At 35.8% G+C, this 144,179-nt stretch overlaps 10 protein-coding genes, 2 long non-coding RNA genes and 1 pseudogene across 24 annotated transcripts in view; 6 read left to right on the forward strand and 7 right to left on the reverse strand.

Moving 5' to 3' along the window:
* Positions 1–619, reverse strand: part of LOC112182339 (glycerol-3-phosphate dehydrogenase SDP6, mitochondrial) — a 4,579-nt gene extending 3,960 nt beyond the window's left edge. The window contains exon 1 of the mRNA XM_024320817.2: positions 1–619. This exon is cut by the window's left edge and continues 180 nt beyond it. Coding sequence (XP_024176585.1) covers positions 1–184 — 184 coding nt within the window. The 5' untranslated portion in view covers positions 185–619.
* Positions 620–10,176: 9,557 nt separating this feature from the next.
* On the reverse strand, positions 10,177–23,872 carry LOC112169800 (annotated as a pseudogene).
* A 2,241-nt stretch (positions 23,873–26,113) lies between these two features.
* LOC112182342 (vacuolar protein-sorting-associated protein 33 homolog) lies at positions 26,114–33,140 on the forward strand. Its single transcript, XM_024320822.2, has 22 exons — positions 26,114–26,234; positions 26,330–26,369; positions 26,483–26,563; positions 26,782–26,976; positions 27,095–27,205; positions 27,339–27,404; positions 27,723–27,830; positions 27,976–28,020; positions 28,192–28,248; positions 28,663–28,757; positions 28,931–28,982; positions 29,130–29,186; positions 29,320–29,382; positions 29,460–29,566; positions 30,328–30,450; positions 30,547–30,628; positions 30,744–30,814; positions 31,225–31,305; positions 32,045–32,102; positions 32,238–32,299; positions 32,628–32,721; positions 32,923–33,140. Exons 1-22 carry the CDS (start codon positions 26,182–26,184, stop codon positions 33,016–33,018), a joined length of 1,797 nt encoding a protein of 598 aa, XP_024176590.1. The 5' UTR covers positions 26,114–26,181; the 3' UTR covers positions 33,019–33,140.
* A 379-nt stretch (positions 33,141–33,519) lies between these two features.
* On the reverse strand, positions 33,520–37,610 carry LOC112182341 (U-box domain-containing protein 14). Its single transcript, XM_024320821.2, has 4 exons — positions 36,746–37,610; positions 35,447–35,563; positions 34,901–35,314; positions 33,520–34,816 (listed from the first exon to the last, which is right to left on the reverse strand). The coding sequence occupies exons 1-4, from the start codon at positions 37,025–37,027 to the stop codon at positions 33,746–33,748; spliced, it is 1,884 nt and encodes a 627-aa protein (XP_024176589.1). The 5' UTR covers positions 37,028–37,610; the 3' UTR covers positions 33,520–33,745.
* Positions 37,611–39,433: 1,823 nt separating this feature from the next.
* Positions 39,434–39,829, reverse strand: LOC112169809 (SKP1-like protein 14). The gene has a single exon (XM_024306866.1). The coding sequence runs from the start codon at positions 39,827–39,829 to the stop codon at positions 39,434–39,436; it is 396 nt and encodes a 131-aa protein (XP_024162634.1).
* A 4,568-nt stretch (positions 39,830–44,397) lies between these two features.
* LOC112194080 lies at positions 44,398–45,690 on the reverse strand. Its single transcript, XM_024335064.2, has 3 exons — positions 45,406–45,690; positions 45,096–45,300; positions 44,398–44,503 (listed from the first exon to the last, which is right to left on the reverse strand). The coding sequence occupies exons 1-3, from the start codon at positions 45,624–45,626 to the stop codon at positions 44,444–44,446; spliced, it is 486 nt and encodes a 161-aa protein (XP_024190832.2). The 5' UTR covers positions 45,627–45,690; the 3' UTR covers positions 44,398–44,443.
* Positions 45,691–52,501: 6,811 nt separating this feature from the next.
* Positions 52,502–104,250, forward strand: LOC112182344. Of its 6 annotated transcripts, none has more exons than XM_040518111.1 (8): positions 52,502–52,828; positions 53,607–53,651; positions 53,970–54,041; positions 55,329–55,373; positions 101,894–101,965; positions 103,544–103,576; positions 103,691–103,738; positions 103,967–104,250. In XM_040518111.1, exons 1-8 carry the CDS (start codon positions 52,735–52,737, stop codon positions 104,023–104,025), a joined length of 468 nt encoding a protein of 155 aa, XP_040374045.1. In that variant the 5' UTR covers positions 52,502–52,734; the 3' UTR covers positions 104,026–104,250. The 6 variants fall into 6 exon arrangements, with proteins under 6 accessions (XP_040374045.1, XP_040374047.1, XP_040374052.1 ...); XM_040518113.1 differs by having other exon boundaries at positions 103,973–104,250; XM_040518118.1 differs by lacking the exon at positions 103,544–103,576.
* LOC121052691 lies at positions 57,920–60,153 on the forward strand. Of its 4 annotated transcripts, none has more exons than XR_005809805.1 (4): positions 57,920–58,037; positions 59,171–59,240; positions 59,749–59,874; positions 59,970–60,153. It is a non-coding gene; the product is annotated as an uncharacterized LOC121052691 (long non-coding RNA). The 4 variants fall into 4 exon arrangements; XR_005809804.1 differs by having other exon boundaries at positions 59,764–59,874; XR_005809807.1 differs by having other exon boundaries at positions 59,171–59,235.
* Positions 63,963–64,425, forward strand: LOC112182346 (60S ribosomal protein L34-1). The gene has a single exon (XM_024320830.2). It carries the CDS (start codon positions 63,983–63,985, stop codon positions 64,310–64,312), a length of 330 nt encoding a protein of 109 aa, XP_024176598.1. The 5' UTR covers positions 63,963–63,982; the 3' UTR covers positions 64,313–64,425.
* Positions 69,074–74,794, reverse strand: LOC112169823 (apoptosis inhibitor 5-like protein API5). Of its 3 annotated transcripts, none has more exons than XM_040518103.1 (14): positions 74,641–74,794; positions 74,466–74,561; positions 74,209–74,385; positions 73,874–73,973; positions 73,701–73,769; positions 73,026–73,123; positions 72,832–72,906; positions 72,428–72,577; positions 71,928–71,993; positions 71,781–71,828; positions 71,007–71,117; positions 70,813–70,878; positions 70,615–70,718; positions 69,074–70,194 (listed from the first exon to the last, which is right to left on the reverse strand). In XM_040518103.1, the coding sequence occupies exons 2-14, from the start codon at positions 74,541–74,543 to the stop codon at positions 69,225–69,227; spliced, it is 2,112 nt and encodes a 703-aa protein (XP_040374037.1). In that variant the 5' UTR covers positions 74,544–74,561; positions 74,641–74,794; the 3' UTR covers positions 69,074–69,224. The 3 variants fall into 3 exon arrangements, with proteins under 3 accessions (XP_040374037.1, XP_040374038.1, XP_040374042.1); XM_040518104.1 differs by having other exon boundaries at positions 74,637–74,793; XM_040518108.1 differs by having other exon boundaries at positions 74,693–74,756.
* On the forward strand, positions 75,040–84,174 carry LOC121052693. 2 transcript variants are annotated; one of them, XR_005809808.1, is made up of 13 exons: positions 75,040–75,208; positions 75,416–75,487; positions 76,048–76,097; positions 76,692–76,751; positions 79,463–79,510; positions 80,712–80,784; positions 81,356–81,425; positions 82,084–82,137; positions 82,599–82,826; positions 83,023–83,081; positions 83,227–83,315; positions 83,519–83,660; positions 83,757–84,174. It is a non-coding gene; the product is annotated as an uncharacterized LOC121052693 (long non-coding RNA). The 2 variants fall into 2 exon arrangements; XR_005809810.1 differs by lacking the exon at positions 75,416–75,487.
* On the forward strand, positions 90,065–94,841 carry LOC112182343. Of its 2 annotated transcripts, none has more exons than XM_024320824.2 (7): positions 90,065–90,280; positions 90,768–90,833; positions 91,924–91,968; positions 92,274–92,345; positions 94,111–94,143; positions 94,251–94,295; positions 94,529–94,841. In XM_024320824.2, exons 1-7 carry the CDS (start codon positions 90,187–90,189, stop codon positions 94,579–94,581), a joined length of 408 nt encoding a protein of 135 aa, XP_024176592.1. In that variant the 5' UTR covers positions 90,065–90,186; the 3' UTR covers positions 94,582–94,841. The 2 variants fall into 2 exon arrangements, with proteins under 2 accessions (XP_024176592.1, XP_024176591.1); XM_024320823.2 differs by having other exon boundaries at positions 90,069–90,280; positions 94,523–94,841.
* A 2,537-nt stretch (positions 104,251–106,787) lies between the features above and the next one.
* On the reverse strand, positions 106,788–109,972 carry LOC112195461 (ras-related protein RABF1). Its single transcript, XM_024335898.2, has 8 exons — positions 109,692–109,972; positions 109,396–109,472; positions 108,719–108,802; positions 108,473–108,567; positions 108,227–108,332; positions 107,461–107,550; positions 107,272–107,358; positions 106,788–107,120 (listed from the first exon to the last, which is right to left on the reverse strand). The coding sequence occupies exons 1-8, from the start codon at positions 109,714–109,716 to the stop codon at positions 107,058–107,060; spliced, it is 627 nt and encodes a 208-aa protein (XP_024191666.1). The 5' UTR covers positions 109,717–109,972; the 3' UTR covers positions 106,788–107,057.
* Between the last annotated feature and the right edge of the window lie 34,207 nt (positions 109,973–144,179).

The following is a 144,179-nucleotide window of genomic DNA, read 5'->3' on the forward strand; positions in this document are numbered from 1 at the left end:
CCTGCGCCGCCCTCGGCGGAACAGAGGCGCTCCGGTCGCTGATCCTCTGCCGAAGCTCCGCGACAGAATGTCCGGCGCCGCGGTCGGCGGCGGTGAACGACGGTTGGATTAGGAAGGCGCCGCTTGCCGCTGTCGCGATTGCCGCCGCGGCTCCCAGACGCCGCAGGCGCGTGGCGGTGGCCATCAATGAGAGAGAGAATGAGAGAGAGAGAGAGAGAGAGAGAGAGGTGGCTGCGGTTACCAAAAAGAAGAGGGAGAGTAGAAAAGAACCGATTCCCAAAGGTTGCGTTGGGAATCGGTCACGGGGATTTGGATGAAAAGTTGGTTGTTAGTGTGAGAGAGAGAGAGAGACGCTATTGTGTCCTGTGGTATGTTGGTCAAACCGCGACACTTTTGTCGTTTACGCCCGGGTCTGAAATGAAATCTTAGTATTGCAGTGGGGTGATTTTATCAAACTGGGTGACAGACGCCGGTGACGGAGGATTGTCGGACGTGGATGAAAAAGGATCGGAACTTTTCATGGAGAAGGGAGTGTGGAGATGGGATGAGGCAAGAGGAGGAGGAGGAGGATATAGAGTGAATGAAAGTAGGAAACTCGCGTCAGCGGTCTTGAAAACATAAATCTTGGTGTGACGCTGAGCTGGCTGGATTTTTAATAAACTTTCTGTTTGAATGATAAATGAGTAATGAGCGGCTTTGGTGGATTACGGACGAATTTTAACGGGTTGCGGTGTTATTAGGTTCAACTCATCGTAATTCGTTAAAATAACGCGTAGTAACAAGTTTAATCTAATAAACTTGGGCAGTAACAACTTTTATTGCTGGCTCATTTATTTTGCAAATACAATGGATAAATTTATATTTAGGTCATAATGTGATTTCTTCTGTTCTCCCTTACTCTTTATATGTGTGTTCAACATGTATGATGATAGAAATTCAAATTATCTTAATTATAATTTTAATTCTTATTAAATATATGTAAAAGCTTTAATGAGTATGTATTGAAATTGGAAAAAAAAAAAAAAGATTTCAATATATTATTATTGAATTGGAAAGTTTAGAGAAAATAAATATAATATTTTTTGTATAATTATTGTCTTTAATAATAATTTTATAGGAGCATATATATGTCATTAATAATTCATAATAGAGTGAGGTCAAACGATAAAATTTGGAAGTTCCAAGGATTTCTACTCTTATCTCGTTTGGCATTCTAAACTTGAAATTATGAATTTCTCTATGGAAAAAAATGAAAGAATTGATTGTCCAAATTTCTCACTTCAATTTCCATAAAAAAAAAAATGTGTCATTTCAAAATTTCCTTACAAAAGCTTCTTTCTATATATTACATTATTAAGTTTCCAAAACAAGATTTTCTTTCATTTTTAATATTTTAATTTGTATTAAATTTTCTTAATTTATTACACATTCTAACTTCTTCTTCTTTTTTTAGAAATATTACACATTCTAACTTTTACATGGATACAACCCGACAATGAAAATTGCAATTAATGAAATTGTAGATTCCATCATTTCAAAATTTCTCAAGAATTCATAATTGTCTCATCCAAACGCAATATCATTTCCTTTCCTAACTTTTGAAGCGGTCTTCTCTATTTCCATATCTTCTGAAACTAGCAAAGTTTCCTCACCAAGTTCATCAACTCGAAATAAGCGAGCGACCTCCATAATCACGATCAAGCTCGAGGAAGATGCCCACGCGATCAAGTTACTTTCTCTCTCATCATTTCTGTTTTGCATACATTGATTTTGATTCCAATTTTGTGCTTGTTGTGGAATTTTATTTTGAATAATTATTAGGATTCTAGCTGGGATTTAATTAAGACTTTTCGTAGGTTTTATGCCCATAATTTGTTAAACTCAGCATTCAGGTCTCTGGGTATCCTGATTTTAAGAGTGGCGTCAAAATCATGACCTAAAAAAGTCAAGTTTGATATGGATTTTAAATTGACCTATGTCAAAGGCAGCCAAAGGAAACAAAATTTATGGAGAGCCACACAGACATTTGTATTTAGGAATTTTACCCACACGTCTCTTAATACTTAACACAAACTCCTCACTCACTACACCCCTAATTAAATTTTCTATTCATTATTTTATCAAAATACAGTAATCAAACTCAAATTAGCTAAACTACCCTTAAATCTCATCATACAAATCAATATCAAAATCACCGAGTTAAAAGTGATTACGATCATAAAATTCTATATATACATAATGGAATTAAATACATTATCATAATAATCATAATGGTTTTATTTTCTTTCCGTTATTTCCTTCAAAAAATAAGACAACATGTACAAACATAAAATTTTTGTAATGAAATATTTTTAGTAGTTAAGATCGTAAGATTCTCTTCTATTGGGATCTCTACATTCACTCATTTGACCTCTCATATTTTTTTGCACCTCCTATTTACTTTTTAAAAAGTAAAATTTACGATTTAAACTTCGTTCAAATACCTAACTTAACCTTTTACTTATAAATGGAATGTTCCGAGCATTAAAGATGAGTTTTAATGCTCCCATAATTGTTTGTTTACTAAAAAAAGAAAAAATGAAATAATTATTGAAAAAATTCATAATTTGGTAACTAATTAAAAAATTACCATAACTGTCTTTAACGCTAATGTTTCAAGTTTTATGGTTGCTACCATTTTAACTGGGTTAGAGCATCTTTAGCAATGCTAGCCATTTTTGAGTCAAATTTTAGCCAAAATAGCTAAAAAGTCATTTAGCTAGCTACTTTAGAAATACGTCTGCATCAGTGCTCTCTATTTTAGCTAGTTTTGAATTTATATTATTTTTTAAATGAAGAGTAAATAGCTTAAATGTATTTATAAATTACATAAAATAGCTTAAAAGGAATATATTAAATTATAGAGAGCCTCATCTCGCTCTCTATATTTAGGAGTGAGATAGCTAAAAGTTATAATGGAGAGTCAATTAGGAGTCTGGTGCAGCCATTTTACTAAGTCTGGTATTTATAGTGTGAAATCAGGATATTGGGTGGCTAGAGACTTGCAATTTCGAAAAAATGGGACAGTGGTGGGCTCTAGTCATAATGGCAACAAGTCCTTGTGGAATAAACTATGGAGTCTCAATCTACCCCATAAAGTCAAAGTCTTCATGTGGAGGGCTGCAAACAACTACCTACCATGTGGTCTAAATCTGAAAATTAGAAAAGTTCTTGAATTTCCAAGTTGTTGGCAGTGTGGGGACTTTTTGGAGTCCGTGATTCACATTTTGTGGGATTGTCCTAGGGCAAAAGCAGTTTGGAAAGAGTCTTTTCTACGTGGGGCCCATAAAAGTTGGCAGGAACCATCCTTCCTTGACCTTCTACATCATGTTTACTCTACTGCCTCTATATCTGAGCTAACTAAATTTTGTTATATCTCATGGTGGCTTTGGCGTAACCGAAATCTACACAGACATGGGGAGAAAAGCCTGGGACCGGATGCCTTGGTACAAGCTACTAATGAGTGGCAACTGGAATTTGAAAAGGCTACACAAAAGGTTCAATCCATTAAGGTGGCAGTTCGTCAAACTCAGGTCACCTGGCAACCACCTTCTGTTGACTGTATCAAGATGAATTTTGATGGAGCCTGTGATATGAAGAACTGTCGCAGTGGGCTGGGGGTGGTTTTTCGAGACTGTCGTGGAGAGTTGAAAGGCGCGATGGCAGTACCACAAGTTGGTAATCTTCCTCCAAGATCGGTGGAAGCCTTGGCATTGTTGCATGGTTTACGGTTTGCGTTGCACGTGGGCTTCCTTAACCTGGAGGTGGAAGGTGATGCTCTTTCAGTCATTAGTAGTTTCAATAATAGTTTTGAAGATTTGAGTCTTGAAGGACATATTTTGGATGAAGTTAAGTTGTTATTTCAGTCTTTTAGTTCATGTAGTGGGCACTTTGTGAAACGGGAAGGCAATGGAATTGCTCACCGGCTAGCAAAGGAAGCCTTAAAAATTAGTCAGCCTTTTCTTTGTTTGGAGTCGGGGCCTGAGTGGCTCCATCAGTGTGTCAGTATGGACTTTCAGTGTGAAGTCTAGTATGGAAAACTTTGGGCATTTCATCATCTTGGTGGTTGCTTACAGTCTTTCCACAACTCATTGTAATTGATTCATAGTCAATGAAGTTCTTATTTGATCAAAAAAAAAAAAATAGATAAAAAGCTAAACATGCTCCCCAAAATAGAGAGTCTGCTAAAGATGCTCTTACAAAATTAAATTTGCTCATTCTACTGGTTTTATCTAGCTTTATCTTATATGCCGCTTCATAAATTTATTTGGTTTAGTTTACACGATGACTAACTATTCCTCGTCTTGTGATCTTTTTATTCTAATCAGAAAAACCTTTTTATAATTCTTTTACTATTGCATTATAGTTTTGTTCTTGTATAATTCAGCTAGTGATTTTGAATGCATTTTCTTTTGAATCATTGTTTTCTTCAAAAACTTTCATGAACAAAGAAAATGAGAAATGAAATTTGAATAAAGCTTTGGAGGGAGAACAAAAATGTATAATTTTTCTTAATAATTTGTTGTCTGTAACAGTCTTTTCATAGAAAGATATATATGTCATTTAATAATTAAAAAATGAGGGAGGTATAGAAAGTAGATTGAGAGGTCCCAATAGAAACTCTCTTATCAAGAACATATAAAGAAGATTCCAACTAGGGTTTATAACAACACGGTTTTATTTTCTCTCCATTTAGGCCTCATCATATGGCCCTTGGGCCCTAAGCCCGCCCGGCCCGTAGGGCCGAAGCCCGGCTCGGCCCTTCCAGTAGGGCGGGCCGGCCCGACCCTTTCTCAAATAGGGTAGGGTAAGGGTCATGCAAATGAAACCCGGCCCTACCCTACGGCGCGGCCCGATTGAGCCCGAAATGGCCAAGCCCGGCCCTAAAAATTATATTTTATTTTTATTATTTTTCTATATTACATATTTACATAAAAAGAAATAAGAAATATGTTATTTTAGAGAATGGGTATTAGATTGAACATTTGAACCCAATTAATTTATGTAAATCTAATTTTTATATCATACACTCCAAAGAGAATGGACACTAATTTTTTTATAAATCTATATTTATATATCATACACTCCAAAGAACAACCTCTATCAATTCAAAGAAAATGAGAAAATCAACCGTTTGATGTGATTATTACAATAAATTATGCGTGTGGTTAAAAATTTAGTTAATTTCACCATAGTTTCAAACCCGATCGGATTGGTCAACCATATTCACTTGTATGTTTTCTTGGTTGACCGATGGCGTGACAACCGCAAAACGTGCTAATTTTTTTACATCACATTTTTAAATATTTCATCAATGGATGTGCGTAGATATAAGATAAAAATTTCAAATTTAATTACAAATATGTTGGTTTATACCAATTTGCCTCCTAAAGTTGTATAACTTATACATTGCATTTAAATGATTGAGGTTATCCTCCATGAGCAAAATGGGGGACGAAATGGAATTTTTTAAAATAAACCGCTGGATGTTGTTTTCATATGAATTTATGTTAGTGGTAGAAATTTCAGCAATTTCCACCTTCGGTTGGACCTCGATCTAACCGGTCAACTTAATACCCTAAATAGAACATAAAACAAATATGCTCTTAACCGGTCCTTGGCAATTCACTTTTTTCGATCTTTCAGCTCCCACACTCTCATGGGTAGGGGGTCTACTTACGGATGTCAAAATTCCGCAACGTTTGTCCGCGCATGGTGCCACTCCCCTTAGGGAAGTTTGCTTGTGCAAAGCATTGACCGCTACGTTGGATGCCTTATTCACGGCAGATCGGCCTAATTTTTTTACACAATACCTATCAATGTTGTATAAACATATGAGAATTTTCAGATTGGTCGATTTTCATTTCAAAATTTTTGGATCGCACATAATCCTTATATGCCTTGTAATGTAGTATAACTAGTTTATTAGGCTTGTTACCCTCCATGAGCAAAATGGGGGAAGAAATGGAATTTTTTAAAATGAACCGCTGGATGTTGTTTTCATATGAATATATGTTAGTGGTAGAAATTTCAGCAATTTCCGCCTTCGGTTGGACCTAGGGCTGTCAATTCCGACACGACCCGATAACACGACTCGAAACCCGCACGAAATAAAGCGGGTTGAACCCGCACGATTAAAAAGCAGGTCAGCCATGGGTCAACCCGCCATGACCCATTTAATAAATGGGTCGGCCACGGGTCAACCCGCTAACACGAAGTGAACCCGTATAACCCGATTATGCTATACTTCATCCTAAAATTTTAGACTTTGAGAGTATTTGATCATAGGATTAGACAATTTGAAATATTTTACTTTATAATTATTGGATTTAATTATTTATGAATTATATATAATTATTTATATTCTTCGTCTTGTAGAGTTTTTAGTGAATTTAATCAATTTATGCATTTTTTTAGTTAAATTGGTCGCATTGTTAACCCTTAAATGAGTCATTTTGTCAAACACGACACAACCTATTTATTAAATGGGTTAAGCGGGTTGGAAACGGGTAACCCGTTTAATAAATAGGTTGGGTTTGGGTTTAAATTTTTGACACGATTATTAAATGGGTTGGGTTTGGGTTTGTATCTTGCCACACGACAAATACTTTGACCCGACACGAACCCAACCCGACACGACCCATTGACAGCCCTAGTTGGACCTCGATCTACCCGGTCAACTTAATACTCTAAATAGAACATAAAACAAATATGCTCTTAACCGGTCCTTGGCAATTCACTTTTTTCGATCTTTCAGCTCCCACACTCTCATGGGTAGGGGGTCTACTTACGGATGTCAAAATTCCGCAACGTTTGTCCGCGCATGGTGCCGCTCCCCTTAGGGAAGTTTGCTTGTGCAAAGCGTTGACCGCTACGTTGGACGCCTTATTCACGGCAGATCGGCCTAATTTTTTTACACAATACCTATCAATGTTGTATAAACATATGAGAATTTTCAGATTGGTCAATTTTCATTTCAAAATTTTTGGATCGCGCATAATCCTTATATGCCTTGTAATGTAGTATAACTAGTTTATTAGGCTTGTTACCCTCCATGAGCAAAATGGCGGACAAAATGGAATTTTTTAAAATGAACCGCTGGATGTTGTTTTCATATGAATATATGTTAGTGGTAGAAATTTCAGCAATTTCCGCCTTCGGTTGCACCTCGATCTACCTGGTCAACTCAATACCCTAAATAGAACATAAAACAAATATGCTCTTAACCGGTCCTTGGCAATTCACTTTTTTCGATCTTTCAGCTCCCACACTCTCATGGGTAGAGGGTCTACTTATGGATGTCAAAATTCCGCAACGTTTGTCCGCGCATGGTGCCGCTCCCCTTAGGGAAGTTTGCTTGTGCAAAGCGTTGACCGCTACGTTGGACGCCTTATTCACGGCAGATCGGCCTAATTTTTTTACACAATACCTATCAATGTTGTATAAACATATGAGAATTTTCAGATTGGTCGATTTTCATTTCAAAATTTTTGGATCGCACATAATCCTTATATGCCTTGTAATGTAGTATAACTAGTGTATTAGGCTTGTTACCCTCCATGAGCATTGTCAGATTGATCAATTTCCATTTCGAAATTTTTGGCACGCCCGAATAAGCCATAATTTTTTTTTAGTTTTTCTATTTTTTAATTACGTTTCTCTTTTTTCTATAATATGCAATTTATCTCTTTCTTTGTAATTGATTTCATAAGTTTTGTTTTCTTTAATTTCTATTTTCTTTGTTACACAACAATTAATATTGGGAGATTTATATAGATAGTTAATTGAATATAACCACCTTAAGTAATATTAATAAATGTTATAAGTTACAAGTATTATATGAATATAAAATATGTTCAATAAAAAACAATGAGTCTTTTATCACCAATATATACCATTAAGCCATATTTTGAGAAGAAAAAAATAATGTTTTTTTTTTGTTAAACAAAATAAGGCCCTTTTTGGCCCTATTTGGCCCTATTTGAGGGTCGGCCCGACCCGGCCCTTTCGGCCCTAACGGATCGGGCTTTTCGGGCGGGTAAGGGTTAGCATATTTAAGCCCCGGCCCGACCATACCCGGCCCTAAATTTTGTTGACTTTGACTAGGCCCGGCCCGGCCCGACCCTAAGCCCTAAAATTTAGGGTAGGGCCTGCCCTAACCCGGCCCATGATGACCCCTATCTCCATTGAATATCATAAAACAACATGTACAATTATCATTCGGATTTTGCGATGCATAATTGCTGGTAATACTAACAGATCAATACAATCCGACCACCACCAACTGAGATCGAAGACAACCCAAATCAGCCCTTGATTGGAACTCCAAACCGGCCTCTCGCGCCCTAGTCAACCACGCACCTTGTGATGCCTCGACTCACGATGACAAATCCCGCCATTGCTAGATTAGTCGACAATCAAAGGACGTCCGCCGCCACACTCTGCTAAAATCCTAGAGTTTTCTTTCCCCTTTATTTATGAAGGTTGTTGATTGTTGTTATTGAACGTCAAATTTTGGGAAATCTTGGGTTGTTGACATTCAAATTGTGGTTGGCCATGTTTGCAATTTCAATTGACAAATTTGATACAGCTACTAATGGAAAAATTCACATGTATGCCATCAATTAACTAAGTGAAGTTAATTAGTTTGTTTCTTCGATCTCTAGCCAAATTTTAAATTCGTAACTTGAATTATATACAAAATATAAATTATGACAAATTTTTCTTTAGGATGGAAAATAATACACTATTGTGTACTGAAATACATCTGTATCTATATCAAATTTCAAACTCTAATATTCAATATAAATTTGTTTCTTTCTTAAATGTCGGATTAGCAATGAAGGAGAAGATAGAGTTAATGTTACTAGTTTATTTAATACACTATTGCAGCCTTCTCCAATTTTGTTTTATATCATCGATTAAACCTCCGTTGGCTAGTAAATCATATTGAGAGCTGGAAACTTCATTAACTGCTTCTAAGTAGTCACTTTCGATGACAACATCATGTAACTGTAATGAGAAATGAGAAAAGAAGATCCACTTTAGACAATTATTTAACTATAATATGAGTTTATATATCATACATAATTATTTAATATAATATATCATCATTAATTGAATTTTAAAAAAAAAATTATTTATTTTTGGGAATTTATATATTCGTGCCATGTGTTAATAAAGCAACTTTTTTTTTTTTCTGATTTTTTAGAAAATTTCCTTTATTTTTTTAAGGCTTTTTGGGTTTAAAACACAATTATTTTATTATTGACTGTTGATTTTAATCTATGTTATTTTCTCCACGGTCAAATTGTAAATATATATTTACTTTTTTATTAATAAAATGAATTAATCTGGACCTTTCATTTTAAATTAAATTAAAATGAGTGAATCGGGGCCTTTGATTTTATAATTGTTGGTAGCCCACATGCAAGTGCACGCTGGGGGCCACGTCTGTTCCCATCGAAGCCAATATGACTTTTGTTCTGCAATCTTTAGCCAATTGTTTTTACTATATATTGCCTATTGTTGGAGATTGTGGATTTTGATCGGAGAAGCCATTTTAGCTTTTGACTTCATGGTTGAAGTTGCTCTTATAATGAATTTTTACTCAACGGCCTACTTACGATCTTTCATATTATACTTCAACCAAAAGATGAGTTTACTATTCACAAATGTTCATGTAATAGTAAATTGACAATTTTACCCCTGGTCTTCAACCACAATTTTGCATCTGCCATATACATATGAAAAGACATTTTTGCCCTTTCATTGTTTCTTAATTACAGGCTGCCATCTTTTGATAGTTTTGTTAATCGGTGTCTGGACTTTGTTTGATATGCACCCAGTCATGATCTCTCGTCCATAGCCTCCCTTGATTTGATCCTTCTAATTTCTTTACAAGAACAAAACCTGTGGTAAAGCATGGGCCAATTTTCTAGTACAGATTATTCCCAACTCAGGCTGGTGCAAAGCCTTTGCCACTAAGTGATAATGATCAAACCTTCTCTCAACCATCTTCAGATGATTGATGATAATTGCCAACATTTCAATGAGTAATCCTCCACTGCCATCAGATTCAAGACAATCTAAACACAACAGCAAGAAACAAATACAAACAAAGGGAGAAATTTGGATTGCATTTTGAAAAGTTTCTAATCCAAGGGAGACATTAATAGTTGATGACTGGTTTAGGCCATTGACCCACAAAAATACTTCTATAACTGCCCTAACTATGATGAATTCACATTTAGCCACATTAGAGGACTGGGTCAGGCCATTGACCTACAAAAATACTTCTCTAGCCCAACTACAACGAATTTACATTTAGCCAGTCTGTCTGGTGTAGAGGCCTACTAGAAACAAAAAGAGTGCCTGATCCCAAAATGCAACTCCACAAAAGAGATTTAACTATTCTTTCTCTCGATTCTGATTCAGCAGAAAAACATCACATCCTTGACATGATGATGCACATCAGGAAGTATCTGGAACTGTGCGGCAGTGCCACCTGAAGAAGCATCATTCGAGGCATCACCCTTAATGTAATAGCGTCCTCTAGATGCAGCCAGATGAGCGTAATAGACAGGAGGCACTGCAGTACAAGCATCAAGCATTGGTGCAACAATCAGCATACTTGTATGAAACTTAAAGCACAACCATGGAAATTAACAGGTTTAGTTTACACACCTACGGAAACTGCACGGGTGCACCTTGCATATCTGAAAGAGTTGAGTAACATAGAATTAAAGAACCAGCAAAATAAAGGGGTCAATAATGACTTAATTGATAATATAAGTTTTTAAAGGACATTTATTGATAAATTGCTAAACGATAAAATGGGTAATAAGCAAGAACTGAGATCATGCTATACTTACGTGTAGCACAGATTGTTGGTGAGAATCTGCAAGGCATCAACACTGAACTTGTTCTCATCAAACAGGACATGATAGTGAGTAGGGCAACTGGTTCCCTACACAAACAGAACACATTCACATTAGCCGACAAGATCATCCAATAATATACTCCACCAAAAGGGAGAAGGGAACTACATGTAGTAAAGCACTGACACCTACCTGAATTGCAGCATGGCTAGTAAGGTAGAAATCAAATTCTGTTGGATGGCATATCTTGGTATCCACCGTGGTACCTAGACACAAAGACTGAAATAGTTTTTTTTTTTTTTTTTTTTTGAGGGGGGGGGGGGGTGGAATTGATTGAATCAATGCAGCTAATTCATGAAACCTGGTAGAACATTGCATTTCCTATGGCTCTTGTTGCCAGCAAGAAAAAGGCGAGTGTGATGCCTTTTCTGTACCACAGCAAAAGTAACTGGAGGCATATACCCCTCCTCCAAAGAAGCACAGGCCTGTTAACATCACTTAAATAGTTGAAATAAAGTTGCTTGCAACCACTCTGCATCATTAAGAGGATATAATTAGATTTAGTCAAAACACCAAATTAACTCTTAACTCTTTTTGTTACACACAGAAGAATTTTAGTAATGACCAACAAGATACCTTTCGTATGACATCCATCTCATAGAGCAGAACTTGGCTAAACTGCCCTTCACTGACACCATCCCTATCAAATAGTAGAGAGCCAGATATCAGAAAGTGTTGCTTGATTTTGTTTGATTCACAGAAAAACACGTCTTACCTGTAGAAAATGATTATGCGTGGCTTCTGGCCAATCGAAGTTCGGAATGCAATGAAAAGTTCTCTGAGGAAATGACAATAAGGCATAAGTAATCAAGAAATCACAAAGTCTCGGGGGGGGGGGGGGGGGGGGGGGGAGTGTCTATACTTCCATACCTGATTATTCCAGAATCCCGAGTTTTTGATTAATAGAGATCTTGGATGATTTCTTCACGATGATTCTGCTGTGACAGGACTCCTCTATACTTATAGACCTCCGGCCAGTCCATTGAGGCAACCACCTGTCAACAATAACATAAACATGTAACACAAAAAAGCACAAACAATTTGATGAAAGAAAACAGCAGCAAAAAAAAAAAAATTTAACTTACTGCTGCTATGGATGGGCTACTGTCTTCCCCAGGTTGTGGATGTGCGACATCAGCACCGATGATGATTGTAGGATCATCATTGACAAGAGGAATGCTCCTTTGAATGGCATCATTTAAGACGGTGTTTCTGCCACCAACCTTGACATTAATCTTAAGAGACAGATTTTCAGGTATTGCTTACTACACTTTGATACATGCTTAGGGTTACAGCACTGGGAGACAATTTCGAGCTCTGTTTCACAAATTCTTTTAATGAGACCTGTAATAGAAAGATGACAGATTCTTGAGTTAATTCGATTCAAGTCCTTTTTGTTATATAAAAATTAGATCTAGTCCGCGCATATTTTTTTGTTAATTGCGATCCATTTGCTTTTTTTAATAGTCCAATTTGCCCTTAGAACCAAATAAGGTAAATAATTTCAAATTCACTAATTAGATCACAATTTTAGCTCAATTTTGAATTTTAAATTCAAATTCCAAAATTTACAATTCATCAATAAATAATTTTCAGACAAAGAAGACTAAATGCATTCATATAAACCCAATATATCTATGGTATTTTTATTTTATCTGTTATTATTTTTTACTTGTTGGTAGAATTGGTTTCTTGCCGGCAATAAGTCCCTATAATCTTGTGTTAGGGCGACGTGGGCTTTGTCCCGGTATGCACACTCAGTGTGCCTTGTCTGGCCTAGCGAGGCGGCGAGCTATTTGCTTGATCAAATGGACGCAACCTCCTAGTGGCAGGATGAAATTGAGTGCCGCCGGTTTTATTTCCGTGCTGCAACATAGTGGGAAAGCTGTGCTATTTGTAATGATGCTTCTTCAATATAGAATTATCTTTCCGGTATGTCACTGCTATATCAAAGAAAATGGAGGAGCTATTGATGCACTCTTTGTTAATTGGTGCTTGTTGGAATACATAGATTTTGTGGAGAGTCCTGGTATTGTTTCGGGATATTCTATTTATGCTTATTATAATCTGGGGTTCAGGCTCTATGTCCCCCCCTTGTATTCTACAATTTCATTAATCAAGGTTTGAGGGCAACCGCACCAGCCCTATTTCAAAAAAAGAAAGAAAAAAAGATGTAGGTCTAATACTTATATACCTAGATTATAGGATGAAACATTAGAACAAAAATTCAAACATTATTGCTTCATTTGTATCTATGTAATAGGTATTTAAAGTTGTATCGTAGAGATTTAATCTACCTAGACATACGAAGTAAGGAAAAAAAACCATAGAATATATTCCCAATCTAATCAAAAGATACAAATATGTGTATATATAGAACTTATACCTAATTAAAAGATAAAATGTATGAAAGAGAAAATGTGAGATAATGAGAGAACCTTAGATATAGAGATATAGAGAAACTTATTTTTTTTTTAAACTTGTGAAATCTTACCTATAAATAAGGCATGTAAATGTGAAATAAAAATGTCTAATCAAATTCTAGGACAAATCTTAGATATAACACCATAATCGATTCTATATTAAAGGTAAGCAAAAACTTCTTACCAAATCTATAATAAAGGTAGATGCGAATTGAAGATGTCATGTTAGTAATGATCTAAGAAGGGAGAAGCCACAAAAAAAATATTAATGTGAAAGAAAAAGCTACAAATAAACATAGAAATGAGAAATATGTGTTGGAAATAGGATACGCATGGAACAAGAAGAGGGGAAAAATGATGATTCGGTAGAGAAAAGGAGGAAGAAGAAGAAGACAATATTGTGTGATAGGCAAGATCAAGGAAGAATAATATCTTAATATATATAGATCATCTTTTAAATTCAATCAAGAAACTAATAATATAAATTAAAGACAACACATTAAATTTGCTAATTGTACATTAACAAGATTGCAATAATTTAGGATTCCCATTAATATACTGGCTTTTACTGTTTATTGTGCAAAATATATTAAATAAGGGTATGTTAGGAATGAAAAATTTAGGTGTTGAGTCAGCAAGATAAAAAAGAAATAAATCCAATGTGGCAGCTGAGTCATAGGACCGCGATTAATAAAAAATTCATCTGGACTGCATCTAATATAGGCTGTGAGTTTTGGACTTAGATCTAATTAACTCCATATTCTAAGCATAACTTTAAAACAAGAAAGCACACTTTTGGGTCATATTTAGCTCCTCACCATAGGATACTCTTTCATCAAGCAAAACGATAATTAGCAACTGAAGGTGTCTCTTGCCGTGTCCAATCTTCTCAAGTGTATGGACAGACCGCTTGTTAATATATCTGAGAACCGTCTCAATATGCCTACAATGACGTGGTAGCATAGGAAATAAAGGCTTGGAATTGAACATCTAGAAAGGAATAGGTCAAGAAAGCACACTTTTGGGTCATATTTAGCTCTTCACCATAGGATACTCTTTTATCAAGCAAAACGATAATCAGCAACTGAAGGTGTCACTTGTCGTGTCCAATCTTCTCAAGTGTATGGACAGACCGCTTGTTAATATATCTGAGAACCGTCTCAATATGCCCATGATGACGTGGTAGCATAGGAAATAAAGGCTTGGAATTGAACATCTAGAAAGGAATGGGTCAAGAAAGCACACTTTTGGGTCATATTTAGCTCCTCACCATAGGATACTTTTTCATCAAGCAAAACGATAATCAGCAATTGAAGGTGTCTCTTGCCGTGTCAAATCTTCTCAAGTGTATGGACAGACCGCTTGTTAATATATCTGAAAACCGTCTCAATATGCCCACGATGACGTGGTAGCATAGGAAATAAAGGCTTGGAATTGAACATCTAGAAAGGAATAGGTCAAGAAAGCACACTTTTGGGTCTTATTTAGCTCTTCACCATAGGATACTCTTTCATCAAGCAAAACGATAATCAGCAACTGAAGGTGTCTCTTGCCATGTCCAACATTCTCAAGTGTATGGACAGACCACTTGTTAATATATCTGAGAACCGTCTCAATATGCCCATGATGACGTGGTAGCATAGGAAATAGAGACTTGGAATTGAACATCTAGAAAGGAATAGGTCAAGAAGTCAATTAAAAGCACATCAGGACAGAAATGGGACATTACAGAATCAATTACAAGTCAGAGACATACCATCCCTTTACTATTGCACATGGCGATGAGTGCCTTAATAAAGCGATCGCTAGATTCTTCGGGTATTCCAGAGAAATTTACAAACGCCCAAAAATCCACTATGCCACCATTAACCATTTTCTACAAAACAAGGAGTGCAACAGAAGATTCATTAGCTAAAAACCAAAGCATTTATTATACAATCTATGTCAGAACCAACAATAAAACATATAGAATCTTGTACATAATTCTGCTCTCTTACTCTTAAATATACACATAATGAATGTTTGATACATTTGGAATCTAAATAAAAAATAAATAAATAAATAAACACCTCACCTTATTGTCCATGTTCCACGCACCCATCCGGGGAGTATATATCCTTTGTTTCAAGACCACTGTCATGGTATTTAAGCTGTGACAATTAGCATAATCACTCGTTAAAATAGAAAGATCAATGTTGTTTGAATTGCTGAAACATAAACGAGCAGTAATTACCATTGGAGGTGGTAATGCCCTAGCATCCACAAGTTCCATGTCTTTGCTCACTTTTATTCCAAATTGACTGTTCATTAAGTTTTGGTGGTAATGAATATCATTGGCCACCTACCAATAGTACATTGTACATATATAACAAGACTAGCAGGACCCACACCCTATGTGTGTGGGAGATATGAAATAGTGGGAAGTTTTTTTCAATAGGAAAGTAGTGGGAAGTTTCTTTCTGCCATATTTATAGCTACGTGATTTCTTTTTATTTTATCTTTTTATTTATCTACTATTTTATGTATTGACGCTATCATCCTTAATAATTAATTTAGAGTTAAAGTTTATTAATATTTCAGGGCTATAATTGTAAAAAAAATCTGTTATGGACATCAAGCTCTCTTCTCTTAATAATAGTATTTTTATGTATTGACGCTATCATCCTTAATAATTAATTTAGAGTTAAAGTTTATTAATATTTCAGAGCTATAATCGTAAAAAAAATATGTTATGGAGAGTAATCTATCTTCTCTTAATAATAGTATAGATAAGCACACAACACAAGATTAAATGTATAAAGAAATTCATTTGTTGTCAACATAAAGCACAAGTCTACCATCTTTATCTCTTTTCCCCTAGCCGTGGGCCTTGAGCAAGTTGCTCTCAGCAGCTTTGTTACTTGCTTTTTATCAAGTTTCCCTGTGTATCTTTGCCCACAAATAATAACAGACAGCTGCAGGGGAAAAAAAATTACATTCATAAATCATCTTCCAGAGTTAAGTATGAGAATTTGAAAACAAAAGATAATAAAAATTAACAAAATAAAGCGTCTATAGATTCAAGAACAAGTGAACCACCTCCATGGGCAAATAAATAGGCCTTGAATCATTTCCACATTGAAGGGCAGTCAAAGCCACATGTTTTAGGCTAATACAATACTTATCATGATAATATCGAATCACAGATACTTTAGTTTGTTTGTCCTCCTCAAGAATAAACCTAATCCCAAAGTGCCAACATGTCAGTAAAATTACTAAAAACAAAATAGCTCAAAAAAAGCTTTCCCTCATAAATATTAGAATACTCACGTCAACTCGCTTAGAGCAAATGCACCCATCAACCAAGGGCAATTGCTAATTTGCCAACTAAATTAGTACTACCAATCCACTATTCACACTTCAAATTTGAATAATTCATTAAACTTATAATTTAATTAACTAAACAATTAACAATTAGATTAATCATACAATGTTAATTTAATAAAAAATTAATGCATAAGTTTTTTAAAAAAAAAATTGTATGTCAAGTATAAATATCGTTCCCGGAAAAAAAAAGTTATCGTTATGATAAAAAAAAAAAATCTATGACAATTGATAAGATTGTCGACCAATCTTCATTTGCCATGTGTCGACTTTAGATACCTTTTTCTTACAAAAAATATATATGATTTCTGATAAGATAATCGCCCAATCTTCATTGGACACGTGTCAACGTCAGATATCATTATCTTTTGAAAATATATCTAGGATATGTGATAAGATTTTTAACCTATATATAAACGTGACACGTGTACTAATCCTAACTTTTTATCTTTCAATATTGGTAATAAATAAGCTTCAGACTCCATTCTCTGCTCACACATTCCTCTCATTCTACACCTACATTTCTTTTGAAATCTATCATTCATCTCATTTCTCCTTTTTCCGATGGAAGAATTGAACAAATGGTTGTTAGAAAGGAAGCGTGAAAATATGGAAGAGCTCGAGCGGATTCAAGCTACAAACTCTCGAGCGGCTGCAATGGTGGCACAATATCAATTATCGGAGACACCTAGAGGGAGTGGTTCAAGACCTGGCCGTGCCCCAAATGTCGAAAGACATAGAGAAGTCCGAGGTCATTTTCTCCTGGAGGATTATTTTGTCGAACGTCCAGTGTACGACGAAGCAGGCTTTCGAAAGAGGTACAAAATGCAAACACATGTCTTCCAACGCATAGTGGAGGATCTTTGCAACCTCGATAGTTTTTTGGGGCAAAAATCAGATGCCACTGGAAAAATGGGATTGCTTCCCGAACAAAAAATGACAGGTGCCCTGAGAATGCTTGCATACGGTGCAGCTGCTGATCAATGTGATGAAATCACTAGAATGGGAGCATCTATAGCGCTGAAATGTTTGAAGAAGTTCTGTACACAAGTCGAGTTTCTTTACATTGGGTGGTTCCTTCGTCCTCCAAATCCTGCTGACTTACATAGGCTTCTCAATAGAGGACAACGCCATGAGTTTCCAGCATGATTGGGAGCATCGATTGCATGCATTAGGAGTGGAAGAATTGCCCAACTGGCTAGGCTAGAGCTTTCTCGGGTCGAAAGGGTAGAGCAGCTATTATTCTTGAAGCAGTGACGTCTTACAATATGCAAATATGACATGCTTTCTTTGGAACCCCTAGAGCTCAAAATGACCTCAACGTTCTTGGTGCATCTAATGTGTTCGAGCGTGTCATAGGTGGAACTGCTCCTCTGGTTGAGTTTGAGGTCAATAACAAAAGGTACACTAATGGTTATTACCTTGTTGATGGAATATACCCGAGGTGGTCAACTTTTGTCAAAACAATATTGAACCCTAGAACAGAAGAGGAGAAACACTTTTGCAAAAAACAAGAGGCTTACTGCAAAGATGTGGAAATGTGTTTTGGTATCCTCCAATCTCGATGGGCCATACTATGTCATGGTGCTAGGTTGTTTAAACTGGAAGATCTTCGAGCCATCATAATAAGTTATATCATACTTCATAACATGATTGTGGAGGATGAGTTTGTTGAGGAAGAATTTGCAGAGCTTGAAGAAAATGATCTAATGAATCCAGCAATGGCAACCGTCTATGATCGGCCTGTGCATCCTAATACTGGAGAGGCTATTCCTTTCGAACCAGTGGGGAGAGATGGACATAATCTTCCTTCATTCATGGATCGTGAATTTCAGGTAGAGTCGACCTGCCTCCACAAATGCCTACAAGATGATTTGGTGATGCACAACTGGAACATGGATGGTAACTGAGTAAGAACCACCATAATTTATTAATTAGATTTGAATAAATGGTGATTTGTAATTTTAAATAATGTATTCTATGTTTGTGTGTTTTATTAATATGTTTGATTTTCTTTGTAATTTTAACCCATGTTTATCTATCTTTGAGAATAAAGTTTGGTTTGACATCAATAGAATATTGTCATTGCAGTTACAAACTTGTATTACTATTGTTATTGTTATGTTTATAATTTAATTTATTCAAAGCACAAAAAAATTATTTCATAAAATTAAAATTACATAAGTGAAATTTAAATTACATTAAAAAATAAAACTTGATTTCCTAAACAACATTTAAATTTAGTCGAATTGGGGAATGTAGCAACCGCTACTATCACCATCGGACATTGTTTTTGCTACAATATCACCCTTCTTCTTTTTCCACCAAGCCTTTGATTGTGGTGTCATGGAATTAGTATCGATATCCATAGCCATAATTCTTGCATCTTCTTTCGCCTCTTCAAATTCAAATACCTTCTTTGTGTGAGAGGCCACTTCTTCGTTTCTTTTCTTCACTAGCTCAACAGAAGCTTGGGTTGATTCGGCCATGGCTTGAATAGTAAGAGTCATACTTTCTGCTGCATCTTGCGCCTTCTTTCCTTTCTTCTTTGCTTCTTTGGCTCTCTTTTGTCCCATTGGTCTTGGCATGGAGCTTGATGGTGTCTCCGAAATGATATCATCATCCAACTCAATTGGAGACTCATTTTCAGAGGCAGTAGCTGTCGAATATGATGCCGATGGTTGAGGATTAGATTGTGGATCAACAAAATACGGGTGGTACTTAACTTTCTCCCAACATTCAAATTTATTAAATTTCTTGGGATATTTTTTCATGAAGATCCCTTGAGTTTGATTCATCTAAACAATGACAATGAAGCAATAAAAATCAACCACTAGAAATCAAATGTTTGTAAGAGACATATTTAACTTAAAAACATAAACAATAATAATAATATAACAATTAATAGTAATGGGGGAAAAATCAATACCTCGTCCATCTTATTGGTGCCGCTATCTATACGATTACAGGAGGTCATTTGTGCATTGTGCCAATCTTTGAGAATTTTCAAACGTTGAAAACTGAGATTGGAGAGCTTGAGGAGTTCGGCTTGTAGGTGGACCTTGCCAATTTTGCACATAATCATCATGAACCTTTTCCCATAACTTGGAGGAGGTTATTTTTTTCCAGTGATCGAGCACACAGTTTTGCGTGCCCATGAATCACACAATTGAATTTGCTTGTCGGTAGACCAATTGGTACCCGAATCTCCCATTGTTGGATGATAATTGAAAGAAATGAAGAGAAGATTGATGGAGGAAGAAGATGGAGAGGTAAAATTGTTGAAAATTTTGGTGTGAGAAATTAAAAAAATTCTGATTATTTTTTAGGGTGGAAAAAATCTTACAGTTGTCAATTAATTACATCCATTGGATCGCATGATCCAACAGCCACAATTAAGTGACCGTTGCACAAAGGATAGTTAAAAAAAAAAAAAAAACCGTTGGCAGCAGGCCCATGTGGGTATGGAGCCCACCACCAACAGTTGGGCAATCCAATTGTTGATCTTTAGTCATTCCAATCGTCTAGGCAGGTGGAGCTCCCAAATTAGTGGGGCAATTTATTGCCGCTGCATTCTACTTTTCCCTCTTTCTCTCCAATTGGTCTACCGGTGCAATTGCTCTTAGTGGTTGTGCAGTCACTCTACTAATCCAATATGTCTGGTAGGGTGCATAAGTAAGGTAAACCTTGACTCCTTTCAGGTTTTTCTTCAGCTATATGGAACAATCACTCAAGAGGACGTGATATTCGAAAGGACCATTCAACATTCACAAAGATGGGGAATTACAAAATAATCACTCACTCTCTCGAGAGGACGTGATATCCAAAAGGGTCATTCAACATTCACAAAGATGGAAAAGAATACATACAAACAATTGATTATATGCAGAAATTCAATGTAGCTTCGTATGAGACATACAACCTAAATTTTTACAGATCCATTGGCAGGAGAGAACAATACCTCAAGACAATCACGATTGGACAAACCCTTGGAGATATCTCTATAGTTAAAATGTTGCTGAATAAACTCTGTCACCAGAGTCGACTGGTAAAAAGCCTTTGCCGAGACAACTGCAAAAAAAAAAATAACATAAACTTTCAGTTGAGGCATCTTACTACATGGCTTAGAGAAACGAAAGAAGAAGAACAAAATGGAGGGAAAAAATACCAATATTGAGGGATAGACCAAACTGAGTTGGCCTTAGGCTTTGGTAGTAGCCTCTCCAGAACAGGGCCGTCTCAAACTTTTTGGAGGCCCTATGAGAAAACTTAAAATGTGGCCCTCTAGGTTTTAGTCTTATATGACAATATTATGAAGAAAAAATCATTGATAACTCATCAAATTCATAGCTAAAGCTTATACTTCAAAAATGCCAAATATTCAATTAAAATGTAAAATTTGCAGCCAAGATAAATTACAAACGATCTCACATAAAACCCTTAACAACTTCGTTGCCATTCCCATTCTCTTCGGTATTATCAACTGATTCCTTTCTATCAGTGTTCTCTTCATTGACTAAATGTTCAGCCAAACCTTATGGTTCTCTGGTAATGAACCTATCAAGACTTCCCTTTAAAGAACGGCCCTAATTCATATTATTTTTAATATAAGAATTGAACATACTATTAGGAAGATTATACAAATTGAACTATTAAATAATAATTGAACAAATACTAAGCAAAATATTTATTCATTTATGATCCATAAATCAATTAATCATGCTTGAGTATCAATCAGTCATACTTGAGTTGTGACTAGGGTCTAGAAATTACTGATGAGAATATGTGATTCATTTTGCTTCAAAGTCTCTAATAGTGTGTTTGGATGAGAGAAAAAATGATGGAATTTAATTGAAAGTGAGGATTTCATAATTCCTGAAAGCCAATTCCCTCGTTTGGCATTATCAGATTGAAAATTTTAAATTTCTCTATGGAAAAAAATGAAGGAATTCATTATTTAACTTCCTCACTTCAATTTCTACCAAAATATGTGTCATTTACGAATTCGTTTGCAATATTTAATTTTTATTTCCAAAACAATACTTTTTTCTATTTTATCTTTTTATTTGTTTTAAACTTTCTTAATTTATTACACATTTCAAATCCTAAATAGATGCAACCAAACAATAGAATTTGCAATTAATGGAATTTTAGATTGATAGAATTAAAGATTCCATCATTTATAAATTCCTACGGATTTTATAATTTTCTCATCCAAACGCTCCGTAATTGAATAATGAAGACTTGAAGTGGGACTTTGGGAGTCTAAGAGAGAACATGGTCTACTCTAATTTGGGATTTGTTAGAGCAATCACAGAATGAAAAAGGATAAACATTAAAAAAAGATAGATGAGAAGTAATAAAGAGGCCACTGAGAATTGAGGAGGGACTCAAGGGAGAGAGAATGAACGCAGGAAAAAAAAAAGGGCCTTACTCCATACTATTTTTTATATTTAATTATATAAACATAAAGCATTAACCCAAAAATTGCGGCCCTGTGCAGTCACACTTCTTGCACAGCATCAGTGCTGGCTCTGCTCCCGAACTTGAAGCCACCACCGATATCACCACCAGTACCAAAACTGAAAAAAAGTGACCTACCAATTTGTATATCACCACCAATCACAGTGCAGCTGTATGAAGATATAACGTTAGAACCAACCAATTTGTATATGTTATATTATTGAGTTTTGTGGTGTTTCGTGTTGCTTATAATACTTGTTTACCAACTTTATGCAGACCTTGAACTTTCTTTCTTTCCTGTAAGAGAAGGATTAAAAGTTTCAAACACAAATTAGATTCAGAAAATAGTAGGCCCTAAGAAAACAATGAAACCAAACACAAGAAAAGAAGGCCTTATATGGTTATACCATTGGAATGGAGATCCCCACAGCTTGACCACAAACTCTTTCTAAGAGAAGGGATATGGCAGAGTGGTGTAGAGACTATTCAAGCCATCGTATACTGGAAATACATGTCTCAAACGGTACATGTAAACCAGCTCGTCGATCACCGCTTTGTTTATCTTCTTTGACGAGCATGCGGGTGTAATTGAAACCTGAGGCCATCGAGGAAAACGTTCAAGTCTCCACATAATACAATAACCTTAAGAAGAAAACATGAGCAGTGACTATAGAGAGGTTATGAGGCCAAAAAATTTCCATCTCAAAACAACTGTCAGACAAAGAATACAAAACCAAAAACGCAACATCACCACAAAAGCAAAATACATATCAAAATTCATAAATCGTTAACATGCAAAATCATAACCAAAACCCAAAAGTAAAAGCAAATCCGGATAAAAACAGAGAACTCACTGATAGAATTAATGCTTTCCTGCTCCATCCGCGAATGTTCGGTAAAGTGCGTTCGCGAGATGAAGTCACCGCGGAGAAAAGTTTGCGAAGTAAGTTTGTGACGAATGTTCGCTAAAAGTGCGTTCGCGAGGATGACGTCACTGAGGAGAAAAGTAAGAAGCGAGTTCGCTGAGAAGTAGTGTTCGCAAATAACAGTTCGCTGAATAACTAAGTCTATTTGCGAAGGTTGAGTTTGTTCGCTATCGCGAAACATGCTGCGGTAAAAGTTTTAGCTACGGTGAAATATATTTTATAGCAACTTGCATTACTATTTGCTCAACTCAAATTTAAGCTAGATATTTTGTATCTAAAGTACTTTTAATCTAGTTTAATATGCTTTTATTTTAGATATTTTGTAGGTTAATCTTGTAACATATATAAGGGAGGAGATGGTTGATGTAAAAGGGTGAACAAGTTCAAAAACTCAAGTACACAAGTTTGTTGGGTTAAGTTGATATGTTTATGCTTCATTTGCTACTGCAAATTAATCAAATCAACAAGTTGTGGTTTCGATTATATTTTGTTCAAATACAAAGTAGAAGCAAATCAAAATTATATATATATATATATATATATGTATGTATTCAACACTCACATCATAGTGATATAGATGACCTTCCTCAACCTCCACGCGGAAGTGATTGGCGAAAACCTGGACCCGTTCACCAACGGTACCAAACCCCAACCTCAACGGTGGAGGTGGCACCGCCGCCGGGGTAGATGTGAGCGTGACAGCACGTGCCACTGCCATGTATATGGCACATACTACAACTGGGTCCTCTGGCGCCGGTGTCAAATCGAAGGGGTCTCTGATCATAATTGCTCTCTCTCTGTTGTGTTGCTTGTTTTTTTTTTTTTCTTTTTTTTCGAGAAGGCGTTGCTTTTTTTCTGAGGAGGGGAATCAAATTACTGCAAGAGTGGCTTGTTGCCCAAGCTGGAGGAAGGTCAAACAAAACATGTCAGCGGCATTGACTCTCTCAAACAAACTCATTGGCATTGATGCGTTATGTCTCTCTCTCTCTCTCTAAAAAAGAAACTTACTTGGAATGGAAAATAATCATGAATCGAAGACAATTGGAATGAGAGAAGAAAGGAATCGGTATTGATTCCAAAGAAGTTAATTCATAAACATATCTCCCCCATTCGTAATCAAATTCCTTAGTATTCAGGAATCGATTTCTTCTAAGGAAGTGGGACCTACACCCTTTCCGATTTCTTCATGTGTTAGTAAACGCATAATACTTTTACCAGGAATCATTCCGTTTCCTTTATGTGTTAGTAAACGTAAGAATAGTTTTACCCCGTAATCATTCCCTCTCATCCCAAGTAAGTAAACGTGCCCTTTATCAGTTTCCTCATTCTTTTTCCCTATTACAATGAAGGCTTAGGTGAGCACAGTATGATAAAATTTGCTTCTCTTAAAATATGTTCGAATGCATCATTTTTCATTTTTAATTTCTCATGTCGCACAAAATTCATACTCATATATATATATATATATATATATATATATATATCTATTAAGTTTGGCAACCTAAGGTAAATTTAGAGCGCCCCCTCCTCCTCCTCCTCCTCTCGTCCCTATTTAGATAGCTCAATTTTCATTTCCAAGGTTTTCTCTAGACCCATTACTAAATTTATATCAAACCATGACCACCATCACTCAGCTCCGCTTCTATACTCCGATTAGAGAGCCCACTCCAATGTCTCCGACAACCGCCGCATCCCCAATTACCCCAATCCGTCTGTTTCTTTCCCCCTATTCCAAAACCCTATATTGCTCTCTTTCCTTCGGCCACAAACTGATTTGGGAAGGAGGACCCGACTGTTCGTTTTTCGACAGCGATGGAAGCAATGGTGCTGGCCAAGTAGCTTGAATCATATACAAAATATAAGTTATGACAAATTTTTCTTTAGAATAAGAAATAGTGTAATGTCGTGTTTTAGCACACATTTGTATCTATCATCGAATTTCGAACTCTAATATTTGATAGAGATATTTATTTATTTCTTTATTAAAACTCTTAATATGAATTTCAAGAAAACGATTCTTTAGCTATTTTTTTGGTCATTAACTCTATTTTCTTCTTAAGAAAATTTATTCGCATACCCCAAAATACTAAATACACATCTCTATTTTATTATATTCAATATAAGATTTCATAGATAGACAAAATGACCACAAGAGATATTTATATATAAAAAGTAGAGAACATATATTGTTGAGATCGGATAATCTCACACATTGACATTTTCTTCTTTTCTAAGCTTGCAATATAGAACCCTAGAAATGGTTGACAAAATTAATCAACAAACGTTCATCATTTGAGACGGTATTGACATAGTTTCTTAAATTGGAGTTTTGGAAACCTTAATTGAGGTATTGGTACTTCATTTTTTATTGAACGTTAAACTGCAAAGTTAGATTTTCAATTTTAGTTGTTCAATACAAAGATAAACTTCTGAAAGCAGTAAGTTAATATCTATAACCTATTTTAATTTGGGTTGTTCAGTGTTCACGTCTGTAAACTGCTCACAACACAAGTTTTTTTTTTTCCTTGACCTAATTATCAAGTATGATTGTATGAACTACTGTCAATGCCCATGTCTTTAATCTACTCAGATGAATTTAATTGGTATAGGTCTGGAAAAACTGTCACACTATAGAAATAATAGAATAGTTATCATAAACTAAAAAAAGATCGATATGTTTTGTGAAATTGATGGCAGTTGGGGACTTGGGGAAGCTTGGGGTGATGTATTTAGTAAAATATTAAAGCAAAAAATTTAATGGGTGGATGTATTAAGTAGGGGATGTGTATTTAGTATTTAGACATGTGTGAATAAAATTTCCCCTTTCTTCCTTCTTGTATCAAAAAAAAAAAAAAAAAAAACAGAAAAAGAAAAAAACCTCTATTTTCTTCTTAATGTTAAATCCGACGACCCATGGAGCCAGTAAAGAGTCCATAGCCGACCCGACCGACCCGACCTAATAAAATAGAGGCGGGACTCCGAAGAGAATTATAACTCAGGCGACTAGTGTTACTCATCTTCTCTCCGATGGCTCAGATTCCCAATTTGGACAATGCTCCTCTCAATCTCACACATCTCAGGTACCCCACTCATCACTACCTCACACAAATCGTCTTCGTTTCTAGCTCGTATCCAATTTCTCTTAACGAATTTTCGTCATTTTCTGATACTATAGGGAACAGTCTCAGAAGGAACTCGTGAACATCCTCAAGAATGTGAGCGAGCTTCACCTCCTCCTTCCTTGTTCAGTTCAATTCAATTCTGTTTAGAATTCAAGATTCTCTCTTCTTTTTTTATACGGTTTGTGATTTTGTTCTGGAATTTGTAGATTCGAGGAAAGAAGTGCTTGGTGGTCGATCCGAAGCTCAGCGGCTCAATCTCGTTGATCATCCAGACTGCAATTCTCAAGGTAATTTTACTACACTGTTCGTATCAATTGAGAATTCGAGTTTTGATGTGTTTTACATGCTGCTTAAGCTAAAATTTGATGATGAGAAGTTGTGATTATGCATACTGGTAGTGTGATTGTTTATGTTCAGCTAATGTGAGCAGAGCTGTAGTGAAGGAGACTCTTTTTTTTTTCGGAGAAATAAGATTGTGATTGCTTTTACTGATACTTATGAGCAGGAACAAGGGGTTGAACTGCGTCATCTTTCGGCTGAGACTATTCAAACCGACTGTTCCAAAGTGGTTTACCTTGTACGCTCGCAGCTCAGTTTGATGAAATACATTAGCTCGCATATTCACAATGATATTTCCAAAGGATTACAGAGAGAATACTTTCTTTATTTTGTCCCTCGCCGTTCGGTTGCTTGTGAGAAGGTGATGCATCCCTTGGCTATTATGAATGAAGTTTACTGGCATAAGTCTGGAGTTTGACGGAAGTAATATGCATGAATTTTAATGTTGAATGATGACAACTGTCACTTTGGTTCTTCAGATCCTCGAGGAGGAAACAGTCCACAACTTGTTGACTATAGGGGAGTACCAGCTATACACTGTTCCGTTGGACGAGGATGTTCTGTCATTTGAACTTGATCAATCTAGCAAGGTATTAGGGAAAAGTCTAATTTATATTTTGGATATGTTTCATTTGTTATTATTTGAGAGTCAGATATTCAAATTTATTCTGCGCTATTTGATCTATATGTATTTACTTGTCCTTTTGGGTGTTTGCATGGTAGGAGAGCCTAGTTGATGGTGATACAAGCTCACTTTGGCATATTGCAAAAGCCATTCACAAGCTCGAGGTTGTAGAAAGTACCTTACACTATTTTTTCCAGCTACTTTATGTTTATTCTTCCGGGGGGGGGGGGGGGGGGGGGTCTGTATGTGATTCATTTGAATCATGTACAAATGTAGCCTTACATTACATATATACTCTATATATACATATATTATATGTAATGTATATATACGCATATGTACAAACCTATAAAACCATGTTACAGTAAAGATGTTTTTGGAGTAGAGCACTATTATCATTAAACTCCCATATACAATATATGTATTTACTCTTGTCTTTGTTCTTGTAGCTTAAAATTTATGCCTTGTATATTGGTCTGCAGTTTTCTTTTGGGGTAATACCAAATGTGAGGGCAAAAGGAAAAGCATCAGTACGTGTTGCTGACATTCTAAACCGCATGCAAGCAGAGGAACCGGTTAACTCACCAGATGTAATTAACCATGACTTTGAGCTCCTTCCATTATAAATTAAAAATGAAACAAAGGTTCTTGTCATAAGAGATAAAATATGTAAATTTCACATTATATAAAGCTTAAGTTTAAAGCTTTCCACTTATCTATTGTTTGTGACTTCAGGTGGTTGTTCCAGAGATAAATACACTCATCCTTTTAGATCGTGAGGTTAACCTCTCTCTCTCTCTCTCTCTCTCTCTCTGTATGTTTAATTGTCACCAAAGGATCTGATCAAGGTTACAATGGAAATTTTATATGTTTTTCATTGTAGAATAATTTCTATGATGCAATCATATCCTGTGTGGCTTTTCTTTAAAATGGTCTATTCATTGGATGTAGGTGGACATGGTTACTCCCATGTGTACTCAGTTAACATACGAGGGGCTTCTGGATGAGGTAAGCAATTGTAAAATTGAATATGTAATGCAGTGAAAGACATGACATGCCTATAGTAGGTATGGCAAGGATATGTGAAAGTTTTGAGTCATCCGACTTGTGACTTTGCTAGTTCAATTGGCATGGTCAAAAAAGAGGAGAACAAATGCAAGTCTTTTGAATAACTCAAGTTCTTGGAATGATTTTTTTTTCTTTCCCATAAAAGTAAATATTGACATCAGGACTGTTCTGATTAACTAAACCTAGATTTGTAAGCAACTGAACTTCAAGGAGTGCAAGCCGATAATTTATTCTTATTTGTATTGGTATAATTCTTAATGAGAAAAGTTTTCTTTGTTAATGGAAAATAAAGGACAATGGTTGTTTTCGGTAGTCAGAAATAGTTATAAGCTATCCCTAATAGTTCCACTGCAGTTTTTGCATATCAGTAATGGTTCTGTAGAGGTTGATGCATCCATGATGGGTGGCCAACAAGAGGGAAAGAAGATGAAAGTTCCACTTAATTCAAGGTGATTCCCTTATTTTGTACTCTCATTGGAGTCTTTTAGTACTTCTGTAACCGATTGTCTCAAATGGAGGCACCATCCTAATATTTCATCGTGAATAGTAATCTTTAAATGATTTCCCTTTTTCCATTGTCCTTAGTTTTTCTGGTCACTTATTGGCGTATTGTTAATTTCAGTGACAAGCTGTTTAAAGAGACAAGAGATCTCAACTTTGAAGTTGTTGTCCAGGTTGATCTATATTCTCTGTTAAAACTGTTGTATTTCTTTGTTTGTATGTTTTTTTCTTCCTCCAAACTAGTGCTTTAAAAACAGAAGAAGCATTATTTCCTTCCTTTGAATTCAACTTCTTAGTTGCTACCTTCAGTACGATTGCAGATTCTACGTCAAAAAGCAACATCCATGAAGCAGGACTACACTGAGGTGACTTCAAATGTAAGTGAATGTCACTAGCTGACCGCTTGCCTCTCATGAGATGTCATTGTTATCTCAGTTTTCTGTTCATTAGCCTGATATATTACCCAAATCTAGTCATTCTAATGGAAGTGTTATATGATAATGCTTATAGAGCCAGACAGTTTCTGAATTGAAGGATTTTGTCAAAAAGCTGAACTCGTTGCCAGAAATGACTGTAAGTAATATTTCATTTTCTTTTAGTAGTTCATCCAGAGAGTTTAATTTTCTGATTGCTGGAAATTTTTGCTTTAGAGGCACATAAATCTTGCTCAGCATCTGACGACTATCACATCAAAGTCCTCTTTCCTTGGACAACTTGACATGGAACACACAATTATTGAGGGTCAGAGTTTTGACATGTAAGCTGTATTTTGATTATTATTCAAACATTATGCTTCTCATTTTCAATTTTCTAGGAGGCAAGAAGCCATATAATCTTAAGTACCAATACCATGGTAGGTTCCAGTGTAACAATTAACCTGCATTTTCTTGCTTCTTATCTTCAAAAGCACCTTCTTTAAGCTTGATCATTGAAATTGCTATTGCCTGAACAAGTTAAACGTAGTATCTCCTGAGCCGCACACTCACAGTGATAATGATTGTGTACCTTAGTTGAATTGAATTCGTAGGAGTCATGTATGAATTATACTTATGAAGACAATAAAAAGTTAAATGTAATATCTCCTGTACAAATTTAAGTTATACCTTACTTGAAACTGAATCAAGGTTTCAGCAGCTTGTAATTCTGAGTTGATTGTATGTCTTTAGCTGGGTTTTCATGGTATGCTAAAAAGATACGTAATTGTAGCTGATAAAGAGGATTAATTTCAGATCAAATAAACTCATCTGAGTACTTATATCCATCCGTAAGTCAGAAATGGTTGTATGTATTATTTCCTGTTTAAGATCATTATAAACTACTTGTCTGATGTGCACCATTTGATATACATTCTTTATGGTTTTCTATCTGTAGGAAATATGCCCCGGTCTTGGTGTTTGCTTTAGAATTATTCATTTTGAGAACCATGAATATATTTATTTCTTCTCACTTGTTGTATGTATTGGCTCAGTCCGCTAAATTGATATGCATCCATGAAACTGATATGGTTTATTTATGCAGGTGCTTAGAATACATTGAAGAACTGATCCATAAGCAGGAGCCCCTTGTAACTGTCCTCCGTCTCCTCATCTTATTTTCCATCACAAATTCTGGGTTGCCTAAGAAGAATTTTGACTATTTGAGGCGAGAATTGCACTTATTGTATTATATTCCTGTTTATTCCAATCTAATTCCCTTGGTTTTATATGTCTGATATTAAATTATTTTTGTTTGGTTTAGGAGGGAACTACTTCATAGTTATGGGTTTGAGCACATGGTTACATTGAAAAATCTAGAGAAAGCTGGATTGTTTAAAAAGCAGGTTCGTTTTTATTTCACACTTACACAAGCAGCTGCTAGTTTACTTGAAATAAGTTAATAACTGGCGAACACAAAAAGGAACATCGGATTTATTATAGATCATCTGAATCCTGCAGGAGACAAAAACCAACTGGCTGACAGTTAAGCGTGCATTGCAACTCGTTGTTGAAGACACTGACACTGCAAAGTACTGTGCTCTTTGAATCTACTTTTTATTCATCCTTAATACTTACTAGTGTCTTTTTGGATGGTACCATATTGATGGTGTGTGGGAGATGAGCTTATAAGTGGAGACCCATTGTCTTATATATGATAGTCCACAATATAGAGAGTTCTCATTAGAGTATTGTGGTGTCTGATATCCTTAGCTTCAGAAAATTGAACAATTTGACATTTAATTTGGGTATGTTATTGACACACCTTAAAAGTCAATCTACATCCCCTATTCACTCTTTTTTTTCTTCTTTTAATCTAACTTCTTCTTCTATTTTTTTTTTATAACTTATTGTTCTACCCCGTCAAAGTACTTGCGTAGTATTTTATTGGACTATACTATCCTTCCTTGACAAACTTTTGTGGAAATTTTCTTATTCACAGCCCCAATGACATCGCCTATGCCTTTTCTGGATATGCGCCTCTTAGCATTCGCCTCGTCCAGCACGCTGTTAGATCTGGATGGTGAGCCTAATTCTTTGACTGTTAAAATATGCAGCAAGCTAGTTTTGTTTGTTCATTTTCTTATCTCAACAGTTCTCATCATATCTGTTTCACTATGAGCATATATTCTGTAACTCTTTGCCATTTATTGTAATTTCTTTCTTGGAAACTACAGAACTTGGTGAAATCATATTGTTTTTTGTCTGTAAAAGGGACCAATTATATTGCTGATATAAGCAAGTTGAATGTGATGAGTGTAAACTTCTAGGTTTGTATGCATGGAAAGTGGATAAGTTAATGCTCATATTTTAGTATAATCAAAAGTTCTAATAATACAATCAATTTGGTCAGAACTAGGTTGGATATAAAATTCAAGTGTTAAGTGGAGTTTCCCATTTATACATGATTGACTTTATTCCCTTGAGAACTTCGTTATACCAGAATTTTTCATTAGAGTTAGATAGAGGTTGCCAGTGTTGATGTGATATGATGTCGGGCTTTCTCTTAATAGAAACTCCACTTTCTGTAAAGTTTTCGCCATAGGTTTTAAATTTAGCAATGGACTATCACAACTTACTGTACAAAGAAGCTTGCATAGAAAAGGAGAGCCTCTTCTAAGCATGTGGTTAAATTCCTGTGGCTTCCTATACTGAGCTTAAGGCCCATCATGTTTTTCCCCTCACTCCTTTTCATATTGCATTAGCTTTGATCCATATGAATGTGGTTTTTGTGCTCTAACATGAAACTTTTTATGGTTCAGGCGTCCTATTGAAGAGATTCTGAAGCTGTTACCTGGACCACATTCAGAGACAAAGAGAGTCAGTTCATTTATCTCTTGTTTTTTCTTCTTTTCTTCTTTTTTGTTTGCATGTTTGCTTTCTATTACTGTTTTCTCTGTGTGCCTCTGTTTTATTTACATATTAAGTTGTCCTTTTTCTTGTAATACTTTACAGGGTCGATTCTCAAGCAGTGCATCATTTGACACTTTGCAGGGGGCGGCGAACAATGTAGACAAGTATGTGCCAACTGCTCTTTTTTCAATGACGTTTTTTTTTTTGGGTCAAATATAAGATTCTAGAATGAGCACTGTATTTGTTGATATCCAGTGAATTGTGCTGGGTTATTTCACATGAATACCTGGTTCAGATTCTGAACTTCAGACGCACTAACTTTCGTAGTTTGGATAAGACTTATATAGTTTTCTGCAATATGTTGATCAACAGATCTGGCTAAAAGCAACTTCCACCATTTTCATTGCTTTTACAAAAGTATTACTGCAGAGTTTTGTATAGTTGCGTGCTACTATCTTGTACTTCATTTTCACATGCCTTGATATAACCCAGGGTAGCTGATGGGAGGCGCTCCCTTGTGCTTGTCGTCTTCATCGGAGGTGTAACATTTGCAGAGATTTCTGCCCTTCGATTTCTCAGTTCTCAGGTAATCTTAATGGTTAGCAGATAAGGAATTATGATATTTCATTTGCTTAAACAATTTGGTACTTGGATATGTTGAAGAACATTCGAGGAACTGTTTTATTTGTTTATTAATTCGGGCCTTTTGGTCTGGCAATCCATGCTATTATATCTTCTCACAGTTGTCTTCTTGTTTTCCTGATATATGTTAATTTGGGTCTTGTAGGAAGGAATGGCGTATGATTTGATAGTTGGGACAACAAAAATAGTCAGTGGCCATAGCTTGACGGAAACTTTTGTGGGGAAGATGGATGACCTGTAAATTTTTGACATCTTATTCTCGTTTTTTTCTGTCTCATAGAGATGGATATAGAAGCTTGTAGGCGTGAAATTGAATCCATTATGGATAAATGGTAATGCAATTTTTGGTGTTCTGAGATCAAACATGTGTTTGCTTTTCCATCTGTTTCCTCATACTGATATAGATTGAGCAATTTCGGTCTTCACATGTTTCTCAAGGATTTATTTGGGTATGAACAAATAAGACATTCCCCATTGTGTAAAGGCATTCGGAACAATGTGATCAATTTGGAGGGCCTCATCATGAAAACATAAATCTAGACTGAACAACTTAACAAATGCTGATTGATGGGTAGTTCCCTGTAGTTCTTATCCGGTTGGATGTGTTCATTTCTACATCTGCAAATGCAGAAAGCTTGAAGAATTAGACCTCTATTTTTTTTTTGCCATTTTCATTATACTTTTTAGCGGCAAGTTCTTAAGACCAGTTCTACTGGTCTCGATTCTGGAAAGGTCAGCCATGTTGAAAAGCAGAAGAATCAAGATTTTTCTTACATTAAATACACCTTGAATGCTCAACATACAAATCCCTTGAATGTTCTACGTATACCCTTTTTACATCACCACCAATTAAATCAATATAGTACAAGTACGACAATAGTTTCTCTGTGCATTCGGCAGTTGATCTACAAACTATACATTCTTTCATCCTAAAATAGTGCTAGGAAGTGAACATGAACCTTGGAGATTTATGGACTAGCAGGGTCATCGATTCGTTGAAGGAGCTCTAAAACATTTCCAGCTTTTCTCTTGGCCCTATCAGTGCCATTTTCTGAAAGTTCCTGCAATGCTTCTTCTGCACCAAGTTCCCTTGCTAGTTTCAACTGCTGCAAATCACCTGTGCATAATGACCATAACACAGCAGCAGCATTCTCCCGGTTCCGTGGGAAACCAGTTCGTATAACTTCCACCAAAACTGGGATTGCCTCAGCTTGAGCAATTGCCACCTTTCCTTCGTGATGGCTCGCCAGAATGGCCAGGATTGCAAGAGCTTCATCCACCATCCCACTTCCCGCATCCTTGAGCAATCTCATCAGCGGGGTCACAATACCAGCCCTTACAGCCCTGGCCTTGTTTCCCTGGTAGATCGAAAGATTGAATATAGCTGTAGCAGCATCCTTTTTTCCTCTTGGAGTCCCCTCGCAGAGCAATTTTATAAGGGCTGGGATAGCCCCAGCAGCTCCAATTTGCACCTTGTTCTCATCTACTACAGACAAGCTGAAAAGGGTTGCAGCTGCATTTTCTCTAGCCTCCATGCTACCATTTTTCAAAACTTCTACTATATCAGGTATAGCTCCTGCAATGACAATTGCTCCCTTGTTACTCTCATTTATTGAAAGGTTAAGGAGTGCTGTAACGGCGTGCTCTTGGGTCCGAGGATCTGGGGAGGATAGAAGCTCAACAAGGAGTGGGATGGCTCCTGCATCAGCAATACACACTCTATTATCTGCATTCCTTTTTGCCAGCAAGCGGAGCTCTCCAGCAGCTGCTCTTTGTTCATCTGAACTCCCCTTTGCCAATTTTTCTAATAAAGAATCAATAGAAGCACGATCACAGTCTGAAACACTGCATCCTGGTTTTTTGCTTTTATTCCCTTGCTTTTTGGGTAGCTCAACGCCATTGCTCTCGCACCACAAAGCAATTAGACTCTTCAGAACATAGTTTGGGGTTATGGCCGTGTGCAATAATGTCTGCTGTGTTTTGGGACAGGTTTTGTGTCCAGCATCCAACCACTTCTGAATACAGGATCTTTCATACGTCTGTAAAAGTCAGTAAAATTGTTAACTACAATGAGTAAAATAAAGCTGTACCTGTAATTTTTTTAATGAACTTCCAGGTTGTACCTGTCCAGTAGATACAATGACAGGATCTTTCATCAATTCTAGAGATATTGGACACCGGAAATCATCTGGGATAACTGGAGATCTGTGCTTGATTGTGCCCTTGTCACGTTCAGAGCTGTCAATTTCTGGGTTTTCTGTCACCACATAGTCATTTAGCTTCTTAAAAAGAGCTTGCATCTGTTCAAACTGGTCCCCTAGATCTCCGCCACTTGCTATAACCAATTCATGGAAAGCAAGTGACTCTTGTTTCAGATCGTTGATGGTTCTGAGGTGCAGCTTCTCCGAAAGTCTCTTAATTATTGCAGTATCAGCATCTTTATCTCGCACTGCTATGACTAAATCCATCTCTAGTTGTGAGTCAAGAGTGTCCATTTTTTCCTTTGCTCTTTTAAATTGAGCATGTACTAGTTCAATCTGAAAAGTTAAGGGGGCAGTACCTGTTGTTACTACTTTAGAAAATCAATAACCCATAATTTGCCTCTACTCACATTTTGAAGTTTACAAAGATAGTGAGCTTCTATCTTAAAAGTAGCAGAACCACAGTACCTGTTCGCAGACCTCCTCTGACATATCAAAGTTTCCATAAGGAATTTTACTCAATGCTGCTTCAATTTTAACCGTCATTTGGTGAAATTTAGCAATAACCTTGTCTCTTTCCAAAGCCTGTGACATGAAGAAAACCCTGTCAACCTTTATATCATTTAAGATGTTTGCAAGACAAAAAAAAATAGTCATTAACGGAATGTACGATTTTCTATCATACAAATTAGTGTTTGAAGCATATATAGATGCACTTTGATATATTATTCCATGGATGTGCTTAATTTGAGATAAACATGAAGCTTTAGAGGAGTTGTTTGTTCATGGAATTAGGCCATCAAGATTTGCCTCCTGCTTCACTGGCTAAAAGAGTGTCAGTCTGTTAAGTGGCTATCAAGGAGCCAACACGTTGGATCAAATCATGCCTGGAGCATAAACTTTGATAGTCAGGGAATGGAGTTTTCTACTTGGATAACCTTTGTTTCCAATCAGTTTGAGATGAGATTTGTAATTTCATAATCAGAAAATAGTTACAAAACTTATGTAATCCCCAATTAAAGCCAACAAGAAAAATAAATAAAAAAGCCACTATAAACGTGGATGCTCTTACTATGAACTCCATAAACCAAAAAGCAGGTCTGATATTTTTCTCAGTACTGAAAAAAATTCCTAGCAGATTTCTACATCTTCCTCTAGTGACAAATCATTCTCGATGTGAAGCATTTGGAAAATCTCCTCATCTCTATTCTCTCTAATAATATCTGCAAGCCTTTGAATCGATTGATCCAGCAAATCCTTAATGTTGAGTAGTATCCAGCCTCTATGAGGTCAATGAGAACAACTACTTCGAGTACCTTAACAAATTCAGCATCCCACTCTTTGAGTTGTTCTTTAGTATTTTCACCCCCTGCACGCTTCTTAAACCACTCCATCACAATGCCTAGAATGCTGGCGTCTACATTTGCAGATGACATCACATTGAAGGCACCGGTATCCTCCACCATGTTCTTAACGGTTTCAAACATCACTACCACACCCTTTTCTACATTGAATACTTCCTCATCTCAACTCCTCAACCTCACAATCCCACTCTTTGTCGACGACATGGTGTTCAAGTACTCAATATGCTATAGAAAACACTTGGTGCATAGAAATAGTATCTATCAATGCCTAGAAATAGTTGAGCAATCTCCTAATCTCAATCGAAAAAGATTCCTAAATCCTAACCCTTTCTTCTCAACACTGTAAAATTCAAAACTACACACAAAGTAGATAACCGAAACAAAACAAAACAAAACAGTGTACCTGATAAAGCTTGCTGCCTTGGTTGACCGACTTGATGAGCTCCATAGCCGAACACAAAGCCTCTCCCAGCGATTCAAAAGCCTCAACTTCTTCTTCCCCAAGCTCCTTATCACTATCCCTCAACTCCTCAAACAAAGGACTCAACAGCTTCACCCTCCTCACGAAATTCCCATACATCTTCCTAAACACGTTCCGGCACTCCGGCAACTCGGCAATCGCCTTCACCGAGTCAACGAGTTGACTCAGCACCGACCTCCCCGGATCGTCCTCCGTCAGACCCATGTCGGATTCCGACCCGAATTGGACGAAAACAGATTGAAATGAGAGGTTTGGATACAAATTAAGACGACCCAGATGATGGAATCGAAGTAATAAGACCGGGATTGTATTGTCAAGAAAGAGAGGGGCAAAATCGGAATGTGAAAATAAACGCCATGGATGGTGAAAGACTCGAACTTTCTGATCAAGAACCGGTTTTGGGTTGTGGGTTTTTATACAATGCGAGTGATTAGATGGATTTGAAAAAGAACAAAGCTTTTGGATTTGAATAATCAAATTATTGGGTTTGAGAGTATGTAATGGAATCAATTACTCTAATCCTGGTTGACTGTTGAGAAGTAGAAGAAGCAAAAGGGGAGATGAGATCATTTGTGACCAAATTTATGCCTAACTTTTGTGACGAAATTGCCCTTTCACACCAATCAGGACTTTTTCCCATTGCAGGGGAACCATTCCTGGAATTTTAATCGCAGAATTGGAATTTAAAAATGCATTTGGAATTTGAAAATGTATCTGAAACCATCAAAGTCAATTGGATTTGAAGCTTCCTTGGATATTTCTGGTAATCTGAAACCAGACCTGGTTATGTTTTCAATGTTTGGAATATTGTTGTGTACGTGTTTGTGGATTTGTTTTCGAGTGAGAATATATAGGGACAGTACCGATATAGAAAATGAAAGAAGAGGACTGGTTTGGTGGACTGGGTAAATTCTAGTTCGCGCGCATAATTACCTAGCACCACCGCCAAGATTTAGCTATATTTTAATCCAACGGCTTGGGTGCTCTGGGCTCGACTTCATTTTCTGGCTCGAGTAAGAAAAAAAGAAAACAGAAAGAAAACGAGTGTTACACTATTACAGTAAAAGTGCATAAAAGTTTGAAAATACAGATCATTTGATGTTATGACTTCTTTTCTATGCACGTTATTATCACTATTGAGATGAAACAGAGGAGCACAATCTTAATCTTTTTCTTTTTTGGCAATAAGTCAATGAAGTATTTGGACGAGGGAGACCGTCCACCAACCCATAAACATTATAAACCACCTATGACTTGCAAAATCTCAAATAAAGCTAACACATTCACTTTTATCTTCATCTTCTCGTAGACTCTGGGCAACCTACCAATGAGGGTCTTGTGGATGTTGAGACTCGAACTTAGGTGGGGGTTCCACTCAAGTAAGTGTCTTACCATCTCTGTCAACTCTGATCTAATTTAAGTGGGTGTTTGATGTTTTCTTTGACATCATTTCAAATGCCTCTTGAATTTCGTCTCAATTATTTAAATTATTTATATAAAGTGATTAACCTGCCTCATCATATACAATAACCTAATGTTTGAGAAACAACCACCTCTTCTTCTAAATAAGCCAAACTGTACTTCGCAACATAATGATTCACTATGGTATTTTTGTTATTATTGGAATGGAAATCACTTGGGGTGAAAAGGATTACGCACCTTCTAAAATCTAAATCAGCTTTGAACTAGGAAGCTGCTAAGCTTTGGCCGGTAAAGAAAAAGAAGCCACAAGAGGCTTAGTCAAATACTACGCGTGGGTTGGCGCCGGCCACTCAACAAAACGCAGCGTGTCACCGTCTAGCTGATGTGGAAGAATCATCCAATGAGCGGCCATGACGAGGATCAGACCCACCACACTTGCTTTCTAGATTCTTCTTTCTTGACTTCAAGATTACCTTGATGGACAACTACCATTTATCAATGTTTAAATTTAGTCGTTAAAGATGCCTATTGTAAAGTACTAGCCTTCTTGCACTTGCGGTCCTGTGCGTGTACGCGAGTGCAGAAGTAAGGGCATCTCCAACAGACTAGTTATTTCAATAAAAAGTTATAAATTTGGCTAATTTGAGATATTTTAGCACTCTAGCATAATAGCTATATGAAAGTAAAATTTGGCTTTTGCTAAAATCTCTAGCTAAATTTAGCTAGGAGGAGAGAGAAAATAACAAAAAGCTAAACACTCCACGTTCAATTTTTTTAGTTTAGCTAACACTACTGGAGGAAAAGCTAGAAATTTACTACCTAAATTTAACTTTTAAATGATTTAGCTAAAAAAATAGCTTTTACTGTTGGAGATGCTCTAACATGTTCATGCGTGCCGATTGTGTTTTGGAAAAATACATTTTGCATTATTTTTTAGATAGATAGATGTGTTTTATAACTTTTATTCATTTTCATTATTAGAGGTTGTTTATGATTAAATTTTTGTCGGCAAACCCATATCTCTTTTTGTAACATTTCATAAATAAAATTAAAGATCACAAACACAAAATGAATAACATAGAGTTAACACAAAAATTATAGTTTTGTTCATCTATAATGAAAAAGGCACCTCCTCTCCATAACAAAAACGAGGGTCGAAAAGCGAATCGCTCAATAATTGTGCGCGCTTCATCCTTTCAAAAAAACTGCAGTATGAAAACTTCTGGGATCGATCTCTTCAAGTGCTTTCCTTTGAGCCCTCTCCGCAATCGCTTCGCGCATATGATTCCCCAACTCCTTGATGTCCAGATAGTTTGCAGTTATCAGGAGATGCAAGAGAACGTCTATATCGAGTCCCTCCACAAATTGGTACTGTTTTAGGGTGCTCTTCGTGACGTGATTGTCACACCACTCTCTTACCATGGCTAGGGTTTTGGAATCCACTTGTTCCAGTGGAAGTATCACCACTTGGTCGTCTTGGAACCTATTTAGCATTGTCTGAATGGTTTTGGACATGGCTATCATGCACTCGGCTGCTTCGAACACTTCGTTGTTCGAGCTCCGCAATCTCACAACATTTGACATGGTGTGATCAAAGTAAGTGACTATTAAGGCAAAGAGAGAAAATTACAAATTAAAGGCTATGGAAGGGTAGAAAAGCTTAATTGGAATAGAAGTATATATGCAGATGCCGATACTTGGGCAGTTTCCTAACTTTAATTGGAGCAGAACTATATTTCCTTTTGTGTTCTTTTCTTTTCTTGTTGGTAAAGAACTCTCTAGCTTTAGGAGAATAGAATTAAGCCCCAAGTCAAGCGCGCACGTGCTTAGTCGTTGAGGTTAAACACAATGCCAATTGAGAACTATAAATGTTACACAATAAAACACAAACATATTTAGGCAAATAAAATCTAATACAAAACCTATAAATATATAACACAACTCTCGGATACCAAAGATGTTTTTTTCTCTCAAACACATCATCATATACCTTGGCCTAGAAGAATTTTTCTCTTGGCACTTTTGCTCAACTCACATAGCACTTTCCGATGCTTGCATGAGTTGCATAAAATGAAATCATCTGCTGGCAATAATTTATAGACACCTCGCATTTGTGATAGATAATGGTCTTTAGTTTGTCTTCCTTCCTATTCAAATTTCAGCAGCAAAAATTGATGAACACTAAACTTACCTTCAATATCAACCACTGGGCGTAATGATTTAATTGTTGTGCCTAAACGTATTGCCTACCAGTCCATGACTATGCAGTAGCATTACTATCAAGTGAGTCACAGTTAGATTTAATTACACCACTCAACAGAAATTAGGTGACTCTCCATTAATCCCTGATTTCCCCTATTATAGCTAATTAATTAGCTATATAACTAAGACAACATATATATAGTAGCAATCATGAGTGTAAACTTACATTAAGCTATTGGTGAAGTAGTTGGTTTACATTGAGTATTGATAAATATTAAATAATAAGTTAAGAGTTTTCTACCTCTCATGTTTCTTGTGATGAAGGAACAATGCGTTGAATAAATGTAATGGAGGTGATCACGATAATGGGTTGAAGAAATTTAATTTGTAGGCTATTACATGCACTGTAAGGTTCATATTTCCAAATAGTAGATAGCCTTGATGACAACACACTTATGGTGCTCAATTGCACTGCTTCATGCAGTCAATGATTTCAAAAGAAGAAGATGAATAATCTGAAAGAATTTCCAAACCAGCAAAAGTTTGCAGACGCAGATCAGACTTAGCATGCATGATGAACCAGAGCAGCCTTAGATGAATCCATTGATTCCATTCTTTAGGCTTAAAGGAAGGAGACAAAGAAATTAAATTCGCTCACTCACCTTCCTCCACTTATCCCTCCGGTTTGGAGGAAGATGTGGATTAAACGTTGCAATGATTTTGTCCTGACAATTTCGGCTGACCCAGTATCAAATCCAAACGATTGCGTTATGCTAGTCATCTATGAGGAATTAATGGTGTCAATTGGCTTTCATTAGACTTGGCCAAGACGCAACGTGGACTTATGTGGATCCAAGTGTTTGGCCTCATGCCGGTGATAATCTTCTCGGGCTCTGTTGATTTTTCGAAGTCACTCACATTGGGGATAGATTGTATGCTCTTAATTTGTGGAACGAACTTTATTCATTTGATATTAGTTACTGCGGAACTTTATTCATTTGCCATTTTCATCATATATACTTTAACTTCGATGAAAATAGCAAACGTGCATTAGGTTTTCAGGTTGGATTTTGTCAAGGGAGAGTGGATTGAGAACACATTCAGAATCTTGCTCTCTTAGTTGGTGACATGCAGTTCTACGATATCTATCTTAGATTCAAAATTTTCAGGTGTCAACCAAATTACATATATATATATTTCACACATAATTGTCATTGTGTTCGTAGATCCACCCATTTTCATAATTTTGGTGTTTATGATCTAAAAAAGAAAAGAAATTATTCAAAAAAGAAAAAGAAAAAAAAAGAAGGGTTTTCTCAGCCTTATGCTGCATATGCTAAGGCCCTTCTGAAGATGGCCAGTAAGTGAGTAAACCGACAATCTAGGTTATGTCAATTTTTCAGTTGTAAGAGTATGAAGAGCGAGATCAAGTACTGCATTTTGTTTCCTTTTAAGTACTCTTAAAAGATTTATAAATTTGTTCCTCTCCTGTCAAGCCAGAGGAAGAACTACTGCAATTAATCATCCATCTTCAATCTCGGCTTTTATATATGTCGAAAAGATATCTTCTTAATTACATTCAAATGACTTGGAATTTCGTTTCTAGTGATATATACAATTCAACATTTAATAATTTATTGTTAAAAGTTTATAAACCCTATACTTTCCGCTTGATAGTTTCATACTCTGGTTGTTCAAAATGATAATTTCATGATCAACTATTTCTCATATATATGTACCAGTTTTTTTTTTTGGAGGAGCATATATATGTACCAGTTCATTCGAACTATGTGCTAAATTTTGCATTTTTACTTCCTAAGGGCAACTCCAACCTTGGGACTAAAAATCAGAATTTGATCAAGTTTGAGACTTCTCATCTCCAACCTTGATTTTTAGGGGGGTCTGGTCTCATAAAAATGAGACTTGGGGCCATTTGAAGTCTCAAAATTGAGACTTTTCCAGGACTGAGACCGATGAACAGTGGTCTGGGACCACAAGCCCGCCTGACCCAGCCCAATAGAGAGAGAGACGCGCTGGAGATTGAAGAGGAGAAGGACGCGCGGAAAAAAGAAGGGGGGAGGAAGAGAACGCGCGCAGACGCGCTGGAGAGAGAAAAGTCAGATTTGATGCTTTCTGCTCCAGTGGGCCCGCCATGCTGGGCTGTCTGCTGCCTACCGTTGGGAGCTGCAACGGTCAAAACACGAACGGCTGAGATCGCTCCATTTTGAAAATGGACGGTCTGATGTGCCTTGAATTTTTTTTTTTTTTTTATTCAAACGGATCTATTTTCAATCTGATGGCTCAGATTTGAGGGAAAAAAATTTATCAACGGCTCTTATTAAATGAAAGGTTATTGTGGCCTATTTGTTCCAAAAAAAATTAAAAAAATGACCAGAAAATTGTGGGAAAAAAATATATCTGTTGGAACAGTAAATTGTAGAAAATTCTATAAATACCAACCAATTCTTTTCTATTTCCTCACACCAAATATACTCCATCTCCTTTACAATTTTCCATTCATAAACACATCTTCTTGTTCTTAAATATATCTATATATTTTTTTTTTGTCTTGTGAAAAATGGCTCCAAGAGGGGATTCATGGAGACACAATGAAGAAGTTATTCTTTGCCGAGCTTGGATCACCGTTGGGGGTGATGGTGCTGTCGGAAAAGATCAAACGTCGGAGTTATTATGGAGTCGTGTTTCGGAGGAGTACAATGCTCACAAACCGGTAGGTTGCATGGAGAGAACAACTTCTAGTTGCCAAGCTCGTTGGAAGAAAATAAGTCCGGCATGTATGAAGTGGCGCCATGCTCTTAACAAGGTCGAACATTTTCAACGAAGAAGCGGCGAAAATATGGAGGACGAGGTAATTATATTGAAATATGTTCAATAATAATTATTTTTTTATTTTTCATGTAGTTGTTAAAAGTAAAATGTTCTTATATAGTTTATTGATCGATTTATACTAAGCTAATTTTTTAATTAATATTTTATTTACTTAATATTATATGTAGCTCATGAATGTCAAATCAACGTACTACGACACAAATGGTTGTGATTTTTTGTTTGAGCATTGTTGGAGAGAGTTGAAAAATACGGAAAAGTTTGGGAAAATTCCATCAATGGAAAACACCCCCTTTAGTGTTCCTAATCATGTTGACTTGGATGACGATGGAACACCCAATACTGATGATGAGCCGACTCCATCAAGGAAGGCACGTCCTCAAGGACAGAAAGCTCAGAAGCTAGCTAAGAAAAAAGGCAATAAGCAGGATGCGGATGGCCTACGAGTTCAAATGCAGAAATGTTATGAACAAACAGAGCGCGAGTACCAACAAAGGCAAAGACAGTTTGAGGAAGGCCAACTAATTGAGCAACGCGCTGAGGATGCTCGCACGATGCAGGTGGATCCATCAATTTTCACCCCAAGAAAGAGGAGTTATTGGGAGAGGAAGCAACAACAAATAATTGATAAGGAGGCAGAAACTTCAAGCATCCCGGAACAATCTCAAGATCCTACACCCTCTGGAGGAGACAACACAGGCTTGGCCACTTATGATTCACTTCAAGAGACATCTTGGATGTAATTCATATTATTAACTTGAATTGTTTGTGTTTTAATTTATGATAATAAAAATTATTCCACTTATCAGTAGATCATCTTCATAATAAAGCATTGAACTTTATTTTCATAATAAAGCACACCACACAAATTAAAAGCACACAATACAAAGTAAACGCATACCACACAATACATAGTAGGCCATGACCACTTATCATGACTACATGGCCACTTATTGAAAGCAAAAAAAATAAAAAAAACACCAAGGCATACTCCTCACTGGTGGTTCTGATTAGCTTGTAGCTTCATGGTCCATAGATGATCGACTAGATCATCTTGAAGGTTTTTATTCATCACTGGACATCTAACCTCCCTATGACGACGCAAGAATTGATTTAGTTGATGCGGATTGCGATGAACATCGGTGGGAATTATTGGTCTGTCATATATCTCTGCTTTCTTGGGTCTAGTTGGGATATCATCCGGATCAAATGGCTCTGCTGCATCTTCATCATGCTCGTCTTCAACAATCATATTGTGCAAGATAATACATGTCATCATGATGTATTGAAGGTTCTCCTTACTCCACCCACGAGCTGGTGCTCTTATGATTGCCCAACGAGCTTGGAGAATACCAAATGCTCTCTCCACGTCTTTTCTGTATGCTTCCTGCATCCTTGTGAAGTGTTGTGTCTGCGGCGTCCTCGGGTTTCGGATTGCTTGTACAAATGACCCCCACTTAGGGTATATGCCATCAACTAGGTAATAACATTGACGATAATGCCTATTACATACCTGGTAGTTTACTTCAGCGGTTTCACCAAGGCATACGTCATTGAACAATGGTGAACATCCAAGAACGTTAATATCATTCAGGGAACCTGGAAGTCCGAAGAAGGCATGCCAAATCCAAGTATCGTAGGAGGCCACCGCCTCTAAGATGATTGTCGGTTTCCCTTTGTGGCCAGTATACTGCCCTGCCCATCCGGTGGGACAATTTTTCCACTGCCAGTGCATACAATCAAGGCTACCCACCATCCTCGGGAATCCCCGTTCTGCAGCTTTGTCCAGCAGCCATCGCAAATCCGCTGGTGTTGGTCGGCGGAGGTAAGTCTCATGGTACACATTCCAGATTGCTGTTGTGAAGTGCTCCAAAATCTCAATGGCAGTGCTCTTCGCAATATCTAGGTAATCATCGCAGAAATCAGCTGTGATGCCATACGCGAGCATTCTCATGGCGCATGTCAGCTTTTGTTCAGTGGATAAGCTTAGTCTCCCACAAGCATCTCTTGTTTGAACAAAATATGGGTCGTAGTTAGCCACGTCGCGCATCATCCTGTCAAAGACCCAAGGTTGCATTCTATATCGCCTACGAAATATGTTTGGTTCATACCTGCACGGATCAGTGAAGTATTGAGCTTTGAGTCGAAGATCCATCAGCTCTCGATCCCTGGCCTTATAGGTACGACCTTCTGAAGAACCACCCCATTGTGAATCCTCATCTTCCAGAGTTTGGATTTGCAAGGCAGCGGCAGACATCATCAAGGCTCGTCGACTGCTTCTCGTGACGGCCTCTTCTTGATCTTTCTGCAACCATTTCGTCAAACGATTCATTGCATAAATGGTTTGACAAAATCAAAACGGAAAAGAAAGAAAGAATTGTGTGATTTGGATATGAGAAGTGTTTGTGAATTTGTGAGAGATGAGGATGACAATGACCCCATATTTATGGACGGTTTGAGTTCATATCATTAGATAAGATATGACACGTGGCGGACAAAGACTCAACCGTAATTTGGACAGCCAATTAGAAATTGACACGTGGCGCTGAAATCACATAGAAATTCGGCTGTTTGGCATATATGCCGACACAAAACATCAAAATATCTTCTAAATAGTTAGATTCTTTGTCGTATATGCCGACACTTTTGTCGTATATGCCGACACAAAAAAAAAATTTCAAAACTTTTTTTAAATTCATTAAATAATAAAAATAATTTTTAAATATTATGATAAAATGTTAAATTATTTTTTTTACCTTATTTAATTAAATTAACATATTTTTAATATAATATTCATCAAAATTATACTCATATTATATTTTAGTCAAGAATAGTGAAAATAGCACCCCCATATAGCACCTCATGGTTGGAGATGAGAATTGAGTCCTATATGAATAGTGCAACAAAGGGGTGCTAAAATGAGAATAGCACCCCCAAATGGTGCCCATGGTTGGAGTTGCCCTAAAGGGCTAAAGATGAGGCCGGTCATGCGATCGATGGAATCAATTTGGGAAACCTACCTCAATTATGGTATGTCTCATGAGTGAGGTCCACATTTTGGATCCCCTTGCAAGTAAAACAAGAGAGGACTGAGGGTTTCTAAATCAACACTAAGACGGTTAGTAACTTGTAAAATTAATGTATTTAGTGGAGGTTTCCCACATGATATTGGCCAATCCCAATCCCTATCCGAGTAGAGGTGGCAAACGGGCCACTAAGCACGAGCACGGCACGGGCCCGACAAGCTTAAAAGGGGCCCGGCACGGCCCAAGCCCGTTAGTGGCCCGGCACGACCCGAGCACGTTAGAATAACGAGCCGGGTTGGGCCTACGAATATTAGCCCATTGGCCCGGCCCGGCCCGAGCCCGTAATGGGCCCGGCATGGCCCGAGCACGACATATTGTGGGCCGGCCCATTACAAACAAAAAAATTCATTTTGTTTTTAAAAATATTTAAAAACCACAATGATGAGATTTGAATATTAGACCTCTTTATTCAAAATCTCATGATAATTCCACCAATGCTATTTATTTATATTGTCAAAATAGTGAAACAAAACATTATATCCTTGTTTTGACATAAAGTATTTTTTCTAATCTCATAATAATACAACTATAGAATGAAGGAAATAATAATATGATACTAAATCTTCATTATATTAATAAAGATTAATCTCACAATAATATACTACAAGCAATATATTTTGACTTATTTTTTTCTTTCTTTCTTTCTTGTAGTGGAATATAAAAAATATTAGAAAACTAATCTTAAAAAGTTAAGATTAAGAAAAATATTGTAGAACTTAATTTATTTTAATTTTCTAAATAGTTAAATAAAATTAATTTTTATTTATTCAAATTAAAATTTTAAAATCTTGCTTTATAGTGGGTAGGCACGAGCACGGCCCGTTTATTAGCCCGGCACGAGCACGGCCCGACACGATATGGGCTCGGGCCATGGGCCGGGCCGGACCGGGCTTAATGTTTAAGTAAATAGGCCGGCACGAGCCCGGCACGATAATAAATGGGCCGGCCCAAGCACGGCACGAAGCACGACTAGGCCCGCTTAAAATGGGCCGGGTCGGGCCGGGCCGGCCCGTTTGCCACCTCTATATCCGAGCATGACAAGGAGACATAATAATAATTTCATTTTTCTTCAACTTCAAACCCTATAAATATCACCATCTGGCCTTGCCTTTCTAAGAAATTACTCTGGTTCCAAGATCGATAAGGTATACAGCTAGCTCTTCTTTCTTCTCTCTTTGCGCAAGATCACCATCACCGTGTAGTGGCACAGAAAGAAGGTATTGAGATTGATTAGTAAAGATGACCAAGTACTCGAAGCAGATGAGTACTGCAAGAGAGCTATGTCCTTCCTCATCAACAGCAGACTTAATTGCCCGAGATGCACCAACAACTACGTGGATTTCAAAGAAGACGAGAACGACCTTGTGCTTCCGGTGGAAAGGGTGAAATCCAAAACCCTAGCAATGGTGATAGAGTGGTGCGAGAATCACGCCCCCCGGCATGGCAAATGCACCACCCCGGAAGAACTCAAAGCATGGGATGCTGAATTCATCTAGGGACTCGACCCAGTTAACCTCTACCTCGCTGCCGAATGTCTTAAAATTAAGGAATTGAGTGTTCAAATGTGATGCGGGAAGCGTGAACACAATAGTAAGGGGCTCCGTCAAGCGTCGAAAGCCATATGAGATAAGTTAGAATTCACTAGCAATTACGGACACAGCAGTAAGAAACATAGAGAAACTTCTCTAATATTTGGGTTTTTATTGATAACTTGAATGAAAATTACAATCTAAGAGGTGCCTTATATATAGGGCACATAGCATAAACCTAATACAACTAGAAAACAAAAAGAATAATTTATTATAGACTAAAACTAGAAAACCTAATTAAACCTCATTAAATAAAAAATCAGAAATAAAATCCTAGATACTAAAGAATATTACGCTTGGAATCCCAATCAAGATTTTGCTCGAGAATCCTGATATATCCAAAAGAGTAATTTATGATTAATTCCATCATTAAGAAGCCTATTTGAATACCAATTTCCAATATTCCAATTATTATTCTTAATGTGAAGACGCTTCTTTCTTTTCGAGATTTTTGGTTGAAATTGGCTAAAATCTCGTCCTACATCAGTCTCCTCCACTTGATAGGAACTCGACCTCGAGTTCCTCTTGTATGCAACTCGATCATTAGTAGGAATAAAACATGATAAGCCATCAACTTCAATATTCTCGAAATTAAAAGGTATCACCATGAATCCAATACCGTAGACAAGTTTAGAATAAGCATCTTGAAACTTGAACTCCTCCACTTGAAAAGGAATGGTCATTGACTTCTCCTTGGGTTGATCTTGAACACAATTAGGCATGCATGACATGGATATCGATGTGATTAATGAATCAGCTTCCTTGTCCTTAATGAGTTTCTCTTCAATCTTCAAAGTAGCTTCTTCATGTTCCTTTTCACACACCTCAGGATGGTCATTCTTGATGTTCTTCCTTCAAGGCTTGATTTTAATTTTGTGCGATTCCCACCTAAATAAATATGTGTCATATTTGCAATAACCACCTTTGACGCTTTCATGCCATGGCCTTCCAAAAAGCACATTAGTGTCATCCATGTCAATCACATGACAAGTAATCTCTTCTTTATAAAATTTTCCCATAGAGACAGGAACTTTACAAACCTCTGTTACTTGTGCATATTCATCCTCTCCAAATGGAATCCAGTATGGATTATTCAGCTTCACTGTCGGCAATTGAAAATAATCCACAATTTTGTTTGCTACAAAATTCTCTCGTAGACCACTGTCAATTATTACAGAGCATGCCTTGTCTTTGATGACACATGTAGTTCGGAAGTCGTTGTAATTCGGCGTTGTGAATATCCAATGTTCCATGTTTTTTTTTTTTTTGGATTGATGAGGTCGTCCTAGGGCAAATCCCTTGGTATGTTCCTCTTCAACGAAACTTTCTTTGATAGATACTCTACGACCAGCGTCGTTGAGGTTGGCGGTAGTGAACTTCTCCCTTGGATCATCGTCTGCTAAGGAGCGGGCGATACCCGCTCTGATACCAAATGATGCGGGAAGCGTGAACACAATAGTAAGGGGCTCCGTCAAGCGTCGAAAGCCATATGATATAAGCTAGAATCCACTAGCAATTACGGACACAGCAGTAAGAAACATAGAGAAACTTCTCTAATATTTGGGTTTTTATTGATAACTTGAATGAAAATTACAATCTAAGAGGTGCCTTATATATAGGGCACATAGCATAAACCTAATACAACTAGAAAACAAAAAGAATAATTTATTATAGACTAAAACTAGAAAACCTAATTAAACCCCATTAAATAAAAATCAGAAATAAAATCCTAGATACTAAAGAATATTACGCTTGGAATCCCAATCAAGATTTTGCCCGAGAATCCTGATATATCCAAAAGAGTAATTTATGATTAATTCCATCATTAAGAAGCCTATTTGAATACCAATTTCCAATATTCCAATTATTCTTCTTAATGTGAAGACGCTTCTTTCTTTTCAAGATTTTTGGTTGAAATTGGCTAAAATCTCGTCCTACATCAAAATGGCGAAAGAGACAGCAGAGTTTTATAAAACGCAAGTAGTGGTTGTTAGAACTTGCTCCGTTCTATTGCTACAGTAAATCTATCTTAGCATGAACACAAGTAAACAATCATTTCTATGTAAATATATGTGTGGGAGTGCAGCAATGATCGTAATTAGCATTTATGATTGATATGCCAGTCGTATCCTAATATAGGACTGAAACATCATATATATCCTAATATCTGCAAAGTATATAAATTGTATGATATGTAAAGCAAGATAAATGAAATCACCGTGCACCATCAGATTCTGCATTTAGGTTTGGGATTGAAGTCGCTATATCAATCATGTATCTGCAGAATACATAAACACCAGAAAACAGATAGAACTGACTTTCTTGACACAGTTGAGTTTTCCATCCTAGGCTTCTCCTGATTTCACCTTTAGCATCCTCTTAGTGATGGGACTAATTGATGAGAATGATTCGTGCATCAGAAGGGACCAAAATATTTGATATATAAAGCATTGTATTGTCAGTTTATTCCATTAAGAAACTGACAATGCATCCCAACTGCTTTTTCAAAAAACCAGATAAACTCTCATGAGTCATAACTATATTTATGAATTTCAAATTTTAATAGATGTGATTAGTTGGACCAAAATGATTTTCTTAAGTCCTTAACTTATACTTGACATTTGAATTCAAAACTAAATCATATATGAATATATACTTAGGTTCTACACAATGTCGGGTTCATTAAGTTTTCTTACAGTGGTGGCTCCAGATTTAGACTTTTTAAGGGAGATCACATATGAGCCGAGACCTAGCTATGACATCAACTGTCGACCCTTTATGCACTTTAAAATCAAAGGAGTGTTTTTTATACACCAATTTACTTCAGATGATTATCTGTTCCTTGACTGCATTTTAAAGATTTGTACTTCTTTTCTAGATATGAAATTTCAATTTGTTTGTAAAAGTTCCTACTTAATGGAGATTAATTTGAACATCGTCGATGGTATCATTAATTGTTTCGTCATTAGTAAGTTTACTTTATGCTTATTTATCTGAACCTCATCCATCAATACTGAAAAAAAGAATAAGAATTTGACAGGAACTTCTTTTATTTATCACCCTTAAAATTGAACAATATATCGTGATATAAATAATCACTCGTCTGTTGTGCAATCAGTTAGTCTACTTGAAGATGAAAGTACAAACCTCCCCTAGTTAGTTGCGGCCTTCCTGGCCATAACAACAGGAGTTTAAGAGTTAAGATAGCTAGTGAACTCATAAGTGACTGTAGCCCAAAAGGGACTCCGAAACTTAATCTTGTTATAATTTCCAGTCAATATTCACCTCTAGATCTATATAGTTTCGACTAGCACTTAATTGGACAGTGAAGAAAGACATGATCCACAGACTTCTGCCCCTTTTTACATACGATGCAACCTCCCAGGATTCAAAATAATAATAATAATAAATAAACGAAAAAAGCACCTTCTTGCGGAAGTAACATGGAGAAAGTTAACTGAACATCTCCTTCGTTTAAGTCCCTCCTAAACCGGAAACCCCCAACTGTAAGGATAGCTAGAGGAATCAACTAGTGTAGCTGTGGTTGAGTTATATCCCAAATAACAGAAATATAGAAAGAAGCAAGTATCAAAGTTTCTAATACTTCATGCTGACAGCTATTATTCGTTAACCTTAATCCTATATTGACAGCATGTTTTGATGTTTGTTTGTCCTTTGGGATTGAGGTTACAGACATGATATATTTTAAATATCTTTTAGCAAGTCTCAGTTACTTAGATTATCAAATCAAATTCAACTGATACTTCAAGAAGCTAGCTAAGTTAGAATTTGTAGCAAATGCCAGGAAGGATCATATTTCTCAATAACTCTATCGAGTAATCAGAGCATTGAGTTATTGAGAAATTTAAGAGTTTAGTATTTTAATGAGATTGATTTCAGTTTATTCGAGGAGGTAAATGTGAGAGCGCATGCATGCATTACCTGGTCTGCAGTACGGTCTAGGCCAAGGTATATGATGATGTATTTGAGAGAAAAAAAAAACATCTTTGGTATCCGAGAGTTGTGTTATATATCTATACTATTATTAAGAGAAGAGGTTTTGTTAGCCAAAATAAAAAAATTTGACAGAAATGACCTTAAGAGATTAAAATACTTTGAGAATTAATTAAATCACAAGGGCTATTACGACAATTACAAATTATATTTTTATTAATAAAAATAAACAAAATAAATCCCACAACCCATTTTTCTCTCCCACTAACTTCTCTTTGCAATAACCGTTTTCTTCCATTATCTTTTCTTTTTTATTTTCTGAAAAAAAAAAATTTTACTTACACATGCAGAGAATGTGTGGAGCAAGGCTAGTATTTAATTATTTATAGGTTTTGTATTAGATTTTATTTGCCTAAATATGTTTGTGTTTTATTGCGTAACATTTCTAATTTTCAATTGGCATTGTGTTTAATCTCAACGACTAAGCACGTGCGCGCTTGACTTGGGGCTTAATTTTATTCTCCTAAAGAGAGTTCTTTACCAACAAGAAAAGAAAAGAACACAGAAGGAAATATAGTTCTGCTCCAATTAAAGTTAGGAAACTGCCCAAGTATCGGCATCTGCATATATATCACCCCACTTCGATCTATTCCAATTAAGCTTTTCTACCCGATCCTGATCCGGTAGAAACTACTACTATATAAAAGCATCCATCCCATCCCGATCCCAACCAAGAAAAGAAAGGGCTTTAACCCGAAATCACCAAATTTCGCATAAGAAAAAGAAAACCCTAAATCGCGATTTGGCAGGCATGGCTTCCACAGCCGGGGATCTAAGGAATCGTGAAATCAAATTGCTCAAGGCCGATGGGCCTCAATTCGTCCAAAGAAACGATAAGCTTCAAGGTAGAGTACAATTTCTTTGTCATTGAATATGTCAACCTTTTTCGTTTGTTGCACCATTAGGTATTAGGGTTTAAGTTTTGTGAGGAACAGTATCCACAATCTGAGTTTTGAAGATAAAAAAAAGTTGCTGATTTATATTATCTAAGTTCTGGGTTCTATTAGTTCAATAATAAATGGAAAGATTACATGTAGGTAACTCCAACCTTCCGGCACTGGGGATTCTTTACTCTTTTCTCATTTCTTTCCTTGCATTTCATTCAACATTAATTGCATCTGCTGCCTTGCTTTTCAATTTTATGCAATTCTTGGTATCAATAAAGGATTCATCTCTTGTGTGGTGACGTGGGTTTTAGAGTTGACGTAATGTAATGTCTTTTGAATATTAAAGAACTTAGTTCGATAATTAATGGAAAGATTACATGTAGATAACACCTCCCCCAACCTTCCCGCGATGGGGATTTCTTTTTCTTTTCTCAGTTCTTTCTTTACATTTCATTCAACATTGCATCTGCTGCTTCTCTTTGAGTTTCTTGCTCCATGTGGTATGCTTTTAATTTTTGTTTTATTATATAGTGTTTTGAAGAAATAATGTGTTGTTAATTTCTGTTGGTGTGGTTGGAGGATATCCAAATTTTTTGATCAATCTGTTTTATGATTTTTGGTTGGTTTCTGCATGTTGCATACCCATCATTAAATAATAAGGTTTTTGAGAGTAGTGTGCACCTGGTCACCTACCATTGGATTTAAACTCATCCCTAACAATGTTACTATGAAACAGGCACCAAGGCGGTAGAACCAAATAATGCCACTTCTCCCCATGAAGGTATGGCTCTCTTTTAGATTTGCTTGTTTACTGTTTGTGGAAATACTGGCCCAAACAACTTAAAAGGACTCGAATTCTCTACTCAAGTCCTTTTGCTCTGTGTAATGCATAGCTGATACACTTCAAGTATACTACTTTTCATGGGATCACAGATCCTATTGTGTTTCAGCACCTCATGTTTGATCAAACACTCATTTTGCTCTTCTTATGGTACCAGTCAGTGTCATATGGTCATAGTACTGATTTTGTTTGCTTTTACATTGTCACTTATGCATTTTTTTTATTTTTTATTTTATTTTCATTTTTTGTCTGAAACAGTTGAGGTGCCTTCTTTAGATCGTCTTGATCTCAATGAGAACTCCAATGGTGCCATTGAGGACTTCTCTGATGGTAAGCTTTATATTTTTTTGTTTGCGAGGAATATTATCTGTGGGTTTCCTTGGATTCTTTGTGTTGAAGAAAATGAATGTTCATTTGTTTTTGTTTTAGTATTTGGTCAAGATACTGTGTGAACAATTGGTTTCTGAAGGCAACTTCACCCGCCGCCCTTAACCAGCATACTCATTTTGGTTTTTACAATAGCTTTTGCATATAACTTTTCCAGCCCTTGACCAGTCTGCATGATGCATGCACTGTGCAACTATTTGTTAATGGGATCATAAGTCATATTTATTATAATTTACATGAGGTATTCATTCTTGAATTTGTTTTGACAATATCGATACAACTGCTACCATGCAGTTCTGATGTTTTTGGTTTTAGATCTAACATATTTCGTATATGCACAAGGACCAAAAGAGGACTTGAGGTTGTATGTCATGCGACCTGGTATGACTCACTCATGCAGCTCATTGTTACACCAGTTCTGATGGTTTTGGTTTTAGATCAACATGTTTCATTTTAATAATACCCAACAATGGGTTGCGTAAGGACCAAAAGAGCACTTGTGGCTGTATGTTATGTGACCCTGGGATTCACAGAGCTTGTGGCTGCTTCTCACTTTCGTTTTCAGTTACCTAGAATTTGCTGTGGTCTTGTGTTTTAAGAAGGAAAATTTTTTTTTGATTGGGTAGACTACACAATGCTATCCCTTGTTTTTTTGGGTACTTCCACGTAACTACCCTTGCCTACCCTTACCATTAGCTTGATTAACTTGGGTGTCAATGGAGTTAAAATAAATAGGAAAGCTCGGTGAACAGTTAAAATATTATTGCTAGTTGCAGTTTATTACCAACAATTTTGTATTTTCATTTCTGATCTAATCACTTCCTCCTGAGCTTAGCAATTTCTCAGTCCATGGTATTATTATAGAATTCCTCCATAGTCTCCATTGCATGCTGATGTGGCTAATGTGGACCCCCTCTATTTTACGGCGTTGGTTCTAGACTCAACAGAAACAATTAATTGAACCTTTACGAGAAATTAGTCATTTATGTAAACTAAGATTAATATTTAGGCAACTCCTTCCCTGCCTATCTAAACAATTAATGTGTCTTTAATTTCTGTTGGTGTGGTTGGAGGATATCCAAATTTTTGGATCAATCTGTTTTATGTTTTTTGGTTGGTTTCTGCATGTTGCATACCCATCATTAAATAATAGAGTTTTTGAGAGTAGTGTGCACCTGGTCACCTACCATTGGATTTAAACTCATCCCTAGCAATGTTACTATGAAACAGGCACCAAGGCGGTAGAACCAAATAATGCCACTTCTCCCCATGAAGGTATGGCTCTCTTTTAGTTTTGCTTGTTTACTGTTTGTGGAAATACGCTAAAGCCCAAACAAATTAAAAGGACTCGAATTCTTCACTCAAGTCCTTTTGCTCTGTGTAATGCATAGCTGATACACTTCAAGTATACTACTTTTCATGGGATCACAGATCCTATTGTGTTTCAGCACCTCATGTTTAATCAAACACTCATTTTGCTCTTCTTATGATGCATACCCAACGTTGAGTTAATTTGACCTTCATCTAATCATTGACTGTGATCTGTGCATGATCCATAGCTGTTAAACTCATAAAGTAATACTATTTTTCTGTGGGAGTTCATTTTGTATTGCAGCTTCTCATGTTTCATCATACATTCATCTTTGCTTTTCCTATGGTACTGTTCAGTGTTATGTGATCATAGCACTTTTCACGGGTTGTCTATTTTTTGTTTCCTTTTCTCTCTCTCTCTCTCTTTTTTTTTTTTTTTTTTTTTGTGGTCTGACACTTTTAACTACAAACAGATGCTTGGCTTCGTAAATTACTTTATGGTGAAGGTAATACCCCTCCCACTTCCGGCAAGCTTTTGATTTTTGTTTTAAAATATTATCTGGGGGCTCTTTCTCAAGTAAATGAATGTCAATTGTTTTTTTTTTTTTCGTTTGTGGTAGGTAAGCGTCGCCGCACTATGAAGTGGAAAAGACTCCCACCTCCAGGTATGCTTCTGATACTTTATTTTTGGGTACCTGAAATTTGCTTGGGGATGTGTGTGTTACTTGTTTCACTTCAGACGGGCTTACACGAGCTTCAAAATGTGCACCATGTAATTGGAGTTACAGTAAATTAAAGTCTGCCTGATTAGTGCTTTGTGGGGACCAAAATAATCACCCTTAAAAGGATGTGGCGAAATTGCAGTTTATTTTCTGATGTCTTGAACCTTTCCAGATGCAGATTTTAGTTCCCTTCTTGAGGGCCTTCTCGATCCTCCAGGAGTGTGTTGAGACCAAGCCGACACCCTAAGCCCAAGCACCGTATTAGCCAAATTAATCCATGTACCCGGAGACAACACCTGCTCATCTGGTGCAAGAGTACATCTTCAGTTTGCACTCCATTATGCAGTTCTGCCATCTGCTTGGTTGTAGCTGCATTTTGTTTCCATCTGAATAGTGGCGGTCCTGTGCCACATGTCTTCTCTAGGTTGTATGAGACACACCTATAATTGTAAGCTACAACCCAGTTTGGGGATCATGAATGAAGAATGCAATTTTGTTTTTCCTGTTTACCTTTCTTTAAATCCCTGAACCTACTAGAGTGGCCGTATGGACGTTCATGGATATTGCTTGTGTTTTGAAGAAAATAAGTGGTGCATCTTTCCTATATTTCCTGGGAGACCAGTTTATTACCCAAATGTATTGTTGTAACATCAATATTATGACAAAATATGATAATATTGTTATATTGTTATTATAATTTAGTTAATACAAGTGTCACTAAAATTTAGTTAATACAATCTGATAATGCGATTGCAATCGCCGCGATCTAAGTCACTGTTTCTGAATTCGTCGGGGTTTGATCGGACTAGGAGTTTATGACATCGCGGTGGCGACGGAGGAGGAGGCTAGGTTAGGGTTTGAGTTTTCGGGAACTATCTGCTCGAAATCAGTGACAATGGCGCCGAGGCTCGGCTTCGGCGACGCATCCGGCGTCAAGTTCCTTCTCTTTCTGGTGAGATTTACGACCTCATCGTCGTGCTTGTCCACTTGATTGTTCCCTAATCTCGCCGTGAGATTCACGCTTTGGTTTTTAGATCGACGCATGATAGATTTCTGATTCATGCTTTTCATGATTCGGTAAAGTTTTTCGCGATTATAAGTAGTGGTGAGAGAAATGAACGGCTGTGGAGAGGGGCTCGCGGCTCCGGTTGACTGGATGTTTTCTCAAAGTTTTTGGAGAACAGACCGCCGGCGAGGAAGTTCGAGAAGGTACTCTTCTCGATTCTTTCCTTTCGTTTTCGGTTGAGTTAGGGATTTTACTGTTGCTTGTCAGGAGTAGGCCGGAATGAACCAAAACATTTATAGACCAAAGGGGCCCCACTGACGTGGCAAGTTAACATCCTCACAAATTGATTACTTTTTGTTGACTGGTAAGGGTCTGTTAAGAGTAATTTGACTAATTTATGTGCCGTGATGGTAAAACGAAGAGGGGTTTCTGGTATTTTGACATCTGGGATGAGGTTTACAATTGGGTTGGCATCTTCTTCATCAAAACCGCGAAAACTTATCTGGTTTGGGCGTTTGGCAGCTCCTCTCCCGGGCTTCAGACGGGGTCGGAAGTGAATTACGAGTCGGACCAATTTGCGAATCGAGCGACCTCAATCAATGATGTGGTTTCTCTGCAACAAAGTCTCTCTGCATACGCTTCCTCAATGGTTTCTGTCTCTTTCTCGTTTTGATTTTCTCAACATTTCTACTTTCAACATTCGAATTGATTATCATCGGAATTTGAGTTTTGTTTGCTCGATTAAGGACCTTAAACCCTAAATTGATCATTGTGTTTTGCACAAGGGAGTAATTTAGATTCTTTGAATCTCAAACAATGCAAAGCCTATTTGCGAACGGACGGTCTTAGAATTTCAGGAACCAAATTGGTTTGTTTACAAAGAGTTGAAGAGCACCGGAGGTATTAAGCGTTCTAAGTCTTCATTTCTGGCTTTTTCGAGTCATTGTTTATCGTCCTGTCTTGATTCTAGTCACTGTTACTTGATTGATTTACTTCTTCTAATCCTAGGTTAGGAGATGGAAATGGTGAAGCATTATATCCCAGACCATCACTGTACATGTTAGTGTTTTCTTTTGCTCTAAATTCATGTACACTTGTTCATTGTGAATTACAAGTCGGGCCAAAAGCATTTACTGCTACTGTTTGTTTAATTGTTGATCTTACAGTAATTGTGATGTATCAGAAAAGGCGGCATTTGTTATTAGTTTTACTGTCTTGTCAATGGAGAACTATCATGATGGGATTGATATAGGAAACGATCTAGGTTCAATAGATTTTGATATTCTGGTCCCAAATCTTGAGGTTTGCATCCGTTTACTGTCATTTGGCTTTGTTTCATATTACTTACTCTGATCATGCTTCATGCTTGAACAATTTGGCCGGATATAAACAACTACTTGGCATTCTATGCATTATTTGTTGGTTGCTTCTTTGATTTTGGAGAAGTTGCTTTATTATTTTTGGTAGATGAGACAGCACATTCTTAGGCAGCGGTAATTGATTGTGTTTTATGCCAATGCTTGAATAGCCAATATGCAAATGAAACAGAACAGCTGAAAAATTGTTGGTCTGGGTGCCTGTCTATGGTGGGCAGGATTTGGTTCAAGACAGTATAAGACTACTTCAGTTTTGTTGTTTGTTCTCTTTTTAAAGCTTGCTATTGTGCTGGAGTGGTATTTTCCAAATATCTATATCATTCTTTGTACCGTTAGTCCGTTATTTGTTCTTGAATCGATGACTAAGTAGAAAACTTTGTTATAGTTTTTGTTCACTTCAATTTCCTATTGTTGTCTCTGTCATGTGTGGGTTTCTAAAAGATTTAGAATTCATTATATGATGGTCAGTGTATAGAAATGCGTAGGATTCTCTCATTGCATGACAACAGGTACTTGCACTATTTCAATGACCATGATCTGGTTTCAAATTATTGGCATGTTACTTAAATGGCTTGTGCTATTCAATGTGGTGGTTTTAGATTTATAGTTCCTTTTACTAATTTATATTTTATTTCTTTTTTCTTTTTGTGATCTAAGGCCGTGGAAAACTGAAGTTATCTCAAAGAAAGACTTGGCAAGAGTGTAGCTGGAAGTATCAAAGAGTAAGGTTTGAGCTTCTTTTTCTTCGGTGTATTTCAGATGTGACTACAGATTTTGAGGGTCTGATTATGATAGAAGTTATTTGAAGAGTACAATATATTATAGAGGGATTTTATAGTAGGTTGGGAGAAGCCCAATGTGTTTATGAATGTCCCTATTTGACATCCAACTATATTGCTGTTCTGTTGTCAAAGCTTGCTAGAACTATTAAAGCTTGCTGTTCTTTTTTTTCTTTTTCATGTTGCATACATAAATATGCTAGAAGGTGATCTATTGATCTAGAATGTGATCTTTGGGTTGTCAAAGAATGCATCTAGGTCCTAGATTTGGCCCAGTCTAATCATTAAGAGACGAGGACTTCAGGTGGGGATGCACACAAACATGATAGTTTATAGGCTGTATACTTATTATTTTGTACATTTGGAAATGAAGTTCAAAGTATGGCATAGGAATGGAGGTGTCAACAAGTGGCGACATCTATAGCTATGAAATCCTGCTATTTGAGATGTTGATAGGCAAAAGATTGACAGATGACATGTTTAAAGACGGCCTGAACCTGCATAAATTGGTCAGATAAGGCTTTGGCCTCCTTATCCTATTGGATGGTGATCAGAGCCGAGTCTTCTAGCCATCCCGGTCAGGTAATCACTTCATCCTGATTTTCTATCTCCAGTAAAATGCTATTCGTTCACCCAATTTTTATGAGTTGTGTGTTTAATTTGTTGTCTTTTCTCAGCCAGCTTTTGAGCAAGCACTTGGAGCCTATTATTGAAGAGGAGCTTTTGAACGAGCACATGGACACTATTGAAGAGGTTTGACATGTAAAACAAGAAACTTTCAACTATGTAATCTTTTTGTTTACTGATAATCTGTATCAATGTGCTTTGTTTAGTGTAAGATTCGGCTTTGATTATCCAACAAGATGCTTTAACCAATCCGATCGGATTCGAAAATATGGTGAAATTGGCTAAATTTTTTACCACACTCATAATTTATTGTAATAAACTCATCCAACGGTCGGTTTCTCATTTTCTTTGAATTGCTATATGTAGCTCTTTGGAGTGTATGATATATAAATATAGATTTATATGAGTAACTACGTTTGATCTAGTTGATCGAATTCGAAACGATAACCAAATTGGTTGAATTTTCTACAATCACCATAAAACATTACAATCTCTCCATCAAGCGGTTGGTTTCTCCGAATTCATTTTCTACTTTATGGTTGTTTTAGAATGAACCTAAACAATTTAAATGCAATGTATAAGTCATACAACTTTAGGAATAAAATTGGTACAGACCAATGTGTTTGTAATTAAAATTAATTTTTTTTATCTTATGTCCACACACATCCATTGATGGAATATATACAAACGTGATGTGAAAAAATAAGCACGTTTCGCGGTTGTCACGGCATCGGTCAACCAATAAAACATATAAGTGACTACGGTTGACCAATCCGATCGGATTCGAAAATATGGTGAAATTGACTAAATTTTTTACCACACTCATAATTTATTGTAATAAACTTATCCAATGGTCGGTTTTTCCATTTTCTTTGAATTGATAGGGGTTGCTCTTTGGAGTGTATGATATATAAATATAGGTTTATAAGAGTAACTACGTTTGACCTAGTTGATCGAATTCGAACATGAACCAAATTGGCTGGATTTTCTACAACCACCATAAAACATTACAATCTCTCCATCAAGTAGTTGGTTTCTCCGAATTCATTTTCCACTTCATGGTTGCTTTAGAATGAACTTAAACAATTTAAATGCAATGTATAAGTCATATAACTTTAGGAATAAAATTGGTATAGTCCAATGTATTTGTAATTAAAATTAATTTTTTTTTTATCTTATGTCCACGCACATCCATCGATGGAATATATACAAACGTGATGTGAAAAAATAAGCACGTTTCGCGGTTGCCACGCCATCGGTCAACCAATAAAACATATAAGTGACTACGGTTGACCAATCCGATCGGATTCAAAAATATGGTGAAATTGGCTAAATTTTTTACCACGCTCATAATTTATTGTAATAAACTCATCCAACGGTCGGTTTCTCATTTTCTTTGAATTGCTATATGTAGCTCTTTGGAGTGTATGATATATAAATATAGATTTATAAAAAATTAGTGTCTTTAAAAATTTATTTATCAACAAATTAGTATCTATATATAAATATAGATTTTTTTTGGTACAATATAGTTATATAGATTGTTATCTTTGGTTGTATTTGATCATTATCCATTGAATTTCCAAAGCTTGATTAAAAAAAAAAATACTTGTGTCTTTAAATATTTATTTATAAATAAAGCCCGCAAGGCCCGCTTTATATGGACAGGCTTGGATCCTTTGATTTTTAATAAAGCCCGGCCCGGCCCGGCCCGCAATTATTTAAAAATATAGCAAGGCCCGGCCCGGACCAAGCCCGCTATGAATGGGCCGAGCCAGGCCCGGCCCGGCCCGTTGACGACCCCTACCTAAAACATAAAGCTGTACTATGGTGCCCAGGTCATTCATTCGTGCAAATAATGATCTTAACGTTCCAACTGAAACCATTGGAAATCAAAAGCTACAGACTATTTCACAATATACACACATTTTGAAATTACAGAACGCTAACCAAACGTTTCCATAGCACCAACTGTTTTTTGTAAAGTAATCAGCTTCATGGGTTCAGTATTGATGTAGATGATGATAAAGCCGGACGGGGTGCCAAATTTAAAGTGTCAGATTTTCCTCATATATGAGATTAGCTATATGGACTGCATGATCTAAAGTATATAAGGTTCCCAATAATTACAATTTAATAGCAAACAATAGAAATAATATACGATCAAAAGGTGTGAAAAAGTAATAAACTTGCTAGTTTAAAGTTATTCTCTAGTGCTCCACAAAACCCGGAATCGCTTTTGGTTTAGGGTTGCAACTTTTTTTCTTGTCCAGCGGCGTGCTTGGCCAGCGTTGGCTCGCCTCGCCTGCTCGACGTGACTGCCGGACGGAAATTTAAAAACTAGTGGTCCGGCAGTTTCTTGGAGAGGGATTACGGCTCGAGTCCGGCACTGGTTGGGTTTGGCGACGAGCACCGGAAGACATCTTGGGCTCAGTAGGCGGGGCAACGCGAGTTGAGGGTCGATGAGGCACCTCCTGGATCTCCATGATCGGCAGCGTGGTGGAGGGGTTGGACGGTGGCAACGACGTCCGGAATCGGGCTGCTTTGGACTGGTTTCGACGTGGTTCGGTCCGGGATCTGGTTTTCGGGTGGCAGCGATCGTCCATTGGAGATTGCAGATGGACGATGGGCTTGGGTCAAGCTTTCATTGTTGGGCCTGAGCTGGGATCTTCTTCTTGGGCTGTTGGGCTGTGATTTTGGGCTGGGTTGTTTGACCTAGACCTTATTTATTTTGTTTAGTCAGTTTTGTTTCAATAATTCCCTATTTTCAGGGACAGTCTAGGCACTTGTGTGCATCTAGCTTTAGCTATTGGTTTTGGTCTTGTCGACTTAATTCTCAGTGTCTTTGGTTGTACACCAATTGAGGTCTCTAGGCGACTAGATTACTGGGTAATAGTTAGGTTGGGAGGGCCGGATCCTTCTAGCGCCTCCGGCGTAGTACCAAAGGGGGCTCCTATTATGTTTCTACGTATGTCATTGTACAATGAGTATGCCTATTTCTATGTATCACTGTGGGTACAACCACTAACTCCTTGTCTGTCTGATGGCAGTGGAAGGGTATGTAACAGCCTATTCTGGCTTATGAATATATTTTCTCGCTCGCGAGCACTTCAAAAAAAAAATATACGATCAAAAGGTAAATGTAATCAGGTTTACCTCAAACAGCAGATTAATATTATCTGCTGTCTTTGCAGATGTCTCGATAAAGAACATCCCATTCTTTTCTGCATAGTCCATGCCATCCTAAAGAATATACAATAGATGCATGTTATCTTTGTTATATGATGAAACTATTTTGTACTCTACGGAAAGAAGATGCATGGGATTAAGTGGTATTGAGCTCACTTGAACAGAATCTTCACGTTTCTCATGAAGATCAGCTTTGTTACCAACCAAGGCCAAGACAATATCAGGGGTCCCATGTTTTTGCAGCTCCTGTGGAGAGCCAATGTTTATCAATTGGTAAAAAGCAAACTTGCACCAAGAAAAAGCAGCTATTAACAGCACCACATAATACAACTATTGTGCACACAAAATTCAACTGTGTAAGGGATCCATCTGCCGAGGCATATTATCAAGGGAAAAATAGGACATTTGATATGGTGCTTAAATTGCCAATGATGTGCCCACTGATATGTAGCTATCCATTTATTATATCCTAGTGATCGATATATAGCTTAAATGCTCTTCCTCCAGAAAATGAAGATTCTGAGACATCAACAACAATCTGCCTTAGAGCTGCTTAGTCAGCCAACTCAAAGCTTGTCCTACATTAAGTTTCATAAGAAGAGTTTCAATATTGATTGAGAACTGTAAATTTCATATCTCAAAAATGCTACAGTAGCCCATGTAAAAGTCCAGGCATTAAGATGAAATATTTTCATTCAACTTTGAACATAAACTACAGCTGATGCTTGATCAATGAGGCGAAAAAACTGTCATCGAAACCATTTTGTAGCCTAATATTAAATTATTAAATAGTTTGATTAGCTGTAACATGCTAAAATGTTGAATTCTAATAAGGAAAAAGGAATCGTAGAGACAGAGAGAGTCGACTGCGAAGATGGTTCAGTGTCTCGTGTATCGCTCGCGTCACAGCTACCCCACCAAGTCCAACCAGCACAGGATCGTCAAAACCCCTGGAGGTAAGCTAGTGTACCAGACCACTAAGAAGAGGGCAAGCGGGCCCAAGTGTCCTGTTACTGGCAAGAGGATTCAAGGGATCCCTCATTTGAGCCCTGCTGAATACAAGAGGTCTAGGCTGTCTAGGAATCGGAGGACTGTTAATCGTGCCTATGGAGGAGTATTGTCTGGAGCTGCCGTCAAGGAGAGGATTATCCGCGCCTTTTTGGTTGAAGAACAAAAGATTGTGAAAAAGGTGTTGAAGATTTAGAAGGCTAAGGAAAAGCTATCTGCCAAGCACTGAGCTTGAATGAAGAGTCTAGTGAGTTTTAAGTAGCTTCTAGAGTGATTTTGGCTATTATTAGTGGGCTATGGAAAGTAGTTGGAGGTGTTCCAATTTCTTTTTCTGTGTTTTGGTACTGCTGATTTATGTTATAATGTTGAGTACATTTTCATTGAGCAAAAAAAAAGAAGGAATCGTAGGTACCTATACAGAAAAAGGAAAAAACAATGACACAATGTTTCATGACCTATACAACAATTTGCCATATCACAAAGTGCAAGATTTAGACTATGACAATCACATGGAGTGTAGAATGCCTTAGGATTTACTTCAAGTAGCCTTTTTTGAACACCTTTGTGTTTTCCTTTCATATTAGCTCCATTGTCGCATCCTTGTCCTCTTATATCATCAATATCAAATTGAAGAGTGCTCAATGCATTTGTAATATCAGTAAAAAGCCTAAGACCTAATGTATCATCTACTTTGAAGAATTCTAACCAGAACTCTTCTACTACTATAGGCTTTGAAGAAACATCCACACACCATACTACAAGAGACATTTGCTCTTCATGACTTACACCGGGAGTGCAATCCACAATAATGGAAAAGTATTTTGCTTCTTTGATACTTGTAACAATTGATTGTTTTATCTCACTTGCTAACATTTGTATCATTTCATTTTGAATTATGTGACTGAGATATATAATGGTAGTGTGTCTCATGATTTTGAATGCATTGAACAGGTTCTTGCATTGTTAGATCAAATTCAGCAATCATCTCAATCATTTGCAAAAAATTCCATTATTCTCCACATAAACTTCTCACTATCTCCACAAAATGCTAAATTATTTTTTGCAAGTCTTTTGGCAACAACAATTATCCTAAGTAATACTTGTCTCCAATGCTCTTTCTCTTTCGTAATCTGTTCTCGCTAGCTTTTATCAATTATCTTATTCTTTTCTAGTCTCTTTTTCAGTTCAACCCATCTACTCATACAATAAGCATGCACATTACTTGTTTCATGACCCTTAAGCCTCCAACCAAGGTTCTTCCAATCTTTGTATCCTACACCAGCTATGTTGCCAATTATTTTTTTGCCCATCCTTCTTAAACAACTTGAAGCAAAAGCAAAATATTCTATCTATAGCCAATTCCGATCTTGCTTCTCGCCATTTGTTGTAAATATCGAAAGAAATATTCTGAAGAAAAATGTCTGCCTCTACTATCTTTGGGGAACTTGTAATCATGGTCTCTTTGAGGACCTCTTTTAGCCAAAAACAATCTTATCCCAATTACCTGGGTCATCAGCATTCAAAGGAAAGTTAATTTGCTCATTGAAATCTTCATTTTGGACACCTTGATCCATACTATCATTATCTTCCTCATCCATGAGTTGATCTTCATTCTCAGTGTCAATTATATGCTCTCTTTCTTCTTCACCATGATTCTCATGAGCATTCATGGGTTCATCTTGTTGTTCATTATTATGCTCATCTTCCTGATCATTCACCACATTTTGAACTGACGTTCCTGCTTTTTTGTTTCCCGCAAAATACTTATCAAGTGATCCAGCTAGAGATTGAGTTAATGCTTCTTGTCATTCCTTTTCTTTTCTCTTTTGAGCTCCAGACTTGTTTTTTCTAATGGGAGGCATCTTAACAATAAAGAATCGATGTTGTTTGATGTGAGAAATTTTCTATGCATACACAATCAATATATAGGATTTAATTTGGGAAGGAATGCTAGCAACATTCCCTTCCAACTTTTCCGTTTCTACATTCCTCATTCATTGCATGTCATGTGTATTCCACTATTGAAATATAATTAATACAATTAAAAAACAAGGTTTCACTTCTCCTCTATACCCTTATTTAATTTCACATGCATTTAATTAAGTAATTAATTTTAGTTTCTCAAAATTTTTCTTTTCTTTTGTGAATCCTTTTTATTTGCAATTTATATTACTCTTTTGGAATTACATACGTATTTACATAAGAAGTACGTACATATATATTTAACAAAATACTTCAAATTTTTCCCTAAAATAAAAAAAAAAACACAGAATTGAAACCAAAAAAATGGCCAAACGTTTGCTTTACTTATATACATGAATCAAAGAGAATGCTAAAAAAAAAGAAGAGAAAATTTATATAATCATCTAATCTAACATGTGTTCTAACGAAAAGGAAAAAAAAAAAAAAAAGGTTTGCAGCTGCCATGTCAGTGAGGTTTACCATTTTTTTTGGTGGGTTTTATATAAAAAAGAATTAGTATTATGGAACATGACCAAATAAATGAAAGAAAATTTTTTGTTGAAAAACTTAGGAAATATAAGAGTCAAGAGTTTTTTTTTTCATATTAATAGAGAACATTTAATAAAGGTTAAACATAAATAAGGGTAAAACATGGAATGAAATTAGTTGTTTTTTCAAGGTAGTAAATACATAGATTGTAATGATAAATGAATCCACATGACACAAGATAAGTGGGGTAGAAAGGGAAAGGTTGCTAGCATTCCTCTAATTTGGGTTAGTTTTCCATACAGAGAAGGAAAATGAATAGTTATTCATATGGAAAAATGAAAGGAAAAGTTTATATAGAAAAGGAAAAGGCAAAAAAAAAGGGGCTGGGCCACGGGTCCAAGAAAAATTACCTTAAGCGATTTAAAAAAGAAAAAAGGTACTCAAGTCCTTTAATAACTTAATTGATTGAAAAAAAATTAAAGAGAGAAGTGAATCAGGAACGTGATTCAAAACTTGGTGGACAAGGATGCTGTCTAACTTCCCTTCTGCAGGAGCAACGCGCGACTTTTTGTTTATTAGCTCAAACAATAATATATATAATTACTTTTCTCCAAAGGCTTCCGGGAGCCAGTGGCCTGAGGCGGCTGTCCTCAGGACCGGCCCTTATCCAACCGTTGGATCGACCCTAGCTTTTGATAGGTCGTTATGACTATTTAGTCGATATAACATATGAAGTTTGAGCTCGTTTCAATTTGATTTCGGACTTCCGATGAGTTATTGGTTTCATGGTTTCGATTTTATTATCACTCAATTTAATTTCGATTATCAAGAAACTGTTGTTTAAATTATCAAATTTGTTCAGGACGACGTGTGGATCGAGCTGGAGGAGGAAATTGTTGGACGGGAGGAAATTGTTGGACGGACGTCATAGCGTAAATCTGCGAGTGGACATTAGATTTTAAAATAAATTATGCATGCAGTTCTTCGAGCATTTATTTATTTATGAGTTTTCATTTATTGAGATTTATTTATGATTTACGAGATTAATATTAAATTTCCTTTACAAAAGGTTTTAGTAATTTTCGAGGTACTTAAATTATGAATCATTGAGTTTTGAGAAGTTGTTTTCGAAAAGTGTTTAATTAAGAAAATATTATGAGAATTATTGATTTCGAATATTTGAGATATCGGGATTTCATGAGTTAAATATTTATTGATTTATTGAGTTCAATATAGTTGAGAAGGTAACTATGTTAGCGCATGCATGCATTAGTCTGGTCGGCAGTACCCTCCAGAATATAATTTCAGCCTGCAGTACCCTCCGATGCGTCATCTAGTCAGCACTACCCTCCAGATGGCATGAAGTAGTTGGACGGCAGTACCCTCTAACCATCACCTTCTCATCCGGTCGTCAGTACCCTCCAATGCGTCCCTGGTCGACGGTACCCTCCATGTAGCATGAGATGACTAGTCGGCAGTTCCTTTTAGTTATCGCCTATTTTCCTATATGAATTGAGATTTCATGGGTTTTGAGATAAGATTTATAAAGTGATTTGAGATATTTCTTTATGGGAGTGTTTGAAAGGATTTTGAGATTTCAATAAAGAGATTAAGAGTATTTCACGAGACCTTACTGCGTGCCTGGTTTTTAAGATAATGAAATGGGAAAGCATTAAATTTTCTTTTAATTCCTTTGAAATCATTTATTTTCATCCAGTCAGTCTAACTGTTTTTAATTACTTTTCCCTGGTTTTCTCGGTTTTTCATGCCCAATCTACAGAGTAGATGAGGTCGAGCTGCGTAGCAGTCGAGGCATAGTGACCACCATGTCTATCTTCTTTGTATGTTACATATTAACCTACTTGTACTCTATTTCAGTTCATTTGTCTAGATTGCTCTGATGACTATCTTTCAGATGTGTTAATAGAAAGATAATTTGATATTCAAGATTTGAGTTTCAGTGTTATTTTATGTTATCTATTTGGGAGTTGGTTTTAAATTGTTTTTACTAAAAGGGTTTCAAGAGTTAAACTGCAAAATTAAGCATTGCTAGTAACTTTTCATTGAACTCCAATTTCCTCAAGTAGTGCTATTGCTCCTTTAAATAAGGATAATTTTTTTTTTTTTTTGATGAAAATAAGGAGGATAATATTGGAGTTGCTCTGGCTCATATAGTTTGAAACTAATTGTTAATTTTAATCTTGGTTTTATTTCTTAAGAATTGAGTGCAATGTGTTGGACAAAATGCCTCAAAGAGACAACTAAGTCCACCACTACTGTGACTCCAGGTCAAAGGTAAATTTGAAGCTTTATCTTTCTTTCTTACTCTTAGAAGGAATCCAATATCTCCTCCTCAATGGGGGAAATGTTAAATTGATCAAGATAGACATGGCTAAAGCTATAGCTTAAGAAAGAGATAACACTTATGGTATCCAAGCATTAGTTAAAGGCAAAATTCCATCAGTTATGGTAAGAGAATCATTTATCTATGGTAAATTTAAACGTATGAGAAACATCTGCATTTACATCACCCTTGATTTCTGATTTTATCATATATCATTTGGTACAATCAATGATGCAAAGAAGAGCAAAGTATACCACCAAAAAAGAGCATGTTTTGAAGAAAAAAGAGTAAAAAGAGTTGAGCAGAAAGAACTCTACAAAAAGTCATCAGATTCTGGAATTATAGTTTCGAACTCCTTGCTAACCAATTTAATGGCATCAGCTGTGGGTATGTAGACATTAAACTTGTCTTTCTCTTGAAGAAACTGAACTGCCAAAGTACGGAATGCAGCCCCCTTGGCATCAATAGTAGGAAATTCTATTACCCTAACTATATAGTCAGTGCTAACACCTAACACATGGAATGCCACTACTGTTCCCACATGCCCTACAATCTTATGCTTTAAATCTATCTCGCGCTTGTGTGAATATCTGAAGCCCCTACTCACACACAACAAACTCTTGTCCCAATAATTTTTAAGATCATGATGATATAACCAGAGGGCTGCTAATGCATGTGAGAGCCACAAAAGTTCTACTTTGCCTCCCATAGGGACCACAGCGGCCTTGATAATGCCCCCACTCCATGATGTGCGCATGCATGAATACGCAACCCCTGTACACAAACAATCTAAGTAATCTTGATCACCATTAAACTTGTTCCCTCTCAATTGATCATTTACATATTCTTCAACATATTCCTGTCCGCTCCCAGTTGCTACTAAAACATCCTTGTTTTTTTCCACCTTTTTCTCCCATCCCACCACAACAATCACAAATTCTGATCCATACCACCCGCAAAGGGTAACTCTAGCTGGGAATCCTTTGTCTTTATTCCCTGGTCTCCCCTTCCATTCAGTAATATATTGCTCACATGCCGTCTGTACTTTATATATATCATTTTCTTCTCCCACTGCTTTTTGTGCCTCCTCAATCATCTTTATCGACTCTCCACTGTTTCCAGCCAAAGCAGCAACAATATAATCGTTTATCACTCGTAGTTTATCCGCATTTCCAGACTTAATACGTCCTTTTTCACCTTCTTCAGATGATGATGACCTGCTTTCTGCTACTAGATACACTTCATGACTTCCAATAACAGCCGCTGTACTAGTCCCTTTGAATCTGTTTATAAATCCAATAATTTATTCAGAACACAGAACACAAGCTGAACTGAAATTATTAAGTCACCAGAAAGTCATTAGCATGTCGGTTTTTTTCACTAAAGTGGTTGTCATAAACATATGGTATCCATCTTGCTCATCAGGCATTTACAATACAAAATGAATATGTAATGGGCAACAAAGAACACATACAGGCAAAGCACTTGGTCCAAATGGATTTTCCATAAGAAGATGCATAGATTAAGATATCCCATAATTTTAAAGCATACCATGTAAAGCTTTCATCTACATACAGTATGCTTTACATTATGTTTTGTGTGTTTGACTAGAAAAAGGATCTGGTTTCTCTTGGTGACAGCGGTATTTAGAGGCTTTAAAGATGCTAAAAGTATTTGCTGAAATGAAATTTCATAAGCCTTACCTTTTGGCCAGTCTGTTAGAAGGCACAGCAGCTTTAGGCAGTTCTTTCCAAGACAAGTTGAGGCTCTTGTCTCCAATAAATGAAGGTTCTTTTGAAAGCAGTACCTAAAGATTTTTAAAATTATTCAAAGATCAGTTAGAATGTTCTTGTATTCATAACCATGTATTCCAAAACTCTTGGACATTTCATTCCCTTCACCTTAGTCATTGCCAATATGTCATTGGAGGTTCGCCACTGAGTCGTGGTATTCGGCTTTTCAGTTTGCTGCACATCATAAAACATACCTTTTAAAGATAATTGCTATCAAAATATCTCCACAAAAGAATATTATCTATATGATTATGGATTAAAAAAATCGAGCATAAATCATCAAAGTTCAAGTTTTAATATACCTTTACAGGCTGAACCACAGACGGAAGAATATGACGTGAATCTTCTGGTGTGGTGAATGGTGCAACTTCTGCGAGGGCCTTGAGCAATTCTAGCCTTCGTTCATTTGGAAGCTGATAGAGAAAAATAATGTCAGAATGGTCATCTTAGGTTTGCCATTGGAGAACCAGAAAAAAAAAAAAAGACCATAAAGAGCATCAGAGATAAAAGAAACAATGTTGAGTATTCTATTAAAAAAAATTATAAAAAAAAATACTACAAAAAAGTGAGATGTGTTTACTTATTTTATCATTAGAGGTACTATTATATTCGGCAGATTATTTTCCTATTCCTATTCCTATTCACCGTATTGTCTGTTTTCACTTCAGAATTTAGCAACCCTGTCTAAGTACTCCAAACTAAAGAGTAGCAAAAAAGGAATATGACACAAAGAAGATGCTATGACTTGTGTATATATGAAAACTTTTGGCTTGATATGGAAAATAACATAAACTATTTGATCCAAATTTTATTCAAGTAATTGAGTATGGAAGCACAAACATGAAGTAATATTGATACAATGCTCAAATAATACAAGCTTTTGTTAGTATACCATGTGTATACGGAGCCATAGTATGGTAAATTGATCTCACAAATAACATATGTGTGTGTATTTAGATACAGACTTTTTTACCTTGACCTCAATCTATGAAAACTAGACTAATAAAATGCTCAGCCAAGAAACTTGACATGCATGCTCAAAGAGTATATGCCAGGGAGTTGAGTGTAGATGTTACCTTATCCAAAACAGGAAGGATGAGAAATTTGCTGCTTGACGCACCATCCTATATAGAAAATATGAATTGAATAAACAGGGTTGATTGTCAGAAACATTTAACATCAAGAATAATATAAAGGAAAATTTATGATGGTAGAGTTCACACCAGAATAAATGGCAGGACCATAAATAGGTAAGATATCAACCTGCCGATATGGTCTGCATCTGAAACCTGCATGCCAACCGTTTTGCACTGAATTTGTTAAAAGCACCAAAAAAGAAAAAACGTAATGGCAACCAACTACGGTCTTCAGAAAAGAAAGTAGAATAGGCATGGTTCTAAAATATGTTGCTGTACTTCCATCAGCCTCAATTTTCTTTTTCTTCTATTTCTATTCATACAAAGTAGTATGATTTATAAGATATCAAGACAAGGGAGTTCCTGCAGCCAATTGGTATTTTCCTAATCCTAATCTAATTCGATGCATTGCCCTTGAGGATGATAAATAAGGGCAACCATCTTATGGTATTATTGGTCTGATTAAGTAGCACCATAAAAAACCACTCCTTCCACATTACTTATTGAGAGAAAAATTTGCATCGTGAACTTTCTTAGTAGCTATTATTTCATATTCCTTAAAACAAGACGGTTAAACAAGAACTTACATTGAACTGAGCATCTAAATCAGCCTGTCCTTCAACGATTCCAATTAGTTCTACCATGCATTTTTTCGGAGCTTTCTCCCCAAAAATGTTCAAACTTTTCAAGAAGTCCATAAACATTCTAAATTCTGCTCCAGTTACATCTTCTAGAATCTGCAATTGAACTCGATCAAGTTAGCCATACATCTAACAACCTTAAGGAGAAAAGTAAAATAAAACTCAAATATCATAATTTTCACATGGTTTTTTTTTCACTGCTACAGGTAACACAAGGAAAAAGGACCACATTTCAGACTGAACTGACGTCATGGCAATCAAAAGGTCTATGTGACTTTCACACGAGACCGAAGAAGGAAACGGCACCTCTAAAGTTGCACATGAAATTTCTTGAAATATCATGAACACACCTTTTTTATCAAGTAAGTAATATGCCTCTCCATTTGCTCCTGAAGCTTCAGAACTTCAGCTTTAATAGGAAATACCTACAGTTGAAAAAAAAAAAATTATATATATATATATATATAAAATATGTTTAACATAACGAGACACGTGATAACACTCATAGTATTTGATTGCGCATTACTCATAGTGACTTTCTCACCTTATCTCTGATAAAGCTTAGGAATTTCTCACGAATAACATCATCTTGGCTTGGGTCATCAACAGTCCCGATGTGCTTGAACAAGGCTGTAAAAGAAGCTGCACATTCAAGAAGGCAAGGTTTATCATGAAAGACAATTTGGAGAATTTTCAATAATTGAAAACGTAGATGAATGGACATAAGTGGATTAGGTTATAGAGTTATACGAATATCCAATGGGAAACATTAAAAATCTCATTTGTATTATAAAATATCCTTTAAATACTATGAAGCTAAGTACAGTTATGAAGCAAGGTATAGAGACTAGAAGATAAACTTCTCATCTTCCCACCAAAATACAAGTTAAAACAGCGGAGAATAAAAACCCCATCTTCAAACATTGGTATAACAGTTCACTCACAATTGGTATGGTAGGAAAGGACAACCGTGCCTACTGAGGCAACTTTACTGAATCAACTCATAGTAAAAGGCAAGCCTAAGCCACTATTTTCAGCTTAGGCCAAACTGGTATAGAATGCAACTCAGGCCACGAGATTAAAATAATTTATTAAACTTACAAGGGCCATGAATGAGTCAGTAAAAGCAATCTATGTATACAAACTTCAGCCTACAATCTGAAGATGTAGCTTATATCCAATTTATTCAATATATATTCCAGAAACGGACCAAATTTACCTTTCACATCCAGGCTCCTCAAAAGGGCCATAAGAGCCTTACGCGCAGCATCACGCTCGACATACTCATCTAAAAAGCATCAACGTATATGAACATCAAGTCATATAAAACATTCGATATACATCCTAGATAATAACTGTTCCCCTGCCATAACCCAAAAAAAAAAAAATTACCAGCTTGTAGGGATTGCACAAGAATGCGTACAATCTTCAAGATATATTCACGGGTGTCCTTCAAGAAAAGGGGATGCCCCCCGCTAGCTTGCACTCGAACCTGCACATTACATGAATTATCAAAAAGGCAAATATAGAACTGAATTGCAAAATTTATAAGACGTAAATAACAGTAATATAGCAATTATAATATACATATCTTCAACTATGACACATTGATCCATTAAAAGACACAATTACGTTTTCTAAAGAAGAATTCCATAATTTCCAGTTAGCATATATACCTATTAGCACTCAGATTATTGTTTAAGTTGTGTATATAAACATTAACTAACCCCCAGCTGTTGTTCTACTTGTCTTTCACTTAAATCAAGGTGAATATCTATTGCCGGTGACGACGAAGAAAATTCGGGGAAGAAATCTAACACCCTCTGAATAAGCTGTGCAGCGAGCTGCCTGTACTTCAGGCTCATCTTTGCCGCATTGGTAAACCCCTGGTAGTCTTTCATATTCTGAAACCACAAACAAAACAATGAAACCCCAAAACCCTTGATCCAAAAAAAAAAAAAAAAATCATGAAAATTAAGGGGACCTGGGACTTGTTGAGTCGCTCGCCGAACAGGTAGGGCTTCTCAATGTGCATGGCCTCGTCTGCTGCTGCCGCCGCCATTGTTAGAGAGCTGAAAAGCTGAGCGAGAAGAATGTGTTAACTTGTGGAAAAATCAAAAATTGAAAGGAGGTTTTTGGGAGGGTTTGTATTCACCCACTCCTACTACTACTGGTCGGCGGGAGTGAGGGAAAGTCTCGCTTGAGACTCACAAGAGGAGAAAGTAACTGGACCAAGAAGCCGCGAGTTTCCACCTTACGAAAATGGCTGCTGGGTTTGACCAATAAACAAATATGAGAGATGTTTGAGCCTAAAATGACAGCCCAATGAGGCAATTATACTATATATAAAGGGAGAATAACACTGTTTCACTGTTCATAAGAAGTGTTGGAAAAGCCGTTTGTGTCCTCACTGTTGAGGAGAATATCAAGCTGGTCGAAAAGTCATTTATGTCCTTTCTCTTCTCTGTGTTGGATAGGGATAATGATCGGGGTGGCGTCCATCAAGATCAACAGAACCGAAAGAAGAGAGCAGAGAGAAAAGAGGAATAGAAGAGACGAAAGCGGAAGATCTGTGAGCCGTGGAAAGAAGAGAGCAGAAAGAAAAGACCATCAAGATGAACAAAAGCGAAAGAAGAGAGCAGAGAGAAAAGAGGAATAGAAGAGACGAAAGCAGAAGATCTATGAGCTCTGGAAAGAAGAGAGAAGAAAGAAAAGACCAGTTGCAAGGTATTGGATTTGTGGTTTGAATCGTTCTGTGGTGTTTGTTGTTGGATTTTTTCTTCTTTTGTTAGATCTTTTTTAGGGGGATGATACTTTTGTTGGGGGTCTTCTTGGTTGATTGAATTGGGGCTTTTCTTGGTTCATTGAATTTGATTTGAAGTTGTAGGGTCTATTCCTCTCGATTTGATGTAAGGTTTTTGATTTTGATGGTAGATTGTTGGGGTAGGAGAAAGAAGTGGAGAGGTTGAAGAATTTGGTCGAAGAGATTGCTGGGTTTTGGAAGAGGTGTGTGTTTGATTTGGGTATATGTTTGGTAAAATCTCCTTTCATTGCCATTGCCATTGCTCTTATGAATATTGTATATTAGACAAAAGATGGGTTAGAGACAATAAGTGTTCATTTTAAAGGGCTGTTTATATAGAAACTGGAGTACTACTACTTCGCACATACAAAATTGAGGATGTAGCCGAAAACCTCCACTTAATGCAAGTAGGAGTACTACTACTTCGCAGATACAAAATTGAGTACCACTAGGTCAGTAAGATGATGTAGTCAAAAAAACCTCTGCTTAATGCAAGTAGTATCATACAATATTGTAGCAACTTAAGAAATGTGTTTGAATCTTTGGACTTGGTCTTTTTTAACAAGAACACGTATTGATTGCTCTTCAAATAAAAAGAATTAGACCACTACATGTAGAATCAGTTAAAAAGTTTGTAGAACAGAATGCATTGTGAAATTATTAAAGCTTGGTTGTGCTATCCGTTTCAAATTGATAGCTTATGAAGAATGATCCACAAAGAAATAGAGAGATTGGGTGTGATTGTTTGCTTTGCTTTGCACAGATAGCTGATGTTCACAAAAGGGAATTTTCACGTCATCATCTGAGTAGAAGGTTAGTTGTTTCTAAGCCGATTTGGTTTTTCTTTTCTGAGCTGTGAGTTTTTTATTTTTTTTATTTGTACTCCTGAATTTGTGATAAACTTATGTTTCTGTTTCTAATTGCACTGAAAGAAAGAGTATAGTTGTTTCAAATATTATAAAAACTGATACATTTGATAAATTTTATATCTACGTATTTCAAAATATTTTGGGTTTAGCACTTTTCGGATCAGTTTGTATACATTTGATGTATTTACTTAACTGTTTTCCAAAATAACAACAATGTCCAACCTATTCTACGTACATGTGAGAAATGGAAATGATTTGAAAATATGGTTATAATTCACTGAGATTGTTGTCCCACGTCCAAATAGAATATAAATAAAGATTTTGATTGTAAGATTAACCCGTGCATGTTTGAATGAATGATGGTTGAAGTATAAGAAGATGAGGTCTCTCTTCTTCTAATATCCTGTCTTTTTTTCATTTTCTTCTGTCATTTTTTCATTTTCATTCAGTGGTCTGTAATTAGGAGTGATCGAAAATTTGACTTTCTTATATTGAGGATTGATTACTTGGAAATATGACTCTGTTTTCCTGCCTGCAGGTTAACAAGGTTAAATGTCATTTTGCATATCAATTTCTACAAGACAATCTCAGAGCTTAGGTAAGCTCCTCTGCTATTTTAATATGATTCCCAATTTTGTGATAATGATATATTCATATTCCTAATTATAGTACCAGATATATAACTTGAAAGCTTTCCAATTGTAATCTAATTTTAAAGCTTTAGACATAAGTTGCTTAGTCTAAATTTTATGGCAGCTTTAGACATTACTGTTTTAAATAGTAGATATATGACAGTCAATGCCAATCAATGTTAACCAATCTGATTCCATTATCTAATTTTAAAGCTTTAGGTATAATTTGCTTAGCCTAAATTTTATGGCAGCTTCAGATATTAGTGTTTTAAACATTAGGCATTTGAAAATCAATAGCAATCAATGTTAACCAATCTGATTTAAAATGAGCCACCATCTATGCTTTTGATTTTAAAGGTGGTTTGTGTAAACGATTTTGTTAGTTTTCAAATTGCTATTATAATGGCTACTTGGTGTTTACTACATGCTTCGATTAAGTGGAAAAAGACCTTAGTATCTGAGGAATGGTTATCTCCATGGACTATTCACTATTATTAGGCTTTGATTCTGCTATGGCTATAAACAAATCTCTGTAAAAATTTCAAACGTGGGAAGTATTGTTTATGAATTTGGTGCAATTTGAGGTCTGAGTCTTTTGTTTTCTTGCATGTTATACATGACTATAGTTGTTTTTTGAATTATACTTGCCTATGAGCTGCATACCCTGGAGTATGGATGTGTGCACGGTCTGTCAATTCCTTTCGCCCTATTTCAATCTTGGGGTGTACCTCTCAACGCAGCTTTTAAGATATTGTGGTTGCTTTCTTGAGCTGAAATATTTCAATCCATGGCAGCAAATCACGAAACAAGGAATATCCGAAATGAAAAATATGCAACTAATATGAAAGTTTTTTATTGGAAAATGAAAAGTCTCTCTGGTATATTGTTGTGTGAGTTTTATATATAACCGTGAAGAAGAAAAAGGAAGAGTTATCAATAAGAGAAAATTTATAATAAAAATAAGTAGAAGAATTGTGAAAAAAAGTGTTACTGTTTTTGGGTGATCAGGTTTTACTGGAAGTAAAAGAATGTTATTGTCTTTAAAGGGATTTATTGAGTTTAGTTCAGTTCAGAAACTAATAAAAATAAAGATTTTAATTCTAAGAGGGACCCCCGCATCTTTGAACGAATGATGGTGTTGTCTTTAAGGGGATTTATTGAGTTTAGTTCAGTTCAGCAACTAATAAAAATAAAGATTTTAATTCTAAGAGGGACCCCTGCATCTTTGAACGAATGATGGTACAAGTATGGGAAGACCAAGTGTGCCTTCTTCTAATCTCCTATCTTCGTTTGATTTTCTTTTCTCATTTTTTTTATCATTATTATGATCTCTTTTTCTCTTAATCTTACATCCTACTATAAAAAGGCTTTCATTCACAATTAACTACAGTTGAAGAATTGATCCATAATTTGACTTTCTTATATACTTCCTAAGCTAGGTTGTGGAGAGTGAGGGAGATAGCTCCTTTAAGAGGTAAGATGTTTAGGACAAAGGCAGTCACCGAGGAATTGGATCTAGAGCGTAATTATGAATTTAGCAATTGATTTAGAAAGCACTGAAGTACATAATTCCCTAATAATGCGAGTTTGTTTTTGTGTCTGCAATTTAACGAAGTTAGATATGATTTTGTATATCAATTTGGATAGGACAATCATAGTATGAATTGTTTTCTTTTGTTTGGCAGCTATACCTTTACACACCCATTAAGGCTTAGTTTCTGCATTTATCCTAAACAGAAATGATCAACTGTGTATATTCAAACTAGAGTATCTTTACGAAATAGTATTAGTCGACTCCAATATATTAAAATAGGCACCCACTGCTAAATCATTTTGGTGTCCTCTGCATTTTGTTGATCCAATCTGAATTAGTTCCATTTGAGTTTGCCTTTTTCTCTGTCAATGATTACAATTGTCGTCTATCACAATTTGTATCAGTCAATGAGTTATTGAGTATAGAAGGAAACTGATTATAAATTGTGAGATAAGTTTTATAAACTGATTATAAAATCAGGCATGGGAGTTGATGATTCTGAAATTGATGCTATAATAAGCATTTATTGAAATTTCATCCTTATCTGTCATATTGTCCGATTACTTTAGTTCATTTAGTAAATTGCAATTATGTTACTACGTATGTAAGTTTAGGCAATAGTACAGTTGTCTACAGCCCACTCTGCAGTACCTTTAGCATCCGACCTATGGTCAAAATTAATATCCATCATAGATTGAAAGTAATTAAGTATAGGCAATGTATTGAGTATGGAAGGAAACTGATCATAAATTGTAAGATCAAACTAAAATTCCGATGTTCGTATAGTCTGAACAATAAATGAATCAAATATTTCTGTCTGGCCTCTGATATCAAAACTAACTTCTTTTTCTTTTTCTTTTTTCGCATACAGAAACTTTGTATTGAAATTAGTGTTTGTAGTTTAACAATCAATTTCAATGTTTCATTGTTGTTTTATTTGGCTTCTACAGATTTTATGCAAAAGAATCTTAGCATTGTTTTGCTGCTGCTGTTCCTATGTCTATCGATCAGTGTTATCTTACTTTTTTATTGTTATTCAGCTATACACTGTAAAATTATATTAGATAATTTTTCCACTTAGTTTATAGTGTGTATACTGATGGTATTATTAAATTCTCTGATTGTTGCCACTATATTTTGCAGATTTTAGGAACAGTTTGCAGGCGGGTTCTTCAGTTGTCTTGCATTCAGGTATAGATTTTCAAATTCTTTGTATACAAAATGTAGTTGGTGTGCTTTAGATATTAGAAATCACTGTTTTCAGTAGTTTTGGTAATAAAGAATTGATATTTCTGATTGGCCTGGTCTATTCAAATTGTTGTTATGATTTTCAAATGGATTTTAAAAAACATCTCTTGCTTATTGAAATCAACCATTTAAGTTGGTTTCAACTGTTTTCACTCTCTCTGTCTAATGTTAAACTCAATTTTACAAATGCATATACTTAATTAACTTTGATTGCCTTACTCTAGATTTGTATTAGCTCTCTGCCAAATTCTGTTAGTATTTTGATCTTAAGCATTTTTTTTGTTTTTTTTTTTGAACACCTTAAAATTAATCTGCAATAAATTCATATTTATAAACTTTATACGTTTTTTTACACCTGTTTTGAGCCTTTCATTATACAATGAATTGAGCCTTTTTCTTTTGCTTTTCCACATGAATATTGTTGAGTTTTGGTTCTTCAATCTGAATCACATTTGTTTCTTTTTTATTACTCAGGAAATTTATGCAAGCTTCAATAAGATGTTCTCATTTTTTGTCTTATTAAGTTTAAGATTAGCTTCTGATGGGTTAAGTTTTTTGATGCTGGCTTTGTTTTGGATTACTTGCCTTTGATCCATAAAGTCATTAGTTCCTGTGACTTTAAGTCAGAAGTTAAAACATTGATCGCCTGTTTCTGCGATATCATTCTTTAAATTCTACATGTGTGTATTCTTCTCTGGAAACAAGAACTCCAAATACAGATTAATACAAAGAATTAGTATTTGTTGATATGTTATTGATATTGTTGCTGTGGTCTTATCAAAACAAGTACTCCGCATTAAGGTTTTGATTTCGTCGTGTTCTACAGTCAGACATTAAGTAGCTTTTGATAATCATTATTAATCCCTGAAAATGCTTATGGTCTTTTTACTCTGGAAAGTTGTTTGTTGCTGTATGTTGGTGTGGAACAAAGATAGTTAACATTCAAAATTTTGGAAATTAAAATGTCAGCTTTCTAATTTAACAATTCGAGTTCTGCACCAAACTCCCAAAATGTAGAAATAAGTGTAGGAATGTGTTTTCAGCTGTCCTTGCCTTAAAACACCATGTTTATTTCAACAATCTTGATTGGAGCCAATAAACAATTGATAATTGTTTAACATCTCTAATTTGTCTATTTATGCAGGTCTGCTATAGGAATACTGAGGCAACGATTACGGATTTTGTAGACATTGAATCGACATCACTGTTGACTGAAGGTAAAAATTTTCAGTGGTTCATTTTTCTGTTTATGGGGCTCTGATGGTTGATGCATGCTATATATTCCTTTACTTGATGTTTTGACTTTCGATTTGGTTTGATTTGTTTTTCTGTTTACAATGTTTGCTTTATTCCTATGTTTGTTTGTTGCTACATTTCCAATCTGTAATATAGATAGAGTTTCTAAATTCTTTCTTCTTTTTTTCGAAAGGGAAAAAAAAAGGCAAAAAGGAGGACAAGATTTAAGCCTTTGGTAATGAATACCCATGTTTTGTGAAAATTTTCATTCAGGGGAACCAACCCATTTTTATTTATCTTTAGTAGAGTTGAATTTTTATTTTGTACTTCACCTCAGTTTGTTTTTGGTTTTGGAATTGTTAATATGGTTTGTATTCATGGTATAGATTTTATAAATGTTAATACGGTTTGTATTGATGCTAATCATATTTTGGATTATTCTTATGTCTCAGTTTTTTATTCCATGTTTACTTCTACTTTATAAATGTTAATATGGTTTGTATTGGTGCTGACCATGGTTCCGAACTAACTGTTTCCAAACTTTGCAAATAGGTTGACATTCACGTTCCAGTCCAGTTGCAAATCAGAGTTTCTTTATTGATAGAACCATGTCAATTGAAAGGTATTAATTTTTATTCTATACTGCCTCTGTTTTTCTTTTTTTCGGTGAAACTATTCTTATGTTTCATTCATGTCTGTAATAGATATCTTTGTTATTTAATGTTGGAATTTACATCTTCAGCTGGAATATGGAATTATGGACCATCACATAAACAAATAAAATAACCAGTTCAATTGTGAGTGGACAGGCTTTTTGGAGTGCCAAACTTCTTTATCTTCATTGAACATTTTGATTGTTTTGGTTTTTTCCTTTGTGTTCTTAAGCCGAGTATGAAAGAACTTTGCTTGCAGTTTGTTAATTAAGCCTTCTTTTGTGTTATGTATATCAGAACATTCATTCTTCTCTTTTTTTTCTTTCTTCTTTTCTTCTCTTTTCATATTTAGACAAGGATCCCACTGTTAAGAACTTCTATCCTCCAGCTCTGTTGTTGTTGTTTTTTGTTTGTTAATTTTTTTTTGTTTGGTTGGGTACTACAAATGCTTAGATAGCAGCACATTTAATTGGAACTCCTCTTTCAAATTGCAATGATACCACTGATTCATTCTTTTTTGTTTAATTCACAAAATACTTTCAATTTATTTCTGTACGTAAAAGGCAGTATACCCCAATTGTATTACGAAGTACCAAAGGTTGTAGCTGACCGGCCTCTTTTCTGCAGGTTTAAAACGGAACAGCAGCTAAATTGTCAAAGCTCTACAGTTTAAAATCAAGGGTGAGGCATTTTGTTTTATATTGCTTGCTTGCACCTTTTGTTTTGTTTGTGTTGGCTAAACAGAGAAATAGAGGTTGGTTTTTTTTATCTCATTTCATTAGATTTTGATTAAACAAACCTACCCCTAAATTTACAAGTGATAGCGGTAGACAATATACCAGTATCTAAGGTTTCTATAATAGGCATTCTGCATTCATCATTATTTGAAAAGAATCTGTCAGTATAATTTGTATTCAGTACATCATCTGAATGCCAACAGTTCCGGGAATATTGTAGGGCAGGAAATGGAGAGTGGTACGTAATCACATAGTTACGTATCTTCCGGTATAAAGAATCACAGCTGTGGCTTCATATATATTTTAAAGGAAACGTTAGCTAAATGCTTTTCAGATTCATTATCAGCTTCTCCTTTATTATTATTATTATTATTTTTTTTTTTTTTTTTTTTTTTTTTATGTTAGGAGGTTATTGTTTGGAACAGCACACCAGAGGATCACATGATGATTGTTACTGATATTCGAATTAGAACAAATCTCCTGAACAGAAAATGAACCAAGTATGATGGTAGAGTTCATGTAAGTTCAGATTCGATGAGTAAAATAGAGGCTAAACTTGAAGCTGAATTTCAAAGGTTGGGGCTAAACAGGAATACTTCTACTTTGGAGAGAAGATGAACTGATCTTGATGAGGTCAAAGTCTATGCTTATCATTGCAATTTTAAGTCTAAGCAGCACAAATTTATCTTTTAGTAATTACACATCTGACTCTTTTCCTACAACTGAGGTAATAGTATATCATTTATGATGTAAAGAAAGTTGCTGCATTAGTTTGGTCGATTACTATACTAAAAAAGTATTGTTGTTTTGTTCTCTAATTTTTATGCAGTATGACGAATTGGAAGAACTGGAGTGATCTGATTGCCAATGTATGAAATTAACAATGAGGTTTTGTTCGAACACTATTATCTAATGTACTAAATATTGATTGTCTCTTTTGGTGGATTTATTTCAATTAGTTTTGAGTAGTATGTTTAAAGCCCATGAGACTTCAGTGCATACATTTTAAAAGGTTTAAATAATTTCGCTGCAGTCCAAGCTGCTATCATCACAGTTGAAGGGGGTTATCCCCTGTGGAGATCTTCCCTTCCTGTCCAAGACCATGAGTTGTTAAGAATGAAGGTGTGGTATAACAAATCATCTTATACTTGGTATCATATTTTTGCATAGAGGAGAAGAGGGAGAAAAAATTCTATAATTTTTTTTTTGGGAATACGCCTTTGGTTTCTATTATGTAGCAGCTAATGTATAGCTTTCTTTAATCTTGAAAGATCTATTCTTTCTATTTATATAAAATTGATTTTATCTTTTGAGATTGTTTGCAGATCTATTAGAGTTTTGGTGAAAATTGAGAGCTTCGAAGCCATTCACAAGGCTTCCCATGGAGTCATGATTGCTCAGGTTGATCATGTAGCTTCTCAACTACTTGAATCAATGATTGAATACCCAACCCCAACACACGTTGAGGTACCACACTTAATTGTACTAATATTAATTTCCTCTATATTGAAGTCAAATGCAGTGCCATGATGAATACTAATATCCTCTGCTTTCATTGATCAGGAAAGGATATTTTTTCCTTGCCTTGGTGGTGAATTGGACAGTGAGTGTAATGAACCAGTTTCAATGAAACCGTGTGCTTCCCCATCATAGACTACACACAATCAAGAGGAGTTACTAGATTACAAAACACTATCAGAGGTTTTAAAGAGCTTGGAAAAGAAGGTGCCTAACTTGAAAATTTTCACATATGAACAATTGGATCAGTTGAAAAGAGTCGTCATCTTCACTGAATGGGAAGTGAGAATGTGACACAGAATTCATTTAGAAGTGGGGCAGAATATTTAACCTTTGAATGTTCTTTTCTGATTTTGGGTTGGTTTCTTATTTGAATCCTCTTTGTTTGATTTTTGTTAGTTGTTAGTTCAGTTAGGAGAAAAGCAATTTACAATTGTTATATGAGTAGAATGCATTTATACTACCTACGGCAAAGCGTGGTATCGCGAGTTATGTTTATCTCAGATATACTGCATGTATGTCAACAATGGAAACTTGGAGTAGTAACTTCGATCATGGAGGTATTCGTCACCATAGATATCTCACTTTGCCTTTGATGCCAACGTGTTGTTCTTATTCAACAAGTCACAAGATATACTTTTTACAGTCTGGCTTATTTACACGACTCCATTGAACCAAAGTTGATGCATCGAGACATCAAGTGGAGGCTTCTTCTTGGCCACCAACTACTTTGTAAAAGAATATCTATTTGGGGATGAGAAAGAGCAGTTAATGACTTTGGTTTGCCAAATCAAGTCTGACTGATAAGAAAATTGAATTCAAAAGGGAGTTCTGTCCAGGTGAGGTACTGCTAATGCCGCTGGATGCAACTGTTGCACAGCTAAAACAGAAAGCTGATTGTCTAGAGGGATACATATTCTATCACAGAACAATGTGGTAATGGAAATCAAGGGCTTGGAGGAATCAAATGATATGGAAGTACTTTCTAGAGCAATTCAGTCAGGAACAGTTTGTGTCTCTTCACAAAAATACTTTTGCAATTGATGTAATATATGGTATTTTATCAGTTTGATCAATAATAAAGTCATTTTTCCCGTTTTACAAAAAAAAAATAATTTCAATTATATATTTCATTATTGTAAATTATTACCAACAACAAATCCCGCAGCAAAGCGCGGGTACCATTGCTCGTGACTATAAGTGGGCCAGAGCCTGTGGAACTCCGCCCTTATCTGGAACAGAGAACATATCTGGATCTGATACTGTTAATAATAGCAGAGGGGTGTTTATGTCAATTCTTATCTAACAGAAAAATTAATAAAAAACAATAAAACCTACTCCTGTAAATAACTTCTCACTCCCTATTAATAAAAAAATTCAATTTTCACACACATAGTGTGTGGGGCATCTAGTTATATTTAAAAGAAAAGACTTTGTTAGCTAAATCTTATATAATTAAGCCAATTCTCAAAGGAATGGTTAAATTTTTGAACTACCATATTTGTCCTCACATAATATAGATATTAATAAATAAATTATTTCTATATGAGGGTAAGATAGTCAATTACTGTGTCATATTTCAAAAATTTGCAATACTTCCCATTAAAAAAGGAGAAACTTCCCAAATATCAGGAAAGATAACTTTTTTAAATTAAAAAAATCAAAATAAAAGCCAATTGCCATGTGCGGAGCACATGTTAAAGGGCTAGTTAGACATGAAAAAACAATAAAATCCATAGTGTTATAAACTAGAGAAAAATGTAGAGATAGAAAAGAGAAACAGAGTATGGAGGAGGTAGAAGTGTCTAGTTTATTCTCATTAGACCCCTTTATATAGGAGTAGTGTTTACATCATAAGGACATAATTAATGAGTATTTACAGTGGACAACCACATTTATATAATATTTATAACACTCCCCCTTGGATGTCCACCACTAAATGATATGGTGTTGGACGCGCTTAATGTTGCCTCGTCAAAAACCTTGCCAGGTAACAAAAACCCAGTGGGACAAAAACAACCCTGGTCGAAGGAGAAAAAGAGTACAACGCGCATATGTCCTAGGTAGCATAATTTTGAATGCTCCCCCTGATGAGAATCTCCCCCTGATTGTTGCAAGCTTCAATCATGTATATAATAAAATACATGCACCATGTATATTAGATATGGTGTGTCGATCACATAGGTGAGACTATGTGTGCTTTGCATAAAGGGGACTCATCATGAATTGCAATTCCTGCAAAAGTTAGGACATTACCAATAAACTATGATAATAATTCTTACCTCAAGTAAAACCAATTTCATATGCTCAAATTATAGATAAAGATATTAGAAAAGAATAACAATATAAAGGAATAACAATTGACACATTTACCTTTATACAATATTCCGAGCATTGAAATTTATGTATGGCATACTTAGCCATAAATATCAATTAGTGTAATTGATAATTTCATATAAGCTCAATATGAGCTCTAGACAAATTCATAACTTCGCGAAAGTTAGAATATGTTGCAACATTGTGAGCATGATTCGAATTCGATTTCGTAGTCTTGTCATAGTACTCATTGAGGCAATAAGTCACTTTGACCGTAATTGAATGAGTATGTATGAGCTTTAAACTTTTGATTCCATGAGTGAGCTTTAAGCTCATTCATTAATGGACTTGCCTTTGGCAATATGAATCGGTCAAGGATTTGATTAAGCAATATGCTTATAATGACACATAGGATTTGGGGATTTGCTTTTAGCAATTTTCCTTTAAGATCTTCATATTAGCCAAGACAACATGCCATAAGTCTCTCGTCAATATAACACTGTACTTATAGAAAAGTTGTCGCTTGGAGAAGAATGATAAGCCCATGTCTCTGTAAAGAGACTTGTGTCATAGTGATTTTAATTCAATGGAATGAACACCCTCTTATATTTTAGGGGTTATAAAGTCCAAATATTTCATCACGTTTCCAATAATCAAATTCATTGGAATTGCCTCTTTCCAATTTGGCCAATATTATAATTTGTCGACGTACACATCGAAACGTGGTATAGTATACAGCCCCTGATGATTTTCAGTAGCGCTACTATAGATGAGATATCATCAAATTTCGATCTCACACATTCATATATGCATGCATTAGCTATAATAAGCTTTGTTGATATCAAATACTCATTCCTCTTTTAGGAATGTATTGTCTCTTTAGGACAAATTAATTAGAGAATGTGGATATTTGTATAATCTCATGAAGAGTGTTATAGGGCTTGTATAATATTCCTTTAAAGGGAGATTAAAACATTGGACTTAGTGGATATATCCCACATAATTCACGCCGTTACATTAGTCTTTCCTCCCCCTAACGGCGGGAAGACTATCAGATTTGACCACACAAAAATATGTGTTCATAAATATTGGATTGAAAATCTATTGGTGGGTGGCGGGCCCAAACCAATTTTTAGGTGAAGAAGATAATGAATTGAGATTTTTTCTCAAAATTAAAATGAGACATGGTGAATAGATATTACACACCAATTCATGTCGTTTTTCATAAACGATATTGCTCCCCTTAATGGCGGGAGGATTGTCCCATTAAAGTGACAACTCGCCAAATTATAATATCCTCGTTAGGAAAGTTTGCAATTATTGTTGTATTAAACAACAATGTAGAGTATGTATGTAGATGAGTCTACATGACATTGTAATGACACATTAGTCACGCCAAAATAAATTTATTTGGCTTAATGAAAATTTTAATTCATGATATAGTATACAGTAGTATACTCATAGTTGATTAATACAACTTAATTTAGATGAAAATTTCATCACCAAATATATGCAATGCATTCCACATATGTAACATAATATGAGCTCAATTGGAGTCGGCCATCAATCAAGATCTGCAGCTCTTGAGATGATTGTTACCTTAGCTTTTAGAAGCATCAATTGTGAAAAATTATCAACAATTGCAATGGATCATGTCCATAGTTGCATTATATGCATGCAAGACAACTATGTTTGTCATTATATTTATTATAAACATTCATGGTTCAAATTGAATTTATTAATGAACACGTTGTTCATATTATTGTTTGACACTGAAAACAAATGTCAAAATTATATACTCAATTTGAGTCTAGGACAGTAGTCCATATGAGTATAAGCATATACTCCAATAATAATAGATTTAGGGATCAGAGCCCTCATACTCAAAACATTTGGTTTGAGTCTTCACGATTAGAAACATGTTCTAAAAGTGGAGTGAACAAAGATTCACATGTACTCATAAAGAGAAGGGACAAAGGTCCTGACATAATTGGAGATCAAGAAACAAGAGGTTTCGTTCTATTTGATTGTATAACAATCAGTTCAAGTCCACATGTAATTGGATCAAGAAACATGTAGTTTCGATCTCATTATAAAGTGACAATTTTATATCAAATTATCAGATAAGATAATAAGAGGAAATTAATTTAAAGTTGTCAAACTCATGAAAATACATACCTCGATTCTGTTGAAAATATAATTGATATTTTTGATACCAATATGTGAGTACCATATGCCAAAAAAAAAAAAAGGGTACTCATTTAGAGTCAATAATTGATAAATGCATTAATATAACATTATAACAAAATAATCAAAAATCCGTTGTAGTGTAGTTGGTTAGGATATTTGGTTCTCATCAAAAAAGACCTGGGTTCAAGTCCCAGCGATGGAAAAATAAATTTTGTTATTTTTTCACAAACGACATAATCATATGAGGTAGATATGACAAAAATAATCATAAATAATAAATGTTCATTATGATCACATAAAATAAATAACTATGGTAAGTATCAAATAATGATAATAAAATGAGTTATTAATAACAATAACTACTAGATAATGACAATTAAAAACATTATCATGATAATTGTAGCTCGTGCAACAAATACTCATAACAAATTCAGTTATGAAAGATTTGTGATAAAGGTAATTTAAACATAATAAATATGATTAAACAGATAACGATAATACAACATAATTACGTTTAATCGGTGCCAAAATATAGGCTTAAAATGACTAAACAAAATAAATAGAGACAAAAAAAACCGCCTAAACATAGGCTTAAAATTTATCGGTGTCAAGAAAATTGGCGCTGATCATGTAATCAATATGTTTTCCATTGTCCACAAAAAAAATCAGAGACTTTGAGCTTGTTATCTTCACTGACAGATTCTCCACATAATTTTAGTTGGGAGATAATCATATGATTAACGGAATTGAAAATCAGTGACAGATTTAAAGTTCTGAAGGCGCAAAATGCGTCCATTCATATCGTGCTCTAGATAGAACAATGGTTTTCTGGTGAGCAAATCGATCAGCCAATGTTTGCCAAATCTCAAGTGGATCTTTCACCTTAAGGTAATCATCTTTTAGGATTTTATCAAGATGATAACGCAAGAAAAACATAGGTTTGGCGGGATCTTGCACAGATGACTTATTGTCAACTTTGATGGCATTAATTTCCAAGGTTTTTAGCCATAAGGTGAATTTCAGCATCAAATAGTTCTTGCCAGAAATTTTAAGAGGATCAAAGTCCAATTTTGTTAGATGCGTCATCTTTCTACAAACAGAAAAGATGAGATATATTAGGATCCATAATTATTAGAACAATATGTTCTGTGAAAAATTCATATACGAAACAAAGGTTTTGAAGAGTTCATAAATATGAACAATGGATCCCATAGGGAACACACGAGAAAAACATTCGTGTGATGTCTATAGAGCCATAGGTCTAAGACTACTCGGTCAGTGGACTCGAGTCTTGACTTTTGGAACAATGGTTCTCAAAGTCGAATATGAAGCATAAATCTCAACAATTAGATTATATAAAAGATACATACAAATATATGTAAATGATCGCATAAAGAAAATTGATATTCATCTATAGAGAAAAATAGAAACTCATAGATCATTTGCCTTGGTATAAGCAACTATGTTGCACCATAAGACTTGCAGATCATCATGGAGTTCAAAGAAGAAGAAGAAGAAGAAAAATAAGAGCAACTTCGTGCTGATAACGTGTTATAAACTAGAGAAAAATGTAGAGATAGAAAAGAGAAACAGAGTATGGAGGAGGTAGAAGTGTCTAGTTTATTCTCATTAGACCCCTTTATATAGGAGTAGTGTTTACATCATAAGGACATAATTAATGAGTATTTACAGTGGACAACCACATTTATATAATATTTATAACACATAGACCTTAGTTAACTTTTAATAATTGAGTGGTAGTTTGGTAAATAGTAAAATAGAATTTTCTTAAGAGACGTGTAAAGCATCGTCCAGAAAGAGAGAAAAAAACAAAAACAAAAAACTCAAAACTGTATAAAAGCATCCATCCGATCCCGATCCCAACCAAGAAAAGAAAGGGCTATATATAACCCCAGATCCCCAAATTTCGCATAAGAAAAAGAAAACCCAAAATCGCGATTGGGCAGGCATGGCTTCCACAACCGGGGGTCTAAGGAATCGTGAAATCAAATTGCTCAAGGCCGATGGGCGTCAATTCGTCCGAAGAAAAGATAAGCTTCAAGGTAGAGTGCAATTTCTTTGTCATTGAATATATCAACCTTTTTCGTTTGTTGCACCATTAGGTATGCGTTTGATTTTGGGGTTTTAAGTTTTGTGAGGAACCGTATCCGCAATCTACTAAGTTTTGAAGATAAAAAAAGTTGCTTAAGATAATTTTGATGTTTTTGCACGATGAACAGCTGATGCTCTAAATACAGTGTGCTGTTTTTATATAGGATCATAGATCATTGGCTTTTACATTGTCATTATGTATGGCCAGAAATAGAATACTAGTTATCGTAGTTAGTCATTATAGAAGAGCCAAATAATCTCGGTCGCCCTATCTGGTCTACGGAACAGTTAACCATCTGTTGATGGAATTATGGATTTATTGCCTCTGCAGTTTTAGAGTCTTAGTCAGTGATTGATTCTTGGTTTTGTTTTGACAAACATGCATATCAATATCATCTCATGTCATGTCATGATGATTAAATAATTACCGATGAACAGATGGGTCAAGGAAAACAGGCACCAAGTCGGACGAGCAAACGATTGCCACTTCCCTTCTCCCCGAGGGTATGCTTATTCTTTTTTTTAGAGTTTGTGAGTAAAGTTATCATGGATCTCTGCTTCGTTGCTGGCTGTCATTTTTGAATCCAAGTGTAAAGTGTTGATTTATATTATCTAAGTTCTGGGATAAACTTTTCAATCAATTTGAAAATTCTCAATTCAGTCTACTCTTGGCATGCTTCTGATTTTTGTTTTCGGTAACATGGTATATGCTTGGTCTGTGTGTCTTATGAAAGAGGAGAATAAACTACACAGGTACCTATGTTTTGGGTCCAATGTTTCACCATTTGGACAGAGTTAAAGTAAATTAAAAATATGCAAAACACTTCAACAAAAATTAGGGCGAATTGCAGATAATCTCCTGAGAATCCTTGAATCTTCAGATCTAATTTAATCAAACTGCTGCCTTGCTGCAATTAAGCAATTCTTGGTATCGATAGAGAATCCATCTATTGTGTGCTGACGTGGGTTTTAGAGCTGACAGTATGTAATGTCTTTTGAATATTGAATAACTTAGTTCAATAATAAATGGAAAGATTACATGTAGGTAACTCCAACCTTCCAGCGCTGGGGATTCTTTACTCTCTTCTCATTTCTTTCCTTACATTTCATTCAACATTGCATCTGCTGCCTTGCTTTTCAATTTTATGCAATTCTTGGTATCAATAAAGGATCCATCTCTTGTGTGGTGACGTGGGTTTTAGAGTTGACGTAATGTAATGTCTTTTGAATATTAAAGAACTTAGTTCAATAATTAATGGAAAGATTACATGTAGATAACACCTCCCCCAACCTTCCGGCGCTGGGGATTTCTTCTTCTTTTCTCAGTTCTTTTTTTACATTTCATTCAACATTGCATCTACTGCTTCTCTTTGAGTTTCTTGCTCCATATGGTATGCTTTTAATTTTTGTTTTGTTATATAGTGTTTTGAAGAAACAATGTGTTCTGTTGGTGTGGTTAGAGGATATTCAAATTTTTGGATCAATCTGTTTATGATTTTTGGTTGGTTTCTGCATGTTGCGTACCCATCATTAAATAATAGAGTTTTTGACAGTAGTGTGCACCTGGTCACCTACCAATGCTACTATGAAACAGGTACCAAGGCGGTAGAACCAAATAATGCCACTTCTCCCCATGAAGGTATGGCTCCCTTTTAATTTTGCTTGTTTACTGTTTGTGGAAATACTGGGCCAAACAACTTAAAAGGACTCAAATTCTCCACTCAAATCCTTTTGCTCTGTGTAATGCATAGCTGATACACTTCAAGTATACTACTTTCTATGGTATCACAGATCCTATTGTGTTTCAGCACCTCGTGTTTAATCAAACATTCATTTTGTTCTTCTTATGGTACTATTCAGTGTCATATGGTCATAGTGCTGATTTTATTGGTTTTTACATTGTCACTTATGCATTTTTTTTTTCCCATTTTTTGTCTGAAACAGTTGCTGTGCCTTCTTTAGATCGTCTTGATCTCAATCAGAACTCTGATGGTGCCATTGAGGACTTGTCTGAAAGTAAGCTTTATATTTTTTTGTTTGCAAGGAATATTATCCGTGGGTTTCCTTGGATTCTTTGTGTTGAAGAAAATGAATGTTCATTTGTTTTTGGTTTAGTATTTGGTCAAGATACTGTGTGAACAATTGGTTTCTGAAGGGAACTTCACCAGCCGCCCTTAACCAGCATACTCATTTTTCGTTTGCAGTTTTTCACAATAGCTTTTGCATATAATTTTTCCAGCTCTTGACCAGTCTGCATGATGCATATACTGTGCAACTATCTGTTAATGGGATCATAAGTCATATTTATTATAATTTACATGAGGTTTGACAATATGGATACAACTGCTACCATGCAGTTCTGATGTTTTTGGTTTTAGATCTAACATATTTTGTATTGCACAAGGACCAAAAGAGGACTTGAGGTTGTATGTCTTGCGACCCTGGTATGACTCACTCATACAGCTCATTGTTACACCAGTTCTGATGGTTTTGGTTTTAGATCAACATATTTCATTTTAATAATACCCGTCAACGGGTTGCGCAAGGACCAAAAGAGCACTTGTGGCTGTATGTTATGCGACCCTGGGATTCACAGAGCTTGTGACTGCTTCTCACTTTCGTTTTCAGTTGCCTAGAATTTCCTGTGGTGTTGTGTTTTAAGGAAAAGAAGTTTTTTTGATTGGGTAGACTACACAATACTATCCCTTGTTTTTGTGGGTATTTCCACGTAACTACCCTTGCCTCCCCTTACCATTTGCTTGATTAACTTGGGTGTCAATGGAGTTAAAATAAATAGGAAAGCTTTTTGAACTGCTAAAATATTATTGCTAATTGCAGTTTAATACCAACAGTTTTTGTATTTTTCATTTCGCATCTAATCACTTCCTCCTGTGCTTAGCAATTTCTCAGTCCATGGTATTATTATAGAATTCCTCCATCATCTCCATTGCATGCTGATGTGGCTATTGTGGATCCCTTCTATTTTACGACGTCGATTCTAGACTCAACAGAAACAATTAGTTAAACCTTTACGAGAAATTAGTCATTTATGTAAACTAAAGATTTGGACAACTCCTTCCCTGCCTACCCTTCTGTCCCGGGGGATCTCTCACCCTTCTCCCTTCTCTTTCCTTATTCATACAATCTTTGCATTTGCAATTTCTCCTTGGAGTTTGCTGATCAATTTGTTATGCTTTTAACTTTTGTTTTTGGTTCTGTAAGGAGATTAACTGGAAATTTCCTTGGCTTGTGTTTTGAAGTAAAAAACTGATGTTAGCATGCGTTTCTGCATGATGCATACCCGACATTGAGTTAATTTGGCCTTCATGAGTGTTGGTGCTAGCTTACATAGAATAGTATGATGCAACTAATCGTTGACTTTGATCTGTGCATGATCCATAGCTGTTACCTTGGCTTGTGTTTTGAAGTAAAAAACTGATGTTAATATGCGTTTCTGCATGATGCATACCTGACATTAAGTTAATTTGGCCTTCATCAGTGTTGGTGATAGCTTACATAGAATAGTATGATGCAACTAATTGTTGACTTTGATCTGTGCATGATCCATAGCTGTTAAACCCATAAAGTAATACTATTTTTCTGTGGGAATTCATTTTGTATTGAAGCTTCTCATGTTTCATGTTTCATGATACATTCATCTTCGCTTTTCCTATGGTACTGTTCAGTGTCATGTGGTCATAGCACTTTTCACAGGTTGTCTATTTTTTGTTTTCTTTTCTCATATATTTTTTTTTGGTCCGACACTTTTAACTACAAACAGGTGCTTGGCTTCGTAATTTTCTTGATCGTGAAGGTAATACCCCTCCCACTTTTGATTTTTTGTTTTAAAATATTATCTGGGGGCTCTTTCTCAAGTAAATGAATGTGAATTGTTTTTTTTCTTTTTCTTTTTTGTGGTAGCTAAGCGTAGCCGCACTATAAAGTGGAAAAGACTCCGACCTCCAGGTATGCTTCTGATAGTTTATTTTTGGGTACCTGGAATTTCCTTGGGGATGTGTGTTACTTGTTTCACTTCGGATGGGCTTACACGAGCTTCAAACTGTGCGCCATGTAATTGGAGTTACAGTAAATTAAAGTCTGCCTGATTAGTGCTTTGTGGGGACCAAAATAATCACCCTTAAAAAGATGGGGCGAAATTGCAGTTTATTTTCTGATGTCTTGAACCTTTCCAGATGCAGATTTTAGTTCTCTTCGGAACTGCCTTATCGATCCTCCAGGAGAGGCCGTGTAGACGTTCATGGATATTGCTTGTGTTTTGAAGAAAAGGAATTGTGCATCTTTCTTATATTTCTTCGGAAACCAGTTTATTACCCAAATGTATTGTTGGTTAATTTAACGTCAATATTCTGAGGATTTAGAATTATTGTGACAAAATATTTGAAGATAATTTTGTTATTGTAAACTCTAGTAGAGACGTAGAGTGCTACATTTGGTTGACTTGAGAATTACGTCCAATCTATTGTTTATGCACCTAACGATTTGATTTCCCAATTCTCATAATGCCGGGGCCCAGTCACAATCAAATTAGCTGTTGTATATTCAGGTATAAACCCACTTGGCGTATGACTTTCCAGTGATCAAGTCTGTTGTTGACCTGCCTCAACTGTGAAATCCCTTTGCTTCCGGGTGAAACGTAGACCATACATGTATTGGAAGGTGGTCAACCCCTCTACGATCCTCTTACACCAGTCACAATCTCTGGTGTTGATCACTTTGATCGTCCATCTCTCTCTCTCTCTCTCTCTCTCTCTCTCAGCTCCCTTTGTTTTAGGCATTGCGTGCTGGTCAACAGCTGCAACATCATACCATTAATCAACCAGGAACGTTCACATCCAGTTTTTAAGGCAGTCAAGGTACACTTCCAAAACAAGCAGATGCAAAGGGAAAATTTCTGGTGGTGGAAATCTCAATTGCCGCGATATGTCATAGTTGTGACCATCCACGGTACTCGGAACAGATAGTAACACAAGATACATCAGTTTATACAGGCTAAGATCTTTCTGCATCGATCACTTGCTCCTATGGGGGATTATTTAGAATATTGTCGGTCCATTCAATCCAACTACGTACTCTTATAGTTTAGTTTCTTTGTCAGCCTTGAACTCATCAAAGTTTTCTGACAATGAAGACATATTGTGAGTCGAGAGAAGCTGATCCCCGGTCACTGATTAGCGCTCTTTTTGGTTGTTTTGTAGACATAGGCACAAGAGATTTCTTTCTGTCTCTAATCATCTCATCAGCCACATGCAGGGAATCCACATTCTTTTATCGATCTCACCATGATTATGGAATCCTCTGAATCTTCAGTACGCAAAGTTGTTTCACGCGACTTGATCACAACATTATTTCTGAGAACTTTGGGTTCGTTTGCCACATATTTAATCATCTCTCCTAATTAGCATTCAGTTATCTCCACAAAGCCATCAGCAGTGGAGAATCTATGCATCTTTTCAAAGCATATAAGACATTTCATCACTGGTTTGTCATGAAGAGAGGAAATAATGAGCAAAAAGTGGTAGAATTGTTACAGAAACAGATCTTTTTAGATTACCAACTGAAATAGATCGAACAAGCAAAACCTACACTTAATGGCTCTATGATTTTCTATTCAATTAACAGGGTTATGATCTGTTGAATCAGCTCTCAGCTATAAGAAATCATGTTATATATCAACATGAACTTCTTTATCATGGAATTACTAAATATGATCGAGCCCATTTCAGATTTCCTTGTTGCTCTACCCGCATTTCATGACCTTCCTATATGCATGTGTACCCACCCAACACCATTCTAATTGCTGTCAACGGGAATAGGTCGCCTTTATGACTACACACTTACGGTGCTCAACTGCACAGCTTCATGCAATCACTAATTTAAAAAGAATAAGATCTGAAAGAGTGAAAGTGTTTTCGGCACCAGAAAAAGCTTGCAGACCCGGAGGAGACATAGCATGACGAACCAGAGGAGCCTCGAGTTAAAACTTCAAACTCCAAGAGAACCTAGATACAGTGTGAAAGATTTTAGCTTCTCAATGTGAAAATACTTGTGGAACTTCATCAGCCTATAGATACTGGTGTATCTTCTGTAATTATCTATTATAAGAACACTAATATCAAGATTGTTTGATTTTAAGGGTGATATTATAAAGAAATAATCTGTTGCATCTTCAAAATAAGGTTTTCCCAACGTAAAAACAAAAAATGTGCATTAGCAGTCCTTTGTGTAATTGCTTTCTTTGGTTCAGAACTTTCAACCAGTCCATAGTCCCTGTGCTTCCCTAGTCCAAAGTCCATACTTTATTAGTTTTCAAACACTAAAATGTGATGAAGATGTAAAACGACTATGGTGCCAATAGTATTGCCCTATGTATGTGAATTGGGAATTCTTTGCCAACAGACAACAATGTAACATGCAACCTCGTTTTAAAGGAGTGTATTTCAAAAAAGAGGGAGTAAAGTTTAGACGGATTCCTTAGAAACAAGAGCAGATGATGAAATATCTCAAATAAATATGTTGCATTGTTGCAAAACTATCATCTGTGACAAGAATGAGGCTCCAGCCTGAGTTATATGAAAACCAGTGAACTTGTGGAATAGCAATAATTTTGGTAAGAGTGGTGTTCTAATCACCTGGCAAAGGTCAAAAACACCGAATTTGTTGAGGGACTCGACCTAGACGTTATCTTGCACCTCATGTACACCATACTATCTGGACATCAAGGAATTGGGGGATCATATGCGCGAAACAATTGCGGATAGGGCTAGATGGAAAAGCAGTTGAGGAGATTTCCAAGAAGCTTTTTTTTTGAAGTGATGCCTCAAGAATGATTTTTAGTGGGAGATTTCTTTTTGTTATAGAGCTTGTTATCAGTGCCTAGATAATTCATGAAGGTTGCTCTTTTGGATGGTACCTTTGCTATATCTGGCCAGTTCCGCTTCTCCTCTCATTTTTATCACCTCCCTAGTCCCTACCGTCTTGGTTTCAACATCCGGGTCCTGTTTTCTACATATACTCTGGACTTGGGATGTTGAAACCAAGACGGTTCCATTCTACAGGAAATAGAATCTAGCTAAACTATATGTATTGGAACTCTAGGCATTACTAGTACAGTAGTAGGTTCTATTTCGGTTGTTGTAGAATAAAGCTACTCAGTAATGCGAAGTGGGAAGAAACGTGTATAAAAAATAGATGAAAGTAGTTATGTCCATATGGCCATTTAAATCTACAAAATCTTTGAATTCAAAAAACATACATATGTAAGGAAAGATCCATAATTCTAGCAATAATGATGAGTAGAAGGAAAATTGCTAGAATAATGGGACCAATAAAAATTCTATAATTAAAGTATTTAAAGAGGACGTTAATTTTGCTAATTGACTAATATTTATCAAATTTAAATAGTAGCAATATGTGTACTTTTTAGGAAAAAGGAAGATAATATTTTATCCTAGTTGGCAATAATTGGGTGTAGATTGAAAAAAATAATATATAGGTGGGTTTTTTCCATTAACTTTTCTAGAAATTGGGTTTATAATTAATTTTCCTAAAAATTAATAAATAAATGAAAAATGCACCTTCCTACAGAAGTAACATGGAGAAAGTTAACTGAACATCTCCTTCGTTTAAGTCCCTCCTAAACCGGAAACCCCCAACTATAAGGATAGGTGTAGCTGTGGTTGAGTTATATCCCAAATAACAGAAATATACAAAGAAGCAAGTATCAAAGTTTCCAAAGTTTCCAATACTTCATGCTGACAGCTATTATTTGTTAACCTTAATCCTATATTGACAGCATGTTTAGATGTTTGTTTGTCCTTCGGGATTGAGGTTACAGACATGATATATTTTAAATATCTTTTAGCAAGTCTCAGTTACTTAGATTATCAAATCAAATTCAACTTATACTTCAAGAAGCTAGCTAAGTCAGAATTTGTAGCAAATGCCAGGAAGGATCATATTTCTCAATCGGTTAGTGACTGGACTCCAGCGAAGTCTTCTATGGCTTCTCTCTCTCTCTCTGTAACAAAGGGGTGAAGGTACAATAGTCTAAAAAATAAACTAATAATAATAATTGGGTATTAGGGAAGACCTTATTAGAGTCTTCATGGGTAAAGGGGAATTAAAAAAACTTAATGGGGTAAGTGGGAAAAAAATCCCTAGAATTAGGATAAATGGACAAAAATCCTTTGGGGAAATAGAAGAGAGAGAGAACCCATAAAATCCAAATCAGCTCCAAACTTCTTGGCCTCGCCGACGCAGATTTCGGTCACCTCAGGTTGAGATACCACTCCAAGCTGGACCTCCTCGACTTCCTCCTCCTATTTGTGGTAGTGACGCACGTTAATTCCTGCGGTAGGAAGCGCAGCGAGCAAGTTTTCCGGCCACCTCAGGCCACGCCACTACCCACATTTTGAAGCTCTCTTCTTTGTTGTTCGAACCAAACTAGTGGGGAGCTCCAATTTTGTCAGAGGAAGGAGAATCGATGACGAGAAAAAATCTAGGGATTTTGAGATAATTTCTGACTCTTGGACTTAAAATTAAGCATTGTCATAGATGAGAAAATGGTTGGGAATGTTGAGATAATCATATTGATGAATTTTGGTGACCCGATTAAGGGTTGGAACTAGCGGCGCGTGGAGCCCACGCGTAGCCGCCTGTGATAGTATGAGTGGTAGTATGGTAAATAGTAAAATAAAAAATTATATAAAAAAAAAATAATTTTTCTAACAGTTAGAGCCAGTGGCGGAACCTGAAACTTCTCAATGGGGGGGCCAAAAATATTGATAAATTTTTTTTTTCAACAATTGATATTTACTATAAAATTCAAATACAAACAAATATTGAATAACAAAAACGAAAAATTATTTTTTCTTCATTTTCGATGCCATATATTAAGCATCCATTAATATTCTCCTTTAAATGTGCCTTAATTAATAATTTATAGAATTCTATAAGCTAAATAAGCCAACTAATGAAGTTAATTATTATAATTATCAGTTTACAAGGAGTAATTATTGTTAAGACTTCAATTTGGGGGGCCATGATTGTAAATTATAGTTAAATTTACTTTTAATTAGGATAAAAACACAAGCCAATCAATAGCTTAGCAGCATTTTTCAAAATAATTGGGGGGGGCCAGGGCCCACTCCGGCCCCCATATAGTTCCGCCATTGGTTAGAGCATCTCTAACCGGTGTAGTCAAAAGCCAAAATGGCTTTGGTTTTTTTTTGGGAGCATCTCCAACAATTCACTTTGTGTAGTCGTTTTGACTTATTAGTCAAAAGCTTAGCTATTTTGGCTAAGGAATGAAGAACGAAAGTCAAATAGCTTGAGATTGGGGAGATGTGGGCCCTGGCCACACATGGGCTTAATTGCTTTTTTAAAATGATTAATTTATGAAATGACTTTGGTTTTTTATTAAAGATGGTTGGAGATGCAAAATATGAAGAAATAGTGATGACTCTAGGGGAGTCAAATTTTGTAAGTGGCTTTGGCTTTTGACTCCATTGTTGGAGATGCTCTTAGTTATCCATGTACGTGCAATTTCAATATAGAAAAAAAAACCCATTCTCTTTTTTACCAAATAGCTTCAAGAGACGTATAAAGCATTGTCCAGACCGAAAAAAATAGAGCTTTTTACCAATAACTACAAAATGACACTATTATTTACCAATAGCAGAGTCTAAAACTAATATCCCATGCAGCCAACAATTGCAACGGCTTGTTAGCCCATCCTAAAGAAAAACACTCAAATATTACAAAAATTACCAAACATGTCACTCTCCCAAAATCAGAATGGTTCCAAAATGGAAACCTTCGCAAAATCCAGATCCTCCCTAAATCGATCGAGGGCTCGGGCGAAGCTAAGCAACGAAGCAGCCGGCCAAGTGACAAAAGAAAACAATAGCATCAAAAGATAAATCTTCATAATGCTACTGACATTCAGCAGTGTTAATACACATCATCCAAACCATAAGGGTAGTATTTACTTATTAATAGAGATAGTTCAAAAGGGGGAGGAAACTGACCGCAAGGGATTACAGCTTGCGCATGGGCATTTTGCACAACCGCATGGGAATTCAAGCATGCTTGCTGATGGTAAATTATGAACTAAACGTGTAGGTAGTGGTAATTTACTACAACAAAAAAAAAAAAAAAACACAAAACTATATAAAAGCATCTCGGATCCCAACCAAGAAAAGAAAAGAAAGGGCCTTAACCCGAAATCCCCAAATTTCGCATAAGAAAAAGAAAACCCAAAATTGCGATTTGGCAGGCATGGCTTCCACAACCGGGGATCGTGAAATCAAATTGCTCAAGGCCGATGGGCCTCAATTCGTCCAAAGAAACGATAAGCTTCAAGGTAGATTACAATTTCTTTGTCATTGAATATATCAACCTTTTTCGTTTGTTGCACCATTAGGTATTAGGGTTTAAGTTTTGTGAGGAACAGTATCCGCAATCTGAGTCTTGAAGATAAAAAAAAAAAGTTGCTGCTTAAAATAATTTTGATGTTTCTGCACGATGAACAGCTGATGCTCTAATATAGGATCATAGATCATTTTGCATTGCAGCTCCAAACATTTGTTTTTCCTGTACCGGTCTATCTGGTCTATTTTTATTAAGTGTTGATTTATATTATCTAAGTTCTGGGATAAACTTTTCGATCAATTTGAAAATTGTTAACGCTGGAAATTGGTTCAATTTTATGCAATTCTTGGTATCAATAAAGGATCCATCTCTTGTGTGGTGACGTGGGTTTTAGAGTTGACGTAATGTAATGTCTTTTGAATATTAAAGAACTTAGTTCGATAATTAATGGAAAGATTACATGTAGATAACACCTACCCCAACCTTCCCGCGCTGGGGATTTCTTTTTCTTTTCTCAGTTCTTTCTTTACATTTCATTCAACATTGCATCTGCTGCTTCTCTTTGAGTTTCTTGCTCCATATGGTATGCTTTTAATTTTTGTTTTGTGATATAGTGTTTTGAAGAAACAATGTGTTCTGTTGGTGTGGTTAGAGGATATCCAAATTTTTGGATCAATCTGTTTTATGATTTTTGGTTGGTTTCTGCATGTTGCATACCCATCATTAAATAATAGAGTTTTTGACAGTAGTGTGCACCTGGTCACCTACCATTGGATTTAAACTCATCCCTAACACTGTTACTATGAAACAGGCACCAAGGCGGTAGAACCAAATAATGCCACTTCTCCCCATCAAGGTATGGCTCTCTTTTAGTTTTGCTTGTTTACTGTTTGTGGAAATACTGGCCCAAACAACTTAAAAGGACTCGAATTCTCCACTCAAGTCCTTTTGTAATGCATAGCTGATACACTTCAAGTATACTACTTTTCATGGGATCACAGATCCTATTGTGTTTCAGCACCTCATGTTTAATCAAACACTCATTTTGCTCTTCTTATGGTACTAGTCAGTCTGTCAGTGTCATATGGTCATAGTACTGATTTTATTGGTTTTTACAGTGTCACTTATGCATTTTTTGTTTGTTTTGGATTTTCATTTTTTGTCTGAAACAGTTGAGGTGCCTTCTTTAGATCGTCTTGATCTCAATGAGAACTCCAATGGTGCCATTGAGGACTTCTCTGATGGTAAGCTTTATATTTTTCTGTTTGCGAGGAATATTATCTGTGGGTTTCCTTGGATTCTTTGTGTTGAAGAAAATGAATGTTCATTTGTTTTTGTTTTAGTATTTGGTCAAGATACTGTGAGAACAATTGGTTTCTGAAGGCAACTTCACCCGCCGCCCTTAACCCGCATAGTCATTTTGGTTTTTACAATAGCTTTTGCATATAACTTTTGCAGCCCTTGACCAGTCTGCATGATGCATGCACTGTGCAACTATCTGTTAATGGGATCATAAGTCATATTTGTTAAAATTTACTTGAGGTATTCATTCTTGCATTTGTTTTGACAATATCGATACAACTGCTACCATACAGGTCTGATGTTTTTGGTTTTAGATCTAACATATTTCGTATATGCACAAGGACCAAAAGAGGACTTGAGGTTGTATGTCATGCGACCTGGTATGACTCACTCATACAGCTCATTGTTACACCAGTTCTGATGGTTTTGGTTTTAGATCAACATATTTCATTTTAATAATACCCGACAACGGGTTGCGCAAGGACCAAAAGAGCACTTGTGGCTGTATGTTATGCGACCCTGGGGGATTCACAGAGCTTGTGGCTGCCTCTCACTTTCGTTTTCAGTTACCTAGAATTTGCTGTGGTCTTGTGTTTTAAGAAGGAATTTTTTTTTTGATTGGCTAGACTACACAATACTATCCCATGTTTTTGTGGGTACTTCCACGTAACTACCCTTGGCTACCCTTACCATTAGCTTGATTAACTTGGGTGTCAATGGAGTTAAAATAAATAGGAAAGCTCGGTGAACAGTTAAAATATTATTGCTAGTTGCAGTTTATTACCAACAATTTTGTATTTTCATTTCTGATCTAATCACTTCCTCCTGTGCTGAGCAATTTCTCAGTCCATGGTATTATTATAGAATTCCTCCATAGTCTCCATTGCAAGCTGATGTGGCTAATGTGGACCCCCTCTATTTTACGGCGTGGGTTCTAGACTCAACAGAAACAATTAGTTAAACCTTTATGAGAAATTAGTCATTTATGTAAACTAAGATTAATATTTAGGCAACTCCTTCCCTGCCTACCCTTCTGTCCCGGGGGATCTCTCACCATTCTCCCTTCTCTTTCCTTACTCATACAATCTTTGCATTTGCAATTTCTCCTTGGAGTTTGCTGGTCATTTGTTATGCTTTTAACTTTTGTTTTTGGTTCTGTGAGGAGATTAACTGGAAATTTCCCTGGCTTGTGTTTTGAAGTAAAAAACTGATGTTAATATGCGTTTCTGCATGATGCATACCCGACATTGAGTGAATTTGACCTTCATCAGGGTCGGCAACTAATCGTTGACTTTGATCTGTGCATGATCCATAGCTTTTAAAACTCATAAAGTAATACTATTTTTCTGTGGGAGTTCATTTTGTATTGCAGCTTCTCATGTTTCATCATACATTCATCTTTTCTTTCCTATGGTACTGTTCAGTGTCATGTGGTCATAGCACTTTTCACGGGTTGTCTATTTTTTGTTTTCTTTTCTCTCTCTCTCTTTTTTTTGGTCTGACACTTTAACTACAAACAGGTGCTTGGCTTCGTAAATTACTTTACAGTGAAGGTAATACCCCTCCCACTTCCGGTGAGCTTTTGATTTTTGTTTTAAAATATTATCTGGGGGCTCTTTCTCAAGTAATTGAATGTCAATTTTTTTTTTTTTTTCCTTTTATGGTAGGTAAGCGTCGCGGCACTATGAAGTGGAAAAGACTACTCCCATCTTCAGGTATGCTTCTGATATTTTATTTTGGGTACCTGGAATTTGCTTGGGGATGTGTGTGTTACTTGTTTCACTTCGGACAGGCTTACACGAGCTTCAAAATGTGCACCATGTAATTGGAGTTACAGTAAATTAAAGTCTGCCTGATTAGTGCTTTGTGGGGACCAAAATAATCACCCTTTAAAAGATGTGGCGAAATTGCAGTTTATTTTCTGATGTCTTGAACCTTTCCAGATGCAGATCTTAGTTCTCTTCGTGAGAGCCTTATCGATCCTCCTGGAGAGGCCGTATAGACGTTCATGGATATTGCTTGTGTTTTGAAGAAAAGGAGTGGTGTATCCTTCTTATATTTCTTGGGAAACCAGTTTATTACCCAAATGTATTGTTGGTTAATGTAACGTCAATATTCTGAGAATTTCGAATTATTGTGACAAAATATGTGAAGATAATATTGTTATATTGTTATTATAAAACTCTAGTAGAGACGTAGGGTGCTACGTTTGGTTGACTGAGAATTACTTAACGATGTCCAATCTATTGTTTATGCACCTAGCGATTTGATTTCCCAATTCTCATAATGCTGGAGCCCAGTCACAATCTAATTAGCTTATACAACCCACTAGGCGTATGACTTTCTACTGTCTCAACTGTGGAATCTCTTTGCTTCTGGGTGAAACTTGGACCATACATGTATTGGAAGGTGGTTAATCCCTCTACGGTCCTCTTGCACCAGTCACAATCTCTGGTGTTGATCACTTGATCGTCCATCTCTCTCTCTCTCTCTCTCTCTCTGATCCAAGGCATTGCTTGCTGGTCAACGGCTGCTACATCATACCATTAACCAACTAGGAATGTTCACATCCAGTTTTTTAAGGTAGTTAAATTAAATTCACTTCCAAAACAATCAGAGGCAAAGGGAAAATTTCTGGCCGCGATATATCTGTCATAGCTGTGACCGTTCACGGAAGACACATCAATTTATACAGGCTAATATCTTTCTGCATGACTGCATCGATCACTTGCTCCTATGGGATTATTTAGAATATTGTCGGTCCATTCAAGCCAACCACGTACTCTTATAGTTTAGTTTCTTTATGAGCCTTGAACTCATCAAAGTTTTCTGACAATGAAGACATATTGTGAGTCGAGAGAAGCTGATCCCCGGTCACTGATTAGCGTCTTTTTGGTTGTTTTGTAGACATAAGCACAAGAGATTTCTTTCTGTCTCTAATCATCTCATCAGCCACATGCAGGGAATCCACATTCTTTTATCGATCTCACCATGATTATGGAATCCTCTGAATCTTCAGTACGCAAAGTTGTTTCACGCGACTTGATCACAACATTATTTCTGAGAAACTAAGGGTTCGTTTGCCACATATTTAATCATCACTGGTTTGTCATGAAGAGGGGAAATAATAAGCAAAATGTGGTAGAATTGTTACAGAAACAGATCTTTGTAGATTACCAACTGAAATAGATCGAACAAGCAAAACCTACACTTAATGGCTTTATGATTTTCTATTCAATTAACAGGGTTATGATCTGTTGAATCAGCTCTCAGCTATAAGAAATCAAGTCATATATCAACATGAACTTCTTTATCATGGAATTACTAAATTTGATCGAGCCCATTTCAAATTTCCTTGTAGCTCTACCCGCATTTCATGACCTGTGTACCCACCCAACACCATTCTAATTGCTGTCAACAGGAATAGGTCGCCATTATGACTACACACTTATGGTGCTCAATTGCACAGCTTCATGCAATCAATGATTTTAAAAAGAATAAGATCTGAAAGTGTGAAAGTGTTTTCGGAACCGAGACATAGCATGAAGAACCAGAGGAGCCTCGAGTTAAAACTTAAAACTACAAGAGAACCTAGATACAGTGTGAAAGATTTTAGCTTCTCAAGTGAAAATACTTGTGGAACTTCATCAGCCTATATATACTGGTGTATCTTCTGCAATTATCTATTATAAGAACACTAATATCAAGATTGTTTGATGTTAAGGGTGATATTATAAAGAAATAATCTGTTGCATCTTCAAAATAAGGTTTTCCCAACGTAAAATAAAAAAATGTGCATTAGTCCTTTGTGTAATTGCTTTCTTTGGTTCAGAACTTTCAACCAGTCCATAGTCCCTGTGCTGCCCTAGTCCAAAGTCCATACTTTATTAGTTTTCAAACACTAAAATGTGATGTAGATGTAAAAGGACTATGGTGCCAATAGTATTGCCCTATGTATGTGTATTGGGAATTCTTTGCCAATAGGCAACAGTGTAACATGCAACCTCGTTTTAAAGGAGTGTATTTCGAAAAAGAGGGAGTAGAGTTTAGACGGATTCCTTAGAAACAAGAGCAGATGATGAAATATCTCAAATAAATATGTTGCATTGTTGCAAAGCTATCATCTGTGACAAGAATGAGGCTCCAGCCTGAGTTGTATGAAAATCAGTGAACTTGTGGAATACCAATAATTTTGGTAAGAGTGGTGTTCTAATTACCTGGCAAAGGCAAAGGTCAAAAACACCGAATTTGTTGAGGGACTCGACCTAGACGTTACCTTGCACCTCATGTACTCTTCATACTATCTGGACATCAGGGAATTGGGGATCATATGAGCGAAACAAATGCGATAGGGCTAGATGGAAAGCAGTTAAAGAGATTTCCAGGAAGCTTTTTCTGAGGTGATGCCTGAAGAATGATTTTTAGTGGGAGAGAAATCCATCGATTTTTGTTATAGAGCTTGTTATTAGTCTGTCTAGATAATACATGGAGGTTGCTCTTTTGGATGGTAGCTTTGCTATATCTCGCCAGTTCCGCTTCTCCTCTCATTTTTATCACCTCCCTACCGTCTTGGTTTCAACATCCGGGTCCTGCTTTCTGGTTGGTACAGATACACAGTCTGGACTCGGGATGTTGAAACCAAGACGGTTCCATTCTGCAGGAAATAGAATAGCTATACTATGTTTCTGATATGTATTGGAACTCGAGGAATTACTAGTACAGTAGTAGGTTCTATTTTGGTTGTTGTAGAATAAAGCTAATCCGTAATGCGAAGTGGGAAGAAACGTGTATAAAAAATAGATGAAAGTAGTTATGTCCATAGGGACACCAGGTTAACTTACACCCCTAAAACATAAAGCTATTCTATGGTGCCCAGGTCATTCATTCGTGCAAATAATGATTTTTAACGTTCCAACTGAAACCATTGGAAATCAAAAGCTACAGACTATTTCACAATATACACACATCTTGAAATTACAGAACGCTAACCAAACGTTTCCATAGCACCAACTGTTTTTTGTAAAGTAATCAGCTTCATGGGTTCTGTATTGATGAGGATGATGATAAAGCCGGACGGGGTAGACGCTTGGCTATTTCCTGCCAAATTTAAAGTATCAGATTTTCCTCATTTATGAGATTAGCTATATGGACTGGATGATGTAAAGTATATAAGGTTCCCAATAATTACAATTTAATAGCAAACAATAGAAATAATATACGATCAAAAGGTAAATGTAATCAGGTTTACCTCAAACAGCAGATTAATATTATCTGCTGTCTTTGCAGATGTCTCGATAAAGAACATCCCATTCTTTTCTGCATAGCCCATGCCATCCTAAAGAATATACAATAGATGCATGTTATTTTAGTTATATGATGAAACTATTTTGTACTCTACGGAAAGAAGATGCATGGGATTAAGTGGTATTGAGCTCACTTGAACAGAAACTTCACGTTTCTCATGAAGATCAGCTTTGTTACCAACCAAGGCCAAGACAATATCAGGGGTCCCATGTTTTTGCAGCTCCTGTGGAGAGCCAATGTTTATCAATTGGTAAAAAGCAAACTTGCACCAAGAAAAAGCAGCTATTAACAGCACCACATAATACAACTATTGTGCACACAAAATTCAACTGTGTAAGGGATCCATCTGCCGAGGCATATTATCAAGGGAAAAATAGGAAATTTGATGGTGCTTAAATTGCCAATGATGTGCCCACTGATATGTAGCTATCCATTTATTATTCCCAGTGATATATAGCTTAAATGCTCTTCCTCCAGAAAATGAAGATTCTGAGACATCAACAACAATCTGCCTTAGAGCAGCTTAGTCAGCCAACTCAAAGCTTGTCCTACATTAAGTTTTATAAGAAGAGTTTCAACATTGATTAAGAAGTGTAAATTTCATATCTCAAAAATGCTACAGTATCCCATGTAAAAGTCCAGGCATTAAGATGAAATATTTTCATTTAACTTTGATCATAAACTATAGCTGATGATTGATCAATGAGGCGAAAAAACTGTCATCGAAACCATTTTGTAAGCCTAATAAATTATTAGATAGTTTGATTAGCTGTAACATGCTAAAATGTTGAACCCAGAACATGCGGATATATTCTAATAAGGAAAAAGGAATCATAGGTACCTATACAGAAAAAGGAAAAAACAATGACACAATGTTTCATGACCTATATAAAAGATACCTTGACCCAATACTGTGCTTTGTTGAAAGACTCTGGACTTGTGATATCATATACAATGACTGCCACTGCTGCACCTCGATAATAAAGGGGGGCCAATGCAGCGTACCTGAATAGGATACAATCAACAATTAATATTCTCCAGAGAAAGGAGTGCATTCGCAGAGCAATATCCAAGGATGAGTAAGGAAGGGGAAGGTGGATGTCTTAGAAACAAAAACACCTGATGAAATATTTTGCCAACAATACCTTTCTTGGCCAGCAGTGTCCCATATCTCAAATTTAACTGTTGTAGAATCTTGCAAAGCTATCGTCTGAGACAAGAATGAGGCTCCAACAGTCACCTGAAATTAAATAAAAACCAGCATCATACATGACTTTTATGGATCTTAAAGATAGAGGCTTTCCCAAAAACAAGGAGCAACATAGACCAAAAGTTTTCACAAAAGCACTTGGACCTCAAGTTTAATATATAGCAGCAAATATGTCCCTTACCTTGGATGTGGGATCAAACTGACCACGAACAAAACGAAGAACTATGCAGCTCTTACCAACACCAGAATCACCCAACAAAACTAGCTGAAGAGCGACAAGAATGAGAGGTTAGTGACACTTTGATAGAAACCGCATCTCCCCTGTTTGCTTGAGCAAAGTAGGAATAAAGAAGAATGCAAGGAAAAGAAAATGGGCTTCTCCTATGCTGTTGCAAGAGTCCATTTCTGTTTCTTAGTAGAAACTTCAATGCAGAAGTGTCAAGGTTATACAGCAAAAAAGCATACGAGGCTACTAAATGCATCTCATTATAATTTCTCCTATGTATTCATTTGCTCCACTAAACATCTACAATAAATTACCACTGCCTACTGCCACGCTTGCCTGATGCAATCAGATAGAGTTTTAACCATACATCCCCAAACAAATCTACACCAATAGTCTCTAATCCTATGTTTTCAGGATTCACTTCTCTAATGTATCAGTTTATACGGAAAACTAGTAGCGTGTCAAAACACACTATTACATTGCATAAATGTTAACCCACAATCTTCAAGTTTGCACTTTTCCACACCCACACCAACTTAACCACTATTGGCAGAGAGTAACAAAACTAAAAAGTTCATAACTTTCGACTCGAAACAATGGCATCACTTTCATAAATTGGGTCTAGAAATCACCTTCACGCGTAAATTTTTGGCGTCTGCAGCTCCACCGTTTTCCACATTCGGCCCAACCAACCGCCCAGAACCTCTATCTGCAATCAACCAAATACAAATTCCTCAAAAGAACCAAACTTTCGAATCAAATAGTGGACACCCAAAACCTAATCGAACCAATCAACCCCACCTCTCTCAATTCAGCTCAAAAATAAAAGAAACCGATCGAATCAAACAGACCCAGAAGAAAAGTTCAGAGTCATCAGATTTTTCAGCAAACCCCAAAAAGGTAAAAGCTCCAAAGGATCCAAATTTACCTGGAAGGGAGGAGGAGCAACCCATTTGCGAGCTGAGACCCTCTGTTACAATAGTGTGTGCGTATGTGTGTATATATAGATATACACAAACTGTAAGTATAGGTGTGTGTGTGTGTGTGTGTGTAAGGGTCTAGAGCTTATATGGAGAAGAGGGAAGGTGAGTGAAATTGCAGAGATTGAAGGCTGTTGGAGATTTGGAGGTAAAGTCTTCTGGGTCGCTAATGGCGCGACTTCTTCCCTTCGCAGACCTTCGTATCTTACTATGTTAATAGTATTTTGTATGTTTCGTTGGAGTAAAGTTATGTTTTAGAGTTTGGGTTGTGAAACTGACCCAACTCTCATTATGGGTTTGGGCTGGTAATGGATCTCGGATTGGGTTTTTGACTTGAATGGTGCTATGTTGGTGTCTAGGTTCTTTTGGATTTGGATAAGTTGGAAGACAATGCTTAGCTTCTGCTATTGAGGCTGGAGATGAGTAGCGATGGCAATGGGGAGAGTAGGGTAAGGGATTTAAATTATCTTCCCCATACCCAACTTCATTTCTCATCTCCTTATCCGCTCCAATCCCCGTAATAAGAAATTGGGGATTCTCCGTCTCCGTCCCTATTGGGGATTAGGTCTTTGTACCCGCCTCAATCCCCGTTAACAATATTACTAATTTATTATATAACAATTCATATAAATAATTATTGATTATATCGTATGAAGTTAAAATGAAACATCAACATAAAATAGATTCTTTATTTCAATCAAACAAAAACAAATACAAGTCTCGCTTAAAAAAGAACAATAAAAGTCTGCATTCAACAAAAAAAATTCCACAATCAACTGTTTAGTGTAACTTAACAACTTACTCATTCACTCCAACAAGGTGAATTGAATAATATCAAAAATATTTTAACAGAATTTAAATATTAACAAAAAGATAAAGTTTACATAGATATTTCTTTATAAATAATATCAAATATATATATATATATATATATGTTATAAACTAGAGAATTAGAGAGAGATAGAATAGAGAAACAAAGTGTAGGAGGAGGTAGAAGTGTTTATTTCATTCTCATTAGACCCCTTTATATAGGAGTAGTGTTTACATCATAAGGACATAACTAATGAGTATTTACAGTGGACAACCACATTTATATAATATTTATAACACTCCCCCTTGGATGTCCACCACTAAATGATATGGTGTTGGACGCGCTTAATGTTGCCTCGTCAAAAACCTTGCCAGGTAACAAAAAACCCAGTGGGACAAAAACAACCCTGGTCGAATGAGAAAAAGAGTACAACGCGCATATGTCCTAGGTAGCATAATTTTGAATGCTCCCCCTGATGAGAATCTCCCCCTGATTGTTGCAAGCTTCAATCATGTATATAATAAAATACATGCACCATGTATATTAGATATGGTGTGTCGATCACATAGGTGAGACCATGTGTGCTTTGCATAAAGGGGACTCATCATGAATTGCAATTCCTGTAAAAGGTTAGGGTAATACCAATAAAACTATGATAATAAATCTTACCTCAAGTAGAACAAATTTCATATGCTCAAATTATAGATAAAGATATTAGCAAAGAATAACAATATAAAGGAACAACAATTGACACATTTACCTTTATACAATATTCCGAGCATTGAAATTTATGTATGGCATACTTAGCCATAAATATCAATTAGTGTAATTGATAATTTCATATAGACTCAATATGAGCTCTAAATAAGTTCATAACTTCGCGAAAGTTGGAATATGTTGCAACATTATGAGTATGATTCGAATTCGATTTCTTAGTCTTGTCATAGTACTCATTGAGGCAATAAGTCACTTTGACCATAATTGAATGAGTATGTATGAGCTTTAGACTTTTGATTCCATGAGTGAGCTTTAAGCTCATTCATTAATGGACTTGCCTTTGGCAATATGAATCGGTCAAGGATTTGATTAAGCAATATGCTTATAATGACACATAGGATTTGGGGATTTGCTTTTAGCAATATTCCTTTAAGATCTTCATATTAGCCAAGACAACATGCCATAAATCTCTCGTCAATATAACACTGTACTTATAGAAAAGTTGTCGCTTGGAGAAGAATGATAAGCCCATGTCTCTATAAAGAGACTTGTGTCACAGTGATTTTAATTCACTGGAATGAACACCCTCTTATATTTTAGGGGTTATAAAGTCCAAATATATCATCACGTTTACAATATTCAAATTCATTGGAATTGCCTCTTTCTAATTTGGCCAATAGTATAATTTGTCGATGTACACATCGAAACGTGGTATAGTATACAGCCCCTGATGATTTTCAGTAGCGCTACTATAGATGAGATATCATCAATTAGAGATCTATCACACATTCAAAATATATGCATGCATTAGCTATAATAAGCTTATTCATATCCGGTACCCATGCCTCTTTTAGGGCATTTGTTGTCTCTCAAGGACAAATTAATTAAAGAATGTGGATCTTTGTATAACCTCATAACGAGTGTTATAGGGCTTGTATAATCTTCCCTTATAGGGAGATTAAAACATTGGACTTGGTGGATATATCCCACATAATGCACGCCGTTACAATAGTGTTTCCTCCCCCTAACGGCGGGAAGACCATCTAGTTTGACCATTCGCAAAATATGCGTGCAAAAAATTTGGGTTGGAAATCCATTGGTGGGTGGCGAGCCCAAACCAATTTTTAGGTCAAAAACTTGTCTTTAATAAGTGTCACTTTCTCAATTTCTCATAATTGATTGAGACTTTTTCTTAAGATAATAATAAGACATGGTGGATAAATATCACACACCAATTCATATCGTTTTTCATAATATTTCTCCCCCTAATGACGGGAGAATTGTCTTATTGAAATGACAACTCGCAGATATGCGATAAATTATAATATCTTCGTTAGGAAGATTTGCAATTATTGTTGTATTAAACAACAATGTAAAGTATGTATGTAGATGAGTCTACATGACAAAGTAGATAAAATAAAGACACATTGGTCACACCAAAATAATTTTATTTGGCTCAATGAAATTTTTAATTCATGATATAGTATACAGTAGTATACTCATAGTTGATTAATACAACAGAAAGTCGGTGGAAATTTCATCACCAATATATACAGTGGTAATTCCATATATGTAACATAATATGAGCTCAGTTGGAGTCGGCCATCAATCAAGATCTGCAGCTCTTGAGATGATTGTTACCTTAGCTTTTGGAAGCATCATTTGTGAAAAATTATCAACAATTGCAATGGATCATATCCATAGTTGCATTATATGCATGTAAGACAACTATGTTTGTCATTATATTTATCATGAACATTCATGGTTCAAAATGAATTTATTAATGAACACGTGGTTCATATTATTGTTTGACACTGAAAAATGTCAAAATGATATACTCAAATTTCGAGTTTGGGACAGTAGTCCATATGGGTATAAACATATACTCCAATAATAATAGATTTAGGGACTATAGCCCTCATACTCAAAACATTTGGTTTGAGTCTTCACAATTAGAAGCATGTTCTAAAAGTGGAGTGAACAGAGGTTCGCATGTACTCATAAAGAGAAGGGACAAATGTCCAGACATAATTGGAGATCAAGAAACAAGAGGTTTCGATCTATTTGATTGTATAACAATCAGTCGAGGAATTTTAAGTCCTCATATAATTGGATCAAGAAAATGTAGTTTCGATCTCATTATAAAATGACAATTTTATATTAAATAATCAGATAAGATAATAAGAGGAAATTAATTGAAGTTGTCAAACTCATGAAAATGCATACCTCGATTCTGTTGAAAATATAATTGATATTGTTGATATCAATTGGTGAGTAACAGAATATTCCAAAATAGAGACAGATTCATTTAGAGTCATTAATTGAAACATGCATTAATATAACATTATAACAAAATAATCAATAAAATTGTTGTAGTCTAATTGGTTAGGATATTTGGTTCGCATCTAAAAAGACCTGGGTTCAAGTCCCAGCAATGGAATAATAATTTTGTTATTTTTTCACAAACGACATAATCATATGAGGTAGATATGACAAAAATAATCATAAATAACAAATGTTCATTATGATCACATAAAATAAATATGGTAAGTATCAAATAATGGTAATAGGATGATAATAAAATGAGTTATTACTAACAATAACTACAAGATAATGGCAATTAAAAATATTATCATGATAATTGTAGCTCTTGCAACAAATTCTCATGACAAATTCGGTTATGAAAGAATTGTAATGAATGTAATTTAAACGTCATAAATGTGATTAAACAGATAAAGACAAGAAAACGTAATTATGTTTAATCAGTGCCAGAACATAGGCTTAAAATGACTAAACAAAATAAATAGAGACAAAAAAAAAACCGCCTAAACATAGGCTTAAAATTTATCGGTGTCAAGAAAACCGCCGCTAATCATGTAATCAATATGTTTTCCATTGTCCACAGAAAAAATCAGAGACTTTGAGCTTGTTATCTTCACTGACAGATTCTCCACATAATTTTAGTTGGGAGGTAATCATATGTATAGCGGAATTGAAAATCAATGACAGATTTAAAGTTCTGAAGGCGCAAAATGCGTCCATTCATATCGTGCTCTAGATAGAACAATGGTTTTCTGGTGACCAAATCGATCAGCCAATGCTTGCCAAATCTCAAGTGGATCTTTCACCGTAAGGTAATCATCTTTTAGGATTTTATCAAGATGATAACGCAAGAAAATCATAGGCTTGGCGGGATCTTGCACAGATGACTTATTGTCAACTTTGATGGCATTAATTTCCAAGGTTTTTAGCCATAAGGTGAATTTCAGCATCAAATAGTTCTTGTCAGAAATTTTAAGAGGATCAAAGTCCAATTTTGTTAGATGCGTCATCTTTCTACAAACAAAAAAGATGAGATATATTAGGATCCATAATTATTAGAACAGTATGTTCTATGAAAAATTCATATACGAAACAAAGGTTTCGAAGAGTTCATAAATATGAACAATGGATCCCATAGGGAACACACGAGAAAAACATTCGTGTGATGTCTATAGAGCCATAGGTCTAAGACTACTCGGTCAGTGGACTCGAGTCTTGACTTTTGGAACAATGGTTCTCAAAGTCGAATATGAAGCATAAATCTCAACAATTAGATTATATAAAAGATACATACAAATATATGTAAATGATCGCATAATGAAAATTGATATTCATCTAGGAGAGAAAGAAGAAAAACTCATAGATCATTAGCCTTGGTCATAAGCAACTATGTTGCACCATAAGGCTTGCGGATCATCATGGAGTTCAAAGAAGAAGAAGAAGAAAAATAAGAGCAAATTCGTGCTGATAACGTGTTATAAACTAGAGAATTAGAGAGAGATAGAATAGAGAAACAAAGTGTAGGAGGAGGTAGAAGTGTTTATTTCATTCTCATTAGACCCCTTTATATAGGAGTAGTGTTTACATCATAAGGACATAACTAATGAGTATTTACAGTGGACAACCACATTTATATAATATTTATAACAATATATATATTTTAGATAATTCTTATTGGGTGGGTATGGGAATGGGGATCAAAATACTATCCCCGCCCCGTAATCAATTTCAGAATTCGAATACTGGGGATCCCCATTCCCGTCACCCAAATTTCTCCCAATTAGAGTCGAATACCCGATGGGTACCCTACCCGATGAGGATTATTGTCATCCCTAGAGATGAGGAAACATCACATTTGGGTCGCATTATGGAGGATATCAACTCTTCGTTAGGGCTGTTAGCAGGGTCTTCCTTGACTCATGTATACTGCGAAGAAAACTTGGCAGCTCACAATTTGGTTAAGCTTGCTTAGTACTGTAGTTTCAGTCTGACTTGGAGTGGGGAAGTCCCTCCTACTCTCCTAGTATCCGAAGCTTTATAGCTTCTCACTTTACTCATTGGTATTTCAATATAATTCGGTTATATTTTAGTCAAAAAAAAAAAAAAGTTGGAAGATCAGTTTACTACATGATTGGTTTTCAAGATGTTGAGAGCCACTACTCAAGTTTGGCTGTAGCCAATCTGTTTTTTCTTGTTCTTGTCATTGTAAGTTTCTAAGTGGTATAACATAGGTTCGAACAAGCCGCTTACGCAAGAAATTAGTCAAAGAAAAAAAAAAGTTGGAAGATCAGTTTACAACATAATTCGTTTTCAAGACGTTGAGAGCCAATACTCAAGTTTGGCTATAACCAATTTGTTTTTCCTTGTTCTTCTCGTTGTAAGTTTCTAAGTGGTATAACATATGTCTGAATAAGATGCTTATGCAAAGAATTAGGAATATCAAAAATTTGGTCTCTTGCCGTCCCATCGATGCACCTGTTAATTTCAACATGACAACGAATTCAAATACATACCGAGAAACCTAAATTGCACAATTTTAATTCATAGACAAAGTCACAATATCACCACAATTCAGACACCAAATTGCTTTTGGTGTAAAAGGTTAAAAATCCATTGGTGAGGTTGATATTTTTGTATGCAGATTTGGTTAGATGATTTATGATTTGAATAGGTTCATTCTCACTACAAATTGGTGTCAAAAAGGCCTACCTTGCCATAAAATGTAGGCTATAGTGGAAAGCATATGGAATGAAAATCATGTATAATGTGAATCCCATTGGCTTTGGACTAGCTAGCAGGACATTCTAATCGGGTGATATTTGGAGCTTCAGATTATACTAAGCAACTTCCTAGGAGACAATTCCACCTGAACTGAAATAATTGGAATCCTTTTTTGGGTAGCATCATTGATTTTTCAAGCAAGTAAAGACATACTGCTTATATCTAATTAAATTCCTAGCTAGGCTGCTAGCTAGCTTAACATTCCAATCCTTAAACTGTAGTGTTGGTGTATCCAACCACTTTTCAATAATATTAATGGAGTACTACTACTACAGCATTAACTTCTAGATCTAGTTCAGATTTCATTTTCATTATGTTTGTTGATCAATAGTTAGTTCCTCTTTTGCTTCCAATAATTCTTGACAAAAGATTTTAGAAGGATGCTAATTAGGTGCTACTAATTCTTAAACATACTTATTATGTGTAATATGTGGTAATTATGGTTTTATACTTTTAAGAATAATTTGGTATTTTGCCCAACTCGTTTAGGACGCCTTCTAGTTAGGGACATTCCCTCAGCAATTTCACAATAGCTGGAATACAAGTAGTAGGATGCTTGTCAAATCATTTATATAGACAACATCTATCATGTCTAAGACATTATATATCTTTATTCCTTATTACGTTTTATAAGTATAGAGGTTTTATAAACATAGAGAGCGATATTCACGCTTTTTATCATTACTTTTGAATAATACAGCTCTATTATAATTTTAAAAATGATGTGATAGAACAGTTAAAAGTTATAAATATATCATTATACATCAAATTAATCCATCAAACATTTGTGACATTTCACAAATGCATATATATCGCTGGTTTTGAAATTAAAAATAGGCTTGACACGATTAAAACTTTCATGATGCACAAAATTTACAGAAATGGATAGCTCTTAAAAGTACGTGTCCAACCTGCAATCCACTGCAAAGTGCAAACCTAACCAAAACGTACTACTCTAAACTTTCAGTTCTCTTATTTCTTAGTTGCATCTCAAACCTACGTACATACTCCTCACACCAAATTGAAACCACCATCACTAATACAGTGTGAAATGAGTACAAGAAGTAACATGCAAGTCATTGGAAATTCTGGTAGCTAGGTAGGAGAACTGGTGAAGTAACATTTATGTCGTCTTTGGGGATATTTGGAGTTTGCTGATCAGAGTATTAGACTAACACATTTTAAGGGGAACAACCTTATCGAAGACTGAAAGCAAATGGGTCCTTTACCTCCTGATCAATATAACTGTAGCATGCATGATGCAGGCTCCACATGCATTCATTCAAACGTAGTCTTTGTATAATGTAGGCTTTGGTTTAATTCCAACCCAATTTTAGTTGTTGGCAGTGACCGACACCTAACTCTCAAATTTCAAAACTTCACTAATTGAGGGCTGATAATAACTTGCACCATCCCTCAAAGTATAGGGCTGTTTCCCTTGCCAAAGAAAAAAGTACAGTTTTTAACATTAGTGGTCGATGTCTGAAAAGTCAGTTAAAAAAAAAAAAAAACAACAACAACAACAATATTCTGAAAATAAAAATGAGGTATAATTTGTACGAGAGATTGGTGGTCGGTGCATTGCTTGTGGTTCACTGAATAATGTTGGGGCTTTTTGCCCACTGGCTGACCTAAGCATGTTCGAGACACATTGGCCATATATAACCCGACTATATGAGCTAACACCTAAAACCTTAGGGTTGGTTGAGACTAAAGAGGATGGATTGAGCTGGAAATGACCTCATAATCGGAGCCTCAATGTGGTAGCTAGAGGACGGCCAAGAGGTAACCGTAACAAACCTAAGCAGTTGGAGTCCACTATTTAGGAGCTTGAGGCTTCATCTGTTTTAATTTCCGGTTCCTTCTGATTCTAAAAGAAAGGGGAAAGCGCATGAGTAGGCGTTGTCTATCAAGAAACCCTAGGTAACTGCATAATTTTCATTAGCTTTGGCAAGTTTCCTTAGACCTCCAAGATGTCTTGTACCAAAATTTTGAGTATTCGATAGTTTTTAAGGCACGTTTATTTAATTGGAATGGATGGGAATGATTACGGGGTAAAAATATTCATGAGTTTACTAACACATAAGGAATCGGAATGATTCCGGATAAAAGTATTCCCGCATTTACTAACACATGAAGGAATCAGAATGAGTGGAGGTCTCACCTCCTTGTAAGGAATCGATTCCTGAATACTTAGGAATTTGATTACGAAGTAGAGAGATGAGTTTAGGGATCAAATCCCCCTGAATCAATACCGATTCCTTTATTTTCTCATTCCATTAGTCTCCGATTCATGATTATTTTTCATTCAAAATAAGTAAACGTGTCATTAGAGTCAATACTCAATAGGCTAGGTATGTGCTGCAAATGTAGTGTGTTTTTTTTTCCCCTAAGCTTTTCAATCTATTATAGGTGTTCTTCGTTAGAGATTTACTCCGATCCCCACGTGGCCGAATACATAAAAACATTATTGCAACAAGAATCTAGGTTTTGGTGTATGTAATACTCGAATGTTACTAAATTTGAACGTTTATATATTATTCATTTCCAAAGAAAAACGAAACAGATTAATCAAGAAATCAAACATACGGACACCCAAAATCAATGCACCTAGAGAGAGGTAGGGATTGTTCCCATGCCAGAATAGAAAACAATGTCAGTTAGTAATTTAATAGAAAACAATGTCAGTTAGTAATTGGTTGTCTTGTGAGCTAAGCTTAATATTCAAAGCTTCTGTTACATGGTGAACAATTTGGTGAAGAAATAAATGACACATACATTGCATTAACAAGGAAAAGGCAAAAGCTGCAGGTTTGAAGCCACTTTGACACTCCATTCCCAAATTAAGAAGAAGATCGAGCTGATTGATTTCGATAACCATTATGATCGAAGCGATTCCACTGCTGGTTGATGCCTTCCACTGATTGATGTGACACCCTGCTGCTGCATTCAGGCCCTTACTTTCAATCGTGCACGTGTTATGCATTAAATCGGTCCTACATCCATGGAAATCCATCCCCCTGCTTTAAATTATTCTTCGAGTTTCTGGTCATCATCTTTTTTTTCTTTAGAGCAAGTTTATCCGTCGGTCATGAGGTCATTTATTATTCATTGTTTTTTAAGAAAAAAATACAAACAGTACCTAATCTATGGCCAACTCTGAATTTTTGTACCTAAATTTTCAAAACTATCACTTTAGTACCTGAAGTTCGGATTCCGACCCAACTTTAGTATCTAGAACACTGTTGGCCGTTACGGAGTTAGTCAACTGTCAAACTTTGAGGGGTATTTTCGTCCTTTCACTAAATTTCTTCTTCTTCTTCAAGCTCTCTTCATCTTCTTCTTCCTCCTAACTCTGTCATCATCTTCTCCAGACCATTAGCAAAAGAATGAAACCCAGAATTGGGGCAAATTAACTTCATTTCTTGGATCTGATTAGACATCACCCATCTTTCTCTCTTTTTTCTTTTCTTTGGGCTGGGTCACAATTTTTTTTTTCTTTTTCTTTTTTTCCACTCTTTCTCTCTTCTTCCTTTTTTCTTTTCTCTCTTCTTCTTCCTTCGCCTGCTGGTAGATCGAGGGTGGGCGCTGGTGGGCAGGCTGTTGGCTTGCTGATGCTGGGGCAGTAGCGCAGAGGGAGATGTACGAGGCGAGGCTGGGCAACGCTCGGCCTGGTGTGCTGGTCTGGCCGGCTGTGGGGCTTCGCGGCAGGGGTTGCGGCGGGGGGCTGGGCTGGAGAGGAGGAGGCGCGGGGCTGCTGGAAGAATTTTTTTTTTTTGGTCGTTGATAATGGTTAGAGAGAGAGAGAGAAGAAGAAGAGAAAATATATATATATATATATATATATATATAAATAATGAATTAAATATGAAAAGATGAAATTACCCTTCAATATATGCCACCTGTCAGACGCCGTTACTGAGTTAACGGCTTCAGGTACTAAAGTTGGGTCGGGGTCCGAACTTCAGGTACCAAAGTGATAGTTTTGAAAATTTGGGTACAAAAATTTGGAGTCGGCCATAGGTTGGGTACTGTTTGTATGTTTTTCCCTTGTTTTTTTATGTGTTTTTTCACTCTCTAGGTCATGAGCATAGTGTATTTCGTGCCATGAGTCACCTTGGTGACCTACAAGCTGACTTGGTGACCCAGATCTTATTGGAAACTGAGCCGGTGACCCAGAGAGTGGAAATAAACACTAAAAAGCAGTGAATAATATGTGACCTAGTAATACAAGGGGTGAACTAGCTTGCTCTTAGAGCAAGTTCACCCATGGGTTACCAGGTCACCTACTGTTCGATTCACTGCTTTTTATGTGTATTTTCACTCTTTGGGTCATGGGCAAAATGTATTTTGTGCCCTGGGTCGCCCTGTGTCACCATGGGTCACTTTCTAGGTCACTCTGGTGATCTACAAGCTAACCTGGTGACCCAGATCTTATTGGAAACTGTGTCCTTGACCCAGATAGTGAAAATAAACACTCAAAAACAGTGAATAGTAGGTGAACTGGTGACCCAACAGGTGAACTTGCTCTTAGTCTGCCGAAGATGATATATGATAATCCAGTACTAATTGATCCTATAGACATGTGCAGACAATCACACGAACATTAACATATTAACTTGCGTTAGCTTATGAGGGCAAGTGAACGAAGATTAATTATTGTGACTGCTTGGAAAAAAAAAACACACACACACATAACTTCAACTCTTCAAGTGCGAGTTATTGTATCAGATCAGCACACAAATTGCTCGATAAAATGTCTAAAACGGATTGTAGCTAGTCAAGTAAGAATGACCAAAGACTACACCAGCCAAGTGGCCAACTAACAAAAAAAGAAGAATCTGTTCTTTTTGAAAAAGGGCTGTTTAGTTTAGTAATTGGGAAAACCAAGGTGGACATTTCTAATAGCAGTAAAAGTAGAGTAGGGCACAAACACAGGGAGTGAGAAAGTGAAAAACTAAGGGCCGCACGAGGGAAAGCGAATCAAGTCGATAATTCCATATATTGCTGTCGGTTTGCATGCGTTTTTATTTTATTTGTTATTTCTTCTCTAGAAAATCTGAAGCTTTCGAACTGAGAAAGTCAATTATTACTGTAGTAAAAAGGGTTTTACTCCATTGTCAAAACGAACTAGAAGAAAAACGTCATGTTAAGACTTTTTAAGAAAACCAATTAGTCCATAATTAACTCAACATCCTTCAACGATTTTCAGAAACATCAGAGCCGTCATATCATTTTCGAATTCTACAAAGTAGATTATGTTCACAGCTCAGTTATAGATAAAGAGAATTAGGAACCACTAATACTATATTAGGCCAATGAATCATGAAAAGACTTTTAGATTAGTAATCACTTGATTTTGTGGTAGGAATATAGTATGTCTAGGTGATAATTGCAAGTCTCCTTGAGATAGGAAAGGCAAATTAAGTTGGTCAATAATTGAAAAGCATATATCAACCATAACAAATTAACACAATATATATCTCATACATAACATACATGGCAGCAAGTTTAATTAGGGATCTGATTTCTGGAACCGAAAGTGAAAAGTAGAGAGTCTTTATTAGCCAAGTGTGGAAAGAGTGAAAGAATAATTAGATACTCTCGATCTATTTTCATTGTAATATAACCAGAAATCTCCATAATAAAACTCAAAGAAACCGGAAGTCCCAGCAATCTGACAATCTGGACCAAAATTAAAGAACTCCGGAATCAATCAATTACGTGATGAAGAATTACCTATATTGATCGTCAACCATCATTCTATCATCATCAATATTACAACTAATTGACTTCAAGGTTTTCATCCAAATCTAGAGAGAGAGTGAGAGAGATTCAACAAAATTGTAAGATATAAAATTGCTTCAAAGATTGTACTTCAAAACTTCCTTCGGATAGTTGTACGCTACGCTACACACACACACGCCCACATATCTATATACACACACACACACTGGTATATATTCATTCCGTAATGAACTAGTACTCGATCATGGATCACCACACTCACGCCAGCACATTAACATGGTGATGCAGCGCCGGAGTATATAGAACCTTGCCCTTTGCTCCTTCACCAGCATACTGCATCTCCGCCCAAACGATCTGCACGGGTCTCGCACGTGCTTACTGCAGAAGTTGCTGTTGCTGCTGTTTTGTTCTTGCACGTGCTTACTGCAGAAGTTTCTGTTGCTGCTGCTGTTGCTTTGGTCTTCCTTCATACCTATACAGTAATTTCTTCTTCTTCTTCTTCTTCTTCTTCTTATCAACACGGTGCTTGAAACTTTGTCTTACTCTTGCAAGTGAGAGAGAGTGAGATGGAGACGCTTCTTTGTTTAGTGGTGAAGACTGATTCAGTAAGGACAGAGTGGCTTAATGAGGAAGAATATGACTTTTATAGATAGGTCTCCTTGGCTGAAAAGACGAGTTTATCCGTGCTATAGTAGTCTCCGTGTATACTCCGTGGTGGATTATAAGGTAATTTGGTTATAAGCTAAAGCTGTCCTCCACTTGCACACGGGTACACCCATTTTTCAATCGGAAATTATTGAATCTGTTTGTATTATTAGTTTGGTTGATGATGTCAAGATAGTAGTAAGAGATTTAGAGAATAACGAGGTTGTCATATACTCATATTGTTGTATTATTATTATAACAAATTACATATTTGTTAGTCTTTAAATTTTTTCTTGAAAAATAGTTTAGTCTCCTTCTTTTTAAATTAAACTGGATATTTTTTTATTCTCTCTAATTCTCACACGATAGGTCCACATCATGTCTAAAATGATTATTATACCCCTATTTGCTCTTTTTTTATTAATTTTCTCTTTTCTCTTTTTTATCTTTTTATTTTGTAATCCTTTTTTATTTTATTTTTTCTGCTTCTCTCTCTCCTCTCTCTCGCTCCAGTTCCCCAACCCCAATTCCAGCTCCGACCAGCCCAGCTCCAATCTCATTTCCAACCAACTCGCCTCCACCGAGCTCCACTCCCAACCCTTTACTCAAGGCCCCAATCTCTCACCCTCCTCTGCCTCTTTTGCTCCACCGAATCCCAACCAGAAACCCCAACCCCCAAATTGGATCCACATCTAACACCCCATTTGACTCGCAAAATGGAGGATTTCGGTTTCCTTCTCGGCCCAAACGTTGATGCCGGTTGTAACAACCTAGACCCGGAGAACTGGGAGTACAACCTGCATCTCGAACTTGATGATGCCCACCAACACAATTCTAGGATGCTCAGATTTCGCTTTGCTCTGAGCTCACTTTTCACCAATAAATCTACAGTGACGGAGGTGGCTGTGACGGCGAGTGGTATGACCTCCCCAACTCGACCCGCAACCCAAGATTGAAGATCGGAAAAAAAAGGGTCTTGCTCCATTTTGCTCTTGTCTTGCGTTGCGCGCAGAGAGAGAGAGAGGGGTAGAAAAAAAAAAAGAAGTAAGGGGTATAATAGTCATTTTGGACATGTTCTGTGCGAATTCAAGAGAATAATGACTAAATTATTAATTTAAAAGGTGAGAGATTGAACTATTTTCTGGAGTAAATTATAGAGAGTAACAAGTATTTAATCATTATTATTATTATTTGGATTTTTTTTCAACTTTTTATTGTTGGATTAGAAAATAAACACCGACCCTTAGAGATTGACTGGGGTATCATCCAATTATGAGCACGATCATAAGTCGGCCATAGGTAGTCTAAAATTAGAAAAAAGAAATCGATTTGAGAATTACTAGAGTTTGTTGTTCTAGTGATTAATAATATATATAACTTAAAAGAGTTTGTCACCAATTATCTTTTATTCAAGATTGTAGTTGAACATCTTCAAATAGATATCCAGGGGCGGAACTATGTTGGGGTCTGGGTGGTCCGGACCCCTGCAAGTTTTTTTCAATATCTTCCTTATTTAGATATTTTATTCATAGAATATTAATATATACCATACTTATCTCACCAAAATTAATATATTAACCAATCACAACCCAGAATAATTAATATTTGGTATGAATTTAGATTAAACTTGTGTTTTCTTTTGGAAACTATTAAAGCCTTATAAAATATTTAAGCTTCTTTCTTACTAAAATTTTTGTTCAAACATAAATTATGGTATAAAACTATTAATTACTTCTTGGCTAATTAGCTTTTTTTATTATTTTGAATATTTGGTACTTGCATTTAAGAAAAATTGCATTTTGAACCCCCCAAAACTTTCGAACCTAGTTCCGCCCCTGTAGATATCGATTTCCAATCATAATATTAAGGTATATTAATTTACGATAAGAATGTCAAAAAAATTATTATACTATAGTCGTTTGTAACACCGCATCATCTTGGTTTCCTAAGCTACTAATCCATCAAAATACAAAAGAAATTAAAAGAAACACACGTTGACATCAAGAGCCGGTAAGCTGTGACCTATTGGTAAGTTATAATTCTAACATTGTAAAGGTCATGGGTTCTTGCATATATAAGGGTGGGATAAGATTTTTTATTTTATTTATTTATTTTATATATAAAAACATCAAGACCTTTGGTCTGATTTCATATTTGTTTAGCAACGTCAGTAATTAAAATGAAGAGTATATAGCATGTTGTGCCTGAGTTTGTGAAACATCGTTATCGGATTTATTTTTTTCCTTTTACCTACTTTTTTAATCCAAACAAGCTTGAGACTCGGCCTCGTGATCAATTTGGAGAGTCATGCTTTCGAAGCATTTGCACAATTGCACTCTCACCTGTATCCTTTCGTGAATAGAGAAACTTGATGCCATAGATCGTACGTGGCCTAAGTCCTAATTTCGTGCTCACATGTTGCTTGACTAGTTGGACCATCTGCCTCTGCCTATTTGGAAAATGGAAAGGAACACATCATAAAGGTTACCTTTCAAAGTATGCAAAGGGAATACAATGGAACATGGTTCTTCCTGCTATACAATGGAACACGGTTCTAATTATATGCATCACTTGGGAATAAAATGCGCATGTGAAAATAAAAACGTGGATTTCAGATCAATACACGGATTGGGTTTTGACTCGGAATAGATTTTTGTTGCATACCAGAAGATTTGATCAAAATATTAATGTGTTTGTCTACACAATTCAAGCCAAAGCTTACGTGCATGCACTTGAATTAGATAGATTTAATAATGCTTTTCAATGAGGACTAATTTTGTCTTCACAAGCTAACGATTTATATATATATATATATATATGTGTGTGTGTGTGTGTGTGTGTGTACATATCCTATCCAGAGCTGAGCTCCGCTTTGAAATTAATGTGTGAAGCTCGAGTTTTGAGTCACTTTTCGGTCGCATATCCACATTTCGACTGTTCAGTTTTTACGTACTAGTGTATAGATCATCTCTGCAAATTTTCAGCCAAATTGATGATCGTTAAGACATTGATAACTATTTTAAAGTTAGTACGGTTCAGGTTGACAGATTCAGTCTGTTCATTGGTTTAAGCGAGTTAGATATCTTAACGATCATCAATTTAATTGGCTGAAAATTTGCAGAGATGATCTATACAGTAGTACCTAAAAACTGAACGGTAGAGATGTGGATATGCGACTGAAAAGTGACCAAAAACTCGAACTTCACACGTTAATTTCAAAGCCGAGCTCCGCTCTGGATAAAATCTGTATATATATATAATATTTATGCAGAGCAAGGCCTCGCTCTGAAATTAAAGTGCGAGGTTGGAGTTTAAGGTCACTTTTCGGTCTCATATCCATATCTCGACCGTTCAGTTATTAGGTACTAATGTATAGATCATCTCTGCAAAATTTCAGCCAAATTGATGATCTTTAAGGTATCTAACTAGCTTAAACCAATGGACGAACTGAATCTATCCAACCTGAACCGTACTAGCTTTAAGGCAGTTATTAATGCCTTAACGATCATCAATTTGGCTGAAATTTTGCGGAGATGATCTATACATTAGTACCTAGATACTTAACGGTCAAGATCTGGTTATGAGACCGAAAAGTGACCTTAAACTCCAACCTTACACTTTAATTTCAAGGCCTCGCTCTAGATAGGATATGTGTGTGTGTGTGTAGGTCTTCTCTACTAAAGATATCCTTACCTTAGCTTATGGAACGAATTTTCATATTTTGACCACTTTTCGATCACATATTCACATCTTAACTGTTCAGTTTTTAGGTCATAATGTATATATCATCTCTGCAAATTTTCAGCCAAATTGATGATCGTTAAGGTATCGAACTTGATTATATCAATGAAAGAACCGAATCTGTCCAACCTGAACCGTTCTGGTTCATAATTGTAAATTGCAGTTTTGAATGCCTTAACAATAATCAATTTGGCTGAAAATTTGCAGAGATGATCTATACATTAGGACCTAAAAACTGAACGATTAAGATGTGAATATGCGATCGAAAAGTGGTCAAAATATGGAAATCTATTCCATAAGCTAAGGTAAGGATATCCTTATAAGGATCTCCGCATATATTAAAAAAAAGTGAATTTCCTTGATATGACTCACTTTTCGATCGCATATCCGCATCTCAACCATTCAGTTTTTAGGTCCTCATATATAGATCACTTCTACACATTTTTAGCTAAATTGATGATCGTTTAGGTATCGAACTAGATTAAATCAATGAACGAACCGAATCTGTCCAACTTGAACGTTCATGTTCATAATTATAAATGGCAGTTTTGAATGTCTTAATGATTATCAATTTGGTTGAAAATTTACATAGATGACCTACTCATATATACCTAAAAACTGAACGGTTAATATGTGAATATGAGATCGAAAAGTAGGTTTATCAAGGAAATCCGCATATTTTTATAGCAGAAGTCCTCAGCAGGGAAGCACTGTGTGTGTGTGTGTGTGTGTGTATAGCTCTTCTAGTGGGAGCTCTCTTTTTTTAGTCATTTTAAGGAACCACTTATTAGACCAACTTTTTTTTATCACATATTGGGGTTTCGATCATTCAATTCTTAGCTCTATATGAGTAGATCACTTTTGTAAATTTTCAGCCAAATTGATGACTATTAAGGTATCGAATTAGATCAATAGACAAATCAAATCTGTCCAATATGAACCGTTCATGCTTATAATTGTAAATCACAGTTATGAATGTCTTAACGATTATCAATAGATCGGTACGTAAGCAATCTCGTGTGTGTGTGCACGTGTGTATGTATAAATAAATATCTTTAATTCAAAAAAATAATATATATATATATATATATATATATCAATGTGCACGAGCCATGATCAAATTAAGTTTGTTCTTGATTTGTTTTAGATTGATTAATTTGGACAAGTGACAAGATATGAATGGCGTAGAGACATAGTTGAATCTCACCCGTGAGAACCACAGAGATCTTATATATTAAAGAAAATAAAAATAGATTAGCAATGAAAGTTTCAAATTTCGTCCAACATGATTCTGTCTATATTGAATACCCTTTTATATGTCTAACATCTATGTAAATAGATCGATACGTGCTCAAATACAAGTACTAAAAAGATAATTAAAAGATGAAGAACAGAGTTAGAACTCCATTAAGTCAATAAATAGTTTTGATTCCTCCCTATATTCTCTATTTTTTAGCTTGAAATCAGGAGCCAAAACAGCCTTCTTTTAACCCTTAGAATTCATTAAAAAAGGAAAAGAAATTATAAAAAGTGGAAATTATTCTATGCACCGACGGTGTAAGTCACCCAACCCTTATAAAATAATCTCAACTCTTGATATTTATTATCAACTTTATTTTTAATAAATAAAAAGTGTATTTAATGCAATCTAACCATTCATTTATGTTGGTGCAAGTGCACGGCGGTGCTCTGAATAATCTCTCTATAAAAAGAGGGGAGCAAATACCAAACCTCCTGAAACTAAAAACAGAACTAACTACCACAAACGAAACTATAATTTACTAAAATGTCAGCTACCTAGTTACATTCTCAAAAAATATGCAAAAATCAAAATCGCATTTGACAAATACGGTGTAACGAATCAGCCCACTCAAAGGGAAACTTCCAAGAGACCTGCAATAATATCCACCATTATTCTTATGAAAATGCAAGTCACCGACCCTTCCTTCCTGGCCAATTGAACATCGTAGAAATTAAAGCTATCACTATAATTATTCCATACTGGATAGATATGGCAGATCTTATAGTCCAATGTGAATATATTGAGTTGTGTGTTCAAATATATATCATTTGAAATTCTGTCTTTTAGAGATTAGATGCTCACTCTCTGCTTCAACTTGGAACTTTCAAAACCCAAATATTCCTTAACCACATCACTCAAATCAATTCTAGTTTAATTATGATATAATTCTCCCTCTCTCGGTCAATCGTAAGTTACAGATGCTCAAGAATTACATTTATATGATGCACGTAAATAATATTGATAGAAGTCATAGAACTAGATATAGAAGGCGTCAAAGAGCCAGGGCAGCTAGGTCCTAGGGATAATCAAACTTTGAAGTACAAGTTAATGTGCATGTGCGGCTACTTCCCAATACAATGCAGTGATGAGTAATCTGACATGCATAAAAAAAAAAAAAAGAAGCTGCAGCCGATCAGAGTGGGTATGCATTTTCACATTTAGTGGAGAATGGAGATCGATCGATTAAACCTTGACCAATTACTTTACCCATACTTTTCTAGATGGGCCGTGACCACTTACCCAATTTTAGTCTAAAAATTACCCACTTACTCAACTAAGAGATTTTTAACCTCATTTACCCAATCTAATATCTATTGACAGTATTGCCCTCATACTCTCTCTCGACTCCCCTCAGCCTCTCTCTCTCTCTCTGAACCACCTTCTGCCGGTCCTTCTCGTCCTCCATCGTCGACTCGCGCCGCTCACGCTTCCGCTACTCCGGGGAGGGGCTGCGGTGGTGGTGGAGGCAGTGGATGCGGTAGGTGTCGGGGTTGGACCGACTGTGTTCTCTTCACCGGATTCGGATCGGGTCGTGGCTGCGTCGTCTTCTTCAGCCACCGGTGGTTCCTCTTCTTCTGATACGGTTTGGAATGCGTTTTCTTCTCCGGATTCGGGTCGGATCAGGGATGCATCCTCCTCTTCTTCTTTCCCGGTGGTTGCACGGTTGTTGCCTCTTGTTCTTCTTCCATCTGTGGTGGTGTTGTTGAGGTGGTCTCGTCTTCTGCCATTGATAGTTTGCAGGGGGTTGGTCGGCGAATTGGCCAAAGAATGAGAGAAAGTGCATTGCAGTTCTATAGCCTCATAATATTCAGCACAAGTTGTTCTAGAGCTTGCTTTCCCCGTTGGTTCTGTATGATTTGCAAGTACAGTAGGCTTTTTTTTTTTTCTTTTTTTTTTTAGAAAACAAGTACAATAGTTGGGTAATATCTTGTTAATAGAAATAGGTTAACATTGCAGTTGGATGCAATTTTTGTAGTGTTTTCTTGCTGAAAAGAAGGAAGAATGAAAAAAAAAGTTTTATTGAGTAGTTATACATGTCTATTGCGGAGCAATAATATGATTATTAGGAGGCAATAATATGAGTATTGGGGGGCAATAATATGCATATAAATTGATCAATTGTGCCTGTAGTGTATTCATTTTTGTTTTAGGAGTTTATGCAATTCATTGGAGGGCAATAATATGATTATCGGAGGCAATAATATGATTATTGGGAGGCAATAATATGAGTATTGGGAGGCAATAATATGATTACTGGGGGTAATAAATTCAGATGTCGGAATCCGGTCACCAGTCCGGCAGCCGGATTTCAGTGACTGGTTATCGGATTTCGGTCAGTGGATGCCGGACTCCGGTCACCGATCGCAGGAGACCGCGACCGACCACTGGTCACCGGAGCACAGCAAGGTGGAGGATGACTTCTCTCTCTAAGTGAGAAAGAAGGAGAGGGCAAAAAAGTCCCAAAAATAAATAAAAAGAATTAAAAAAGAATTAATTAGGTATTAGGGAAATAATCCCTTAGAGTGTTTTGGGTAAATGAGATTAAAAAACTGTTAGTGGAGCAAATAGACAATTTTCAAGCTGAAATTAGGTAAATGATCATTTTCTCATTCTTCTAGATACATAGATATTGTATTGAACTATGATGGAGTGAAACGACGGTTTAGTTCTTCACTTTGGATTTTTGGTCTTGGATTTCAAGCAAAAGAAAATCAGAGAAATAATTAAACATTTGAACTTGAAGTTTCGGATTTTGAAGTGAATGTATTTAAGTACTAGAATTATGGTTTTGTTTTGACTGTAAAGGCATAAACTTTTGCCTATTGATGATCTTGTGTACGTAGATACTAGATCATGTCCACGTGTTTTGAGGCTCTGAGCTGTGAAGATTATGTATATATGTAGACAAAGCTTGTGAGAACCTCGAACACATTATCACCCCATAATTATATAATGCAATCTACCTATCTCTTTAGGCTTTACTCCCCCGGCCTTTCTCTGCCTTCCGCGTTAGGTCTTCTTTCAAATCTAGTCCAACTCCCACCCAACAAGTCCTAGTGACCTAGTGGGTATTAGATACTTATTTCCCAGATGCCTTCTAGCTAGGAATGTCTTTTCCTTAGGATCACCTCCAAGAAGCTATAGGAATTCACATGGCTCTTAGCTAGCCCCGCCTAATTCAAAGGAAAACTCTAGATTAATATAACAGACCATTTACATATTGAACATCGACACTCATCTAATAAAGTCGATCAAAACAATATTTATGTAATCAGTTTACATTAAGCTGAAATAAGTAACAATAAATAACAATTACTATGCCATAACAGACCATTTACATATTGAACATCGACACTCATCTAATAAAGTCGATCAAGACAATATTTATGTAATCAGTTTACATTAAGCTGAAATAAGTAACAATAAATAACAATTACTATGCCATAACAGACCATTTACATATTGAACATCGACACTCATTTAATAAAGTCGATCAAGATTGGCCATGGGATGTTTAATATTACTCTAGATTAATATAACAGACCATTTACATATTAAACATCGACACTCATCTAATAAAGTTGATCAAGATTGGCCATAGGATGTTTATGTAACCAGTTTACATTAAGGTGAAATAAGTAACAATAAATAACAATTACTATGCCATAATTTTTGGTGAGCTACAAAATCCTAATCTAATTCAGCGAAGAAATCAAAGTAAAGTAGGGAACTTTTTCAAACCTTGTTTTAAAGTATTTAGGCTGGTGGAATTGGGATCCCATATGTATAGTTGTATACCATGTACGTGATGCTAATTAGTGGCCTAATATGTAGCATAACTTTACCACTTATGAAGGTCATCATACAAGAAAAATCAAGGGGATTGAACGAGTCGAACATAAAAAGATAATACACACACACATATCTAAGTCTTATGTCAATTGCCTTATTCCATATTATTGAACAATTATAATGTCACTATCTATAATTCTATATGTAGAACCATGGAAATTTACATCTCCATGGTTTCGTCTATAATAACCACAAATTAAGCTTTTGATACATTACATATTCCCGATTACATAATGATACAACCCTTTCAATTCTTTTTCATGGATTGTTCATGCCCTTGCTTGAAGAAGAACACAGTGTTGAGTCCAGAGGGTGATCATTCACATAGTGGCTAGGTGCAGAAGAGCGACGAAATCCTTTTGGCAAGCAACCCTCCACGATATTGGGGTTTCCAAACACTTTAGGAACACGGCCCTTATTGGGTCGAAGGGATACGTAAGTCGAAGGGTTTGAATTATATGATTGATCCACTGACCTCATGGAAGCGATAACTCTAGCTTCAGAGCTCACTTGGGTGAGAGGAGGAGCCAAGAGAATCAACAAGATGTAGAGCAGGGCCATTGGGTAAGAAGTAGTACTACTCCAGAAGAGCATTTTGATCAGAATCTGGGTAAGTTTGAGCTTATGGAAGAAGAAGAAGGTGAAGGTTGAAGAGTAAGAGGGAGGCCTTAAATAGGGTCATGAGAATCGAGAACCATACTGTGGAAAATATAGCTGGATATGGATGACGACCAACTACTCAGGCTAGCTAGCAAAGCTTGCATGCTGGTCATTGTACTTGTTGGTAGCTTGTTGGTAGCTAGGCTAACGTTTAATTTGTTCACTTTTTGACAATAATAATGCTGGCATGGTAAGGATGCCCGTGCATTCCATTACTATTTTCCCAAAGTTTCTTCTTGTCAAAGTCAGCCTCTTTGATTTTCCTCATCATTTTTGTCATCATGAGATCACAATGATAACGATAAAACTAATATATTGTTATGATTTTGAAATAGCAAGTTCTAGCAAATTTTAGTGGCAAAAGTAAATAATAATATGAAATGTTAATTAGTATCTTCTTGCAAGTTTCATTTCATATCAAAATTCAAAAGAATAAGATTAATTTCATATGGGTTTTTGTTCATTTACCTTAATTCTAGAGAATTTTTTTCCACTTACCCCATTAAGTTTTTTTAATTCTCCGTTACCCAAAACACTCTAAGGAGGTCTTCTCTAATATATACTCCATTAAGTTTTTTTTTTTTTTTTTCGAGACTATTTTTTTCCACCCCTTTGTTACATAGAGAGAGAGAGAGAGAGAGAATGGAAGAGAGAGAAGCCATAGGAGACTTCGTCGGAGTCCGATCACCGGCCGCTAGATTTCGGTAACCTATCGCCGGAATCCGGACTTCTCTAAAAACCTAGCCGGAGGTCCCCAAAGAGGTCACCGGAAAGGTTTATTGCCCCCAAATAGACCTCTATTGGGCAATAGAGGTTTATGAAATCTCGTCGGAAGTCCCCAAAGAGGTTGTCGGATATCTCATATGAGGCCGAAGAGGTTTATTGCCCCCGCTAATAAACCTGTATTGCCCTCCAATAGACCTTTCGACTGTCGAAATTGAAACTAATCTCCCTAAAATTAGACAAATAAAACTTTGATTAAGGAAAAAAAAAACGAGGAGATTACATCAATTTAAAACATTTATTGTCCCCAACCAATAGACGTGTATTGCCCCCCAATGGACCTTTAATAAACCTCTATTGCCCTGCAATAGAACTTTTTTTTCTTTCCTTCTCAGACTTTTGCCCACAGTTTACAAAAAAAAAAAAAAAGATGATTTGGGCACCCAGAAAATGATCTGGGCAACCGTCGAAGACGTGGGTGCCCATATCATTTTCTTGGTGCCCAAATCATCTTCTTCTTTTTTGTAAACTGTGGGCAATAGACGTCAACTGTTGAATTCAAAGAGAGTGCAGATTGGAGGGATGAGAGAAAGAGAGTGGCATGATAGTAGTTATTTAATTAGATTGAGGGCTTAATAGTCATTTACTTTTAAATTGGGTTAATGCATGGGAATAGAAATTTGTTGCTGGGGTAAGTGAAATAATTTTGGCTCATTTTGGTGTTTTTGTTCAAGAACCCTTCATATAAACTTATGTATGAACAAATCTAATTGTTCAACTCCATCGATATTTGCTATTCAAGTCATTTAATGTTTATGTCAATGCGGACATTTAAAAAAAAAAAAAAAAGGAGTTCGGAAACCAGTCAAATTGGGAGGCTCATCCCTACACCTGACTTATTGTATTAGAATAATCAAGATGCTTTGAGAGGGACATAAAACCTTAACTTCAAGCATCAATACAAAAGTTCTCTTAGAGTACACCCCAAACAATGCGGACATGTTCTGATCGAACTTAAAAAATGAAGCATTTAATTTGGATTGAGAGTTTAAAATGAAACTTTAAAATGCCATTTCATCAAGTTAGAATGCAAAACTTTTGAACTTCTTTAGTCATTTAATGATAATTATAAGTTCGTTTGGATGAATTATCCGAAAAGAAAAAATTGTTAGGCATTCTATATGATTGATGACTTGAAGTCCAAGTCAACCCAATCACCATCAAAGGTACCAAGTAGAGCCTTTGCTATGGGGACATGTGGAAGTAGTAGCTTACCTGTTTGCCGACTGTATCAATTTTATCCTTGAGACATTATCTGATATACCTGGCTAAGCTCATCTTCTGCCACATACTGAAATCCAACTTTCGATCTTCAAATATTTTGCCTGTGTGGGGGATCTCAACAACCAGTTGCAAATCTGTAACAAAGGACGCTATGATTTAATGAAAGCTACAAGTGTCCTGCGCGCTTTCTCTACTTTACTGCTAGCTTCTTGGTCGAAATTGGTTTTTCACGACGGTGTTTAATTTATAGTTTTAAAGTTTGAACAGTTGAGTTGACTCAGTACATAAGACACACCTTAAATATTGTTCAATTTAACGGTTTTCGGCTCCATATAATATATTACAGAATACTATAGAACTTTTTTTTTCATATATTTATCTTCATTGATCAATACACCGTTACGGTCAATATTTAGTTGCGCACACCCATCAGACTATTCATCAACACATCATCTTCGAAAAAACATGACCGAAGGCTCTTGGCTTTCAAAGTTTAGCTTGTGCTGCTTCCATGGATGCATATTGCAGACTAGGTTTTTGCGTTGAAAATGTTTCGTTCTTCTGATCAAAGATGGCTTCGGTCCCTACTAATTAACAAGTTTGTCGTCCAGAGTCCACCTACTTAAAGACTATGAAATTAAATTCAAAATCATCATCTTCTGCTCCAATTAATCCTACCTGATCATACTAGTTGAATTTAAAACTATAACTTGATCATGTTATCTAGTTATAACTTGTAACTATACGTAGTCTTACTTGTTAGTTTGTATAGGTAACTGTAGATAATTGTTTAGATAGAATTGTGTTGCTTTGAACAACTCTGTAAACTCTGGTATGAATAGAAGCCTTCGGTGCTTTAATGAATAATCATCCAATTCATCATCATCAAATTAAGCAATTTTTTTCTTTTCTCCCGCATTTCCGATCCAAATTAATGGCCTCCTCCACCACTACTGCTCCTGTTGTCTCAAGCTTAATGATCATGAAGCTTGACAGATCCAACTATGCCATATCCTACCTGATCGTGAGACTAAAGAGGCTGTGATACCATAAAGAGAATGTATCCGATTCTTTGAAGCACTGAAGGCTTCTATTTATACAAGTGTTTGCAGAGTTGTCGTTCAATGTAACCACAATTCTATGTAAACTCTAAAATTATCTCTACAAGCTAACAAGTAAGACTACGTATAGTTATTTGCAGCCAAAGTTGATGATGATTTTGAATTTGAATATCATGGTTTATCACTAATACTGGACATTGTCACACTCCACAAGCACTCATGAATTGCTTTATATTGACCATATTTGGTGTTCTGATCATGGGTCTGATCATATATACTGTTAACACAAATCTAGCACGCATCAGTTATGGCTTTGATATTGGGCCTTCTAGGACATGATAATACAGTCAATCCCATTGATCAGTTGGGCTGAGCTATTACATTATGCAATCCACATTGTTTTTTTTCAATAAGTTATAAAACCTTAAAGCTGAACTTTTTGGTCCGACCTTAAAGCTGAAGGCCGGAAATAGGACGGTAGATCTCTTGTAATCTAAATTAAGATTGACAAAGTGTTGACCATGGAATACACAGTTGTTGGAGAAGGTGAGAATATCAAATTCTCTTATAAATTAGTTATAAAGAAAAATTATTACGATTTGATCATCTGTTAATCTCGTCAGCAGCCTTATGTATTTGGGGTGATGTGTATAAAGTTTCTGATGGGAGCAACAGCAACAGAACAGAAGATGCATGTGCCCTTAAACATGCATATGTGAGAATGTTTAAATCTGGCTCGGGCAATCACAACCAGAACCCCAACACTGACTTAACGGAATTTCAATCCGGCTGGTTTTGCTGAATTCAACACAACAAGTTAACTTTAGAGAACGAAAATTAGCAGAAGCTCCGTCTGAACATCGAAAAAAATTACTAGAATATACTATTGCATAAACTAATTGGTCAAGTACATGCAATATTATTCTGGTCTACATCTCTATCTAAGAAGAACAAAATAGTTACTCACTTAGACACGTACTTGGTACTTGGTTTTCGATCTTCCTCGTTCACGGCACGAGTATTAGAATAGTGTAAGTACGTTGTTAAGATTATTGAATTATGACCGTCCAAAAAGTGAGCGGGAACACTTCAACATTAAGAAACAAAAGCTACTCTTAAACCATTCAAAAATATATGATTCCTGGCTTATGTGACATAGGTAAGAAGGGGTAAAGGTCTGAAGGATTGCAAGCAAAAAAAAAAAAACTAAATGCACTTTAAATGAGTCTGTTCCATTTTAAATTTTAATAGAGAGACCGATGGGGCCAATTCACAACCTTAATTAGTAATTGTGATGTATCTATTTGTTGGAAGAAGTGTTTTGTAAAAAATATTGAAATATAACAGACTCTAAGTTGGATTCTAATGAAAATGCAGTAGATCGCACTATATCGTTGTTTTAGCTTATTGGACGTGTATATTTAAAAATTGCTCGTTTGTAGGAACAAGAGCTTTTTTAACTTTATCCGCAAAATACATTACTATAAAATTGTAAATTTATCTTGAATTTAATTAAAAAGCAAATCCATAATTGCCGGTTAAAGACTAGCCGGTAGTCTTCTATGATATGCCACAGTTCGTGGAATTACTATGTAGAATGGTAACCGCAAACTTCTGAAGTAAGAAACTCGATCCAAATTGACGTTGAAGATTATTTAATTCTAGTGAAACAAAATTCATATGTGAATGCTAAAGTGGACTACAAGTGGCTCCCCTAGTCCCTCTGTCCCAATCAATAAAAGAAAGAAACAAGCCACCAACATTGTGAAGATTGCAAGTGCTTCTCTGTTGCACAGTTGTATATGAGCGAGAACAGCGTTCCTTAGGCCATCTCCAGTAAGGAGGGGCTATATTGGGTACATGGGTATAATTTAGCCCCCATAAATATTATTGTTTATTCATGAACAAGTGAATCATCTCCAGTAAGGGACGGCTAAATTTTAGCCCTTTCAGGTATTTTATGATTTTACATTATGTTTTCTAATTTGTATGATTTTATTTTATTTTAATAATATTATAATTTAGACTAAAATTAATTGTTAAGGAAAAAATTAATTTTTAAGATGTATATTTGGATGAGGTATTTATGTTGTATTATTGATAACATTTTTGAATAGATGTTTTAAGTGCCATGTGCCATTTCGGAAGCAAATATGTAGATTCCCGATTGAATGATACAAAATATTACATAAATAAATATTACATAAACTTCATTAACATGATACAAAATAAATAAATTAATTAAAAAATACATGCACTTAAAAGAAACTAATTTATATAACTAAAATTCATCTTTATAAAATATAAAATATAGATATATATATATATATATAATATTAAGTTATACTTAATTATATACCGTTGGATTGCAAATGTTATTAATTATTGGCCATTGGATCAAACCATGCATTGCACCACACCCCTTAATTGGGCTGATTTCTGTGGGTCCCACCAAGGGGTAAAGGGCCACCCATAGGGCTAAATGTAGCTTTCTCCACCCCCTCTTCATCTTTGGCCCTTTGGCCATTCTCTTGTTGGAGCCCATATTATAACAAAAAGCTCCATATTATAACAAAAAGGACTATAAGTTACCATATAGCCCTCTTATTGGAGGCTTTAGATTTGTTTGTTTTTATCTGAAAGTCACTGCCAGCCTGGTGTGTGAACACTAAATTTTCTGTTGAAGTGTGTGAAGCCTCGTTAATTGAGTGGACTTTAATTAGTCGGTTTAGTAATCCAAAGGAGAAAACAATAATTAATATACTCGGAAGACAGGTCAAATGGAATACCAAATCTTAATCCAGTTGGCTTTTGCTTTTGAACCGTCACTCTATCCATGAATCTACAGTCATGTCTCTGCCCTTTTCATAGGAAACTGTATTTCAAGAAAATTCTTAGAGACCAAAGCAAGAGAGAAGTTCGATTCAGAGAATTCTTAGTGAAATTGTTAAATAAGTTGCATTTAAAAGATAAGCATTTTTCAATAATTCTAATAGCAACATGAATTGTGATATAATAGTTATTGGTAAAACCAATATCATAGAGTTAATGGATTCAAATGTCATTGATATATAAAGATGAGGATGAGAATATGGGTAAAGTGAAAAAAGGAAAAAACAAACAAACTCAAGTAATTTCTTGAAGACGAGAAAATATTAGATCCCCAACTTAAGATATTGAACAAATCAAACTTTTAGAAAATGCGTTGGTTCTAGTAACTGAATAGTGACCCAACTTGTGAAAACATAGAGTTAGTTTTGGCATATTAAAAAAACATTTGAACTGAAATATTTGAGAAAGACAAAATGATCAATTCACAAATAAAAAAAAATAAAAAAAATTTAATAAAAAAAATTAAAAATCAAAAACAAAATATATACAGCAATTTTCTCTACATTATGTGGGAATAACTTCTCACATAATTATCCACACTCATAGAGTGTATTTGAAATCTAGTATAAAATAATATCAGACTTCAATCTCAAGATATTTCCAATTTTACCTATAACCTACGTCTCTTTTTTTTATATTTTGTTTATAACATTCAGCAACCATACGTTTCTTATTTATTTGTTGACCTACAGCTTATAAGACAGAAGTGTACCACGTGAAGATGTGCTAAAGCAACGCTAAAACAAGTTTTGCTTCCAGGATTTTTTTGCTTCCAAGCTTGCAATAAACCCATGAATTTGGTTTGTTGGATATTATAGGTTGGCAATTTTAGAATCCAGCAAGGTCCCAAGAAAGATTTATGTGATTATAAAATGTAAACCCGCTAAGCCCACTGTTTTGGAAGCAAAACCACAGTACAATTAGGAATATGCCACTCCAACAAAGCATAGGATTAGGATATTTAAGTCCCAAATTTCCAAACTGTTTAAGCAAATTAAACTATTAAAAGGTACTTAACTGGTGGGATTACTACAAGATGAGGTAGCAATAATCAATTAATATGACCTTATTAAAATAAATAAATGTGTCGTGACTTCGCAAATTTGGTTACTGACTGTCACCAACTTTAATTGGCTAATCAACACCTATTTTAACGTCATTTGACAAAATAACGAATAATCAGTAACCAACGAGACAAACACTAAAAAAGACTCAATGATTACATGAACAAAACATTATAATTTACTTGCATTCAAGGATTTTGTTATTAATCATCGGTATTAAGCAACACCGTTATTAATATTACTTAAAAAAAACTAACAGATAACGAGTAATGTGGCAGATTTTCAACAAAAAAGACCCGACAATTGTGGGATAAATCATAATTCATCCACATGAGCCATGTGCATCGATGATCGCAAGATCGCTAGTAGATCAAGTTCTCATTATTGAAAATTGTAATACTATTGAGATTAAAAAAAAAAAAAAAATGCAGTTATTGTCACCCTACTATTTTCTTAGTTCACCCTATAAACATTTGAATTATTGAAATACTATATTACCCAAGTGCAAAATGACTAATAGGTACACTAATTTTCTAAAATCTAAATTTGTAAAGAAAACTAAATACATAACCAGTTAATTAATCTTCTTCTTCTCCACTTAAATTTGAATTTAGTACTTTTTTTTTTGTCTTTTTGTTCTCTTCTCATGGTTAATTTATTATTCAATTCACAAAACCATTAGTGTTAGCTTCAACAAAATCTTTGCAATATTCTTTATGAACACTGAAAATAAAAAATTAAAACATGAAAAAAAAATCAATCTTATCTTCATTGCTCATAGTTGTTAACTTACTAATTTTTTGATATAGATTGAAATAGACGAACATTGAAACTGAAAGAAAAAAAAAAAGTAAATCAGATTATGTTAATAAAAACTTTAATATATTTTAGTTTTGTTATTGGTATAAATTAAATGAGAGATTTTCGTTAAAAAAAATTCTTTTTAAACTGGATATGTCATATAAGGATATTTCTGGAAAGAGAAATGAGTTAGATAAGTAAATTTAATAATTAAAATTAAAATGTAGGGTGTAATGAGCAAGTAGGGTGAACAAAGTAAATGATAGGGTGGCAATAGCCGCACCCTAAAAAAAATTAGGCGTATTTTAGGCATAGTTTTTATAAGGCTTAATAGTCAATTTGCTACTTTTTTTTTAGAATAAGTCAATTTGCTACTTTAGATTTTCATAATTAGTCAATTTGCGACCTTAAGTTTTATTTCAGTCGAACCCTAGGTTTTTCAAATTAGCTAATTTACTATCATAGCTTCCGTCAAATTAATTCCTTGTGATTTATCATTTCCTTAGTCCAAACATTAATTTCGAAAACTTAGTGTAGAACCGTAGAACATAGCTAATTTTGAATATTTAGGGAAGCAAGTTGGTTAATTTGAAAAATCTTGAGTAGAAAATTTGACAGAATGATAGCGAATTGGTTGAAATAAAATATAAGGTAGCAAATTACGAATTATATTTTTTTTGTAATTACTAACATTTAACAGTCATGCGCATAAATTATAGTCATTCATATGAACTATAAATTATATACAATTGAATCATTCATTATATAAAGTTATTTACTGGCAATTATCTCTGTAGATTAACCTAATATGGCATTTATTGATCGACCCCAAAACACTTTTGCATTGAAGTTTAGAGCAACTAATCATGATTCATTGCATTATATAGTGAACCAAACTATAATAGAGAGTCAGAATAATGTGGTTTTGAAACCAAAGCTTTAACCAAAAGCAAAAGGCATCTCCCTCATGAATCCTAAAAAAAATCGAGAGGTTTGTTGGGGTTCTATTCATTATTGGGGTCGTAACATTAAAGACCTAGAAATCTAGAATGGTACTAGGTTGTTGGCCACTAGTGGGCACGTCGTATCTCCCCCTCACCAATTTTTTAATTGTTGAAAATGGTGCGGAAGCCACAAGTTTGTTGGCCGCATAAGGTCGATAACCACTTACATGATTACATCTATACATTTCTAGTGGAGTTTGTTGGCCACATTATGATTGTTCTCCTTATTTTTGTTTCCGTAACACAAGGCAAATAACATATTTTGTTCAATATATCTATTCTAATTTAATTTGGTTAGTAGATGACAGATGATCGATCATTGATTTTTTTCCTCAGCCAATTTATTGTCTCTTGTTTCTAATGAGTTCTCCAATTTTAATAAGTAAACATCCCATAAAATAGAAAATAATTTAGTTGTCACCGATTTAAGAATATTTTTAGCTGACTCTCCATATTAGTTCCTTAAAATGGCTTAGTGTAAGAGTTATATACATGCGCTGTGTTGCTAGGGAAGAGGTAGAAGTCTCTCCCAAGTCCTAAGAAAGCTAAGGGCCGTTCGATAATGTTTTCAAAAACATATTTTCAGAATTGTTTTTTGAAAATGAAAAAGTAAAATAGAGAATGCATTTTCTAGATGAAAAATGTGTTTGGTAATCAAATCTTAAAAAACCATTTAATTTTTTTTTTTTCCAAAACCCATCTTCACAAACAAAGAAGACGTGCACTATTCTTTCAAGTTTCTAACGCAGACTTCAAAGAGACTTTTATACCAAGAGCACCAATAATCATCCCACAGTTTCAATTGCTAATCTGAGACCACAATCAATCTCAGAATATTTCAATTCCCATTCAATTAACTCAATTCTCATCCGCCATTAATTATACAAGTGCATTATGTCTTTCTTCTTCTTCCCAGTTACTATGAGTTCAAATCCAAGAATGTAAGATCCACTTATAACTTGAGAGAGCTTAATTAAGATCAATACCGGAAAGACAGAAGCAAAGATTTAAATGCTTCCAAAGAAATTAGTATGCATCTAATCAATGATTGATGTCAAAACTGACTGGTTTCATGTGTGCTTTATTGGTTTGGCTGGAATCCGATGAGGACACAAGTTTGACGACGGTGAGTTTGTCGGAACCCGGAATCCGGTGAGTATTAAAAGAGTTTAGACAGTGTCATATCTTTGAGTTTTCGACTGTTGGTGATTCATATGAAGTTTGGGGGTTGGAGGTTTGTGAGATGAAAATAAAGTGTGAGAAAATATTGAAAACGTTAATTTGACGTTTTCAGATTGTTAGAGTAAAGTTAGAAAATATTTTCAATTTTCATTTTTAATGTTTTCAAAAATATTCTACTGAACACAATTTCTTGTTGTTTTTATTTTTAAAAATGAAAAATGGCTCTTATTTTTTCTACCGAACGGGCCCTAAGTTTTCATTGGATGATATGAAAATACGTACGGGTAGATGAAGTGACAATCATCTTGGTGAGTATTGTATGCATACTAAAGCATCTCCAACAACTTCATTATATCTTGTTTTTTCTCTAAGGGGGAAATGGTATGTTTTTTTGCTCCAACAACTTTCCCATAATATACTCTATTTTGTGAAGAGAGAGAAAATAAAATCCCTATATGTGGGCAGTCTAAAATGATAGGAAATCATCTTTTAGAAAAATTTTAGTCTCTTCTTGGTTTTATTTTATTTTTGATATGATTTATTATCTTCTCGATTTAAATTATATTTACTTTCATCATTTATTATTTAGTTCATTTTTTAAAATTTTAAGTTTATCACCACACACACACACAATCATAGATAATAAATTATTATAGATTTTTTTTTTTTGAATCAAATCAAAATGATTTCCATTAGCACAAGCTAGAACAGTACATTATATATCTCTCCACTGCCTTGAATACAGAGGGCAGATAAGAAAAGTGGTATACAAGATCGCACCACTCATTAAGACATCACATGCTCACTTACTAAGGCGAGCCTATAAACTATGAAAACAAAGCATAGTAAATAGGCAAAGTTAAAAAATAAAAGACTTAAATTTTCTCCTTGCCCTTCAAACTAGGGATTGGAAGCTTGGTAAGATAGGCCAGGCAGAGTTCCTGTCTTCCGCTACTTTCATTGCTTTTGGAAGGATTCTTATTCTTGGACCCAAGAGGCCTTCCTCTTTTCTTATTTGGTTCAGTCATCACCTCATGCACATACTCTTTAGGCACTAAAATACTCCCAGGAGCTTCAACCATCCCAAGTGATTTAGCAGTGAACTTGGTAGTGAATTTTGGCATCTTCAACTTCTTTGTAGGCATATCCATGCATGTTCGTGTGCTAAACAAGTCAGGCAACATTACCTTCAATTTCTTTGGTGATGAATACGGGGAAGCATGTTTGTCCCTTTGGTGAGCTCCATATCATCAACTAGAACAAGTGCAAGAGAATCATCTGCATTGGAGGAGGACCGGGCATCCTAGTCATGCAGTAGAACCGGTTTGTGGCCAATAGCAAATTCTGTAGAGCTAAAGAGAGACCTACTGACATGAGGCAGGATGGGTGTTTGAAGGCATTGGAATTTGAACTCTACATTGACAAACCTGATGTTAGCAAAACCCAAAGAAGAACTAGGGATTTCAGGTCTCTTTTCTAGGCCGCCTTGTTCCAGCCTTGATGCCGCCTTGCCATGAGCCACAGGGCAACGTCCATCCTCATGAAAAATGAGGTCACAAGCCTTGCACTTTCCAACAAGATTCTCAAGGAAAAATGAAATTTCAGCCTCAACATTAGTATCTAGTTTTAGAGTCTTTTTAAGGAAGAAAGGTTTGTCAATCCCATGTAAACCGTAACCCTTACCTTCCCAAAATTGTCAAAAAGCTTATCATCCAATTCAATAAATTTACTGGCTACAGAGGCAATGTTTCTAATAGTATGACGTACCTCATACAATGGTGGAATGTCTTCGATACGAGATATACTATTTGCACTGGTGTAATGCCACCATGGGAGCATGATTAA

The sequence above is a fragment of the Rosa chinensis genome, chromosome 1 (genome assembly GCF_002994745.2).
Source record: "Rosa chinensis cultivar Old Blush chromosome 1, RchiOBHm-V2, whole genome shotgun sequence".
Lineage (NCBI taxonomy): Eukaryota > Viridiplantae > Streptophyta > Magnoliopsida > Rosales > Rosaceae > Rosa > Rosa chinensis.

What these genes read in the sequence shown, in the direction of transcription:
- LOC112182342 (XM_024320822.2), top strand. Translation starts at nt 26,182, where the DNA reads ATGGCTCAGATTCCCAATTTGGACAATGCTCCTCTCAATCTCACACAT. An exon ending in AAGCCATTCACAAGCTCGAG is followed by an intron (nt 27,405 to 27,722) that starts GTTGTAGAAAGT and finishes ATTGGTCTGCAG; the next exon opens with TTTTCTTTTGGGGTAATACC. An exon ending in AACCGGTTAACTCACCAGAT is followed by an intron (nt 27,831 to 27,975) that starts GTAATTAACCAT and finishes TTGTGACTTCAG; the next exon opens with GTGGTTGTTCCAGAGATAAA.
- LOC112169823 (XM_040518103.1), bottom strand. Translation starts at nt 74,543, where the DNA reads ATGGCGGCGGCAGCAGCAGACGAGGCCATGCACATTGAGAAGCCCTAC. An exon ending in AGCGACTCAACAAGTCCCAG is followed by an intron (nt 74,386 to 74,465) that starts GTCCCCTTAATT and finishes TTGTGGTTTCAG; the next exon opens with AATATGAAAGACTACCAGGG. An exon ending in CTGTGGTTCAGCCTGTAAAG is followed by an intron (nt 70,879 to 71,006) that starts GTATATTAAAAC and finishes TATGATGTGCAG; the next exon opens with CAAACTGAAAAGCCGAATAC.
- LOC112195461 (XM_024335898.2), bottom strand. Translation starts at nt 109,716, where the DNA reads ATGGGTTGCTCCTCCTCCCTTCCAG. An exon ending in TTGCTCCTCCTCCCTTCCAG is followed by an intron (nt 109,473 to 109,691) that starts GTAAATTTGGAT and finishes GGTTGATTGCAG; the next exon opens with ATAGAGGTTCTGGGCGGTTG. An exon ending in CCAAAAATTTACGCGTGAAG is followed by an intron (nt 108,803 to 109,395) that starts GTGATTTCTAGA and finishes GTCGCTCTTCAG; the next exon opens with CTAGTTTTGTTGGGTGATTC.
- LOC112182343 (XM_024320823.2), top strand. Translation starts at nt 90,187, where the DNA reads ATGGCTTCCACAACCGGGGGTCTAAGGAATCGTGAAATCAAATTGCTC. An exon ending in AAGAAAAGATAAGCTTCAAG is followed by an intron (nt 90,281 to 90,767) that starts GTAGAGTGCAAT and finishes ACCGATGAACAG; the next exon opens with ATGGGTCAAGGAAAACAGGC. An exon ending in CATTGAGGACTTGTCTGAAA is followed by an intron (nt 92,346 to 94,110) that starts GTAAGCTTTATA and finishes AACTACAAACAG; the next exon opens with GTGCTTGGCTTCGTAATTTT.
- LOC112182341 (XM_024320821.2), bottom strand. Translation starts at nt 37,027, where the DNA reads ATGGGTCTGACGGAGGACGATCCGGGGAGGTCGGTGCTGAGTCAACTC. An exon ending in CAGAGGAGGTCTGCGAACAG is followed by an intron (nt 35,315 to 35,446) that starts GTACTGTGGTTC and finishes TTAACTTTTCAG; the next exon opens with ATTGAACTAGTACATGCTCA. An exon ending in TCATTGTATCTACTGGACAG is followed by an intron (nt 34,817 to 34,900) that starts GTACAACCTGGA and finishes TGACTTTTACAG; the next exon opens with ACGTATGAAAGATCCTGTAT.
- LOC112169809 (XM_024306866.1), bottom strand. Translation starts at nt 39,829, where the DNA reads ATGTCAAATGTTGTGAGATTGCGGAGCTCGAACAACGAAGTGTTCGAA.
- LOC112182346 (XM_024320830.2), top strand. Translation starts at nt 63,983, where the DNA reads ATGGTTCAGTGTCTCGTGTATCGCTCGCGTCACAGCTACCCCACCAAG.
- LOC112182344 (XM_040518111.1), top strand. Translation starts at nt 52,735, where the DNA reads ATGGCTTCCACAGCCGGGGATCTAAGGAATCGTGAAATCAAATTGCTC. An exon ending in TGCCACTTCTCCCCATGAAG is followed by an intron (nt 53,652 to 53,969) that starts GTATGGCTCTCT and finishes TGTCTGAAACAG; the next exon opens with TTGAGGTGCCTTCTTTAGAT. An exon ending in CATTGAGGACTTCTCTGATG is followed by an intron (nt 54,042 to 55,328) that starts GTAAGCTTTATA and finishes ACTATGAAACAG; the next exon opens with GCACCAAGGCGGTAGAACCA.
- LOC112194080 (XM_024335064.2), bottom strand. Translation starts at nt 45,626, where the DNA reads ATGAATCGTTTGACGAAATGGTTGCAGAAAGATCAAGAAGAGGCCGTC. An exon ending in TACTTCACTGATCCGTGCAG is followed by an intron (nt 45,301 to 45,405) that starts GTATGAACCAAA and finishes TGTTCAAACAAG; the next exon opens with AGATGCTTGTGGGAGACTAA. An exon ending in GCCGACCAACACCAGCGGAT is followed by an intron (nt 44,504 to 45,095) that starts TTGCGATGGCTG and finishes CAGCAGAGCCAT; the next exon opens with TTGATCCGGATGATATCCCA.